Here is a 120,503-nt window from a genome sequence, read left to right on the forward strand (position 1 = left end):
GGTGCCATAACCATGGAAGTTGGGAATCATAAGATATGCTTTAACATGTATGAAGCCATGAAACACCCCTATGAGGATTACTCTTTGTTAGGTGTTAATGCTATTGATTTGGCCATTGACGAGGCAAGAGATGATTTTGAATTGAATTTGCATGATGATAACTACTTACCTTTGCCTGTTGAACATGATTCTTCTTAACTTGATGATGCCATGTTTGCTTATGATAAGTATTTTTCCTCTCTTCCTTTTATCTACTCTCTTTCTGATATTTGTGATAGTGACATGACATATTCTGCTTTTGAGATTAGCAGTACCCTCTCTGCTTCACAGGTTTATACCTTTTCTCTTTGTGATACTGACTCGAATATTGCAAGTAACCTTAGTTTAGGAAAGGATTTGCTTCTTGAATGTGCAGATACTTTTATCAACATGGAATCTGAGATTGCAACTAAAATTGATGATGTTGGCTCAACAGAGAGGCCAATTCCATCTAGCCCCTCTACATATGTTTTTGATCAGCAACCAAGGCAATCTTTACCCGAGGATAAAAGGCATTATGAGAACAATTCACTTGCACTTTCTAATCACTCTATTATTTCTCCCCATGGTTTGAAATACTTGCAAGATCTTGTTTCTAGTTGGGATGCAGGTGTGAAGGATGAAAACCCTAATTTGTTGCTGCTATAGGTTAACTTGAAGTTGACTCAACACTTGGGAAGGCTAATGAACAAAAGGTAGATTCAAAGGAGCTGAATCTGAGCCACCTAGTTGAGGCTACAAAAGGGAGTTCTCTTTATTCTCTTAAACTCCCTAAGTTAATCCCTTCTATTGTTCAATCCCCGACCCTTGAGCTAAAGTCTTTGCCTTCTAATCTTAAATATGCATTTCTTGAGCATGATGAACACTTGCCTGTGATTATTTCAAATGCTTTATCCGTTGATGAAGAGGCTAAGTTGCTTTGTGTGCTTAGGAAAAACAAGGAAGCAATTGGGTGGATATTAGCTAATATTCCTGGGATCAATCCAACTGTTTGTACCCATAGGATACTACTTACTGAGGCCTCCAAACCTGTTAGATAGCCCCAGAGGTGTCTTAACCCACTGATCTTAGATGTTGTAAGAAAAGAAGTCACCAAACTTTTGAGTGTAGGGATCATATATCCTATTTCTAATAGTGAGTGGGTTAGTCTAGCTTAGGTAGTACCTAAGAAGAGTGGGTTGACTGTAGTTAAAAATGACAATGATGAGTTATCCCCACTAGGGTTTAGAATTCATGGCCGGTATGCATTGATTATAGGAAGCTTAATGAAGCCACTAGGAAGGACCATTTCCCGTTGCCTTTTATTGATCAGATGTTAGAGAGATTAACGGGAAAGAGTTATTACTGCTTCTTAGATTGATTCTCCAGATACTTTCAAATCCCTATAGCTCCTGAGGATCAAGAGAAGACCACATTTACTTGCCTGTTCGGTATATTTGCTTATAGGAGGATGCCTTTTAGTCTTTGTAATGCTCCTGATAGTTTTCAGCGATGCATGATGTCTATATTTTATGATTTTCTTGAGTATCGCATGGATGATGAGTCATTTGATGCTTGCTTATCTAGTCTTAATCAGATCTTAGCTCGATGTATTGAGAAGAAGCTCATTTTGAACTATGAGAAATGTCATTTTATGGTGACTCAAGGCATCGTGCTAGGACATGTGATTTCTAAGAATGGTATTCAGGTTGACAAGGCAAAAGTTGAGGTTATTTCTTCCTTGCCCTACCCTTCTTCGCTTAAGGACTTAAGTTCCTTTCTAGGGCATGTTGGTTTTTACCACAGATTCATAAAAGATTTTAGCAAAATACCTCTGCCTTTGTCAAAGCTTCTTCAAAAAGATGTTGACTTTGTTTATGATGATAACTGTAAGCATGCATTTGATGAATTGAGACATAGACTGATTACTCCTCCTATTCTAACTACCCGTAATTGGGAACTTGCTTTTCAACTGTCTTGTGATGCTTCTAATGGTGCTGTCAGAGCAATGCTTGGCCAAAGAGATGATAAGGTCTCTAAGGTCATTGCTTATGCACCAAAAGCTTTGGATGCTGCTCAATGTAATTATACAACACTGAGAAAGAGTTGTTTGCCATTGTGTTTGCTTTGGATAAATTTAGGCTATATTTGATCAACTCTAAGGTTGTAGTGTTCACAAATCATGCAGCTGTTTGGTATTTGTTTAAAAAGCCACAGTCTAAGCCTCGACTGCTCCGCTGGGCTCTACTTATACAAGAATTCAACATTGAGATCAAGGATCAAGCTAGAGTAGAGAATCATGTTGCAGATCATCTCAGTCAACTTTCTAGTGATACAAGGGGAGTAGATGATTCTAATTTAGTTTGTGATGATTTTTCTAATGTTGCTCTATGTACTGTGAGTTTGAAAGAACCCTGGTTCGCTGATTTGGTTAATTATTTGGTATTAGGATTGATTCCTGATTATTTGTCTCTATTTCAGGTGAAGAAGCTCAAGAGAGAAGCCCAATACTATGTATGGGATGAACCACACCTATAGAGAATCTGCAATGACCAGATCATTAGAAAATGTGTACCAGAGACAGAATTCCAATCCATCCTTTCTGCCTGCCATTCATTAAGTTGTGGGGGACACTTTAGCACTAAAAAGACCTTTAGAAAAATATTAGATGCAGGATTTTACTGGCTAACTTTGTTTAAGGATGCTTATTTGTATTGTAAGGCGTGTGATAAATGCCAGAGGTTTCAGGGGCTAGGTAAAAGGCATAAAATTCCGCAGCACCATATGTTATTTTGTGAGGTATTTGATGTTTGGGGAATTGATTTTATGGGTCCCTTGCCACCTTCTGCAGGTTTTAATTACATCTTGTTAGCAGTAGATGACTTATCTAGGTAGGCAGAGGCCATCCTTATTAGGAAAGATGACAGCCAAACGGTCTCCGAGTTTCTTAAGTCTATCTTTTGTAGATTTAGGGTACCAAGGGCTATAATAAGTGACAGAGGTACCCATTTTTGCAACCAAATTATTGATGGTTTGCTTGCAAAGTTTGGGGTTACCCACAAAACATCTACTGCTTATCATCCACAGACAAATGGGCAAGCAGAAGTTTCGAATAAAGAAATCAAGCAGATCTTAGAAAAGATAGTGAAGCCTTTGAGAAAGGATTGGAGCTTGAGGTTGGAAGAAGCACTCTGGGCATATAGAACTGCCTTCAAAACACCGATAGGAATGTCTCCATAATGGCTTGTTTATGGGAAAGCATGTCATATTCCAGTTGAATTAGAGCATAAGACCTACTGGGAGGTGAAGATGTGTAATATGGACTTAGAGGAATCTGGTCTGAAAAGGAAGTTGCAGTTACAAGAACTAAAAGAGATGCGGTTGGATGCTTATAAGAGTTCCCGCATATATAAAGAGAAAACCAAGTAGATTCATGACCAAAAGATACTATGAAAGCACTTTCAAGTTGGTGACCAAGTGCTACTTTTCAAAGCCCGATTTTCGCTCAAACCAGGAAAGTTTAAAACCCGTTGGGATGGGCCATACAGAGTCACCAAAGTGCATGACTTCGGGATGGTAGAGCTACTTGATGAGGGTAGTAGATCAAAATTCAAAGTCAACAGACACCTTCTCAAGCTCTACCACGACAGTACAAAACCTCCATGAGGCCAGGCTATCCCTTTCCTCTCTCTATCTCTCATATCATGCATATGTCTGCCTGTGAAATGTTTTGAACATGAATGTTTGAGATAAGTGTGGGGAGAGGGCCATTACAATAGTAGTAGTTAGGATTAGTTTTTTTTTGGGTCTTTTTTTTCTTTTTTCCCCACCTTCTTGTTCATTAATAAATGCTTCAAGCTCTTTGCTTTATCCACTCAACACTTAGTCTTTACTGGTTTATTAATCATGACCCCATACTATCTTTACTTAACTCTCATCTCCTCTCTCTCTAATGAAGCTAATGTGTTGTGCTTCAATTTTAAATTGGACTTTACAACTTCCACTTCACATGGGAGTTTGGTAAGGATAGTGTGTTTTGAAATACATTGAGGACAATGTATTAGCTAAGTGTGGGGGAGGACCTCCATGTTCTACATTTGTGAGTCTTTATGTTTCATATTGAAATCCATCGATTGATTGAGCCCTGCTGATTCTGCCATTAGTATTGCTACTTCTATTGCTCACTGTGCCCCATACTTTGACAATTGCTACTCTTTTTTTTTAAAAAAAGAGAGAGAGAGAGACTTTCACTAGTTTAATTTTGAGTTATGCTTGTTTATGATTGAATATAATGCTTTGATTTATGATACTCCTACAGCTAGTAATTTGAGTAGTTTGATTAATGCTTTGTGATTAGTTTGGTGTCTAATTAGCCAATGTAAGTGAGCATGAGAGAATAGACCTTGTTGGAAGATTTTTGGGCCTGATTTCCTTTCTTTGTGTGATTATCCACTTAATTTTTCATTATGCAGAACTTGTTTCAACTCTTAGTCTAATTACATTGTGATTATATGATAAAAGTGATTGATGCATTCATATCTATAACCCTATCATCCCAAACACAAACCTCTATCATCTTTATCCATTGCATACCCCTTTTGAGCCTTCACTTTCTTTTTATTCTCATTTGGGACAAGCGACAATGCATGTGCATCTCAATTGCATTATCAAAGCATCTTAACATACTTATAACTTCTCATATCATAGAATGTTGCTGCTATCTGTCATAATGTGTTTGAATGCCAATATAAAAAAAAAGAGTGGAAAAAAAAAGAAAAAAAGTTGAACATGAGAAAAAAAAAAATAGAAGAAAAAGAATATAAAAGTAAAAAAAAAAGGGAAAAAAAGAAAAAAAGAAATATGGGAAATAAGGCATTCCTTTGGATTCTGTGAAATAGCAAAAGTATCTCCGTGAGACATGATCTTATGGAATATCTAGTGGTATTTAAGATGCTCATCATTCATTTGTGCATGCATAGTTCTTGTCATTTTTCTCATTCATTCCATGTGGCCTAATTCCATCATTACAACCCTTTAAAGTCCTCATGATTTTTTGTATGATTGTGATAGTAATTGAGACAGTAAAGTTGTTACAAGCCTATGATAGAGTGTGAATTAAGTAGATCTGAGTGAAAATTACCCTAATGAGGTGACATGAGTGAAACACTATTATCCTTGAGAGCTTTCTCTCATTTATTCACTTTCAAGGTTGATTACATACTTGACTAATCCTTTGCATTGGTTTTAACTATGAATTTTGCTAGTTTGTTGGATGTCATTGATTGGATTATTATATTCTTTTCATGAACTTATATAACTCTTTAATTGCTCTTGTTGTTAGTTTGGGTTTTTCATGTGATTGATTGTTTTGCCCACGAGTGCAAAAGTTCAAGTGTGGCGGAGTTGATAAATCCTTATTTTAATATATTATTTGATATCTTTTTGGAGATATATATCAATTGAAGTGGGATAAATTGCATTAATTGTGGGTATTTTGAATCCAACACTGATTGCATGAAATTAGAGGAGATCTTATCATATTTTATCTCTTTTTAAATAATTGATTTTGGATTTTATGATAATATCTCAACTCATCTTTTGCAGGCCTCAGAAAAGGACATAAACATAAAAGAAAAGCTGAAACAAGAGAAAAAGAATTTAAAAAAAAAAGAAGAAGAAAAAGACGCAAGAAATGGGAAGCACGGATTTTGGAAAGATATTTAGATATATATTAAATCTATCAATTGCAAGACATGGAGGCCACAAATGACACGCCAACTGCCCTATATGTATATATATGAGGACGCACGCTCATAGACAGCACACTCATACGCCACTTCCACACCCTCTTTATACGCATATACACACGCCGCATACCACCACGCCACAAATACTACTATCTTTCTCACCCCCAGTTTTCGTCTTTTCTTCCTTCAACCAATCACCATCTTCACCGTCGGCCCCTATTGTTTGTATTCTTCTACAAATAATCTTCACACCCACGTTCTCACCATAGCCTCCATGATTCTCATTGCTTCAAAAATATTGTGGATTCTTTTAGAGCTATGAGAGGCTAATTTCCTTGTGCTTCTTGAAGATGGAGGAGTAGCTTGAGCTTGGAGCTTCAACTAGGGGAGTATTTAGTTTTCCAATTAATTTTCTCTTGGACTTCATTAGATTTTTCCTACGTTAGGATTCTTCTTATTTATTTTGGAGACTGAGATTATGCGTTATAATTTCTGTTAATTGGATTTTTGTAGTTTAATTTGAGTTGTATTACTTGGGATTTGAATTTTTATATATTTTCTTTGCATTCATTAAAATTATTTTATCTGGCGTGTTGTTAGATTTTATGATTGAAATGTATTACAATTGAGTGTCTCTATGAGCATTCTTTGAGGGGGAAACAAGTTTTATTAACTCAATTTAAATTGCACATCAAGTGATTTTTAAAGGTGGCTTAATAATTTGATTATTACCTAGCATTTATGATAATCAAGTGTTAAGTTTACTTGATCCAAACCATATTTGGGGTTGATTTTCTTAACTTGGTGTATTACTTTACTGCCATATCTTTTACTAAGCAAGGATCTACATTCCATTTTCAAGACGCATTCTCATTATTGATTTCCTAAAATCAAAAATTGCATTTTTCATTCTTTTTTTATTAAAATACAAAAAAAGTAGTTTAGATTTATTTCTTATTTTCATAATTAGTTTTATTAATTGAAAAATCATTTTCCAAACCCCTCCTTTTAATTCTTTGTCACTTAGTTAACTTAAGAATTAATAAAAGGCTCCTTAAGAGACACAACTCGAGTTGTGCTCTACTGCATAATTTGGTTTTATTTTTGATTTAACCCAAGGCGACTAAAAAGGTTCAAATCACCATAGTTTGCTGGACGCTTCGACCATGAAGGATTATTGTCTCATTTCCAGACCTTTTAGCACGTCACTCAAATAATAGCAAAAAAAAAAAAAAAAGGTTCATTACCCCAATTTAACATCATCACATTTTTTAAGAAAAATTAAACAACTGATGTTATAGAGTCAAATTATTAGCTTCATAACTCGTATTTAGAGATGGCAACACGGAAGAAAAAAGAGTAAAATTTCTAAAGTTTGTGCTTGATGAAATACGATAGTCCAGTAGTTGTGAAATAATGTATTAATGAAAAGCAAATGCGTTTTCTATCCAAATTTACAAATTTTAAAATTCCTTATTGATTTTCAAACATTAGATACATAACTTGCATAATTTAATATAACTCTTGTCCTTAATATAAGGTTAGTTGAGGGTTGGATTTGATTTTAAATATAAGATTTTAATCCATTTCGTCTTTAAAATTTATAATTTATTCTCCAAAACATCCCATATTGATTATACCTACTAAAGAGGTTTTCATCTAAAGGTAAGTATGATTGAAAAGAGTATGATGAGAAAATTAATTAATAGTTATTACAAATAACTAACTTTAAGACCGGAGATAGTAAATATATTGAGACATGTAAATATCAATTTATGAACTTCTGAGTCGGGGTTTGTAAAGTCTTCAAATTTTGTCGGCTTCAACAGCTTGCATGTAAATTGTAATGACATTGACATATAAACATTAGTTGATATTCATGTTCTTTGAAAATATTAAATTATTTCTCGATAATAATTTCTCTAAATTAATTTTTCATCATATAATTTTTTATCTTTCGCATCAATACATTGCCATATGTAGATAACTAAAATGTAACGGTGTATATGGTTATTCAATAAATTTTATTAGGAGAAATTGTTTAAAAGTGCCGGTTTGAAGATTGGAAAAAATGACCCCAAAAAAACTGAAAATTACTAAATTCTAAATGAGGAATATCAACAAAAATGTGTTGTTATTTGTAAATTTAGTGTTGTCGGCACCAAATAAATTTTGTTAATTACTAAACTTGATTTGGGATTTAGTAATTTTTAACTTTTTTTTTATCATTTTTTTTCTTGAAGATTTTATCCGCAAAATACATCCAATCTATCATCTGTTATGTAAACAATTCGTTGAAATTGATGTGAGGGATTTCAAAGTTCAAAGCTTTGTCACATGAGATGATGTGGCTCAACCCAACATAATGAAGAGAAATTTGTGTCTTTAGGAGTCAACTCAAATGAGTCAAGAACATAATTTAACATTTCATTTTTTTAAGAATTTATTTGGCTCTGAATTTTCTTTGATTCATTACATAACAAGGGCCCCGTTGGGCTCGCTTGTGGAAAACTAATACGCAAATGGAAACGGTGTAGGGTATTTACCATACTTCTACAATCATATTATTCCCCAGTTCTCTCATTGTTTTAAATATTTATGAGAAAATTAGTTTTTTTTATTCTTATAGTTTGACTTATTTTTCACTCAGTCTTACACTTTAATTTGGCGCAACTCAATCTCTTTAACTATTTTGTAATTTAGTCGCTATCTTCATTGTATATATAATTTAGTCCCCACCCTTGTTTTAAATGTCTTTTTTTATATAAATAGGGCATAAATATTAAATTTCATACTTTTTAATTTTCCCCTTCATTTCTAATATCAAACATATGCTAACTTTTTGCTAAATTGGACAAAAGTTCCATAATGAAAATTTTATTCCTAAGAATGACCTAAATTAGAGTATCAATACTGCGCAGACAAAATTTATAGATTACCGATACTTTTTGTGCATAAAATTTATCATTTTTTTCTTACTAAAAATTTTCAATAAAATTATTTATCCAATCTTGCTATACTTGTGTGTGTATTATAAGATATATTCGCTGTTAAGAGGGAGAAGTCCTGCTACTTTGACTATCATACCTTAGAGGGGGCAGTGAAGTTGGAACTAATCAAAACCAAATTTTGGGACAAAAATGAAATTATGCCACTTTCACAATGAAGGACCATTTTGAATTTTCTCACTTCTAAGCCCTTTAGCACGCTATTCAAATAACAGCCAAAAGTTGTTGATAATATGCATGGTATACCATGCTCCTTATATTCAAGTGATTTTGAAATTTGATTACTTTTTCTAAAGAGCATGTTACAAGATCTCTCATATTTCATCACTTCATTTTAAGCTCTTAGCTGAAATTGTTATTCATTTAGCACAAAATATAATATAATTTGGATCTGGTTAGAAACCAGTGGCGATGGGATCTGGATGTGGGACGGCGTTTGGAATATTGAGAGGTCAAGATGTTTTCTTAACTGGAAAATCTAGAGGACTCGTCAGAATTTTTCAAACTGGGCCTAGGAAATAAACAAAAAGGACAAGGAAGAGAGCTCATCCAAATCAAACACCAATGAATTAGGCTCAAAATGTGGCTTCATGAGATATATTGTGTTATCTTTTTCATTCATGTTTCCTACAATATGGTTCTTATTTCATTTTTCTCGTTCATTTTAATGCAAGTTTTTGTTTTTCTCTTCTTAATGAATTCCAAGTGATTTGCCTCATTTGTGTGCAAAAGTATACCGTTTTATCTTGTGAATAAAATTTTCCACATATCAGTAACATTTTCTCTTTTTGGTCTAGAAATATCATCAACTTATGGTACTTTAAAATCAGTTATCAACCGTTCAACCTTTCTCATTTAATTAAGGATTTAAAGAAACATTTTAGTTTGTTCATTTCTTTAATTTAAAGTTCTATTATAGGGTTTTGGGTTTTTATAAATATGTGGAAATCACTTTCTACTTCATGACTTTATGATCGATATATTATTGTTCAAAATAATGGTGCAAGCAGGAATTTAAAATAAGCAAAATGATTTGATTTTAAATTTTAAACTCCCAATAATTTTTTCCTTTCACAAAACTTTTCACATTGAAAATATAACAATATACAAGTTCGAATTTTAAGAAGTATATATATATCGAAAGGATTTTAACACTATTATTTTCAGTCCAGAGATTAGTTGCAAATTCAAAGTGATTTGGGTATACTTTGAATTTATACACACGCACATATGTGTGTGTGTGTAACGATGCAAACCACCAGCGTGAATTGCTTTATTACTTAACTAACGTTCATTGTGCTCAACAAGTAATTCATGGATAATATCGCCTCATGAAAACCTTGGGCCTTAAACAGTGGTGAAAGCATTTTGGCCCATTAACTATATATGTAACTCTCTTTTTCCTAATTCTAATATTAATAGTAATAGAGTTGGGTCTAGCAAAAAAAATTAGTCCTTTAAGATATAGCGAATCAAGTTTTGATGCCTAATAGTACCTCAAATAGGATTGTCTCTAATAGAAGAATACCGCTGTTTTAGCCACACACAAAAAAAGAAAGAAAATTCCTATGTTAATAAATTCGTCTTCTTGTTTTTTTTTTTTTTCCAAAGACTAGTTTTGTCTTTTATCGTTTCCTTTGACATCCTTAAAATACAATAAAAAAAATAAGGGTCAAATGAAACATTGTAAATATTAAGCAGGAAAGGGGGGGATGTAAAATTAGTGCTTAAACCCGTCAATTTCTCCAAAAAAATAATTTCAAAGTACGTGTGTGTGTGTCTAAGTTCATTCATATATTTCTGTCTCATTTTCCTCCCAATTTTCGAGCCCTTCAAAAATTTCAACCAAATTAATTCAAACAATCAAACCATCAAATCTTTTTTTTTTTTTTTAAGGTACAAACCAAACGGTCATAATTAAAGAGGGTCTTCGTAACTAAGTCATTCAACGAGCCTTTATGCAATGGCCTCGCAAATTATGTGGTGAATATATCTTTTAAAAATTCATATATGGCTAGAATATAAGTGTTAATGGAAAACCCAAAAAATAAAATACAAGATGTGGTTTCATATGAAATAAAAATATTTAGTTAAATTTAGCACAGGAGTAAAGATTGAGCTCGCCTAGACACCTATCAGTTTCATAAGGCATACAAGGAATTTTGTATTGTTTTCTTGTCACATTCATATTAGCACTTCTCTAAAGCGTAATCGGGCTTTAGAATTGTAATAGGGAATTCCTAATTTCTTTATGATGTTTGTTTTATTTTTAATTCTTGCAAAGTTTATATGAGAGGATGCAAAGAATTGTAGAAAAGAAAATGGCAAGAGATTCTTTCAATATTCGTGCCAATTGTAAATGTAAGAGTTAAGTGGAAAATTTGTTTTCATTTTAAATTGATATCTCAGTGCATTTTGTCTTTGAAATTTATAAGTTTTTCACAAATTATCCCTATTTTAATTATATACATTAAAGAGAGCTTTCATTTGCGAGGTAACAGTTATTAGAAGTAATTAGCTTTATCAATTTGTTTAATCTCCACTGTTTATTTATTTATGATAAAAAAGCGTCATTCTCTTACCAAATGATTATAGACTTTTAAATTTTGTGGATATTTTTTCGAACAAAAAAGATAAGAGGTCTTTAAAAGGGTGGATACGAATGATTTGCTATTAGCTAAACGTAAAATAACGTTAATTACATAAAATAATTAATTTTTAAATATTAAATTCAAATTTAAAATTTTTCACGATGATGGAATATTGAATAGTGATTAAAACCAAAAAAAGAAATACTACCTCCTTAATATAGAAACTAATTAGGGAGTTAATGTTGATATTATACATAAGATATATTTCATATGTTTATTAATTGTTCTTAAATTAGTCCGATTGATATTTCCCAAATAATAATCAAATAAAAGAGGAAGGAAAAGGAGAAAATTTTAAAAAAAACACTTGAACTATTTTTTTAAAAAAAATTATCATATTAATTAATTTAACTAACAAGAAATAAGCAAAGTTTCGTCGTTAAGTGATAAATGGGAAATTCATGGAAAGTTAGGGAGCCAGTTATAGAAAGCATTGGACGAGACTGTTTCTTCACCAAAAGTGGGCGATCATCTTCTTCGAGCGCCATGCTCGACAAGAAAAATGGAGGCTTTCATTGCTTATAACGCTGGAAATGCTTGGTGCACGTATTTTCCATAATGGTGGATCTGTGGAGAAGCAATCAGTAAGACGTTAGTAGTAGTATTAAAGGTTAATGGAGGACTGAACATCTTGGTCATTGTAGTGTTACGTATTTCCGCCTGTCACGCGGACGACCTGCGTTCGATGGTGGGCAACGGCGATTTTTGTCTGCTTTGAACTCCTGGCCCCCCAGGTTCGAAGGTATTATTGTATCATTTTCAGAAGGGGTAAATAAATAATATTTTCAGTTTGGTTTGCTTTCTTTTACTTATTTATATCAGTTTGGTTTATGCGTGGATCAAATTTTATTGAATTACTTTATTTTCTACCAAAAAGTAGTAAATACTACTCCCCCATCCTTTTTATAAGATTTTGCATAGAAATGTGTTTGAACATTAAATTTATTTTTACTAATTTTGCTTTTAATTAACTTTTTATTTTCTTTCCTCATCTTTTTTTTCATACTACATTCTTTTTCATTGTTTATTTTATATTAGCATTTTTCCTTCTTATTTGTTTTCTTATTAAAAATGGATATACTTGGAAAAAAAAAAGTTCAGCTTTCCTATGTTTATTGCTTTTAACTATTTTTCCAAAAAACGTAATTTAGTTAAAATGATGTCATAAATACTGGAGGAAGTAATACTTAAACCAGTTTAGGTTTTTTTTTTGGCAGATTATTCATAGTAAGATGGAGCAAATACAAATGAGAACTAAACTTGTTAATGCATATATATACCGCACAATGCTCATGGAATACATGATTTGATATGTGTGAAATGGAAGAACATAAATTAAAGTACACAAGAATATGTCACATCAAGAATATATGTCACATCTTCTCTGGGTGCAACTGAATATCTCCTGTGTGCAATCTATTTTTCCTTCAATGCAAGTTAGTATCCTTACGTGCAAACTGGTCTCTTGTACCCAAATAGTATTTAATTTTGTGCAAACCATCTTCCTTGTGTATAACTCAACTTCACTTATATACAACTTATCTTCCTCTGTACAACCCATCATCCACAGAAACATTTGTCAATTAATTTTCTATGATTTATTCCCAATTTTTCCTTAATTCAAACGGTTTGATTTTCCTTTTTATAAAAATATCCCTATTTAACAACCGCCGTTATGACCTACCTTTTATCATATGTACCTTTACTTGTAAAGGATGCCTCATCTGTTAGATACCATAGCCTTCGCCTATTCATAGCGCCTCCTAATTTTTGTCGTGGCCTTTCAAATCATCATCTGTCTTTGCTTTTCTTTCTTTATGCTTCCCCTTCTTCTTTTTTCAACCCCCCATTTTGTAATTCTCATGATTCCTTCGCCCTTCTGGAATTCAAAAACTCTCTCTTTTTGGATCAATATGCTTCAATACTATGTTATAACCTTGTTATTGGGGAATCAAATTATTCACAGAACTCATCTTACCCACAGACAGCTTCAACAGGGATGATTCAAATTGCTGCTTATGGGATGGGATCACATGCGACTCCATGTCTTGTCATGTGATTGGTCTCGACCTTAGTTGTAGTTGGCTTCAAGGTCAACTTCATCCTAATAGCACTCTTTCAGTTTTCTCATCTTCAAACACTTAATTTGGCTTTCAATGATTTTCGTGGGTCTTTGATATCACCTCAATTTGGAAATTTTCCTACTCTCATGCATCTAAACTTAAGCTACTCTCATTTTACCGGTGAAATTCCTCCTAAAATTGTAGAATTGTCTAAATTCGTCTCTCTTGATTTGTCTCATAATGGATTTTACTCATCTGAGAAGTGGAGTCCTTTGAGACTTGAAGCATCCACATGGGAGAAGCTTGTTCAAAACATGACTAATCTACAAGTACTTGTTTTAGATGAAGTATATATCTCTTCCACTACACCAAATTCCTTGTCTTTACCCATGAATTTGTCATCCTCTTTGGTCTCCCTGAGTTGCAAGGAAATTTGGTTAATAACATTTTTCATTTGCAAAATCTTTAAAAGTTAGATTTGTCGTGGAATGAGAATCTCAAGTCAACTTCCAAAGTCCATAGGCCATTTGAAGTCTCTCAGTCTCTTGAGTCTTCGGCACTTCCAATTTAATGGGCCTATTCCTGCAAGTTTTGGGAACCTAACTCAGTTAATTGTTTTGGACCTTGCATCAAACAATTTTAGTGGTGAGTTACCTGATATATTTGAAAATGTTTCAAATTTAGAATTGCTTGATTTCTCTGACAACAAGCTACAAGGTAATTGTCCTCAATCAATTTTTAGTCTCATAAATCTTTCCTCTTTGAGTCTACCATCAAATTACTTGCTCTGTTAGTCTTGATCAATTTTCAAAGCTCAAAAATCTAGCATATATACCTTGATATTTCTAACAAGTTTTTCTCACTTGACTTTGACAATACCACTCATTATACCATACCCAATCTTGAAAGTTTAGAGTTATCCTCTTGTAACATCCATGACTTTCCTAAACTATGAGGAAACCTTCAAAATTTGAAGTTTTTAAATCTTTCCAATAACAAAATTCATGGACATATTCCCAACTGGTTCAATAATGTGGGGAATGGTTCTTTGGTCTATTTGGATCTTTCTCATAATAACTTGACATTAGTTGAACATCTTTCAATGAGAAACTTGAGCTTTCTTGATCTCAGCTTCAACTTGTTACAAGGAGATCTCCCAATTCCATCTTTTTAGTATCCAACAACAAATTCAGTGGAGATATTTCTTCCTCATTATGCAATGTGAGGTCACTCGAGATCCTCAACTTATCTCACAACTTCTTGTCAGGCCACATCTCAAATTACCTTGTTGCATTGCTAGATCTTGAGACTTTAGATCTGAAAATGAACAATTTTGTTGGAGCTATACCAGACCATTTTTCTGGGAGCAACTCCTCGCAATCTTTGCATTTGAACAACAATCAATTTGAGGGACGGTTGCCTTTGTCTTTGATCTATTGCAAGAAATTAAAGATTTTAGATGTGGGAGCAAACAAGATTGAAGATGAATTTCCTAATGTTACCAGAACTAGAGGTACTCAATTTAAGAGATAATAATTTTTATGACACCGTTTGTAGTTCGAACATCAAACTTCCATGTCCTATGTTAAGAATTTTTTTATGTTTCCAAAACAACCATTTTGGTGGAGCTTTACCAATTGCATACAGCACGAAATTTAAGGGAATGATGAGAAAAGATCACCTTGCAGTTGGTTTGAATTGCATGGAAAATAAGCATAATGGTGTTTCATATAGAGAATCAGTGATGGTCACAATAAAGGGTAATGAGGTTGAGCTTGAAAGGATCTTAACTATATTCACAGCCATTGACTTGTCAAATAACATGTTTGATGGAGAGATTTCACATGTTATTGATGGAGAGATTTCACATGTTATTGATGAGCTACGTTTGTTAAAAGAGCTAAACCTGTCCCATAATAAAATTACTGGTCCTATTCCTCAATCCATTGCAAATTTGATAAATCTAGAATAGCTAGATTTATCATCAAATAGGCTTACAGGTGAGATTCCTTTTGCACTAACAAATCTCAACTTCTTTGAAGTTCTGAATCTTTCACAGAATCAGCTTGTTGGAGAAATACCAAGAGGTAAGCAATTTGATACATTTTCACAAAATTCCTTTGAAGGAAATTTAGGACTGTGGATTTCAATTGTCAAAAGCATGTAATCATGATGAAGGGAAATTGCCACAACCAACTTCATCAACTAATGACAAATTTGGATTTGGTTGGAAACCAGTGACTTTAGGATATGGATGTGGAATGATGTTTGGAATATTCATGGGCCAAGTTGTTTTCTCAGCTGGAAAACATGAAGGGTTTTTTAGCATTTTTCAAGTTAGGCCTGAGAAGCAAGCAAAAAGGACAAGGAAAACGACTCATCCAAATCAAAGAAAAGCGACTTGGGCACAAAATGTGACTTCATGTGATATTCTGTCATCTCTTTTTCTTCCACGTTCCCTATATGGTTATAAAAACCTAAAATCTTTTTATAGAACTTTAAATTCTTGAAATGGTAAATGGTTATACTCATTCATGGTCGAAGTTAACTTTCATTTAGTTGGACTTTCAACTTCCTTCTTTCTATGGACACTGAACTCCATCTTGGTTGAGGATCTCTAGTTTGTTCAAAAAGAATTATTTTTAACTATTAATTGCCAAATAACAAAAGTTGGTGACATGTCGGCTAACTGGGAAAAAACTTTCTAATATTTGTGGGTATTTTTACTCATTAAAAAAAGAGTTACATTAAAATTAAAAATACAGTACATGTTAATTACTAACTGGATATTTAAGAGACATGAAACGAATCACTTTCTTCCTAAAAACTTTGTGATCATTATCAAGTAACACTCCAAATTTTCTTACCTAGGATAAACAGAAAAGAGGAAATCTGTAACATCCTGAGTTTTATCGGGTTTTAATAGCCTCTTTTGGGTTGATTTTGAGGATAGATTAGTGATTTAATCTTGATCTGGGTGTTTGGGTTGAATTTGAGGTTTGTTGGAGGAATAGGTGAACGTACCCCTCTCAGGGTATGTTCGCCGCGGCGCACCGGGAGTTTCAGAGGGGAGTGTCTTCTCGGGAAGGTTTGGCCGTGGCGAAGTCTTGGGGACGCCGCGGCGAAGTTACTCTAGTGAGCGAGGCTTCCCTTTCGGGAAGGTTTCGCCGCAGCAAAGGTAGGGGTATGCCGCGGCGAATGTTCTTCTGGGCGAGCGAGAGTTTCCTCTCGGGAAGCTTTCGCCGCGGCGAAGTCGGGTTTTTAGGTGAGTAATCCCTCTCGGGATTAGTTCGCCGCGGCGAAAGGTCGCGAATCTATATATTCGCGGGAGCAGTTCAGCGTGCGAAAAATAAGAAAATCTGAGGTAGAGAGAGAGGCTCTGCTAGGGTTTCGGTATTTTGGCTTGGAGGGGGCATTTCTAAGGATCCATTACCTCAAGTAAGTGATTTTAACCTCTAATCTATCTTCTTGATTGGAATTTATAAGGATTTATGGTGAAACCCTAGGATTTTCTAGGTTGTGTTGGAACTGAGGTTTTTGACCGATTGTTTTGAGTTTAATTGATTGCATTGGGTTAGTTTAAGTATTTAATCGATGTAGTTTCCTTGGATTTAAAGAATCTTGAATTTTTAGAGCTAGGGTTTATGGAAATGGGAGGTTTGTGATTGAGGATGATAATGTAGAGGTTGATTTTGAGTTTTGTGAATTGGGTTATGTTAAGGAGGGTTAAATTGGATGTTTAATCGGTTTAGAATTGTTGTTGGAACCTTAATTGCTCAAATGGGATGTTTGGGTGTAGAATTCCATAGTGGGTCCTTGAGGTTGTGAATCTTAATTGATGTTTGGAAAGGAATTAAGGTTTTAATGGATTGGTATGACTTTGGAGTGTTGCCTTGATAGTTATACCCTTTGAATTGGGTAGAGTTTTGATGGGAGATAGGAATTTTGTGTCCCCAAGTGTTGTTTTGGCCACATTATTAGTTTGAAAGCTAATATATGATGGTTGTGTGTTTGTGTGCTTGTGTAGACCGGTTGTGAGTCTTGGTGGTGCACGGGGCCACATTGTCGGTTTGTTATTCCTTGCTCAGGCGAGAGGTAACCACTTTCCAATCCTTAGTACTTGCTTCTGTGGTATTGTGAGTAGATTTATGCTTTGTGTTCTAAGTAGTAATTATGTTCGAACCGTATGTTGTGTACAAAAAGGAAAACCGTCTGGTGGGGGTTTCGACTAATGATGAATGAATTTTGGAATTGTGAAAGATATACCACTGAATGAGGTTAATTGTGAAATGATTATTACTCTTTGATTATGACTTGAGCATGATGCATTAATTGGGAATTGGTGAGAGTTTTGTCTGTTACTACCACGTGGTAAGGCCTCCATTAATGCATGATGGTTGGCTCAGTACGTCCCCCATAGTGAGGGATAGGCCTTTTGGCTCCCTACGTCCCTCGGAGTGAGGGATAGACCTTTTATGGCTCCTTACGTCCCCCAAAGTGAGGGATAGGCCGGCTTCGGCTCCTGAAAATCCCCCAAAGTGAGGGATTTGGTTGATGGGATTGCATCATTGCACTTGCATGAATTATTGTGGCTATCATTATATTATTTGTGAACTGCCCCACTTGACACCTCACGAGCACCTATTTAGTAGTACCTAGTATTGGAAAGGTTGGTTACTGGGACTCTGTCTCACCCTGTGGTTTACAATGTTTTCAGGTGAAGGTTCCAGGCGTGCGCCTTCGGGAAGAGACGCAGAGGCTTGAGCTTGGTTAGCTTTAGGCCTCTGACATTTGTATATGTATGACTAGTATATATTGCCACATTTAGGACTGTTTTTTGATATATTTGATTACCTGGCCTTGTCGTAAACTGGAGAGAATGTATCTCCTTATTTTGGTTGGCCGGAGGCCATTGCTAGTGTTTTATAAACTCTGGATTATTTGGTTGGGAATCATTTAGATAGGCTGATGTGATGTTTGTTGTTACCCGGGCCGGAGGCTCGGAGGCCCAGTGGATATGAATGGATTATTTTAGTTGCATGCAACAGATTACGAGTTGACCCGAGTTTGAAAGTCAATTTCTAAAAATATGAAATTTTCCTTCTACTATGGTAGCTCATTTTAACAACTTTCCTTTTCTACCATAGTAGTGGACTTTATGACGAGTTATGATGTTTTTAAGGTTATGGGTCTTACAAAATCTATTTAAAATTATTCAAAGCCTAAATAGACTGAAAAATTATGCAATATTAAATTTGAGAACTTAGAAATATTTTGAAAAAAATTCATGTCCCAAACATGGCTCAAATAATTTTAAAAGCAAAAATAGGCTATTTTCCTAAAAAATTTAAAGAAAAATAGTTAGAGGTTTATATTTGAGCTGAAAATTTTAGAATAATTATATGATGTGGAGAAGATGATAAATGAGAGATGAAATTCTTATAATGTGTTAAGGATTAATTTATGAAATTAAGTGCTATTTTCTTGAAAAATTAAAGAAAAATAGTTGGAAATTGATTTTTGACCCAAACTTTTTATGAAAATTATTTTAGAAGTCAAGGAAGCTATTGGACAAGGAAAATCCATATAGAATATTGAATTAATTTTTGAGTTTATTTTACAATTACAGAAAAGTAGAAAAAGGATGAAAGTGAAGACAAAAACTTTTAAAGGGTATAATGGTCATTTCGATCCTTCCTAACATGTTTAAACCAGCAGCTCCTCCTTTCTTCTTCATTTTGCGACTGAAATCAGAGGGGAGCAGATCCCCTCAGAATCCCATTCTCTCAGTATCTCTCAGTAGTTGATCTGGACCGTTATCGTGATTAATCGTAGCTGTCCGTTTCAATACGCTTAAACACCTTCCAGACCTCTCAAATGCTTCGATTTCCTACAACTTTTTGGTGCAGCTGGGTAGGAAATATCCTAATAGGCACGATATGAATTGGGGGGGAAAAAAAAACTCATTTTTCATCAAAGATATTCCTCCGGTCCCATATAATACTTTCCTTCCAAAAATTTATTTGAATTTTATTTTGGTTCTAATTATAAAACCTTAATCTACTTTATCTCTTATATTTATTTATTTTTTTAAAAGTAATTATTATAATAATTCTAACTAATATACTTAATTAGCAAAGATACTTTATGAAAGACAACACTTATTTATTACAAATAATTAACTTAACTAATTTCTTTAATATACTTAAATTAGTCAACTAATCCTTATATTAATGACCGAAGTGAGCACTAATTAGAGGGTTAATTTAGTTTAAAATATAAGACTTATTTCATATAATTATCAATTTTTTTAAATTAAACCCATTAATATTTTCTTAATAATAATCAAGTAAAAAAGAAAGGGAAAAATGACATGTTTTTTTTAAACACCATGATCATCTTCCTTAATATCATCTCTCCTTCTTTTACTTGATTATGGCTGAGGGAGATCCATAGGGATAATTTAAAAAAAATTGATAAATATGAGAAATAAGTATTATATTTAAGGTCAAAATTAACTCAATAATTAGGTTCTATATTAAAGATTGGAGGAGTATAATAGAGATTTTTCTTATTTTAGCTATGAAAAAAATCTTTAAAAAATATATTTTATCAAAAAATGAGTTTTTTTAATCATATTTTGCCTCTCAAGATATTTTCCACCAAGCCATGCCAAAAAGTGGGAGAAGATCGAAGCATTTGGGGGGGTCCTGAAGGGGTTTTAAAAGTATTGAAATGGGCGGCTATGATTAATCATGTTAACGGTCCAGATCAGCTACTGAGAGATACTGAGAGAATGTGCTTCTGAGGAGATCTGCTCCCAAATCAGAGACACAGAGATAGAGAGAGAGAGATGAGAGGCACCGAGGAGAAGCGAAGAAGGAGAAGAGAGTGATTGGAGGTTGATTTATTATATGGAAACTGATTAATCAAGCAAGGTGAGCCTCCTAATCCCTCTCCCAAGGTTGTTTTCCGATTTTGGTGGCTAAATAGAAAGTTGATTATGAAAGAAGTTTGGGTTTACTGAGAGAAATTGAGGGAAACGGATGAAATAAGTTAGGAGAGGCGAAGATTAAAGCTTGTACGATTAAAATGTGGTGTTGCTTCTTGATAAATCTGGCTGCATGTGGATTTTCTTGCTCTGTTTTGTTAATGGCCGAACAAGGGTTGATGGTTTCTACAAGCTTTGGCTTCGGATTTCTTATCCATTTGGGGGTAGGAGTTGGCTTTGTGATTGCATGATGTTGGTTCTGGTTTTGCAAATGGGAGAGCGTATTTATGTGTGTGCGTGCGTGTGTGTGTGTGTATATATATATATAAATGATAACTCGTGTTCGAATTTGGATCTGAAACTAGATTAGAGAGAGATGTACATACACATGCTGATGTTTGTGTGTGTATGCCGCGAGAAGTAAGTTTGGAAGCTAAAATCAGATTGGAACTGAAAAGTGATACATACATATATATATATATATATAGAGAGAGAGAGAGAGAGAGACACACACACACACACAGAGTTAAATGGTTTCGAGTTATGGAAGTAGAGAGGATTTAGTTTGATGGAATTATGTAATTTTAATGCTTGTAGACGTGAGAATGGGAAGAACTATTGAATCTGGAGTTTTGGCTAAAAACGAAGAATAGAAATTGAAATGGGACCTTTGGGCTTCAATGGTTTTGATTTATGATGCTTAAAGATAGCATTTTAAAATCTGAAAAATTTCATATTCAAGGGAAGTTGTTAGTCGAAAATTTAATAGAAAGTGAAGAAAACATTAGCCACACATGAGAAACAACATAGAACGGTGGAATAGGAATTGTGATGTTTGTTTCATGGCTTTCATGTTAGGGATGGTGAAGAAAAAGTATTGGCTGAATCTAAAGCTCCCTGTTTCAATAGGTATAGCGCTGGGTTTTCTGACGAAAATGTTAAAGATAGTATAAATATTTAAAAGTGTGTAAATATAGATGGATCATGGTTGTGTAGATGGCTGTCGGATGATTACATGTTGAGTTTTGAATTTTTGGAGAATATATTTCAAATCTGAAAAACTCCACATTAAATGAATGATGCCATTCAAACTTTGTGAAGAAGCGAGAGTGCTCATATGGTAGGGCAATGGTATGATGCAAGTGATGTTTAGATATATGAAGATTAGATATGGTGCTGTGTGATAATTTGGAGGATGATTTTGACTCTGTTATACTATCCGAAAATTGTAACCTTTTATCTTGGGGGGATTTCATTTGGCTTTTATTAGGGAGATGTTATAACTGTGCTTTAAATTTTAGAACCTTCGATTGTTGTTGTCTAGAACATTTTTGAAAGATAAAAGCTGAAATTTTGAGTGGAATTGAGGGGAGCTTTAGAGATTGAATGATGGAGGTTAGATTTAAATTTAATAGATGTTTGATGGCCAAAGAAGATAAGTTAGGAAAATATGATGCGATAGATTGTTGATGTTTCCAAGTGTTGTATTGAAAGTTCTTTCAGAACGTACAAGGATAGTTTGAATTAATATAGATGATTAAAAGTGTGTTTGTGGATTCAAAGATGATAGATAGATTAATAGTTATGGAGTTGAAAAATGATAAACATTAAGTTAATTGTGAATAAAAGTTAAGAGAGCTTATTGAATTATTTTGGAAGAAAGATTAAGTTGCTTAAGTAACTCAGGACTCTTAGAAATTACGTTAGCTTGGAAATGAGAAAAAAATAAGTTGATGCAATTATATATACAATTGTTTGTGTGTCTCAGCCATGTGTGCAACATTAGTGAAGGTGGATTTTAATTTTTATTTCAATGGGATTAGATAATTGAGGAATGAAGGGCACTTGTTTGTCCTTGTATGTGATATATATATATATATATATATATATATGTGCACACACACACAAATAATATTTTTGATTAAGATAACCAGTTACTAAATAAAATAACTGTATAGATTAAGATAAGGAAGAAAACCCTTCAACGAAAATAGTTTGAATAAGAAAAATCGTCCAAAATGACTAATTACTAAATAGAGGTAAAAAATGTAACACCCAAAATTTTTTGACTAAGAAAAAGCAAAAAAAAAAAACAAAAGAAAAGAAATTTTATTTAAAATTATTTTAGAGCCTAAATAAAATGGGAGAAATTATAGAATATTAACTTTGAGGTAGGGCTGAGCATGTAACCCGAAACCCGGCCACCCGCCCGCAACCCGGCGAAATTGGACCCGTTTGGGCCCGCCCAAAAAAGAAAATAAACGGGCGGGCTTAAACGGGCGGGTTTACAAATTAAATGGGCGGGCTACGGGCACAGGCACGGGCTGCCCGTACCCGCCCATTTATTTTTTTTTTTTTAAATTGAAGAAAATGACAACCCCAAGCCCAGTCCTGCAGTTAGGCCAGAGCAACGGGCGGGTTGGGCAGCCCGGCCCCAAACCCGCAGCCCGCCCGTTTATGCAATAACGGGTACGGGGTGGCCCGTACCCGTACATAACCCGTTTAAGCCCGTCCCTAAACGGGCTGGGTTAAGTGGGCGGGCTTAAACGGGTTATGGGGAACCCGTTTAACAATCAGGTGCTGTTCAGGGGCTGTTCGCAATTCGCATTCAAAAATCAAAATAGATGAAAATTATAATACCATTAATCAAAATCTAAACTCCATAATCCATACAATCAGAAACCATCACAAATTTCTAATGTTCAAGGGTTCAAGCTTCAAAAGAGGACAACCACAAATATAAAATTGTAAAGGATTAATCATCATCAAATCATCATCAATCACTCATCATCATCATCACCACCATAATCATGAGCTTCTCCTTCAGAGCTACTTGAGGAAGTGGCTGTACTTGGAACCAATGACTCTTGCTCTACAAAACAAATTAAAAAAAATCAATTCATTAATATTTAATAACAAGATAAAACAATATAAATTGAAAATATTGTTGAAGGTTAAAATACCAGTAACGACATTTGCACTCTCAATAAAATTATCTAGTTCAAGGTCATTGAGTCTTGGAGTACTACTGCATAGCCAATTTTGAGCACATATGAGTGCCTCAACCATCTTTGCAGATAAAGAGCTCCTGAAATTATCCAGTATTCGACCCCCAGTACTGAAAACTGATTCAGAAGATACTGTAGAGACCGGTGCAGCCAACAAGTCACGTGCCATTACACTCAAAACTCTATACTTGGGAGCATTCACTTTCCACCATGCCAAGACATCAAATTTTGGATCACGAAAACCACCTAAATCAGCTTGAAGGTATTCATCTACTTCAGAAATTTTCTCTGCATTAACAACGGTGTCTGCAGTGGCTAGGAACTTTTGAAATGTAGAATCAGTATCATCATGAAATAACATGTCAATGTCATCATCCCCAGTTCCAACACTATCATGGACTTGCTGTTGATCCGCTGTTGATTGAGATTTAGATGCTTCACCATGATCAAGCTCAGCAACACTAGCAAAATAGTGATCATACAATCGATACAAGACATCCATAGTCTTTTTCAACATGGCTTCTCGCTTTGTAGGTTCAGGAAAAATGTCTTCAAAAGCAATCTTGATATATGTCATCTTGAATCTAGGATCAAGGATCACTGCTATGATCAACAACGGATTCATTTTTTCTGCTTTTCCCCAGTACTTATCATACTTTGTCTGCATTCTCCTTGCCATGTCACTCAAGAGAGAGTACTCACTAGCTGCACTTCGATGAAGGTGAGTCTGAATTGCAACTATATGCTGAAAGCATGTACTTGTTGTTACAAAATTTGATCCAGAAAATTTGAGGGTCTTAGTGTAGAACAACCTCAAAAACACAAGAAACTCTTTAGCCACACTCCAATCATATGCAGTAGGTGGTTCAGCTGTGGCCCTTCCTAATGTTGTGTCAATGACATCAGCATCATCATCATCATCATCATAACTTAAGACAACACCCTGTTGGTTTGTAAACAGTTTAACCTTTTTCTTAAAGTAATCCTTGTAATCTTGATCTTCTTCTTCCATCCTATCAAAGACTTTGATGAACTTGACAGCATTTTCCAACATCAGATAAGTTGAATTCCACCTAATCACATGACAAATAAGAAATAAACAACTAAGAATTATCAAGTGAAAATGGACATAATATGAAAATAATACAATTATAGTGCAAATAATACCTCGTGGGGCAATCCAAAGTCAGCAAACTCTTCGAATCAATTTTTTCCTTTTCAACAAGCTCCTTGAACCTCTGTAGCCTAGCTGGAGAAGATCTAACAAATTTAATTGCATGCCGAATAAGTTCAATAGACTTATTCATTTCCTTTAGACCTTCACCAACAATCAGATTCAAAATATGAGCTGCACACCGCATTTGCAAAAACTCTCCATCACATATTAGACCATTCCAACTCTTCAACCGTTTCTTCAAATAGGCAATTGCAGTGTCATTAGAAGAAGCATTGTCAACTGTAATTGTGAAGACTTTTTCAATGCCCCAGCTGAATAAACAATCCTCAATTTGCTTGCCAATTGTATCCCCTTTGTGATTTTCAATGACACAGAAATTTAAAATCCTTTTCTGTAAAGTCCAATTCTCATCAATCCAATGTGCAGTCAAACACATATAGTTGGAGTTTTGTATTGAAGTCCAACAATCAGTGGTAAGGGACACACGGCATTTAGATCGCTTGAAATATCTCTTCAAACGTTTTGCTTCCTCCAAATACAATTGGTAGCAATCCCTAGCAATTGTCCATCGTGAAGGTATCTGAAACCTAGGTTCAAACTCTTGCAAAAGTTCTTTTAGACCCTCCCCTTCCAAAACTCGAAAAGGCAATTCATCCTTTATGATGAACCTTGCAAGAGCCTTTCTACATCTTTCTTGGTTGAACAAGCGATACGATTGAGATGATTGAGAAGACATAGCAGTCAACATGGTTTGTGACTTGCTTGCTTTGTTTGGATTCTTAGGACACTTTTCAAAATGCCGCCACAACTGTTTTGTCCCAGTTTTAGTTGGATGACTTGCATAATCTATGCCACAATAATTACACTTCGCCCTATGTTTCCCTTTGGTTTGGGTTAATGGCAACCTTGTAAAATGATTCCAAATATCAGATGTTAGCCGCCTTTTCCTCTTCGTTGGTGGCGCTACTTCTTCAGCATCTTGTCTCTCATTATTATTTTTAGCATGTTGAACAACAGTACTTGGGTTTTCAGTTGGACCTTCCACACTTTCCTCTACAACAGTCTTAGCTTTGATATTGTCTTGCTGACTTTGTGCCATTCTTCAATTTCCTTCTCAATCCAAATCAAATTTAACAACAATAATAATAGCCTTAATAGGAGAAATAAAAATAATAATACTTTCCCAATTTTTCCAAAACCAAATCAATTTTCAGTTTTTCACTTAAACATAATCAAACTCACTCATTATGAAATGAATATAGAACACAAAATCATCAACAAACAAAACTGCAAGAAGACCGATGTTTGTCAAAATGCACACACAGAGACCAAAAAGAAAATTGCAATATCAAATATCAATTATATATTGCAAATGCGGTGTGCACACAAATTGTTTCAATAACAGACTAACAGTTATATATAACATCAGGATTATGCTTTATCTTGTTAATAACATCTAAAAGCTGATCAAATCCTTTGCCAGAGTAGTCCGCATGCATGTCAGTATAGTGAATATGGTAATACCCAGGTCAGGGAATTGTGCAGATGAGGCCAGATGAATATCTACGTTTACATATAATATACAAAATCCAATAAAGCACGATGACTTGCTATAATGCTATGTAAAGTTTCGACATTTTTTAGTTGTGTATTTTCATCAAACAGCTTATGGGCGTGAACCAGGCTGAAACAACAATGCAAAACCCAACATGAAAAGCAGAAAACTCGATATAGGAAGAGCCGAAGAGGAAGTTGAAACCTGCCAGCTTTGTGAGTATACCTATAGACTCGGCGAGTGACAGTCACCGAGGAGGCGAGGAGGCGAGGACTCAGAGGTCGACTGGAGTCTGGAGTTGGAGACAGACACCGACCGAGTGAGTGACGGTCTGACCGAGGCGAGGACGAGGCGACTGGTGAGGACTCGAGGGGATCACCGGATCAGGGGAGACAGAGACCGAGTGAGAGTGACGGTGAGTGGTGACCGACTGGAGCAGAGACCGAGCTGAGGCGAGGAGGCGAGGATTCGAGGTCAACTCGAGGGGATCAACTCGAGCTGAGGCGAGGAGGCGAGGATTCGAGGTCAACTCGAGCTGACGGTGAGTGGTGACCGACTAGAGCAGAGACCGAGCTGAGGCGAGGAGGCGAGGATTCGAGGTCAACTCGAGGGGATCAGCCGATCAGGATTCAGGATTGAGCATTCAGTGATTCACTCAGGCTCAGCTCAGCGGGAGTCCGGGACCGGGAGTGCGGAAGCCGGGAGATGGGAGACCGACGAAGACGAGATTAGAGAGGAGAGAGTGAGAGATCACTAGATCAGAGTCCGAGTCTCCGAGAGAGCGAAGGCGACAAGGCGTGAGTGAAGCGGTTCAGAGTTCAGACCAGACATTCAGATTTCAGAATTTCAGACCACAGAGGCAGACATTCAGTCTTTCTTACTTCTTAGTTTCTTTCGGTTTTTCGGAGACGGGAGGGGAGACCGGAGACGTAGAGACTAGAGAGCCAGAGATGGACACGGACACGCTACACGCCTACACGGACACTCACTCAGATTGGGCTTAATTATTGGACTGCAGGTAGGGCTGAGCATGTAACCCGAAACCCGGCCACCCGCCCGCAACCCGGCGAAATTGGACCCGTTTGGGCCCGCCCAAAAAAGAAAATAAACGGGCGGGCTTAAACGGGCGGGTTTACAAATTAAATGGGCGGGCTACGGGCACAGGCACGGGCTGCCCGTACCCGCCCATTTATTTTTTTTTTTTTAAATTGAAGAAAATGACAACCCCAAGCCCAGTCCTGCAGTCCAATAATTAAGCCCAATCTGAGTGAGTGTCCGTGTAGGCGTGTAGCGTGTCCGTGTCCATCTCTGGCTCTCTAGTCTCTACGTCTCCGGTCTCCCCTCCCGTCTCCGAAAAACCGAAAGAAACTAAGAAGTAAGAAAGACTGAATGTCTGCCTCTGTGGTCTGAAATTCTGAAATCTGAATGTCTGGTCTGAACTCTGAACCGCTTCACTCACGCCTTGTCGCCTTCGCTCTCTCGGAGACTCGGACTCTGATCTAGTGATCTCTCACTCTCTCCTCTCTAATCTCGTCTTCGTCGGTCTCCCATCTCCCGGCTTCCGCACTCCCGGTCCCGGACTCCCGCTGAGCTGAGCCTGAGTGAATCACTGAATGCTCAATCCTGAATCCTGATCGGCTGATCCCCTCGAGTTGACCTCGAATCCTCGCCTCCTCGCCTCAGCTCGGTCTCTGCTCTAGTCGGTCACCACTCACCGTCAGCTCGAGTTGACCTCGAATCCTCGCCTCCTCGCCTCAGCTCGAGTTGATCCCCTCGAGTTGACCTCGAATCCTCGCCTCCTCGCCTCAGCTCGGTCTCTGCTCCAGTCGGTCACCACTCACCGTCACTCTCACTCGGTCTCTGTCTCCCCTGATCCGGTGATCCCCTCGAGTCCTCACCAGTCGCCTCGTCCTCGCCTCGGTCAGACCGTCACTCACTCGGTCGGTGTCTGTCTCCAACTCCAGACTCCAGTCGACCTCTGAGTCCTCGCCTCCTCGCCTCCTCGGTGACTGTCACTCGCCGAGTCTATAGGTATACTCACAAAGCTGGCAGGTTTCAACTTCCTCTTCGGCTCTTCCTATATCGAGTTTTCTGCTTTTCATGTTGGGTTTTGCATTGTTGTTTCAGCCTGGTTCACGCCCATAAGCTGTTTGATGAAAATACACAACTAAAAAATGTCGAAACTTTACATAGCATTATAGCAAGTCATCGTGCTTTATTGGATTTTGTATATTATATGTAAACGTAGATATTCATCTGGCCTCATCTGCACAATTCCCTGACCTGGGTATTACCATATTCACTATACTGACATGCATGCGGACTACTCTGGCAAAGGATTTGATCAGCTTTTAGATGTTATTAACAAGATAAAGCATAATCCTGATGTTATATATAACTGTTAGTCTGTTATTGAAACAATTTGTGTGCACACCGCATTTGCAATATATAATTGATATTTGATATTGCAATTTTCTTTTTGGTCTCTGTGTGTGCATTTTGACAAACATCGGTCTTCTTGCAGTTTTGTTTGTTGATGATTTTGTGTTCTATATTCATTTCATAATGAGTGAGTTTGATTATGTTTAAGTGAAAAACTGAAAATTGATTTGGTTTTGGAAAAATTGGGAAAGTATTATTATTTTTATTTCTCCTATTAAGGCTATTATTATTGTTGTTAAATTTGATTTGGATTGAGAAGGAAATTGAAGAATGGCACAAAGTCAGCAAGACAATATCAAAGCTAAGACTGTTGTAGAGGAAAGTGTGGAAGGTCCAACTGAAAACCCAAGTACTGTTGTTCAACATGCTAAAAATAATAATGAGAGACAAGATGCTGAAGAAGTAGCGCCACCAACGAAGAGGAAAAGGCGGCTAACATCTGATATTTGGAATCATTTTACAAGGTTGCCATTAACCCAAACCAAAGGGAAACATAGGGCGAAGTGTAATTATTGTGGCATAGATTATGCAAGTCATCCAACTAAAACTGGGACAAAACAGTTGTGGCGGCATTTTGAAAAGTGTCCTAAGAATCCAAACAAAGCAAGCAAGTCACAAACCATGTTGACTGCTATGTCTTCTCAATCATCTCAATCGTATCGCTTGTTCAACCAAGAAAGATGTAGAAAGGCTCTTGCAAGGTTCATCATAAAGGATGAATTGCCTTTTCGAGTTTTGGAAGGGGAGGGTCTAAAAGAACTTTTGCAAGAGTTTGAACCTAGGTTTCAGATACCTTCACGATGGACAATTGCTAGGGATTGCTACCAATTGTATTTGGAGGAAGCAAAACGTTTGAAGAGATATTTCAAGCGATCTAAATGCCGTGTGTCCCTTACCACTGATTGTTGGACTTCAATACAAAACTCCAACTATATGTGTTTGACTGCACATTGGATTGATGAGAATTGGACTTTACAGAAAAGGATTTTAAATTTCTGTGTCATTGAAAATCACAAAGGGGATACAATTGGCAAGCAAATTGAGGATTGTTTATTCAGCTGGGGCATTGAAAAAGTCTTCACAATTACAGTTGACAATGCTTCTTCTAATGACACTGCAATTGCCTATTTGAAGAAACGGTTGAAGAGTTGGAATGGTCTAATATGTGATGGAGAGTTTTTGCAAATGCGGTGTGCAGCTCATATTTTGAATCTGATTGTTGGTGAAGGTCTAAAGGAAATGAATAAGTCTATTGAACTTATTCGGCATGCAATTAAATTTGTTAGATCTTCTCCAGCTAGGCTACAGAGGTTCAAGGAGCTTGTTGAAAAGGAAAAAATTGATTCGAAGAGTTTGCTGACTTTGGATTGCCCCACGAGGTATTATTTGCACTATAATTGTATTATTTTCATATTATGTCCATTTTCACTTGATAATTCTTAGTTGTTTATTTCTTATTTGTCATGTGATTAGGTGGAATTCAACTTATCTGATGTTGGAAAATGCTGTCAAGTTCATCAAAGTCTTTGATAGGATGGAAGAAGAAGATCAAGATTACAAGGATTACTTTAAGAAAAAGGTTAAACTGTTTACAAACCAACAGGGTGTTGTCTTAAGTTATGATGATGATGATGATGATGCTGATGTCATTGACACAACATTAGGAAGGGCCACAGCTGAACCACCTACTGCATATGATTGGAGTGTGGCTAAAGAGTTTCTTGTGTTTTTGAGGTTGTTCTACACTAAGACCCTCAAATTTTCTGGATCAAATTTTGTAACAACAAGTACATGCTTTCAGCATATAGTTGCAATTCAGACTCACCTTCATCGAAGTGCAGCTAGTGAGTACTCTCTCTTGAGTGACATGGCAAGGAGAATGCAGACAAAGTATGATAAGTACTGGGGAAAAGCAGAAAAAATGAATCCGTTGTTGATCATAGCAGTGATCCTTGATCCTAGATTCAAGATGACATATATCAAGATTGCTTTTGAAGACATTTTTCCTGAACCTACAAAGCGAGAAGCCATGTTGAAAAAGACTATGGATGTCTTGTATCGATTGTATGATCACTATTTTGCTAGTGTTGCTGAGCTTGATCATGGTGAAGCATCTAAATCTCAATCAACAGCGGATCAACAGCAAGTCCATGATAGTGTTGGAACTGGGGATGATGACATTGACATGTTATTTCATGATGATACTGATTCTACATTTCAAAAGTTCCTAGCCACTGCAGACACCGTTGTTAATGCAGAGAAAATTTCTGAAGTAGATGAATACCTTCAAGCTGATTTAGGTGGTTTTCGTGATCCAAAATTTGATGTCTTGGCATGGTGGAAAGTGAATGCTCCCAAGTATAGAGTTTTGAGTGTAATGGCACGTGACTTGTTGGCTGCACCGGTCTCTACAGTATCTTCTGAATCAGTTTTCAGTACTGGGGGTCGAATACTGGATAATTTCAGGAGCTCTTTATCTGCAAAGATGGTTGAGGCACTCATATGTGCTCAAAATTGGCTATGCAGTAGTACTCCAAGACTCAATGACCTTGAACTAGATAATTTTATTGAGAGTGCAAATGTCGTTACTGGTATTTTAACCTTCAACAATATTTTCAATTTATATTGTTTTATCTTGTTATTAAATATTAATGAATTGATTTTTTTAATTTGTTTTGTAGAGCAAGAGTCATTGGTTCCAAGTACAGCCACTTCCTCAAGTAGCTCTGAAGGAGAAGCTCATGATTATGGTGGTGATGATGATGATGAGTGATTGATGATGATTTGATGATGATTAATCCTTTACAATTTTATATTTGTGGTTGTCCTCTTTTGAAGCTTGAACCCTTGAACATTAGAAATTTGTGATGGTTTCTGATTGTATGGATTATGGAGTTTAGATTTTGATTAATGGTATTATAATTTTCATCTATTTTGATTTTTGAATGCGAATTGCGAACAGCCCCTGAACAGCACCTGATTGTTAAACGGGTTCCCCATAACCCGTTTAAGCCCGCCCACTTAACCCAGCCCGTTTAGGGACGGGCTTAAACGGGTTATGTACGGGTACGGGCCACCCCGTACCCGTTATTGCATAAACGGGCGGGCTGCGGGTTTGGGGCCGGGCTGCCCAACCCGCCCGTTGCTCTGGCCTAATGGCCATGTGCTTGTTCTTTACGCCTTTTCCAGTCAAGCACGTCCATTGGTCTTGTCAGGACCATTAACTAAATCATTTCTATGTAGGTCTTCGCATAAAACTAAAGTGAGTGTTTAAATTAATTTATTTTAAATCATTTTGCACTATATAACAGAAAAGTTTTGTTTTTCAAACCGTAAAATAATTTTATTTCAATTGACTTTCTTGTTTTCCAAAACCTTCTGGGGATTATTAATTATCTTAGGGATTTTATCCTTCATGTGTCTAATCATATTAGCCAACTGTGTAAATTTCTCAAAAAAAATCCTATACTAAATCTATTGAACTAACACTATCTTCTCAAGGAGTTATAATAAGAACTCCACCATCATCTTAATTGAAATTTGTATTGATTTACCATAAAATAAAATTATCAAATTGATCTGCTTCACAAAATTCCATATTTCTTGACTATATTAGTAATTATATTAGATTATATATGAACACTAATTTTCACAAATTTTCAGAAAAAGTTGAATCAACATTCCGTCAGGCTTAAATGTGGCCATGTACTTGTTCTTTGCGTCTTTTATTTTTCCTTTTGATTCAGTTTCATTTCATCAATCAATCACAAAGTCAAGTCTTCTTCCCCGTTTGCTAGGCTAATGGAAAAATAGTCCTATAATTGAAAACTTTTGTAGGGCACTGATCATACTGATATAACCACCATTCCTCCGTTCACATTGTTTCAAATATTTTAAATAAAATTATTTTTTCTCCTTTCATCTCTAATTTAAACGAGTACTCTTATGAACGGTGTAATGTATACAGTTTCATGCATACCTTATACATTTGTATGATTCATTGCATATAATACTCCTATAGTCCTATTAAATAAGGCAGAGAGAAAATGCTTGTTTAATCCTATTTATAAGATGTATTATTAAATTTTTTGTACACTTTTTTTGTTGCAAACAATTTTATTTTATTAATAATTTATTATTATGTTATTTAATTCTTATATGGTATAATGTATATAAAATAGGAACAAAATTAAAATTTTATTAAATTTTAAGATAAAGTTAAAACTACTTTTAGTTTTTAATATAAGAACTAGATAATTAATTTATAAATATTAAAAAATTTAGTTAAGTTAATTATTTTTAATAATGTATTGTCATGCTTAAAATATCCTAGTTAATCATGTGCATTGGAATTGCTCTATCATGAAACTTTTAATATGTGCAATCAGCACATAGGCTATTTTGAAGAAAAATAGATAAATATAAGAAACAAAGAAAACTGTGATTTTATATTTATGATCAAATTAAATCTATAATTAGCTATAAAAGACCGAAAGTGGTAACATTTAAGGTTTTTCTTCGGCTCAATAAAACATGTTAAATATGATTTATAAATAAGATTCGAGAGTATATATGTGGGAATGAACTTCATAATAAATTGAGCTTTTTTTCATCCCAAAATTTTGACCTCTTAATAAAAATATTTCCAAATTTTAATATCTCTACCATTACATTAAGTTTCAATGGTTGGAATTCAAAACTATATAAAAATATTTTTTTTATTTCAAAAAGCTAATTTTGTATAAGTTATAAGTAAGTTTTATGTACTTTTATAATCGTGCTTAAAAAAACAGCTTTTAATTTATAAGTCAGATTGGTAAAAAACTATGATGAATAGCTCTCAAATTTACAAACTCACTTATCTTTTTTTCCTCCTCAAAACGCCTTACCATCAGACAAGCTGAAAATTGGTTTGCGACAAAGTCACAATTGTTATGGCATGTACTACTTATAAACAGAGGAGGCAATTTTAATATCATTATTTTTTACATAGAAGTGTGTTATACCGTGTTGATATTGATATTTTTGTGATAAATTAATATGATTGATTATATTGATTGCAGTGAACTATTCCCGTGCGATGGACGGGGGTATATATGCTAGTTAAATATAATAAAAATTTACAATCGCCAACTATTCACATCAAATTTTAATACTATAAATTTATCTGTCTATTTTATTTTTTAATATTTAATATTATAATAACATTTTTACTGAATAAATCTCACCTGTTGAAATGAAGAGGGAAGTTAGTGAATAAATACTGCAACGAGATATTAATGCATAGTTGTTAATAAATACTGCAATAGTTATTAATAATTACACTTTAAATTGCTGACGACTGATACTTAAAAAAATAAATTGAGGACAATTTAATAATTGAACAAGTAAAATCTCATGCAATGAGATATTTTGAGAGTTCAAATTAATTTAATGATTTCAAGAAATTTTGTTTGTATTTAATTTTCTTGAGTGACAACCTTGATCCAAAATTTTTGGGATTTTACGGTTAAAATTGATGTGAGGATTTTCGGCCATACATTGATCATGAAGTATTAGTAAGGGTCTCCAAATCGGGAGAAGAACATTTTCACTAACTTTTCTCTTCATTCTCTTTTCACCTGATGTCTCTGCCGTTATATTAACTTTTAATGGTTGAAATCCGAAACTACATAAAAACATTATTATAATATTAAATGTAATAAAAAATTTAGCATTGCAAACTATTCACATCAAATTTTAATACTATAAATTTATCTATCTATTTTATTATTCAATATTTAATATTATAATAACATTTTTACTGAATAAATGTCACATGTTAAAGTGAGGAGGGAAATTAGTGAAGATGCTCCGCTTCCAAATCTTTGCGACATGGGGTCAACCCGACATGTTGAAGAGAAGAATTTGTGTTATAAGGAGTCAACTCAAATGGGTCAAGAAGATAATTTAATATTTCATTTTCTAAGAATTTATTTGGCTCTGCATTAATTTTCTTTGTTTCATTTTTATTTCAATCATAATTAATTGGCAAAGGCAAGTCTTCCGCCCCCTTTGGTACGCTAATGGAAGACTAATCGGTAAATGAGAACTTTGTATTGGGTTTATTATAGTGATATAATCATTATTCCCCATTGCTCATTGCTTCAAATATTTTTTTCTTCATAAATAGGGGCATAAACATTAAATCTTATCAAGTAGAATTATTTCTTTTTTTAATTTCCCCCATCATTTCTAATATCAAATACATCTATAATTTCTTTGTAAAATTGGGTCAAAGCCTCCAGTTGAAAATTTTATTAGGGAACAAGACTTAAATGAAAGTACCGATATTTTGTATGTACAAAATTTGCAAAGTAAAAAATATCAGTACTTTTTGTCTATAAAAATTTATTACGTTTTTCACACAAATAGAATGTTAAATGGAGGGTTTCTTTACTAATTTTCTCATACTTGTACAGGAATTATTTTGTAATGTGTATTGTGAGGTATATTCAGAGGGAGGAGAAATGTCTTACTTTCTCTATCACCATACGGATAGCAAGAAATTTAACAATTTATTTGTTAACAATTTACTTGACTGTGGGTTTTCTTTGATTATTTTTCATTTCAATCACATTGCAAAAGACAAGTCTTCTTTACTCCAAAAAAAGCCAGTCTTCTTCCCCGTTTGGTACGCTTGTGGAAAAATAATCCGTAACTGAAAACTTTTTAGGGCACATATTTGTTATATATATTATATTGATATAATAATTATTCCCTATTTTTCATTGTTTCAAATGATTTTTTCTAAATAGGCGTATAAGAATTAAATTTTATCAAAGAAAATTATTTTTTCATTTTCTCTTTTAATTTATAATATCAAACATATGACATACTATTTCTGTGTGTGTATACTTAAAATCAAAATTTTGGGACAAAAATGAATTAATGGCAGCTGGACAATGAAGGACAATTTTGAAGTTTCTCACTTCCAAAACTTTTAGCACGCCATTCAAATAAAGTCGAAGATAATTTGACAAAAAAATAATGCCAAATTTTTTTTGATAATATGGTAATCTTTTATATTTCTCCCACCCTCCTTGTATTCAAATACTACTTCTGATTCTTAATATAAGATCTAATTAACTTGTTTGAAGAGATCAAGAAAGTTAATAAATCACCTTAATATATTTATATTTATCTTGTTACTTTTATAAATTAATATATAATCTAATAATATACTCCTCCGGTCCTTAATATAAGACACATTTAACTAATTTGATTAGATTAAGGAAGTTAGGTAAGTTAGTTAATTATAAGAAAAATGACACATTTTTCCTAAAATACCATAATCATCTTTCTTAATACCCCCTCTCCCTCTTCTACTTGATTATGGTTGAGAGAGTATCCATAGGGGTAATTTAGAGAAAATTGATAAATATCATAAATGAGTCTTATATTTAGGACCAAAACCAACACAAGAATTAGGTCCTATATTAAGGACCGGAGGAGTACATAAGTATTTTAGAGAGATTATGTAACATGTAATTATGTAACTGGGTCTTATGTTAAGAATTATGATAGTAATTTTGAAATTTAATTACTTTTTGCAAAAGAGTATGATATAAGGTTTCTCATATTTCACTTTGTTCAAGTTCTCAATTGAAACTGCTTTTGATTTTAGCATAAAATATAATTATCAAATTGAAAATTGACCGACCTCACAAAATTCCATATTTCTTGACTATATTAGTAATTATTAAATTAGATATGAACAGTAATTTTCAAAACTTTTCACCACAAATTTTTGGAAAAGTTTAATCAACGCTCGTTCAGTCAAGCACGTTCGACGTGTTGCCAGGACCATTTGTTTAGTCAAGTAAATATTTAATTAATTTATTTTAAGTGATTTTATATTTTCAAAATAAGTATATGAGAGGAATATGCTGTTGTACAATGTAAAATAGATTTTTTTTAGTTAATTCTCTTAATAAGTCTTTCTCCTTTTTTTCCAAGGAAACATAACTTTTTTTTGGTAGCCTCTACCCCTCTCTCGATATGTATGATATAATGAACTTATTTTTATTTTCCTTAATTATAAAAATTTCTATTCCTCTTAAAAGATATACGTAATGCGCAAGCCTTCCGTAAAATTAAAATTGGGTTGCACAAATTTTTCTTTTATTTTTAATACTCCTCTGGTCTTTAATATATGACCAAATTGTTGAGTTGGTTTTGATCCTAAATATAAAACTCATTTCTCATATTTATCAATTTTCTCTAAATTACCCCTATGGATACTCCCTCAACCATAATCAAGTAGAAAAGGGAGAGTGGGTATTAAGAAAGATGATTATGGTGTTTTAGGAAAAACATGTCACATTTCTTATAATTAACTAACTTACCTAACTTTCTTAATTTAATCAAATTAGTTAAATGGGTCTTATATTAAGGATTGGGGAGTATTTCATTTTCATCGACCATGACAGTTCTATTAATTATTAGTCATTAAATAAACTAGTTTAATTATTTTTTGCAAAAATAATTTTTTTAATAACTTGCTAGTATACAGGCCCTTACCTTGGGAATATTACTCTATATTAAAGCTATAGTACAAAGAAATATTATATCTTGAGTAAGGGCTACAGTGATGTTATCAGCAAATCTGTTTGTCATGGCCAACATGTCAGTGAATGTATTATGCGTCAAATAATAGAAATCAAAACCTTGACTTATAATTATGTTACGGTAGGGAAAACAAGGCTTATAATTCTATTTACAATTAGGAATTACAAGAATTAAATACATAGTGCACTAAAATTAATTTTTATTCATAAGCCCATGATTTATATACTGAAGCCAACCAGTTTTTAATGGCGACAATAATTCATGTTTTTCTTTTTTTTAATCAATTCTGATTATACTTTAGTTCCCCATCAAATTCTTCAATCCAAGTTGGAAGAAGAAAGTGACTTGAGCCAGGGATTATTATGACAAACCTTTTATCAAGCGTAGCTCTGCCTATAAAAGAAGCCCCATATGTTAGATGCCATATCCTTCACTCCTTCATATTCATAGCCTTCTAACTTCTCTCATGGCATTTCGAATCATCATCTGTTTCTACTTGTTCCTTCTTTCTCTTTCCCTTTCTTCTTCTCTCAACCCCCCATTATGTAATTATCATGATTCCATTGCGCTTCTTCATTTTAAAAACTCTCTCTCTCTTAATCATTCTGCTTCAATGGAGTGTGATGAGTTTAAGAACACATCTTATCCAAAGACAGCTTCGTGGGGAAATAATTCAAACTGTTGCTTGTGGGATGGGATCATGTGTGACTCCATGTCTGGTCATGTGATTGGTCTTGACCTTAGCTGTAGTTGGCTCAAAGGTCAACTCCATCCAAACAATAGCCTCTTCCAACTTTCTCATCTCCAAACACTCAACTTGGCTCACAACAATTTTATAGGGTCTTTGATATCATCTCATTTTGGTGGTCTTTCCACTCTCATGCATCTAAACTTAAGCTATTCTGTTTTTGCTGGTGAAATTTCTCCTAAAATTGCAGAATTGTCAAAGTTGGTCTCTCTTGATTTATCTGGGAATGGATTTTCCTCATATGATGAATGGTTAAGTTTAAGACTTGAACCATCCACTTGGGAGAAGCTTGCTCTAAACATGACTGATATGAGAGTACTTGTTTTAGATGATGTAAATATATCTTCCATTGCACTAGGCTCCTCGTCTTTGAAGTCACTGAACATTTTGAGTCTTAAAGGTTGCAAATTTGATGGGCCTATTCCTACAAGTTTTGGGAACCTCACTCAATTAATTGATCTGAACCTTGCAAAAAACACTTTTAGTGGTGAGCTTTCATTTCTTTCAAATCTTCAAAGTCTCACTTCATTGGACCTTAGTGCCAATTATTTTAATGGTCTCTTACCAAATTCCATAGGCCATTTGAAGTCTCTTGATTTTTTGGGTCTTCAAGAGAACCTATTTCATGGGCCTATTCCTACAAGTTTTGGGAACCTCACTCAATTAACTGATTTGAACCTTGCAGAAAACAATTTTAGTGGTGAGCTTTCATTTCTTTCAAATCTTCAAAGTCTCACTTCATTGGACCTCAGTGACAATTATTTTAATGGTCTCTTACCAAATTCCATAGGCCATTTGAAGTCTCTTGATTTTTTGGGTCTTCAAGAGAACCTATTTCATGGGCCTATTCCTACAAGTTTTGGGAACCTCACTCAATTAACTGATTTGAACCTTGCAGAAAACAGTTTTAGTGGTGAGCTTTCATTTCTTTCAAATCTTCAAAGTCTCACTTCATTGGACCTCAGTGACAATTATTTTAATGGTCTCTTACCAAATTCCATAGGCCATTTGAAGTCTCTTGATTGTTTGGTTCTTCGGGGTAACCAATTTCATGGGCCTATTCCTACAAGTTTTGGGAACCTCACTCAATTAACTGATTTGAACCTTGCAGAAAACAATTTTAGTGGTGAGATCTCATTTCTTCCAAATATGTCAAGTCTTACTTCATTGGACCTCAATCAAAATTATTTTAGTGGCTTGTTGCCAGATGTGGTTGGAAATCTTTCAAATTTGAAATTTCTTGATTTCTCTGACAACAAGCTACAAGGTAATTTTCCCAAGTTAATTTTTACCCTCATAAATCTTTCTCATTTGAGTCTATCAACAAATAACTTGAGTGGCCCTGTTAATTTTTACCAATTTTCCAAGCTTCAAAATCTAGAACATCTTGATCTTTCAAGCAACAAGTTTCTCTCACTTACCTCTGATAATAATCTTAACTACACCATTCCTAATCTTGAGGTCTTATATTTAGCTTCTTGTCATATCACTATCCTTCCAAAATTCATTGGCCTTCCAAATTTGTGGCAATTGGATCTTGATGATAATAAGTTGCAAGGTCTTCCTGAGTCAATTTTTGGTTTCCTAAATCTTTCCCATCTAAGTCTGTCATCAAATAATTTGAGAGGCCCTATTAGTCTTCATCAATTCTCAAAGCTTCAAAATCTACAATATCTTGATCTTTCAAACAACAAGTTTCTCTCACTTAGCTCTAATAATGATGTTCACCATACCATTCTTAATCTTATACAGTTAGATCTGTCCTCTTGCAACATCAATGACTTTCCTAAACAATTAGGAAGCCTTCAAAATTTGAAGGGGTTATATCTTTCCAATAACAAAATTCGTGGAGATATTCCCCAATGGTTCAATATCGTAGGGAATGGTTCTTTGGATGCTTTGAATCTCTCTCACAATAACTTGACATCAGTTGAACATCTTTCAATGAGAAACTTGAGGTCTCTTGATCTCAGCTTCAACTTGTTGCTAGGAAATCTTCCAATTCCATCATTTGATGTTGGATTCTTTTCAGTGTCCAACAACAAATTAAGTGGACACATTTCTTCCTCATTTTGCAATGCAACCTCACTTGTGATACTCAACTTATCTCACAACAACTTGTCAGGCCACATCCCAACGTGCCTTGTTGCTCTCCCAAATCTTGAGAGTTTAGATCTGCAGATGAATAGTTTTGTCGGATCTATACCGGACAATTTTTCTAGAAGCAATTATTTGGAATCTTTGCATTTGAACAACAATCAATTTGAGGGACGGTTGCCTTTGTCTTTGACCCATTGTAAGATATTACAAATTTTAGATGTGGGAGCAAACAAGATCAATGACAAATTTCCTGATTGGCTTGAAGGCTTACCGGAGCTACAGGTACTCATTTTAAGAGATAATAAGTTCTACGGTGCCATTCATAGTTCCAACACCAAACATCCTTTTCCCATGTTAAGAATTTTCGATGTTTCCAACAACCGTTTTACAGGATCTTTGCCAATAACATACATCAAGGAATTTAAAGGAATGATGAATGTTGACTTTGTTTCAACCACACTAGATTACTTGGAAATCCTTAATCCATCTTATCAGTATCAAGAATCAGTGATGGTCACATTGAAAGGTGTTGATTTGGAGTTGGTAAAGATCATAACTACATTCACATCCATTGATTTGTCAAAAAACATGTTTGATGGAGAGATTCCACATGTTATTGGTGGGCTGCATTTACTTAAGGGCTTAATCTCTCCCACAACAAAATCACTGGTTCGATTCCTCAATCCATTGCAAACTTGACAAACCTAGAATCGTTGGATTTATCATCAAACTTGCTTAAAGGTGAGATTCCTCTTGCACTAGCAGATCTCAACTTTCTTGAAGTTTTGAATCTTTCACAAAATCAGCTTGTCGGAGAAATACCAACAGGTAAGCAGTTTGATACATTTTCACAAGATTCTTTTGAGGGAAATTTAGGACTGTGTGGATTTCAATTGTCAAAAGCATGTAATCATGATGAAGGGAAATTACCACAACCAACTTCGTCAAGTAATGACAAATTTGGATTTGGTTGGAAACCAGTGGCTTTGGGATATGGATGTGGGATGGTGTTTGGAATATTCATGGGTCAAGTTATTTTCTTCACTGGAAAACCTAAAGAGCTTGTCAGAATTTTTCAAGCCAGGCCTAAGAAACAAGCAAAAAGGACAAGGAAAAGAGCCCATCAGAATCAAAGAGTGAATTAGGCACAAAATGTGGTTTCGTGTGATATATTGTGTCATCTTTTTTTCCATGTTTCCACTATGGTTATTATTTCATGTTTCTTAAATATCTTGTCAGTGATTGGAATGTAATGTACTGTATATTTTAATGATTGTCTTTCCCTTTTTTTTTTAATGAATTTCAAGTGATTTGCCTCCATTTGTATGCTATGTACTATTTGATCATCATGTGAATAAAATTTTCCACGTATTAGCAACTTTTTTTCTTTCTGGTACAGACATGTCATCAACTTATGTTGTTTGAATTAATTATCACCCATTCAACCTTTCTCATTTAATTAATGATTTAAAGAAAGTTTTAGTTTGTTCGTTGTTCTATTAAAGGATTTTAGGTTTTTATAAATATGTGAAAATCACTTTCTACTTCCAGACTTTATGATCGATATATGATTGTTCAGAATAATGCTGCAAGCAGGAATTTAAAATTTTAAACTCTCAACAATCATTTTTCTTGTTTTTGCCAAACTCTTAAAATTGAAAATATGACCATGCAAAACACGAGCCTCAATTGCTTTATTACTTAACGTTAACATTCAACTAGGCTTGTCCTCTCATGAAAACCTTGGGCCTAAAAGCATTTTAGCCCATAACAACATCGTGAACCCTTTTTTCGTAAGTTCATAAATTCTTCTGTTCGTTTTTTACCCTTATTCGCATTGAGAGAAAATTAGAGAGAAAAGAAAATTAGATTAAAAAAATATGGAGAGAAATCAGTTTTTTTTCTTACTTGGATATGAGAGAAAACATGAGAGGAAGGAACCCCTTGCTTGGATTAAAATAAAATTAGGGAGGAAAGAAAACTAGAGGGGAAAATATAAGGAGAATTGAGTTTTCTAAATATCAATGTAATGAATTATTTCAAAATCGATTCCAATTCAATTGATCCTCATCCTAACGAAATTCATTTAATTAATACATGTATCCACCAATTCATCACAAGCACAATATTTTAGGATTAGATAGGAGAGAAAATATGGGAGGAAGAAAATAAGATAGACTCCATATCTCATTTTCTCTCCAAATATGGAGAGACTCAAGAAGAAAAACAAGATTTTCTTGATTGTCCCTCCTCTCTCTTCCTCTCACATTTATGTTCTTTTTATTATATTTAAAAAACTATTCATTTTTTATTTTTTTATCTTACAAGAATATTTTTTATTAAATAATTTGCTTTTAAAATATAATACTATGAAAATATATATAAACCAAATAATTTGATTTGAAATTATTTGATGACGCTAACGTTAGTATAATATTCCTATTGCAATATTTAATTTGATTTAATTTTAAATATGATATATTTTGATAAGGGTCTTTTAGTTATTTAGATATTTATTCATTTTCCCCCCCTTATTTTTCTCTCATCTATCCAAGCAAGATGATAATAACATCTTCTCCCTAGTTTTTTGATAACATCTTCTATCTACTTTCTCCTTCTCTCTATTCCTCTCCTCCTGTTTTCTTTGCTCCCAACTTTTCTTCCCATTCAAGTAGAGTAGAAAAGTGGGGGAGAAAATAAAATAGGCCACGCGTCTCATTTGCTCTTCAAATTTTCTCTTTATATATTGAGAGGTCTGGGAAGAAAAATAAGATTTTGTGACTGTCCCTCCTCTCTTTTCCTCTCCATATTTATTTTTTTTATTATATTCAAAAGATTATTCACTTTTTATTAAATAATTTGGTTTTACAATATGATAATATGAATATATATACAAACCAAATAACTTGATTTTAAATTACTTGATAATGTTAATGTTAGTATAATGTTCCTATTGCAATATTTAATTTGATTTAATTTTCAATATGATATATTTTGATAAGAATATTTTAGTTATTTAGATATTTGCTCATTTTTTTCATTTCTATTTTCTCTTGTCTATCTAAACAAAAGAGATAACAACATCTTCTCTTTAATTTTTCCTCCTCCCTATTTTACTAGTTTTGTGTTTTACTGTTTCATTTACATCATTAAAATCCAATAAAAAATAAGGGTCAATGAAATATTTTAAATACGAAAGAGGACAAAAAAAAAGTATAACAAGTGCTTGAACCCACCAATTTCTCCCAAAAAAATAATTTTCAAGTATGCATTTATATATATATGTCTATCTATATATATAGAAGCTCATTCATACTTTTTTTTTGCCCTCATTTTCCTCCCAATTTTCAAATCCTTCAAAAACTTCAACCAAGTTAATTCAAATAATCAAATGGTCATAATTAAGAAGAGGGTCTTAAATGAAACCGTTCAACGAGCCGTCATACAAGGGCATCCCAAATTATGTGGTGAATATATCTTTTAAAAATTCGTATATACTTAGAATATAAGGTGTTAAATTGGAAAACCCCTCAGGTCAAAAAAAATGGAAGACCCAAAAATATACAAGGTGTTGATTCAGCACAACTTACTTGGACAACTAGGGGTTCCGAAAAAGTTGGGGCATGTCTTTCCTTCTTTGTTTTTTTTTTTTTTTGGGGATACATGAGTCTTTCTTTATAAGGCTTGTTTTATTTTAAATTTTTGTAAAGTTTGTGTGAGAGGATGCAAAGAATTGCAGAAAAAATAACAGCAAGGGACGTTTTTCAATATTCTTGCCATAGTTGTAAATGTAAGAGTTAACTCTTAAATTGATATCTCAATATCTTTTGTCTCTAAAATTTATAAAAAATTTTTAAGTTATTGATTGCATATTAAAGAGAATTTTTATTCCTGAGATAATGACCAAAAGGATATTTTGAAAAATTAAAACATATTTATTGCAAATAATTAATTTAATAAATTTGTTTGATATATATATAAATTAGTGATTTTGCTTTACCATTTAGGACCAAAAGAAATAGTTCTTAATATAAGAGCTTATTTAATTTTTATTTTGATCATAAATATAAGACTCCAATTTATTTTATATCTTATATTTATCCATTTTTTAAGGGTAGTTCTTATAATAATGGTTGTTCTAGCTAATACACTTGATTAATGAGAATATTTTAAAAAAGACAATATCTATTTATTACAAATAACTAACTTAATTATTTTCTTAATCTACTCAAATTAATCAACTAGCTCTTATATTAAGAATTGAAGCTAATATTATTCTCTTAAGCGGTTATAAACCTTTGAATGTTTTATGATAGGAATATTAGCCAAATGCAAAATAAGATTCCCTTGCTGTTTTTCAATATTAGCCAAATACAAAATTAGTGACGGACTTCTAACAGAATTTAGTGACGGAATAAGATTCCGTCACTAATCCTTCTCTAAGTTAGTGACGGAATAAAAATTCGTCACTAATCTTTCACTAATTTAGTGACGGAAATTTTCCGTCACTAAATTCTATCGGTAATTTTAGTGACAAAATTTGTGATGCATTAAAATTCCCTTACTAAATTTCGTTACTAATACGCTATTTTTTTGTACTGTATAGAGAGAGAGACAAAAATAAAGTGTCAATTCATGAACATAAGCTAGTTTGATTGATTTTAAAGCCAAAAAAAAACAAGAAGAAGAAAGAAAGACAATTCAAAGTCGGTGCTGCCATGATGAGTTTGATTGATAAATGAATGGAATCTTAGAAATTAAATTTTGGTTTTGGGTTTGAAAGGTCTTCAAATTTTGTTGGCTTCAACAGTTTACAAGGTCGACCGTCAACGCTAATTAAGCAAACTTTGGTTGATTTACATGTACTTTGAAAATTTTTTGTTTCGCTGGTCCAAGGGAAAAAAAAAGAAAGTTTTTTTATTTCTCAAGAATTTCTTTAAATTTATGTTTTGAGTAGTACTCAATAAGATAATTTAATATTTCATTAATTTATCATCAACTTATTCGGTTGTGAGTTTTTTTTAATTCATTTTCATTTCAATCACATCACAAAGGCCAGTCTTTTGCCCCATTTGGTCCGCTTTTCGAAAACTAATCGTGTAATAGAAAACATTATAAGGTATTCCCCAAAAAGAAAGAAAAAAAAAACATGGTAGGGTTACTATTTTCCAGTTCTCAGTATATTCTCATTGTTTTAAATGTTTTTTTAAAATAAAAAGGGGCATGAACATTAAATTTTATCAAATAAATTTATTTTTTATTTTTCTCCTTCATTTATAGTATCAAAAAACTTTCCCATTCTATACTTTGTTGCATATATATTATTTATGGGTTAATGTGCAAATTCAGATCATAACAATATTGTTCTCATACTGTTAAAAATATTAACGATCAATGCTATCATTTTAATAAATACTATTAATTTTTTAATGATAAAGAGCAATATTATCATAATTTTAAATATTTAAAATAAATTTGCAATCAAAATTAATAAAAAATTTCAGGACAAATTTACACTTTCACCGTTAATTATTTTGTATTGTGCATTTGTATGATATATTCAAAAGGAAGATAAAAGTCTTCATTCACTGTCACCATATGGGTATGGTTTATTGCAAGAAATTCGTGTGTTTGACGGTTTGAGGTAGCATTTAAATTAGAATAATTCAATACCACACTTCTCATGATAAAAATAAATTTATTAGTTCGTCATAAAAAAAAATAGTTTATTTCCATTCGATCTCATATTATAATAATATATAAATTATTAGATTTGAACAGATAAAAAAAGAGTTGAAAAAGCGTAATGTGCCCCTCTTCACCAAACCTTATTCTTATTGGTCTTCTCATGAGCGTACCGTACGTTTTTGTCGGTCCAAAATTCTTCTGTAACAGCTGGACAAAAAATTGACAACACTATCATAATTTTAACTTCAACTCAAACAAACAAGCGTGTCAACTCAAATGAATAAAGAGGATAATTTAATATTTTTCATTTGTTAACAATTTACTTGGCTTAGTTTTCTTTGCTTCATTTTCGTTTCGATCACGTCACAAAAGACAAGTCTTCTAGCCTTCTATCCTGTTTGGTACGCTTATGAAAAAATAATCTGTCATTGAAAACTTTTTGGAAAAACTACGTTAAAATCTCACTTAAAAGAATTAAATATAAAAAAATCTCTTAAAGTTATTAAATTAATATGAAATTTCAAGAAAACTTATTGCCAGAAATTCTACTTGTTTAACTCTTGTTTTTTTTCTTTTTAAGTATGTATTAACAATTAAAAAAATAGTCATTAACAATTTAAGACGTAACGATTAACAACTATCGCAGTAGATATTAACAACACATTTTCTCAGGACATCACAAAAATTTAATGCATGGTTGTTAATAAATACTGTAATAGCTATTAATAATTACACTTTAAATTGCTGACGACTTATACTTAAAAAAATAAAATGAGGACAATTTAATAATTGAACAAGTAAAATCTCATGCAATGAGATATTTTGAGAGTTCAAATTAATTTAATGATTTCAAGAAATTTTGTTTGTATTTCATTTTCTTGAGTGACAACCTTGATCCAATGTTCAAAATTTTTTTGGGTATATATTTATGATTGATACTCATATAATCATTATTGCCTATTTTTCATTGTTTGAAATGCCTTTTTTCTAAATAGGGGCATAAACATTAAATTTTATCAAGTAAAATCATTATTTTTAATTTTCCCTTTTCATCTCTAATATCAAGCACATGTTACACCATTTCTCTCTCTGTGTTTATTATCATTATCTGTTATTTTGCATTGTGTATTATAACGTGATTGACGGTTTGAGTAATTAGAACCACTCAAAACCAAAATTTCGGGTAAAAAAAGAATTAACGGTAGCTGGACAATGAAAAATCACTTTAAATATTGTCACTTCCAGACCTTCTAGCTTGCCGTTCAAATAATACCAAAAAAATTTGTTGGCGGTATGGCAATCTCTATATCTCTGTGATACTCCTAATATTCAAATAATGTTCAAATTGAGTTACTTTTTCTAAAGAGTATGTTATAAAAGATCTCTCATATTTCACTTTAAGTTCTTAATTGAAATTTTTGTTTATTTGGCATAAAATAAAATTATCAAATGGATCTGCCTCACAAAATTTCATATTTCTTGACCATACTAGTGATTATATTAGATTATATATGAACACTAATTTTCACAAATTTTCAGAAAAAGTTGAATCAACATTCCATCAGGCATAAATGTGGATATGTACGTGTTCTTTACTTCTTTTATTGTTCTTTTGATTCATTTTCATTTCATCAATCAATCACAAAGTCAAGTCTTCTCTCCCGTTTGTTATGCTAATGAAAACTTTTGTAGGGCATTGATTATACTAATATAACCATTATTCTTGCATTCTTATTGTTTCAAATGTTTTATAATAAAAATGGAGGCATAAAAATTCAATTTTATCAAATAAAATGATTTTTCCCCTTTCATCTCTAATTTAGTCGAGTACTCTTATGAACGGTTTCATGCATAGCTTATATATTTGTATGATTTTATTGTATATAATACTCCTTTTTTCCTATTTATAAGGTATAGAGAAAATTCTTATTTGATCTTATTTATAAGATGTATTATTAAATTTTTCATATGAATACATAATTCTTTTTGCAAATAATTTTATTTTATTTGCCATTTATTATTGTGTAGATTTTATTCTCATATGGTATAATGTAAATAAAATAGGGACAAAATAAAAAATTTATTGAATTTTAAGATAAAGTTAATAATACTTCTAGTTCTTTAATATAAGCGCTAGATAACTAATTTATAAATATTAAAATATTAGTTGAGTTAATTATTTGTAATCATATATTGTCTTGCCTAAATACTCTAGTTAATCATGTGCATTAGAGTCGCTCTATCTTGGAACCTTTAACATGTGCAATCATAATAAGAATTACTTTGAAGAAAAAAGGATAAATATGATAAACAAAAAGGATTATGATCTTATGTTTATGATCAAATTGAATCTACAATTAGTTTTTATATTAAAGATTGAAAGTAGTAATGTTTAAGGTATTTTCCTTCTATCTCAATGAAACATGTTAAATATGATTTAGATCGGAGAGTATATATCTCATAATGAACTTCAAAATAAATTGAGCTTCGAAATTTTGAGCTCTTAATAAAAATATTTCAAATTTAAGGTTTAATAGGAAATTAAATACATGATTCACGTAACGTAACGTGTTTATACTTACACACGCAAATATCAATTTATGAATTTCTGAGACAAATTGTTTAATTTTAGTTTTGGATTTGTGAAGTCTTCAAATTTTGTCGGCTTCAACACTTCCCGATGGAATCTTAGAAATTCACGACTTGACACGCTTACAATGGACATTGACCCGTAAACTTTGGCGGACAAACGTGTTATTTGAAAAAAAATTGTTTCTCGATAATTTCTTTAAATTTATGTTTTCGCCTCCCTTTGTTTCTTCAAACAGAATTTGAGTCTTTCGTACCACAATACAATACATTGTTGTATGTAAATAACTAAAATGTAACCGTATAGTTATTGAAAAAATTTTAGGATTTTACGGTTAAAATTGATGTGAGGATTTTTCGGCTATACATTGATCATAAAGCATTAGTAAGGGTCTCCAAATCGGGAGAAGAACATTTTCACTAACTTTTCTCTTCATTCTCTTTTCACTTAATGTCTCTGCCGTTATATTAACTTTTAATGGTTGAAATCCGAAACTACATAAAAACATTATTATAATATTAAATATAATAAAAAAATTTAGCATTGCAAACTATTCACATCAAATTTTAATACTATAAATTTATCTATCTCTTTTATTATTTAATATTTAATATTATAATAACATTTTTAACTAAATAAATGTCACATGTTAAAGTGAGGAGGGAAATTAGTGAAGATGTTCCGCTTCCAAAGCTTTGCAACATAGGGTCAACCCGACATATTGAAGAGAAGAATTTATGTCATAAGGAGTCAACTCAAAAGGATCAAGAAGATAATTTAATATTTCATTTTCTAAGAATTTATTTGGCTCTGTATTAATTTTCTTTGTTTCCTTTTCATTTCAATCATAATTAATTGGCAAAGGCAAGTCTTCCGCCCCATCTGGTACGCTAATGGAAGACTATTCGGTAAATGAGAACTTTGTATTGGGTTTAATATAGTGGTATAATCATTATTCCCCATTTCTCATTGTTTCAAATATTTTTTTCTTCATAAATAGGGGCATAAACATTAAATCTTATCAAGTAGAATTATTTCTTTTTTTAATTTCCCCCTTCATTTCTAATATCAAATACATCTATAATTTCTTTGTAAAATTGGGTCAAAGCCTCCAGTTGAAAATTTTATTAGTGAACAAGACTTAAATGAAAGTACCGATATTTTGTATGTACAGAATTTGCAAAGTAAAAAATTTTGGTACTTTTTGTCTATAAAAATTTATTAAGTTTTTCACACAAATAGAATGTTAAATGGAGGGTTTCTTTACTAATTTTCTCATACTTGTCCAGGAATTATTTTGTAATGTGTATTGTAAGGTATATTCAGAGGGAGGAGAAAAGTCTACTTTCTCTATCACCATATGGATAGCAAGAAATTTAACAATTTATTTGTTAACAACTTACTTGGCTGTCGGTTTTCTTTGATTATTTTTTATTTCAATCACATCGCAAAAGGCAAGTCTTTTTTACCCCAAAAAAGGCTAGTCTTCTTCCCTGTTTGGTACGCTTATGGAAAAATAATCCGTAACTGAAAACTTTTTAGGGCACATATTTTTTTTTTGAGCTGATTTTAGGGCACATATTTGTTATATATATTATATTGATATAATACTTATTCCCTATTTTTCATTGTTTCAAATGATTTTTTCTAAATAGGCGTATAAGCATTAAATTTTATCAAAGAAAACTATTTTTTCATTTTCCCTTTTAATTTGTAATATCAAACATATGGTATACTATTTCTGTGTGTATATACTCAAAATCAAAATCTTGGGACAAAAATGAATTAATGGCAGCTGGACAATCAACGACAATTTTGAAGTTTCTCACTTCTAAACCTTTTAGCACGCCATTCAAATCAAGCCGAAAATAATTGGACAACAAAATAATGCCAAAATTTTTTTTGATAATACGGTAATCTTTTATATTTCTCCCACCCTCCTTGTATTCAAATACTACTTCTGATCCTTAATATAAGATCTAATTAACTTGTTTGAGGAGATCAAGAAAGTTAATAAATCACCTTAATATATTTATATTTATCTTGTTACTTTTATAAATTAATATATAATCTAATAATATACATAAGTATTTTAGAGAGATTATGTAACTGGGTCTTATGTTAAGAATCATGATAGTGATTTTGAAATTTAATTACTTTTTCAAAAGAGTATGTTACAAGGTCTCTCATATTTCACTTTGTTCAAGTTCTTAATTGAAACTGTTTTTAATTTTAGCATAAAATATAACTATCAAATTGAAAATTGACCAACCTCACAAAATTCCATATTTCTTGACTATATTAGTAATTATTAAATTACATATGAACACTAATTTTCAAAACTTTTCACCACAAATTTTTGGAAAAGTTTAATCAATGTTCCTTTCGGTCAAGCACGTTCGACGTGCTGCCAGGACCATTTGTTAGTCAAGTGAATATTTGAATTAATTTATTTTAAGTGATTTTATATTTTCAAAATAAGTATATGAGAGGAATATTCTGTTGTAAAATGTAAAATAGATTTTTTTAGTTAATTCTCTTAATAAGTCTTTCTCCTTTTTTTTCCAAGGAAACATGACTTTTTTTTTTGGTAGCCTCTACCCCTCTCTCGATATATATGATATAATGAACTTATTTTTATTTTCCTTAATTATAAAAATTTCTATTCCGCGTAAAAGATATACGCAATACGCAAGCCTTCTGTAAAATTAAAATTGGGTTGCAAAAAATTTTCTCTTATTTTTAATACTCCTCCGGTCCTTAATATAGAACCCAATTGTTGAGTTGGTTTTTATCCTAAATATAAAACTCATTTCTCATATTTATCAATTTTCTCTAAATTACCCCTATGGATACTCCCTCAACCATAATCAAGTAGAAAAGGGAGAGTGGGTATTAAGAAAGATGATTATGGTGTTTTAGGAAAAACGCGTCACATTTCTTATAATTAACTAAATTACCTAACTTTCTTAATTTAATCAAATTAGTTAAATGGATCTTATATTAAGGACTGGAGGAGTATTTTATTTTCATCGACCATGACAGTACTATTAATTATTAGTCATTAAATAAAATCGTTTAATTATTTTTTGCAAAAATAATTTTTTTAATAACTTGGTGGTATACAGGCCCTTACCTTGGGAATATTACTCTATATTAAAGCTATAGTACAAAGAAATATTATATCATGAGTAAGGGCTACAGTGATGTTATCAGCAAATCTGTTTGTCATGGCCAACATGTCAGTGAATGTATTATGCGTCAAATAATAGAAATCAAAACCTTGACTTATAATTATGTTACGGTAGGGAAAACAAGGCTTATAATTCTATTTACAATTAGGAATTACAAGAATTAAATACACAGTGCACTAAAATTAATTTTTATTCATAAGCCCATGATTTATATACTGAAGCCAACCAGTTTTTAATGGCGACAATAATTCATGTTTTTCTTTTTTTTAATCAATTCTGATTATACTTTAGTTCCCCATCAAATTCTTCAATCCAAGTTGGAAGAAGAAAGTGACTTGAGCCAGGGATTATTATGACAAACCTTTTATCAAGCGTAGCTCTGCCTATAAAAGAAGCCCCATATGTTAGATACCATATCCTTCACTCCTTCATATTCATAGCCTTCTAACTTCTCTCATGGCATTTCAAATCATCATCTGTTTCTACTTGTTCCTTCTTTCTCTTTCCCTTTCTTCTTCTCTCAACCCCCCATTATGTAATTCTCATGATTCCACTGCGCTTCTTCATTTTAAAAACTCTCTCTCTCTTAGTCATTCTGCTTCAATAGAGTGTGATGAGTTTAAGAATACATCTAACCCAAAGACAGCTTCGTGCGGAAATAATTCAAACTGTTGCTTGTGGGATGGGATCATGTGTGACTCCATGTCTGGTCATGTGATTGGCCTGGACCTTAGTTGTAGTTGGCTCAAAGTTCAACTCCATCCAAACAATAGCCTCTTCCAACTTTCTCATCTCCAAACACTCAACTTGGCTCACAACAATTTTAGAGGGTCTTTGATATCATCTCATTTTGGTGGTCTTTCCACTCTCATGCATCTAAACTTAAGCTATTCTGTTTTTGTTGGTGAAATTTCTCCTAAAATTACAGAATTGTCTAAGTTGGTCTCTCTTGATTTGTCTGGGAATGTATTTTCCTCATATGATGAATGGTTAAGTTTAAGACTTGAACCATCCACTTGGGAGAAGCTTGCTCTAAACATGACGGATATGAGAGAACTTGTTTTAGATGATGTAAATATGTCTTCCATTGTACCAAGCTCCTTGTCTTTGAAGTCGCTTCATATTTTGAGTCTTCAAGGTTGCAAATTTGATGGGCCTATTCCTACAAGTTTTGGGAACCTCACTCAATTAACTAATTTGAACCTTGCAGAAAACAATTTTAGTGGTGAGCTTTTATTTCTTTCAAATCTTCAAAGTCTTACTTCATTGGACCTTAGTGACAATTATTTTAGTGGTCTCTTGCCAAATTCCATTGGCCATTTGAAGTCTCTTCATTTTTTGGGTCTTAGGAATAACCAATTTCATGGGCCTATGACTGTAAGTTTTGAGAACCTCACTCGATTAACTTATTTGGACCTTGGACTTAACAGTGTTAGTGGTGAGCTCTCATTTCTTTCAAATATGTCAAGTCTCACTTTATTGGACCTCAGTTACAATTATTTTAGTGGTTTGTCGCTAGATGTGTTTGGAAATCTTTTAAATTTGAAATTTCTTGATTTCTCTGGCAATAAGCTACAAGGTAATTTTCCTGAGTCAATTTTTACCCTTATAAATCTTTCTTCTTTGGGACTATCATCAAATAACTTGAGTGGCTCTGTTAATTTTTACCAATTTTCCAAGCTTCAAAATCTAGAATATCTTGATCTTTCAAGCAATAAGTTTCTCTCACTTGCCTCTGATAATAATCTTAACTACACCATTCCCAATCTTGAGGCCTTATATTTATATTCTTGTCATATCACTATCTTTCCAAAATTCGTTGGCCTTCCAAATTTGCAGCTATTACATCTTGATGATAATAAGTTGCAAGGTCTTCCTGAGTCAATTTTTGGTTTCCTAAATCTTTCCAAGCTAAGCCTGTCATCAAATATTTTGAGAGGCCCTATTAGTCTTCATCAATTCTCAAAACTTCAAAATCTAGAATATCTTGATCTTTCAAACAACAAGTTTCTCTCACTTAGCTCCAATAATGATGTTCACTATACCATTCCCAGTCTCACATCCTTAGATCTATCCTCTTGCAACATCAATGACTTTCCTAAACAATTAGGAAGCATTCAAAATTTGAAGGGGTTAAATCTTTCCAATAACAAAATTCGTGGAGATATTCCCCAATGGTTCAATAATGTGGGGAATGGTTCTTTGGATACTTTGGATCTCTCTCATAATAACTTGACATCAGTTGAACATCTTTCAATGAGAAACTTGGGGTTTCTTGATCTCATCAGCTTCAACTTGTTGGATTCTTTTCAGTGTCCAACAACAAATTTAGTGGACACATTTCTTCCTCATTTTGCAATGCAAGCTCACTTGAGATACTCAACTTATCTCACAACAACTTGTCAGGCCACATCCCAAAGTGCCTTGTTGCTCTCCCAAATTTTCTCTTTAGATATTGAGAGATTTTGGAAGAAAAATAAGATTTTTGTGACTGTCCCTTCTCTCTTTTCCTTTACATATTTATTTATTTTATTATATTCAAAAGATTATTAACTTTTTATTAAATAATTTGGTTTTACAATATGATAATATGAATATATATAAATCAAATAACTTGATTTTAAATTATTTGATGATGCTAATGTTAGTATAATGTTCCTATTACAATATTTAATTTGATTTAATTTTAAATATGATATATTTTGGTAAGGATATTTTAGTTATTTAGATATTTGCTCATTGTTTTCCTTTCTATTTTCTCTCGTCTATCAAAACAAGAGAGATAACAATATTTTCTCTTTAGTTTTTCCTCCTTCCTATTTTACCAGTTTTGTGTTTCACTGTTTCATTTGACATCATTAAAATCCAATTAAAAAAATAAGGGTCAACGAATATTGTAAATACGAAGTAGGAAAGAGGACAATAAAAAAAGTATAATAAGTGCTTGAATCCACCAATTTCTCTCAAAAAAATAATTTTCAAGTATGTATTTATATATATATATATATATATCTATATATAGAGAAGTTCATTCATACATTTTTTCCCCTCATTTTCCTCCCAATTTTCAAGTCCTTCAAAAACTTCAACCAAGTTAATTCAAACAATCAGATGGTCATAATTAAAAAGAGGGTCTTAAACTACACCGTTCAATGAGCCTTTATACAAGGGCGTCCCAAATCATATATATCTTTTAAAAATTCGTATATAATTAGAATATAGGAAAAATAACAAATAAAGACTCTTGAATTACCAAAATTACAAAGAGGTCACCTGAATAAGTCAAATTGCCAAGAAGGACCCAGTTTCAAATTGTAATTATGAAATCAGGCTAAAAAGATAGAAATGTCTTTATTCTCTTTCTTCCATCACCCCATCTCTTTCTCTTTCCTTCTTCTCGTTCTCCCCATCTTCGTCCTTCTCTCCCTCTTCATCTACCTCCCTCTATTCTTCTTTTTATTCCTCTCCCTCTAAAAAACATTCATTTCCCGCTCATGCATTTATCAATATGATTAAGGTTGTGGCCATTCCCACCAATCTTTATTACAAAAAAGATGGTGACCCATCATTAATGCTAGTTGATGACTTTCGACTTTCATTTGCAGATGTGTTTTTGATATAGTATTGTTCGATTGTCAAGAATACTGTCTTCTTTTTCTTTACTTGTATTTGGGAATCGATAATCTCCTCATTTGATTCAGAGTTGCTGGTTGCTGTCAAAACACCTCTAGTTTTTTTTATTATTTGACTTACTATTGTTGTAATACTACTTAGTAGTATTGTAACTACAGATTGGTTAATTTGATCACAACAAGATGGCATGACAATCTGAAAATATTGGTGTTTTGTTTATGGGCAGAGCAATGTTAACATTTAGTATTTATAATTGTAAATGGTATCAATGTAGATCCATTTAATGTTCTGAAATTCATGACAGACCTCCTTACAAACTTATAATTTCACTTGCCATAGTTGTTATTTGGCTTTTCACTCTTGTCAATTAATTTTCATAACTTGTCATTCGCCTTACTCAACTTGTCATAAATTACATATCAGAACTTGTCATCTGCTAAAAAAATCTGAAAAATTCTGTCATTTGAAAAGAGAAAATTAAATTTTTATGAATTGCTTATCAGAAGTTGTCATTTGCCTTACTAAACTTGTCATTTGTCTTACTCAACTTGTCATTCGCTAAGGAAATCTGGAAATGATAGAATTTTTGTGTTTCTGTTGGTACATTTCTGTCACCATGTTTTTAATTAAGTAAAAAATATTAAATAGCTCTACATTGTTACAATATAGAACTGATTAACAAAAAATGTTAACATTCTTATGCACAATATAAAAAGACCATAATTATTAGCTTGTCATGTGTTTCTATCATTGCATTGTTGTCATAATAGTTAAAAGTCTGCATTAACAACACTAGCAAGCAAAATTACAACAATGGTGATGGTTACATTCCCTCCAATACATTTAACTTCCCCTTCATCACTTGCTTCAAAATGTCCACCAACATGGATGTAACGTAACAAATTCTGTATTTCTGTCACTGTATTTCTATCATCACAAGATGATTGTTTTTTTACCTTAGAAAATTACAACTTAAATATAATATATGACAAGTTAAGCATATCAAATTATAACTTCGTTTATTTCTAGATTTCCTTGACGAATGACAAGTTACGTAAGATGAATAACAAGTTTAATAAGGCGAATGACAACTTTTGATAAGCAATTCATAAAAATTTAATTTTCTCTTTCAAATGACAGAATTTTCATATTTCTTTAGCAAATAACAAGTTCTGATATGTAATTTATGACAAGTTGAGTAAAGCGAATGACAAGTTATGAAAATCAATTGACAAGAGTGGAAAGCCAAATAATAACTGTGGTAAGTGAAATTATAAGTCTGTGAGGAGGTCTGTCATGAATTTCAGAACATTAAATGGATCTACATTGATACCATTTACATCTATAAATATTAAATGTTAACATTGCTCTGCCCATAAACAAAATACCAATATTTTCATATTGTCATGCCATATTGCTGTGATCAAACTAACTAATATGTAGCTACAACACTACTAAGTAGTATTACAACAATAGCAAGTCAAATAACAAAAAACCAGAGGTGTTTTGACAGTAACCAGCAACTCTGAATCAAATGAGGAGATTATCGATTCCCAAATACAAGTAAAGAAAAAGAATACAGCAAGAGACGTTTTTCAATATTCTTGCCATAGTTGTAAATGTAAGGGTTAACTCTTAAATTGATATCTCAATATCTTTTGTCTCTACAATTTATAAATTTTTTAAAGTTATTGATTGCATATTAAAGAGAATTTTTATTCCTGAGATAATGACTAAAGGGATATTTTTGAAAAATTAAGATATATTTATTACAAATAATTAACTTAATAAATTTATTTGATATATATATAAATTAGTTATTTAGCTTTACCATTTAGGACCAAAAGAAATAGTTCTTAATATAAGAGTTCGTTTAAATTTTATTTTGATCATAAATATAAAACTCCAATTTATTTTGTCTTTTATATTTTTCCATTTTTTTAGAATAGTCCTTATAATAATGGTTGTTCTAACCAATACACTTGATTAGCAAAAATATTTTAGAAAAAATAACATTTATTTATTACAAATAACTTACCTAATTAGTTTTCTTAATTTACTCAAATTAATCAACTAGTTCTTATATTAAGAACCGAATGTGATATTATTCTCTTAAGTGGTTATAAACCTTTGAATGTTTTATGATGGGAATATTAGCCAAATGCAAAATAAATTTAATCATATAAAAATTAAATTTCAAATCTTGAATTCAAATTGAAACTTTTTCAATATGAATAACATTGAATGGTGATTAAAACCAACATAAGAAATACTTGTTATTTAAATGATCACATAATTTGGCTAGTAAATTTATTTAGTAACATTTTTTGAAACAAAAAGCAAATCTTAAAAGGAAAAATGACAAATAAAGACGTCAAATTATTAAAATTACACAGAGATCACTAAATAAGTAAAATTACCATGAAAGATCCAATTTCATATTGTAAATATGAAATCTTGACAAAATGTCTGAAATACCTCTCAGCGAAGTTGTGATTTAATCTATTGAAATTGTCATTCGCTAAAGTAAACTTGTTATTTTTCATAATCAACTTGTCATTTGGCATACATTCAACTAAGTTGTGATTTGGTCTATTGAAGTTGTTATTCATTAGAGTGAATTTATCATTTCCTATAGTCAACTTGTCATTTGGTTGAGGGGCATTTCAGACATTTCACCAAGATTTCATATTTGCAATGAGAGACTGGGTCCCTCATGATAATTTTGCTTATTCAGGTGACCTCTATGAAATTTTGATAATTTGGAGTCTTTTGTTGTGATTTTCCCATCTTGAAACATAAATATTGTCATGTTAAATCTTAAAACTTAGAAGTAAAATACTACAACGCGTCGGATAAAATCCAACGGGTTTAACGACCGGCGAAACGCAACGCGACTATGAACTCTGACGAATTTCGCTCTGCAGATCTCGTGCGAAAATCTTCATCCTTGCCTCAGAGGAGAAGAAACAGAGTCAGTGGATTTGAGTTTTGAAACCCTAGCTGAAGTCGGCATCTCAAACGAAGATCAGGTGCTCAAATGTCCGTTACTCTTTTTCAGTTTTGACCAACGTTCATGTATTTTCTTCCACTTTCTGTGAATTCCTTGTCACTATCATAGCATAGCTGTTAATCGCGTAATCTAGTTCGGATCCTTACGATTCGAAGCTAAGTTTTATGAAATTATTTTTGGAACTCTTATTCTCTGCATAATTGGGATCAATTCTGTATGTTGAAGATTTGGCTTCGGGGTGAGATCATGACCATAATGACTTTTGGTGACTTTATGATGTTTTATAGTGTACAGGCAGACTGGCCATCTGGGTAGTGGAAAATGCGCCGTGCTCCAGTGGCAGTGGAGGAGCAATTGCTACAGAGAGCTATTAAAGAAGAACGCCCTTGGGAAAACCTTCCAAAACGACTTCAAGTAACTCTTTCTTCTAAAGAAGAATGGCATAGAAGGTGAGATTAACCTCATTAAGGTCCTTCTAAATCTATTGCTTTTGTTTACTTGCCTCTGTGAATTGTTTAATTTAGTTACCTAACATAGACGTCACTGTCCAAACAGCATCCTTAAATGGGTTTCTTTTTCAAATGCATTTTTAAAGGTCCTTATTTCTTTTTCTGGCCCTGGAAATTTAATGCGGGATTATAGAATACTGCATAAGGAAGAGACTCCAATGGAATAGCTGTTTCGCTCGCAAAGTTTGTAAAGAAAGGGAATATTTTGAAGAGATGATGCGTTACTTGCGGAAGAACTTGGCTGTATGTGTAGGAATAGTTTCCGATACACTATATTTAATTGTCTTTTTACCAAAAGGATAATGTCTGTTTGTCTATAACTCCGCATATTTAAAAAAAATGAAATTAAGTTAACATATATTTAGAACTGCTTGGATGTTGTGTGAGGCCCTCAATTCCTTTCGTTTTGTTGTAGGAAATGTGCATTTAGTTAAGATATTAATATAGGGTATGATGTCCATATCTTATCCCAGGACATACATGCATAAACATACTAATGAATTAATTAATATTAAACCTACGCTTCTCAACAAAATTTGTAATTTTGTATGAGAGAATTAGTTAGCTCGGTCCAAAAAAAAAAAACAGTTGGGAAGAATACCTATGTGTAGCAACAAGGGGGGGAAAAGATGCATATGTTCATCCTACTAGGAATCTCGTACAAAACTTCGTTTTTCTGTGTCTTTTTTGCTCCAAAAATATGAAGATAAGAATGAAGATAATTTAAGCAAGGAAACCAATATGCTAATCAAGGAAATTACGTCATGACTTGTTTTACAGTTGATTGTTCCCTTGCAAATAATTTACAGAATTTTTTATGTTAAATTTTGTTATAGATTCAAAACGAGTTTATGAAATTTTTGCTCTACTAGAATTTGTGACAACAAAAAAGACTACACTGCAAATTTATTTTTTTTCGAAGTCATTTACATTTTTATTACCTTTATGAGATGGACCCCATATATTATGTAGAATTTGAAAAACTTAAAAAATGATATAATCATTATCTTCAAATATATTGAATTTCTTAGTCCATTATTTTCTTTTAAATGTAATTGTAACGAATTTTTTTACTTCAAATATATTGCCTTTTAGGCTATCAAAATAACCATTATGCATTGATTTTTGCCTATCTTTGTATGCCGCGCTTAGTGGTTCATTATGTGGCCTATTGGTGCCTTTTATTTAATTTCTTTCCTTCCAATGTTCCAATCTTTTGACTAAACGAAATAATTAATAATTTTGTTTTGGCCGACAAAAGGAGGGCAATCTATATATCTATCTATCTATCTATCTATCTATCTATCTATCCTATAAATGTTGTGGCTATTCTGTGAGTGGTCAACATGGCTCTCATCTATTAGCTCATGTTTTTTAGTTGTTTGATAAGTCCCCAAACGTCTCTTCCTCATGAATCACTGAAAGATGGATCGACTTCACGCTTCTTCGACTTCCATCCTTCATTTTCATATAATATAATATATTGGCTTATTTTGATCTTTGGGGGCTAAACACGATCATCTTCAAGTTTTCTCTCCCCATTTTGCTCTTCGAGTATTCTCTTCGCTTCTTCTTTGATTTCTTTTCTTTTATATCAGAATTTATGTTTTAGGTTCAATCCTTTGATACCAGAGGTATTTTATTCTTCTCCAAATGAACACGAGGGTTCCCACATGTTGGATGATGAAACAACCCGATCAAGACCTGTGGGGATTTGGCCTACCATGTTAAGAATAGTGGTAAGACAATATATTGTTCTTAGGTTTTTTACTATTGTTTTTGCTTTCCTGATTTCAGTGAAGCTGAATTTCAGTTAATGTTAAAGGAGCCAGAGGAATGTAGGGAGACCTCCTCTCTATTTCTTTTTTCATAACAGGGAGACCTGCTTTCTGAAGTGACGTAGGATGCTCCGGTTCCGCCACAACGACGTGCATGTTTCTCTACCCAATGAAAACATACTTTTAGCATATTTGAAACTGAACATCAGTGCTAAAATTTTTTCATTAGTGTCTTAAACACTGACAGAACATTGAATGGTTCAACTCCTTTCCAAGAAGACTCTGAAAATCACTCGCTTTTTTTTTGTTTGAGTGAGGCATAGTTACTAGATTGATGTTCTATGCAAAATATTTAAATGTTGTCTGAAATAAATTTAGTTATTAATTTTGTTGATTGGAAGAAAAATACTTCGGCTCATGACTTGATGTGTTTTCTGCTTATTTCTGTTAGAGATATATCTCAAGCATTTGGGATGAAGTTGTGCTATCGTCAGAACAAGGTTCCTCCTTCAAAGACAACGTGTATGAGAATTTTGTGTTTAGGGATATGATTATCGAGCAACTGATGATCCTGACCATCATGTCTTGTTCATAAAAATAAGTTTAGGTGGGTTCTTCATTTTCACAGCTAGATTTTATATATGTTGCACATCAGCTTCGAGATCTTACATTTTGCTTCTTAGAAAAAGAAAGCAGACAATCGGTCTGGAAGTATTCCAATGCTGGGCTGTTCTAGGCTTAGTTATTAAAGTTCTCCTCACTTGCTCTGGCTTTGCATAGATAAGGTCTTTGGTATGCTTAATCTTGTCCATTAAAAATCGTTTTGTGCTTTTATTTGGTATTAAGTCCAGAAAGTTTGTAGATCTTGCAATAATGGTCATTGGCTTTAAATAAGCTAAATTCCAAGGTTATTGGTCTTATTATTTTCACTGGTAGCTTCCTGCGAGTATTGTATTTTCTAATACTTTCATTTTCTGCTTAAATCTTACTGCAGTCTTGTATTCTTTATTGCTCATTTTAGTAAGAATCTGTCTTTTATTTTGGTTCTTTGAACACCAATACCAAATATTTTCTATATGGGGAGAATTCAGTCACATTTTGTAATCCTTGAATGCCCGTTAGATCTTGGAAGTTTTCTATGCTTGAGTCAATATTGTTTTTCTGCATTTTTGTTTCTTTCATCCCAACAATGAAAAATGCTGGCTAAAAGTCTCTAGCATATTGCCCAACCTTTTTTCAGTTTACCGATATCTCAGTCTCAGATCACAGTAAGTAAACAAAAAAGTAGCACTTCAGGGTGTCGACGCAAGTTTACGGTATATGACTACGAAACTGTGAAGGCAATGATTCGATCTCTCTGTTTCGCCAGACTTTCTCATTTGTTCCTTTAAAGTATTTGGAGAAAGCTCATCTAGATTTGGATGCCTCTTAGTGAAAAAATCTGTCATTTCTGTTCTTGTAGCCTCTTATTATGGAGCAATTTTCAATCTTTTATCAGAAGGGAAGCTTTTTCAGCTGCCAGAGGATTCTTCTAGTGCTGCATTAGTTTATAAGAGATTTGTACTATCTTTTGAAGGGTAAGAGCATTGGGGCGGCTCTTCCTATCATTGTGGAAAAATAGCTTTTTTCCTTTCATTTTCCAGATACATAGAATCATATTTTTGGAAACCAAATAATATTTGGCAACTATTGTACTTTTTTGACCAAGAAACCCAAATATTGTACTTAACTATATACGTATACTTCTTAATAAAAGCCCAGGACAATTGGTGAGAGGATTTGCTTTTCCGGCAAAAATGTTAACAATGGCCGAAGTGTTGTGCTAGATACAAGGGGGGAAGAAACTGAAATTTTTGGTATTTGTCACGTGAGATTACAACAAATAAGACAAAACAAAAACAAATGGTTGTGTCAGAACTACTGCTCTGCCAGAACAAATCGGATTCTTCAATTGCCATGGATTTTTTTTGGTAGGGCCTTACATTCACTCCTCTGACTAACATGGTGGAAAGTGGAAACTGTTGACTGTGTAGACATGAATGAAAAAATTGCTGCCATGAATTAAACTAAAATAAAAAGAGAAAAGGGTAAATAAAAAATGAGTTTGAACCATAAACATGGAGATCTACAATAATGAAAAAATCACCCAAAAAAAATACTCGCTAAAATTTAAAATGACAAATGCTTCTTTGATCTTTATAAGACAGTTCTAATGTGTTTTATACAAATCAATGAAAATACCAATGGCAAGACTAGGATTATGATTTTGATAGATTTTTACATGTCGAAATCATTACAAGAGTAGCAAAAACTATTGAAAGAATAGTCAGCATAATTTACTTGTCATGTTAAAATTTAATAAGTATTTTTTGTCATTATTTTCATTCATTTTATATTTTGTTTTTATAATTATTCTTCAAATTTTCATCATAAATTAGACACTATAAATTTTGTGTACTGGACCTAAACCCATCTGAATCCATGCTTCCATTTTTAATAACTAAAGACAATTTCTAGTAATAGTGTCATTTGCAATGACAATTAACAAAAACTGGGAATAATTAGTGAAAAGGGTAGGACTTTATCTACCGACCCGGTGTGCTCACATAGATAATTGTATGTAACACTATCAAAGGTAAAAAGTATTAAGGACTTCAAAGGATTGGTATTGGACACCATTATTATTTATATGAGATAAGCAAGATACCTTATTCGTCGGCAAAAAATATAACTTAAACTTGGTCTAAAATATAATGCTCTTTTGGTCTCTCTAAAGTTTAAAAAGACTCTTTCTGCGTTACGTTTGATTTTAAAATATAAATATAAATTTATATAAAATTAAAACATTCTCAATTTAAGATTGTGGTTATATTAAGTTATGAATGCACGAAAGATAGCCGGCTTATTTTAAATTAAATCTCAACAATCACATGGGCATGCTACCTTTTACAGGAAACAAACGTTCTTAGCTGCATAATAATTGATTAAATTTTTTGTAGTTTCACAAAAATAAAGTAAAAGTTAAACTTGCTGACTCATCACCACATTGTTTGACGATTGGAAAATATTCACGTACGCGATTATGTATATACTCTTCTAATTCTATTTATAAAACAGAGAGAAAAGATATTTTTTAATCCTATTTATAGGGCACTGAGAGAAATTTTTAGTGTGGATATACAATTTTACTTCTAATTTATTATTGTATTAACTTTGTTTACATGAGGTATAATATATGTTAAATGGAGATAAAGTTAAAAATTTATTATATTTTAAATGAGAGTTAATGAAGTTTAAGGTTTTCCTTGGTCTGTGTAAAACATGCTAAAAGTGCCTTATAAATAAGACTAGATAAGTATGTATAATATTATCAAAGCAAACAAGATATAATGTCATGGTGAATCCATAGCTAAGCAAAGTGAAGTCATGTGGTGAAAACTTGGAAAAGTGAGATAGGCTATGCGAAATAAGGGGGACAAAGAAAATTTGTGTCTCAATGCTTTCCCATGATTTTTTTTTTCATATAAATATATTTTTGACAGATCTCAGCGGTCTAAAGTTATAAATAGGATTGAAATCACAACCTTCACTCAGAAGGAAGTGTAACACATGCTCACTTAAAACATTTACTAGAATTTTTTAATTAGACAAATTTTTCTGAAAAGAAATTCATAAACGAGTAGTCTGCAACTCGGGAAGAAATTTTACTCTCTGAAGATTAAATAGACCATGTAGCTGGGATGATTTACTTTACAGTGGATGTCTTTAGTGCAAGTTTAGGATGGCCCAGCTTGCACCAGACTAGAGAATAAAAATACTACTCAATAACATACCCCAACTGACTAATTTAAAAAGATTAAGAAAGTTACTCAATTACTTTAAATTACTTTAAAGTATTTGTACTCATCATTTTTTTTCAACTAATTTGTCTTACTTATAAATCAATATATAATATTATATGCTACAATTAGATAATTTAGTAACTTTTTTAATCTTTTTAAATTACTCTTCCGGTCATTAATATAAGACTCATTTAACTAATTTAATTAGATTAAGGAAGTTAGGTAAGTTAGTTAATTATAAAAAAATTGACACATTTTTCCTAAAACAGCATAATGATTTTTCTGAATACCCCTTCTCCTTCTTCTACTTGATTAAGGTTAAGGAAGTATTCATAGGGATAATTTAGAGAAAATTGATAAATACAAGAAATGTGTCTTATATTTATGACCAAAACCAACTCAAAAATTAAGTCCTATATTAAAACCCAGAGGAGTAATTTATTAGGTCTTATATTAAGCAAACGAGATAGTATTTACCGCCACGTTAACGTTAGTAGTAGGAACTCTCGTCACTTAATCATGAGGTCGGGGGTTCGATTTCAACCCTCGAGAACAATACAGTCACCTAATTGGGAGAGATTTTTGCCTTTTGCTCTCACTACAACATCAGAGATTAGTCTCCATCGTAGGTGGACAGTATATTCCTTAAATCCATCCGTTGCATCTACATTTGCAAAAATTCTAAACCATCCTAAAAGCACATTAAGTATGTAACCTTGATAAGCCAGAAATTCACATCAAGGTATTCAACCAACAATTCCAACTTTTAACTTAAGATCCCGTTTGGTACGAAGCATTGAAAATGAGGAATTGAGATTAGGATTGCAATTGAGAAATCTATTAAAAGAGTATTTAGTATGAGTAATTGCTTATTATGAGAGATTAGAGAAACCCATAGAAGTGGGATTAGGGAATATCACTCCCTCATTTTTAATGCTTCTTGTCACACGCAACCTAAGTTCTCATAAACTTCAAGTAATGTATACCATTAAATAGAAATCAAGTTTAAAAAAATAAAACAGAGAGAAATATGTAATCCCAGAAATTAACACCATGGATCCAAAGAAAATAGGAACCACAGTTCCTACCAGGATGTGAAATGGAATAATCTTGCTCTAAGTCCAATCATAGCATCGCCGGTCATTACTGCAATGGCTACCGGAGATGGGACATCTGGACTTACCTTAGAAGCAGTACAGTGGTAATACCCTCACATCACAAACAAAATGGCCCCTAGAAAAAGATCACACAAAAAACGATTAAAAATAAGAATAAAGAAAAACCACATAGACCTATTTCAGCGCACAGCACTGCCAATCAATTTGGGATCTCTTCCTCATAGGATTTATCTATTTCTTAATCAGAAAAACTAAAATGCTCAACCATATCTTGCATAATACTACACAGTCATGGGCACTAATCCATGCAATGAATTAGCAAGAATAACAGAGACATACACATCATACAAAGAGTCCATGTTAGGGATTTGAAGAGTAAGTAGAGTAATTCAGAGAAATTATTATTTCTTTCTCATCTCAAATACATTTTACAATAAGCATTGTATGCACTGACTTTTTCTGACCAGATTATTTATCAGTTGACTAACATGGGCCAAATACAATTGGATTTTGAGCAACCCAAACCTTCTTCTCATGTATTCTTAAAAGTCCAAACAGCTGCAAACACATGCAAAATAAATTAACAAAGCTTTTCACAGAATGATCCATTAAATGAGACACTGGTTGACTGAAGATCTAGGGGACAAGAAGGTGTTGGTTTTGTCTTTTGAATATCCTCATCAGTGCTGTGTTTGATGGAACTTCTTATGTGAGGAAATTTCTCTTTCCAAAGAAGTTTCTCAGCTTTACAACCTAGCCACTCTCCAAGTTGCTAAGGAGTTGTTGTTGGGCCTGTCCGCTTTATGGTTAGCTTGCAAACAACGACACCGGAAGTTGCAGGGAAAGAATGCTCATGTCTGGATATTAGTTGCAGAAAATGACGTTGGGAAAATTTATTTTAGAAAATCCAGTATAGCAAAAGAGACCTTCAACTTGTGTTGGAACAACTGAAGTTTGACAAGCAGACATTCAATAGAAAGCGGGTTTGCATAATTGGGTTTAGACTTAAGCTAAAATTTTGAACAAAATACTACACAATTATGGGCACTAATTCATATGATGAACTAGCACAAGAACAACAGAGTTATATAGTATATAATGAGTCCATGATAAAGATTTGAAGAAAAAACAAAGTAAAATTATGCTCCTTTATCATCTAAAATGCATAGGACAGTAAACCATCCAGGCACCGACTTTTTTTAGGAGATTCTTTATCAGTTGACTAACATAAAAAAAGCACAATTGGATTTGAGTGACTCAACCACATTTGCATATATTCTTAACAGTCCAGACAGCTGCAAACACATGCGAAAGAAACGAACACAGCTTTTCACAGAATGACCCGCTAAATGAGAAACTGATCAATTGAAGATCTAGATGACACGAAGCTGTTGGTTCTCTCTTATAGCAAACATCTTATAAATATTCTTAGCAGTGCTATGTTTGGTGGAACTTCTTATTTGAGGGAAATTTTCCTTCCAAAGATGCTTCTCAGCTTAGCAACCTACCTTCTTTTGAAAGTGCTAAGGAGCTGTTGTTGGGCTTCCGCCTTTATGATTGACTTGTAAACCTACAATCCCTTTAGTTCTAGCATTGTCCTCGTTTGAGGACCCTATAGATCAGATGTTGCCTGCTATCTCTTTTTGTGGTTTTGGATAATATTTACTTTGCCTATGATGTACTGGTTTTAATCTTTCTTAAGGAATGTATTCCCTTTGGCCAAAAGAGAGTGGGGGGGGGGGGGAACAAAGAAAGAAAGATAAGAAAGTGAATACACCACTTACACATGAAAAATTATAGTGAAAAAAGGAAAATTAAACATGAACTACTCAGAACAAAATCCATCACCGTTATCTTGAATAATCACCAAACGAATGTAACCAAAGAACCCCCCATCCTCAAGATTTCTGTTGGAACTAAACAGAAAATTTGAAAATGTGAGAGCACAAGACCTCGGGGTAAAATATAAATTATGATCCCTTTCTCATGTAAAGTGCTTAGTACGCTAAGTCTTATACACACTCACTTTGCTCACTTATCAGTCAGCTAACACGGGCCAAATACAATATGCACCAAAACACTTCCTCATATATTCATCGTTAACAGTCCAAACAGCAGCAAACACATGCACAAGAAATGAACGCAACTTTGCACATAACGGACCCTTATAGTTCACTACTTACATGTGAGAAAATATTGGCCATGAATAAGGAATCAAACACAAACTCCTCAGAATAAATCCATACTGTTAAGACTTGGCAGAAGAATTCGACCACCACAACTCCAATTAAAAAACGCACTCCCCATTCACAGACGAATAAAATTTAACCAACCCAATGCCCCAAACGAAAACATCAAATGACGATGAAGTTTTGACATGGAGATCAATCAACAACAGGGACTAGGGAAACAGAATATTATTGCTGTCGAAGGTGAATCTGTAGAATTCCCAAAGAGAATTCATACTAAACCATCCCATTCTCGAAATGAATTTACTTCAATGAAAAATCAGAACAACATGGGATGGACTAAAATTCATAATAGAATTTTCATTTTAAAAGATATCATAGTTCTAGAATAAAACTCGCCTATGGCACTACATGAAATGGATTAACAAAAGGGGCAGGGAGAGATATTACCCGTTTCATCTGCTTTGACCTCTCTCTTGGAAATTCTTTTGTGGGAACTGGGAAAGCCAAAAAGGAGGTGTATTTGGGTGGCCGTGACCGAGAGGATTTTGCTACTCCCCCGGTCACTTTCTCCCCCCGTCGGAAACGAAAGATCTGGCAAAGGTGCATTAAGCGGAGGACTGGGAAATGGGCCGGCCTTTCACGGGCCGCTGGAGCCATTTTACAAAACTCGGCCTTTATGGAGGAGGCTCAGGCCGCGCGATATTTTAGGTCAGTTTACAAAATTTCATTTTTTCCAATACTAAACAATAGCAACATCATTGATGTGATCTTCATTGCTAGAGATAATAACACATAAAATATAAATCAAATCATCATTTAAAATTTAAAGTAGGTCATTTTTTAATTTAAATCATAAATATTAACAAAATAAAGTGTCAAATTAAGGTCTAAATAACTAAAAATAAAGCAAATCAAATTGTTATATTGAATTCTAATAGAAAAATATCCATTATCATATAAATATATTGATATTTTCACATCAGGTTAGATCATGTCATTTATGAAGGACTAAGATAATTTTAACCAAATACTAGCTAAATAAAAAATGAACAAATGTAATTATCAAAATGATTTAAAAATATATCAAATAATTAAAAACATACACAAGCCTAAATAGGTTAGCCCTTGGCCCTATAGTCACGAAGATGGAGCCACTAAGACTATAACATTTGAGAAGTCAGATATATATTATTAAGTAATTGTCTTGCCAAACTATGTCTTTTGAAGCAGTCCCAAAGTTATGGAGGATGATTTAACCAATCAAGTTTATCCTCATGAAATTGACTTAACGTATGTTTAAGCCACAGCACAAAACTAGAAAAATTGTAATAATCAAAGAACTTAATTGAGAAACATCCTAGCCATAAAGATCAAACATAAAAACAAAATACTACCTCTGATCCTAATTATAAGATATTATTTGTTGACTATAAATAATGTTTTATAATTATGACTAGAGATACGATAAAGATATATTTGAAGAATTCCTCTTTATAGCAACCAAAAACACCCATGTAGGCCAGAAATAGCATTACAATGGGGCCCCTTAATTAAAAATTAACACACGCGCGCGCATATATAAGCTCATGTGGTACATCATCAAAGGGCTACCTTGCAAGTTCTCAAGCAACATTGAGTTTCTAATTAATACAAAAGTATATAATAGTAGGGAGAATTATAATGAGGTTTTAAGGAAAAAAATAATTATTAAGAAATCCCAATAACAAGTAACTAATATGAACATATTATATCTTTTTCTATTTTGAAACTTATCATTAAATTCTTTTCAGTTGTTAATATAAATCCCTTTCTTAAAACCTAATTGTAATTCTCTCATAATATTGATCTTCAACATATATAATTCTTCAACATATATTGTAATTCCCTATAATACACTCAAGCAACAATGATCGAGTGTGTGTTGTAGTGGTCAATAACGTAACTCAAACACTCAGTTTGAGGACAACTAATTCGAAATGTTAGCTGGGAATTTATATATAAAAAGTGCATAAAGGTTTCATTAAACTTAGAAAGTACTTCTTTAGTTCTAAATGTAAAACTCATTTGTAGTGTAATTTACACTAAAAAATAAATTTTATATTTAAGATATAAGCGGGTAAAATTTATGAAGTTTGTATGATAGATGAAATATGATATTTCAATATTATTAAAAGATAATCCATTAATTAAAACCAAAGGTGTTATCTACGCCAAATTTATAAATGTAAAGAAATTCCTCATTGATTTTAAAAAATTAAAAGCATTATTTGTATATGTGTTTTTAAATATATATATATATATATATGTATATAGAAAGAGAGAGAGACAAAAATAGACTAGCAATGTATGAACATAATCTAGTTTGATTGATTTAAAAAAAAACCAAAGAAAGACAATTCAAAGTCGGTGCTGCCACAATCAGTTTGATTGATAAATGAATGGAATCTAGAAATTAAATTTTGGTTTTGGGATTGAAAAGTCTTCAAATTTTGTTGGCTTCAACAGTTTACAATAACCGTCAACGCTAATTATGTCAAATGACAAGTTGACTGTAGGAAATAACAAGTTCACTTTAGCGAATGACAACTTTAATAAACCAAATCACAATTTGGCTGAGAGACATTTCAAACATTTCACCAAAATTTTATATTTGCAATATGGGACCAGTGGGGTGTTTGGATGAAACCAAACCGTAGTTTGGAAAATGGCTTCTAGAGAATAGGTTTTAGGGAGAATAGATTTTGTAAAGAATAGATTTTATAAAAAAGTAATTTTGAGAAGTGAGAATGTTTAGATAGTTATTACCAGAAGCACTTTTTACATGTAGAAATTACCAAAAAGGGTATAAGTTAATATGATAATTATATAAGGAATAGATTCTATGATATATTTTGATTTGAAGAAATAAAATTGTTAATGAAATAATTTTTACTAACATAATTGATAATATATAAGATAATATAATTAATACATAATTAATATGTGTATATATATTTATAAAACATAATATTAAATATGTTTATAGAAAAATGAATTTTTTTTTTTTGCTAACAGAAAAATATTAATTTTCTTTAAAGATTTTAATCATGGAATCCCATAACATTTTTTCACAACTAGTTTTTGTAATAACATACTACCTCCGATGTTTAATATAATTAATTAATTAATTGTCACCACATGTGTATATATTCATAAAATATAAGAGTAAAAATATTTTTGGAGAAGATGAATTATTTTGTTGTGCAATTATTTGAGCAAAGGAGGAAAGGAAGAGCAATTATTTGAGTGGGGCTATTTGGTCATCTGTGATGGGCCCACTGTAAGCTTCCAATAATTGAAGCCAAGAAGTAACTCTGATCTGCTTCTGATAAAACCATGGTTTGGGGGTTCAAAACCATCATTTGTCCCCAAATCATGGTTTCATATTTTTAGGGGCTGTTTGGTTGACATTTTTCCCAAACCATGGTTTGGGGTGCTTGCCAAACAGGCCCCAGGTTTTTATTAACTATTTTTCAAATTGAGAATTCTAAATCACAATTTCATATATTGGGAATCTTTATTTATAATTTTCCCTATGTAAAATCATTATTTTCTAGTTCTCAATGTATTCTCATTGTTTTAAATTTTTTTTTTGTATAAAAAGGGACACGAATATTGAATTTTAAATAAATTTATTTTTTAATTTTCTCTTTCATTTGTAATATCAAATGAATTTTATCATATTCTATACTTTGTTGCATATATATCAATTATTGGGTTGATGTGCAAATTTATCCCAAAATTCCAAAATCATAGTAATGTTGTTCCCTTACCGTTAATAATATTAATGATCAATACTATTATTTTAATAATTAATGTTAATTTTTAATGATATTGAACAATATTGCTATGATTTTAAACGTTCAAAATAAATTTACACTAAAAATTAATAAAAGTTTTCTGAACAAATGTACACTTTCACCATTAATTATTTTGCATTGTGCATTTGCAAGGTATATTCAAAAGGAAGAGGAAAGTCTTCATTCACTGTCACCATATGTGTATAGTTTATTACAAGAAACTCGTGTGTTTGACGATTTGCGGTATCATTGAAATTGGAATAATTCAATACCACATTTTGTGCGATAAAAAATAAATTTATTAGTTCGTCATTAAATAAAATAGTTTAGCTTCATAGGGAAATGATTCAAACTATTGCTTGTGGGATGGGATCACATGTGACTCCATGTCTAGTCATATGATTGGCCTTGATCTTTGTTGTAGTTGGCTCCAAGGTCAATTCCATCCTAACAGTAGCCTCTTCCAACTTTCTCATCTCCAAACACTCAACTTGGCTCACAATAATTTGGTGATATTTCCACTCTTGCGCATTTAAACTTAAGCCATTCTGGGTTTGCTGGTGAAATTCCTTCTTAAATTGCAAAATTGTCTAAATTGGTCTCTCTTAATTTGTTTGGGAATGAATTTTTCTCATATGATGAATGGTTAACTTTAAGACTTGAACCTTCCATTTAGGAGAAGCTTGTTTTGAACATGACTGATCTAAGAGAATTTGTTTCAGATTATGCACATATGTCTTTCATTGCACCAAGCTCCTTGTCTTTGCTCATGAATTTTTCATCCTCTCTAATCTGTCTTAGCCTTTTAGCTACGTTGTTGTAAGGAAATTCAGGTAATAAATTTTTTCATTTGCAAAATCTCCAAAAGTTAGATTTGTCAGAGAATGAAAATCTCATGGGACAACTTCCATATTCCATAGGCCATTTGAAGTCCCTTGATTTTCTGAGACTCAAGGCTTGCCAATTTGATGGGCCTATTCATGTAAGTTTTGAGAACCTCAATCGATTAACTTATTTAGACCTTGCATTTAACAGTTTTAATGGTGAGCTCTCATTTCTTTCAAATATGCCAGGTGTCACTTCATTATACTTCTGTCATAATTATTTTAGTGGTTTGTTGCCAAATGTGTTTGGAAATCTTTCAAATTTGAAATTTCTTGATTTCTCTGATAACAAGCTACAAGGTAATTATTCTGAGTCAATTTTTACCCTCATAAATCTTTCTTGTTTGAGACTATCACCAAATAACTTGAGCAGCTTTGTTAATTTTTACTAGTTCTCCAAGCTTCAAAATCCATAATATGTTGATCTTTCAAGCAACAAGCTTCTTTCACTTGTCTCTGATAATAATCTTAACTACACCATTCCCAATCTTAGGTTCTTATATTTAGAATCTTGTCATATCACTATCTTTCCAAAATTTGTAGGCTGTCCAAATTTGCAGAAGTTATATCTTGATGATAATAAGTTGCAAGGTCTTCGTGAGTCGATTTTTGGTTTCCTAAATCCTTTCAGTTCTAAGTCTACCATCAAATAATTTGAGAGGCCCTATTAGTCTTCATCCATTCTCAAAGCTTCAAAATCTAGAACATCTTGATCTTTCAAACAACAAGTTTCTCTCACTTAGCTCTAATAATGATGCTCACTATGCCATTCCCAATCTACAAAGTTAGAACTACCTCTTGCAACATCAATGACTTTCCTAAACAATTAGGAAACCTTCAAATTTAGAAGTTGTTAAATCTTTCCAATAACAAAATTCATGGAGATAGTCCCCAATAGTTCAATAATGTGGGGAATGGTTCTTTGGAATTGGATCTCTCTCATAATAACTTGATATTAGTTGAATATCTTTCAATGAGAAACTTGTGGTTTCTTGATCTCAGCTTCAACTTGTTGCAAGGAAATCTCCCAATTCCATCCTTTGGTGTTGAATTCTTTTTAATGTCCAACCATGCCACTACAAAAAAAAAAAGCTCATTACTGACAGAATTAGCAACAAAAAATTATTTCATCATTAAATTTAGTGGTGGAATTTCTGTTTGTTGCTAAATTCCGTCTCTAATCCGTCAAAAAATCTATTAGTAAATATTTAGCGACAGAATTAGTAATGAAATTTTTTCCGTTAGAAATTTTTGTTGCTAAATTAGTTGTCACAAAAGTTTTCTTTGCTAATTCCGTCACTAATTCTATCGCTAATCCGTCACTAATTTTAAATTTTATTATTTTAGATTATAATCTTACAACAATTTATATAATAACATAATTAAAAATATAATGATTTAAATATATTTTTAATTGTAAAATAAATTGATATATTTGTGGAGTTAGTGTTAATGAAAGTATTGTCATCATTAGATATATACTTAGAATAGGAAGACAATTTCTTAGAAAACTTGTTCATATTTCATTAAAATCAATTCCTGTTGATTATTCATAATAATTAAAAAATATAATAAGAATATTAATAACTTTCTTATACATACTGATATAATAAATAAATAATTTTATCATATGTACAATATATTGAAAGATATAATATATGATAGAAATTCAAAACTGAAAAATGAATTTATATGAACACAAACTAATATTGAAGTGAATTTTGAATTTCAATCATTAAACAATAAAATTTAATCATAATCTATTCAAATTATTTAATTTTTTATGTAGAATAATTTATTAGATTTTATTATGGTAGCTACTTTTTGAATAATAAAATTTTTTGACTAATTATAAATAGTTTTCATCAAATATATAAAACATATGTAGATAATACAATATAATGCAATATAATACATATAAATTAAACTCTATATCTTATCAATGTTAATTAAAAAATAAATTTAAAAATTATTTATGATTTAAAATTTCAAATTAGTGTCATTAGAAATTAAAATTATATTAAAAATATTTCTAGAAAAAATAAAAAAATTATAAAATAAATAGTAAAACAAATATTTAAACATTATTTTGCCATTAAAATAGTTATGATTAAAATTATTATATAGTTTATTTTTACTTTTTAATAATATATATGTATATACAATTGTTTGTGTAAAAGAATATTATATATATATATAATTTTGCATAATAAGTCAACAGGTTCATTGCAGTTTAACTAGTAAAGCTGCACATATGTACAGACGATGTCCTGGATTCGAGCCCTGGAGAAGTTACTTTAAGGGGGGAATTATGTGGTAGCGACATGTGGCAAGTAGAGGTGAGGTGGCAGTGTCACATGGCTGTCGTTGTCGAGGTGGCAGGGACACACGGAGGTGGTTGATGGTCATCACCGATGATGACATGGGAAGTGGTAGAGGCGCCACATGGTATTTTAATTTTTTTTTCAAAAATCAGGTTAGCAACAGGTTATTCCATCACTAATTTATGATGAAATTTTTGTTAGTAATTAGTGGTAGAACAAATTCTGTCTCTAATTCTATCGTTAATTTGATTTTGTCACTAATCCGTCGCTAAATAAAAAATTTCGTTGCTAATAGCATGTTTTTTGTTTTTGTGGTGAACAACAAATTTAGTGGACACATTTCTTCCTCATTTTACAATGCAAGCTCACTTGTAATACTCAACTTGTCTTGCAATAACTTGTCAGGCCACATCCCAAAGTGCCACATTGCTTTCCCTTATCTTGAGAGTTTAGATTTGCAGATGAATAATTTTGTTAGATTTATACCAAGCACTTTTTCTAAGAGCAATTCTTTGCAATCTTTGCATTTGAACAACAATCAATTTGAGGGACTGTTGCCTTTGTCTTTGACCCATTGCAAGCAATTAGAAGTTTTAGATGTGGGAGAAAACACGATCAATGGTGAATTTCCTAATTGGCTCGAAAGCTTACCAGAGCTACAGGTACTCATTTTGAGAGCTAACAAGTTCTATGGTGCCATTTATAGTTCCAACACCAAACATCCTTTTCCTAATTTAAGAATTTTTGATGGTTCCAACAGCTCTTTCGAGGGATCTTTGCCAACCACATACATCAAGGAATTTAAAAGAATGATGAATGTAGATTACATTGCAGCCAACGTAGATTACATGGAAACTAAGCATTCTTATCAAGAATTAGTGATGGTCACGTTGAAAGGTGTTGAGTTAGAGTTGGTAAGGATCATAACTACATTCACATTCATTGACTAACATTTTTGATGGAGAGATTCTACAAGTTATTGGTGAGCTACATTCACTAAAAGGTCTAAACCTCTCTCACAATAAAATCACTAGTCCTATTCCTCAATTCTTTGCAAACTCGACAAACCTAGAATAGTTGGATTTATCATCAAACATGCTTAAAGGTAAGATTCCTCTTGCGCTAGCAAATCTCAACTTTCTTGAAGTTCTGAATCTTTCTCAAAATCAACTCGTTGGAGAAATACAAAGAAAACAAAGAAAAGAGCTCATCCAAATCAAAGAAGAATGAATTAGGCAAAAAATGTCGCTTCCTGTGATATTGTGTCATCTTTTTTTTTTTTTTTCCTTTTAATGTTTCCTGCATAGTTCTTATTTCATGTTTCATAAATATCTTGTTGGCGATTGGAATGTACTGTGTATTTCATTGTAATGTAAGTTATTGTTTTCCACTTTTGCATGAATTTCGAGTGATGATTTGCCCTCATTTGTACGCTATGTACCGTTTTATCGTGTGAATAAAATTTTCCATGTATCAGCAACCTTTTCTCTTTTTGGTATTGAAATATCATCAACTTACGTTATTTCGAAGTTAGTTATCAACCATTCAACATTTCTCGTTTAATTAAGGATTTAAAAAAAAACTTTTTAGTTTGTTTCTTTCTTTAATTTAAAGTTCTATTATAGGATTTTGAGCTTTTATAAATATGTGAAAATATCATGACTTTATGATCTATAAATGGTTGTTCAAAATAATGAATGCAAACAGGAATTTAAAACGGGCAAAAATTTTTGTTCGAAGTCTTCATATTGAAAATAAAACAATAAGCAAGTTCAAATTTCAAGAAACATACTTATTGGAAAAACTTTAATATTAACACTCATAATTCAATAGGGAGACTCAGAGTTTATACCAAAAACGAAAAAAACAAAAAGAAGAAGAAAGAAAGAAAATATCACGATACAAAAAATAGGAATTAGTTTATTACTTAACAGTTAACATTCATCTAGACTCATTAAGTAATAAGGTTGTTTATGAGACGGGACCAAATCGGGATAAGTTTGTCTTGATGAATAGGGACGGGACAAGAAATCTGTCCCATGTCCTGTCCCATCCTGACGATATTGTCCCAGTCTCAGTAGGGATGGGACAGAATTGGGATGGGACTAGGATGTCCCCTTTTTTTAAAAAAAAAAAATATTTTTGTTTTGTGGTTGAACCTATTGCAATAGACTTTGGTTGTTTGTCTCTTTTTATTTTTAGTTCTTTGGGCTTAGCCTTTTTAAAAACATCTTTTTTTGGGCTTAGCTCTTTTAAAGAAAAGTATAAATAAATAATAATCAGTAATATAATAGCTCCAAAATTTATTTTCACCATTCCAAATATCATAAGCAACTATAAAAACTCTAAATAAATAATAACCATTCAACTACACAGGTCGTAAAAGCTACAAATATAAATATTTTGTACTACACTTGCCTTAAATATTTTGTATTTTTAATATTTAATAATTATAATATGATGTAAAAATAAAAAAAAATTACTGTGGAGACGGAACCAGGATGGGACCCATTCTTTGTCCCATCCTGAAAAAATTTCGAAACAGACTCCAGTCCTAATGTGGCCGAAACCGAAATAGGCCTATTTGAACACCCTTATTAAGTAATCAATATATATACAAATACTCTTCCACTAAGTTTAGCAGCTTATATGGCTTATTGATGGCTCTCCTCACAAAATACTGTTCACAAGCCCCTTGGTATTATCTGGGGCTGCGTTTAAGCTGGTTTCTGGTCGCTAACGTATCTGGCTTAGGAAAGTACATGTTATGTAAGCAGATCAGACAAAGTTTAAAATTCAAATACTATTCAAGTCCCGCCTTATGCGTTGTTCCTTTCTTGAGTTCAAGTTTGAATCTGAATCTTATCTCATCTGGGTTTCAATATTCTACTCAAACCTTCTCTGTCATCTCTTCTCGACCTAAACTCAAAATTTCTTCTTCCACCGCCTCTACTTCATTGATTCCTTCGTCTTCGGGCAGGTGAGATGAAAATGAATCCTAATCCTTATCCAATTGTCCAACTTTCCAATGAACATATACATGACCCTGTTAATAATGCAAATAAGCCTAATAGATTTTTAGAGGACTTGCGTGGCTCAATGTCAATCAAATACACTCTGCTAATAAGCCTAATACATTTTGAAAAGAAATGCGAGATTAAATGTGGCAGCATATGTCCATAACAGAACACAGTATATGCGTATTAATTCAATCAGCATTATATCTATTTATATAACAGCATAAGAGAGTTTAGCTCAACTATATTTGTACATATTTTTAAATGGACAATTCTTACGTCAAATTACTTATCTGTTATGTGAAGTTATTAATCATATGTTATCAGGTATTTTATTTTTGAGATATTGGCATTTAATAGCATTTAATTATAAATTCACTTGAAACAAAAATAATTACATAACTATGTTCTATGAGAGAACTTGACATAATGAAAATAAAAAACTCCTTTCAAATCATCTATCACTATCCAAAGCTCCTTTCGAACAAGACAAAGTATCAGCTGTAGCATCAATGACCTCTTAATATGTTGAAATGTGAGTTTAAAATATATGTAACTTATGAAAAGGCATGTAATTTTATAAACTACAAAATCCATATTAGGTGTTACTTATTGTGATGATCTATTGTCGAATACAATTGAATTGTATGAAATTGTGAATTGTATGCACCCCGTGCACGCACGGGAAATACAATCTAGTTATGGTCTATGGATAATATCTTCTCACTCCTCAAAACCTTAGGCCTAAAACAGCGGTGAAAGCATATTGGCCGGTCAACTATATATGTGACACCCTTTTTCTTAAGTCCATAAATTCCCTTTTTTTAAGACTAGTTTTGTCTTTGACTGTTTCATGTGACATCATTAAAGTACAATAAGAAATAAGGGTCAATAAAATGTTGTAAAGAGAAAATCGACCTTGAAAGTAGAAAAATTACAAATAGGAAGCCATTATAACATAAGTACTAGTTTTCATAACAACTGAATGAATTGATAAGCAATTGACAATAATTTTTATAAAAGGGCCATTATATGCAATTTTTCAACTCTAAAAGTCCTTTTTTGCAATTTTTTATATTGTAAATATGAAATAGAAAAGAGGAAAAAACAGAAAAGAGTATAATTAGTTCTTAAATCCATCAATTTATCCCCAAAAAAATTTCAAGTATGTATTTATATATAAATATATCCAAGTTCATTCATATATTTCTTTCTCATTTTCCTCCCGATTTTTAAATCATTCAAAGATTTCCACCAAATTAATTCAAACAATCAAACGGTTACTTTTTTATTTATTTAAAAATCAAATGGGCATAATTAAACAGAGGATCTTAGTAAAGACATCATTAAACGAGCCTTTATGCAATGGCCTGGTGAATATCTTTTAAAAATTCATACTACTTTCCATCATTAATATAAGATATAATTAACTAATTTAGAGAGATTAATAAAGTTCTTAAATTACTTAATTATATCATATGTTGTATGATCTCACTATAATACTTATGTGTGTCATTAGACTATATATTAATTTATAAGTAAAGCAAATTAGTTTGAAGAAAATCAATAAATACAAATATTTTAAAGTAGTTTAGTAATTTTTTTAATTTTTTCAAATTAATCAACTGGATCTTATATTAAGAACCGCAGATAGTGTCTACTTAGACTATAAGGTGTTAATACCAACAAGTTGTTGGTTAAGATGGTAAACAGTCTTACCTTGTAAGGAAGAAAACACAAGTTCAAATCCTGAAAATTACACTTATTGGGAGGGCACACAGGGAGTTACGTATTGTTTTCTTGTTACGTTCATAACACAATATATCTAAGTGAGAGGTAGCACTTTTCTAAACCGTGATAGGGCTTTCACATCATATTTTCACAATAGGGGCTGAGTCTTTCTTTGTAATGTTTGTTTTATTTTTAATTTTTGTAAAGTTTGTATGAGGGGATGCAAAGAATTGTCGAAAAAATAACAGCAAGAGACTCTTCCAATATTCTTGCCAATGATAAAGGTAAGAGTTAACTGGAAAATTTGTTTTGGTTTTAAATTAATAGCTCAAAACAGTTTGCCTTTGAAATTTGTAAATTTTTCTCAAATTATCCCCATTTTAATTATTTATATACACTAAAGAGAGTTTTCATTTGCGAGGTAATAATTAAAACGTGAAACAACGTTAATTATAAAAATAATTAATTTTTAAATCTTAATCTAAAATATATAATTGGCATGTGGCCAAATACGCACTATGACACTGGAAGCCAGCCCCCAGTGCATAGAGATAGATTATTGTAGAAATACATATCACTTCTCGCGACTCTATATATATATATATATATATATATATATATATATATATATATATTCTCTATGCTTCGGACCATTCAATTTCAGGCTCGTCCTTGCCGTTTTCGTCCACACCCAAAGCCTTCCAAACTGCTTTGGAAGCATCGACGACATTATAACGGCATGGACGCTGGAAATCGTGCTCTTCATCATAGCCTTGTGTGGAGTCACACTCATCCACCACCGTCGCCTTCACCTCCTTTCCGTTGCCGGAGATAATGATGCTCTTGTGGCACCTATTATTGTCGTCGAACCCGAACCATCCTGTTGAAAGTGCCACCACCGCTTCGTCGTCGGAGTGATACATGTTGTCGCATTTTCATGGCCCTCCGCCGTCTCCGCCTTCCTGAAAGCTGTTCAGAGTTAGGATGGCCTTTGTCTGCTCAGTCACCGGCGGCGAACACTGGAAGATGGAATAGCTCTCGCCTTCTGCACAGCACTTTGAGTTGTCGTCTTCGTTGCATTTCCCAGGTGGGGGGTTCTTCCCTGGCAACTTGCCACTCTCTTTGCAGTCATCACCACCTTCACCAGCAATCAAGCAGCAGCCTATTACAACAATGGAGAACAGGATTGGAACAAGACTTGAGAGCCTTGAAATGCCAAGTTTCATCTTCATCTTCTCCTTCGATCTCCTTCACACTGTTCCCACTTAATCGTGTGTGTGATTCCTTCGTTCCATGTGTGTTTGTGTGTATATATATCTCTATGTATGTATCTATGTATTTATGGATGCATGCATGCGCGGATGTATATATTATACCTCCCATTGTTGATATAAAAATTAGATATAACTGATATGTGAATATTATAAAAATTAACTAAGTTAGTTATTTATAATAAATAAATACTACTTTTCCAGTTCTAAATATAAGACCCCTTTCATAGTGTAAATTACACTATAAAAAGGGTCTTATATTTAGAACCGAAGGAGTACTATTTAATAGAAACCTTTTAACCTGTACAGTTATAATATAATAGGGATTACTATGAGGTGAAAATTATGAATTTTGGAGACAAAATAAGTTAATATTTTATATTTAAAACTAAAAAGAATCTATTATATAATTTTTATTTAAGAACCGGGAGATAGTATATTGTAAGGTATGTTTAAAGGGAGGAGAAAAGTCTTGCACTCACTGTCACCATAGCGTGCTGGACGCTTCCACCATGGAGGACCATTTTCTCATTTCCAAACCTTTTAGCGCGTCATTCAATTAATAGTAAAAAAAAAATTGTTTTAATCCCCCTAATTTAATATCCATTTATTTCTTAAGAAAACTTTAAAAAAACTTTTTTTATGTAGTCAAAATATTAGCTTTATAACTCGAATTCAGAGATGACAACACAGAAGAAAAAAGAGTAAAATTTATAAAGTTTGTGCTTGATGAAAGATGATATTGCGATGGTTGTGAAGTAACGTATTAATGAAAAGCAAATGTGTTTTCTATCCAAATTTATAAATTTTACAAATTAGATACGTTATTTGCATAATTTAATATATGTTCGCTCTTTAATATACAAGTTAGTGGGGTGAATTTGGTCATAAATATAAGATTTTAATTTATTTTGTTTTTCAAACTTATAATTTATTCTCCAAGATATCCCATATTGATTATATTTATTAGGGATGTTTCCATCTAACACGGTATGGTTTGGGGTTTTTGAAGGGGAAGGGAGGGAGTTGCTCCCCTCCCCTTATTTGGCTAGTGCAATTTTTTAGAAAGGGAGGGGAGTTGCTCCCTTCTTCTTATTTGGTTAAGATATATTTTAAAGAAGAGAAGGATTCTTCTCCCCTCCTCTTCCCTTTTAGTCTCCCCTTTGAAAGTGGGGTTTTTGGGACGAGAGATGAGAGATAATATTTTAATTCCTCATATGCCTTTTCAATTTATTAACCCATAATCAGTCGTAAATATTTCTACATAAGAGAGTTTTCTTGAACATCTAGCAAGAGGTTGTTGAGATAATTGTCTCCAAAATTAATGAACATTTGTGAACCCTTTTTTTCCCCCCTCTTCTTCTAATTCCAAGAGGCCGTCGGTATTTTCTTTTTACCTTCAAGGTCTTTTCTTTGATTGAAATCTATTACTCCTAACTTTTTATCTTGATATCATATAAGTGTATGACTGTTTCTTGTAAGTCAAAATTAGTGAGTTGCATTATATATATATATATAGTTATATCTTAATAAAATAAAAAAGTGAGAAAAATTATTTAAATTTTATGAGGTTAAAATAGTCAATTTTTTATTAAAACAAAATAAGATATCATTAAAATTGCTCTGTCCCCTCCCCTCCCCTCCCCTCCCCTCCCCTCTCCTCTAATCAATCCAAATAGGAAATCATTAAAATTTCTTCCCTCCCTTTCCTCTCCCTCCCCTCTCCTTTGTATAAGCTACCCTCTCCTTTCCTTCCTTTCGCTTCCCTCCGTTGAGCCAAACACAAGTAAGCATAATTAAAAAGCATATGTTAGAAAAATTAACTGATATTTATTACAAATAACTAATTTTAAAATGAAAGAATGTAAATATATTGAGGCACGTAAATATCAATTTATGAACTTCTGAGTCAGGGTCTGTCAAGTCTTCAAATTTTGTCGGCTTCGACATCTTCCAACGGCAACTTAGAAATTTGCAACTTTGATGTGCATGTAAATAGAAATGACAATGACATGTAAACATTATTAGTTGATATACATGTCCTTTGAAAAAATTAAATTATTTCTCGATAATAATTTCTCTAAATTAAGTTTTTTGACCTCCCTTTACTTCTCTTAAAACATAATTTTTCATCTTCCGCATCTTGTAGAATACATTGCTATATGTACATAACTAAAATGTAACGGTGTATATAGCTATTCGATAAATTTTAGTAGGAGAAGGTGTTTAAAAGGGCCTGTTTGAAGATTTTATCAGCAAAATACATCCAATCTATCATCTGTTATGTATAAAATTTGTTAAAATTGATGTGAGGGTTTTCAAAGTTCAGAACTCTGTCACATGAGATGACGTGGCTCAACCCAACATATTGAAGAGGAATTTGTGTTTTTAGGAGTCAACTCAAATAAGTCAACAACATAATTTAACATCTCATTTTTCAAAAATTTATTTGGGTCTGAATTTTCTTTGATTCATCGTATGACAAGGAGGCCCTGTTGGTTACGCTTATGGAAAAATAATGCGTAAATGAAAACTGTGCAGGGTATTTATTATACTGATATAATCATATTATTCCCCAGTTCTCATTGTTTTAAATGTTTTTTTTATATAAATATGGCATAAACATTAAATTAGATCAATCAACAACAGGGATCGCGGAAACAGAATATTATTGCTATCGAAGGTGAATCTGTAGAATTCACCAAGAGAATTCATGCTAAACCATCCCATTCTCGAAATGAATTTACTTCAATGGAAAATCAGAACAACGTGGGATGGACTAAAATTCATAATAGAATTTTCATTTAAAAAAATATCGTAGTTCTCGAATAAAACTCGCCTATGGCACGACATGAAATGGATTAACCAAATGGGGAAGGGAGAGATATTACCCGTTTGATCTGCTTTGACCTTTCTCTCCGAAATTCCTTTGTGGGAACTGGGAAAGCCAAAAAGGATGTTTGTTTGGTTGGCCGTGACCCAGAGGATTTTGCTACTCCCTCCGTCTGAAACGAAAGATCTGGTAAAGGTGCGTCAACAGTAGGACTGGGAAATGGGCCGGCCTTTAACGGGCCGCGGGAGCCATTTTACAAAACTCAGCCTTTACGTAGGAGGGTGAGGCCGAACGAAATTTTAGTTTACAAAATTTCATTTTTGAAATACTAAAGAATAGCAACATCATTGATATGGGGAGTGTTTGGGAAACCCAAAACCATGGTTTCAGAAGCACTTTTCCGCAAAACGAGGTAATCTCCTCCACATATTTACTTCATGATCCATAAAAGTACTTCTGAAACCATGGTTTGGTTTCTATCCAAACACCCCCATGATCTTCATTGCTAGAGATAATACTCATCCAGTCCTTATTATAAAAACATATTTAACTAATTTAATTAGATTAAAAAAAATTAGATAAGTTAGTTAATTATAAGAAATATAATATGCTTTTCTTAAAACACCATAATTATCTTTCTTAATATCCTCTCTCCTCTTTTACGTGATTATGGTTGAGGGAATATTGCTAATAATAATTTAAAAAAATTAATAAATAAGAAAAATAGTTCTGATATTTAGGATCAAAATCAACTTAATAATTAGGTCCTATATTAAGGACTGGAGGAGTAACACATAAAATATAAATCAAATCATTATTTGAAATTTAAATTAGATACTTTTTTAATTTAAATCATAAATACTAGCAATTTAAAGTGGCAAATTGAGGTCTAAACAACTAAAAATAAAGAAAATCAAATTATTATATTGAATTTTAATAGAAAAATATCCATTATCATATAAATATATCGATATCTTCACATCAGGTTAGATCATGTCATTTATAAAGGACTAAGATAATTTTAAAAAAATACTAAGTAAATAAAAAATAAACAAATATGATTATCAGAATGATTTAAGAATATATAAAATAATTTTTTTTATAAAAAAAAAAAGGTCCACGGTCCTAAACAGGTTAGCCCTTAGCCCTATAGTCGTGAAGATGGAGCCACTGAGACTAACATCTGAGAAGTCGGATATATATTATTAAGTAAATGTCTTGCCAAACTATGTATTTTGAAGCAGTCCCGAAGTCGTGGAGGATAATTTAGGGTATGTTTGGATCGCAGTTTGGAACTGTAGTTGTGTCTTGAAATCTGTGAAATTGAGGTTACAAACTGAGTTGGACAAAAACTGTTGTTTGCCTGTGTTAACTTTCTAACCAACTTCTGGCTTTCAATCTCAGTTGGACTCAACGGAAAAAAATCTAACTTTTCAAACTGCAGTTTCAAACAGTAATTATTAAAAATGAGCATCCCAGATTAACCCTCACATTTTTTCCCTCTACCTCATCTCCTTCATTAGCATAATAAGTTTTTATTCAGACCAAATGAATTTTAATTTATATTTATGTTTGTCCATTATGTATATTTAATTAATCATCTACAATGTGTTTTCAAATTTTTCTTTGTAAAAAATATTTTTATTTTATAATTTCACAAATAAACTATTTATATTTGATCATAGTCATTTTAGTATTTTTTAAACTATTATTACATTAAAAAAATAAAATTTCAAACACTGCTATTTAATAAAATCCATACCCTTTTCAGTCATTTTACAACTAAACTAATTTTTCTAGTAATCATCCAAACAACTTTCAGCTTTTTCAATTGACTTTTTAAAAACACCTATCCAAACATACCCTAACTGACTTTTACTCTAACTTCAATTATAAAAGTCAGTTGAACTAGAAGTCAGTTTTACCCAACGCCAATCCAAACATACTCTTAATCAATCAATTTTATCCGCATGAAATTGACTTAAGATATGCTTAAACCACATCACAAAACTGAAAAAATTGTAATAATAAGAGAACTTAATTGAGAAACATCCTAACCATAAAGATCAAACATAAGAACAAAATACTACCTCCGATCCTAATTATAAGACATCGTTTATAAATTATAAATAAGGTTTTATAATTAATATCGAAGGAAGAATAAATATATATTTGAAGGATTCCTCTTTATAGCAACCAAAAACGCCCCTGTAGGCCAGAAATATCATTCAAATGGGGCTCCTTAATTAAAAATTAACACACACACACGCATAAGCTCATGTGGTACATCATCAAAGGGCTACTCCGCAAGTTCTCAAGCAACATTGAGTTTCTAATTAATACAAAAGTATATAATAGTAGGAAGAATTGTGATGAGGTTTTAAGAAAAGAAAATAATTGTTAATAAATCCCAATGACAAGTGACCAACATAAATATATTATCATTTTCTATTCTGAAACTTATCATTAAATTCTTTTCAGTTGCTAATGTAAATCCTTTTTGAAACTTGATTGTAATTCTCTCATAATATTGATTTTCAACATAGCCTACAATATACTCGAGCAATAATGATGGAGTTCAATGAAGTGGTCACTAACAAAACTCAAACACCCAGTTTGAGGACAACTAATTTGAAATATTAGCTGGGAATTTATATATAAAAAGTGTATAAAAGTTTCATTAAAATAGAAAGTAATCCTTTAGTTTATGAAGTTCGTGTGATAGACTAAGTATGATATTTCAGTATTAGTAAAAGATAATGTATTAATTAAAACTAAAGGTGTCATCTACGCCAAATCTATAAATTTAAAGAAATTCCTCATTGATTTTAAAAAATTAAAAGCATTATTTGTATATGTGTTTTTAAAAACATATACTCCCTCAGTTCTTAATATAGGACTCAATTGTTGAATTAGTTTTAGTTCTAAACATAAGACCTATTTTTCATATTTATTAATTTTTTCTAAATTACCTCTATGGATACTCTTTCACCCATAATCAAGTGGAGAGGGAGTATTAAAAAAAATGATTATGGTGTCTTAGAAAAAATGTGTCACATTTCTTATAATTAACTAACTTACCTAACTTTCTTAATCTAATCAAATTAGTTAAATGAGTCTTATATTAAAGATAAGAGGAGCATATAGATATAAAGAGAGAGAGAGACTAAATTAGGGTATCAATTTATGAACATAATCTAGTTTTATTGATTTTAGGAAAAAAAAAAAACAGAAAGACAATTCAAAGTCGGTGCTGCCACTTTTTGACCAAAAAAAAAGTCGGTGCTGCCACAATCGGTTTGATTGATAAATGAATGGAATCTTAGAAATTAAATTTTGGTTTTGGGTTTGAAAAGTGTTCAAATTTTGGTGGCTTCAACAGTTTACAATGACCGTCAACGCTAATTAAGTAAACTTTGGTTGATTTACATGAACTTCGAAGAATTTTTGCTTCGCTGGTCCAGAAAAAAGAAAAGAAAATTTTTTATTTCTCAAGAATTTCTTTAAATTTATGTTTTGAGTAGTACTCAATAAGATAATTTAATATTTCATTAATTTATTATCAACTTATTTGGCTGTGAGTTTTTTCTAATTCATTCTCATTTCAATCACATCACAAAGGCCAGTCTTCTGCCCCATTTGGTCCGCTTTTGGAAAAATAATAACGTGATAGAAAACATGATAAGGTATTCCCCAAAAAGAAGAAAAGAAAACATTGTATGCCCCGTTTGGTGCATTGGAATTGAGGGTGGGGAAGTGGAAGTGGAATCATAAAATTGACATGTTTGATGCAATGGAATCCACTTCTACATGGAACTCACTTCCATCAAATTGATGGAATCGGGTTCCATGGCTTACCCCAAAGAACTGGTTTGAGTTCCCAGGAAGTGAGATTTTCTCACGGTTATACCCTCAATTTTTTATCTATTGACAAGTTTGCCCCTCATATTATGACCCTTTTTTCTTCCCTTTCAGCAACCTCTAGTGACAGCACTCCCATTCAGCTCCACCTGCGATGACGACGGTGACAACGGAGGACGACGGCGGGCGGCGAGGACGCGATCTACAATCTTCATCGCCTTTCTCTACGATCCTAACCTCCATCTCCCTCAACTTTGTTGCCCAATCTCCTCATCTTGCTCTGTTGCACCTTCCCTCAATCTCCATCATCTTCTTCTTCATCGACTTCAGATCTGAGAGTAGGAGGTCCCATCTTCTTCCTCTACAGCTTTCTCCCTCTTTAATCTCCATCTTTTTCTCTATCGACTTCCAATCTAAGAGCAGGAGGGGAGACATCGTGATTCATAGTCTGAGAGGCAGGGGTGGCGGCGTCATATCTGAGAAGCATTGGTGCCATCGTCCTTGTCTCCCTTCCTTTCCCTCACACAACTTTTGATTTTCTTAGACCCTGCAATATCTCTTCTCTCAATCTCTTTCTTTGCATTTTTTTCCCTTTTGTGTTGATGGCTGGTATTTGTATTTGGATTTGATTTATATATTGCTTGGGTTGATAATTGAGTTTGGATTAATTGTTTAATGGTTGATGAACTATCACCAGCAGTGGACGATTTCTTTCCAGTGAACGCCCATGGTCATGCGCGAGTGGATGGTCGTGACTAGGAGTGGATTTTTTTTTCCTATTGAGGGTATTTTAGTATTTTTATAATATAAATATATATTTTAATTAAAAATTATATCCCACTTCCACCCTCATACCAAACATGTTTTGGAACCCACTTCCATTTCTAGTTCCACTCCTTCTTCTACTTCTATTTCCACTTCCACTTCTATCAAAAACTCTTCTATTGTACCAAACCGATAGTAGGGTTACTATACTGACCGATATATATAATATCATTATTTTCCAGTTCTCAATAAATTGTCATCGTTTTAAATTTTTTTTTTAACAAAACGGGGCATGAACATTAAATTTTATCAAATAAATTTAATTAATACATTATCAAATAAACTTTCATATTCTATGCTTTGTTGCATATGTATTATTTAGGGGTTAATGTGCAAATTTATCTCAATATTTTAAGATCATAACAATATTATTCCCATACTGTTAAAAATGTTAACGATCAATGCTATCATTTTAATAAATAATATTAATTTTTTAATGATAATGAGCAATATTATTACAATTTCAAATATTCAAAATAAATTTGCACTCAAAATTAAGAAAAAATTTCAGGATAAATTTACACTTTCACGGTTAGTTATTTTGTATTGTGCATTTGTATGATATATTCAAAAGGAAGAGAAAAGTCTTCATTTACTGCCACCATATGGGCATAGTTCATTACAAGAAACTTGTGTGTTTGACGGTTTGAGGTAGCATTTAAATTAGACTAATTCAATACCACGCCTATTGCGATAAAAATAAATTTATTAGTTCGTCATTGAAAAAAATAGTTTATTTCCATTCGATGTTGGTTATCTCATTTTCTTTCTCATATTATAATAATATATAAATTATTAGATTTGAAGAGATTTTAAAAAAAAGTTGAAAAAGCATTATATGCCCCCCTTCACCAAACCTTATTCTTTTTTTTTTTTTTGAACAAATAAGGACAAGCTAAGCTTGATGGGAACAAAACAAGAGGATAAGAGACACCAAACCTTATTCTTATTAGTCTTCTCATAAGCGTACCATACGTTTTTGTCGGTCCAAAATTCTTCTGTAACAGCTGGACAAAAAAATGACAACACTAATCGTAATTTGGACTTTGACTCAAACAAATAATCGTGTCAATTCAAATGAGTAAAGAAGATAATTTAATATTTTTTATTTGCTAACAATTTACTTGGCTTAGCTTTCTTTGATTCATTTTCGTTTCAATCACGTCACACAAAAGACAAGTCTACTAGACTTCTACCCTGTTTGGTACGCTTATGAAAATATAACCCGTCATTGAAAACTTTTTGGAAAAACTACACTAAAATCTCACTTGAGAGAATTAAATATAAAAAAATCTCTTAATATTATTAAATTAATATGAAATTTCAAGAAAACTTATTGCAAGAAATTCTATTTATTTAAATCTTTTTTTAAGTAGGTATCAATAATTGAAAAAGCAGTCGTTAACAATTCAAGACGTAACGATTAACAACTATTATATAGATATTAACAACACAGTTTCTTAGTACATCACAAAGATTTAATGCACGAGTTGTTAATACATACTGAAATACTTATTAATAATTACATCTTAAATTGTTGATGACTTATACTTAAAAAAATAAAATGAGGACAATTTAATAATTAAACAAGTAGAATCTCATGCATAAAGATATTTTCAGAGTTCAAATTAATTTAATGATTTCAAAAAAAAAATTTGTATTTAATTCTCTTGAGTGACAACCTTGGTCCAATGTTCACAAATTTTTTGGGCATATATTTGTGATTGATACTCATATAATCATTATTGCCTATTTTTCATTGTTTGAAATGCCTTTTTTCTAAATAGGGGCATAAACACTAAATTTTATCAAGTAAAATTATTGTTTTTAATTTTCACTTTTCATCTCTAATATCAGACATGTGTTATACTATTTCTCTCTGTGTGTGTTATTATTCTCCATTATTTTGTATTGCGTATTATAACGTGTTTGACGGTTTGAGTAATTAGAACCACTCAAAACCAACATTTTGGGGGAAAAAGAATTAACGGCAGCTGGACAATGAAGGATCACTTTGAATATTGTCACTTCCAGACCTTTTAGCTCTTCATTCAAATAATAGCCAAGAGAATTTGTTGATAGTATGGTAATCTCTTTATATCTCTGCCATACTCCAAACATTCAAATAATGTTCAAAGTGAGTTAGCTTTTTCTAAAGAGTATGTTATAAAAGATCTCTCATATTTCACTTTAAGTTCTTAATTGAAATTTTTGTTTATTTGGCATAAAACAAAATTATCAAATGGATCTGCCTCACAAAATTCCATATTTCTTGACCATATTAGTGATTATATTAGATTATATATGAACACTAATTTTCACAAATTTTCAGAAAAAGTTGAATCAACATTCCATCAGGCATAAATGTGGCCATGTACGTGTTCTTTACGCCTTTTATTGTTCTTTTGATTCATTTTCATTTCATCAATCAATCACAAAGTCAAGTCTTCTCCCCCGTTTGTTACGCTAATGGAAAAACAATCCTATAATTGAAAACTTTTGTAGGGCATTGATTATACTGATATAACCATTATTCCTACATTCTTATTGTTTCAAATGTTTTATAATAAAAATGAAGGCATAAAAATTCATTTTTATCAAATAAAATGATTTTTCCCCTTTCATCTCTAATTTAGTCGAGTACTCTTACGAACAGTTTAATGTATACGGTTTCATGTGTAGCTTATATATTTGTATGATTTTATTGTATATAATACTCCTCTTTTCCTATTTATAAGGTATAGAGAAAATTCTTATTTGATCTCATTTATAAGATGTATAATTAAATTTTTCATATGAATGCATAATTTTTTTTGCAAACAATTTTATTTTATTTGCCATTTATTATTATGTCGATTTTATTCTCATATCGTATAATGTATATAAAATAAGCACAAAATAAAAAAATTATTAAATTTTAAGATAAAGTTAATACTACTTCTAGTTTTTTAATATCAGAGCTAGATAACTAATTTGTGAATATTAAAATGTTAGTTGAGTTAATTATTTGTAATAATATATTATTTTGCCTAAATACTCTAGTTAATCATGTGCATTAGAGTCGCTCGATCTTGGAACCTTTAATATGTGCAATCACAGTAAGAATTACTTTGAAGAAAAAAAAGGATAAATATGATAAATAAAAAGGATTATAATCTTATATTTATGATCAAATTGAATCTACAATTAGTTTTTATATTAAAGATCAAAGATAGTAATGTTTAAGGTTTTTTCCTTCTATCTCAATGAAACATGTTAAATATGATTTATAAATAAGATCGGAGAGTATATATCTCATAATAAACTTCAAAATAAATTGAGCTTCGAAATTTTGACCTCTTAATAAAAATATTTCGAATTTAAGGTTTAATAGGAAATTAAATACATGATTCACGTAACGTAACGTGTTTATACTTACACACGCAAATATCAATTTATGAATTTTTGAGACAAATTGTTCAATTTTAGTTTTAGATTTGTGAAGTCTTCAAATTTTGTCGGCTGCAACACTTCCCAATGGAATCTCAAAAATTCACCACTTGACACGCTTACAATGGACATTGACCCGTAAACTTTGGCGGACAAACGTGTTATTTGAAAAAAATTGTTTCTCGATAATTTCTTTAAATTTATGTTTTCGCCTCCCTTTATTTCTTCAAACAGAATTTGGGTCTTTCGTACCACAATACAATACATTGTTGTATGTAAATAACTAAAATTTAACCGTATAGTTATTGAAAAAATTTTAGGATTTTACGGTTAAAATTGATGTGAGAATTTTCGGCCATACATTGATCATAAAGTATTAGTAAGGGTCTCCAAATCGGGAGAAGAACATTTTCACTAACTTTTCTCTTCATTCTCTTTTCACGTAATGTCTCTGCCGTTATATTAACTTTTAATGGTTGAAATCCGAAACTACATAAAAACATTATTATAATGTTAAATGTAATAAAAAATTTAGCATTGCAAACTATTCACATCAAATTTTAATACTATAAATTTATCTATCTATTTTATTATTCAATATTTAATATTATAATAACATTTTTACTAAATAAATGTCACATGTTAAAGTGAGGAGGGAAATTAGTGAAGATGTTCCGCTTCCAAAGCTTTGCGACATGGGGTCAACCCGACATATTGAAGAGAAGAATTTATGTCATAAGGAGTCAACTCAAAAGGGTCAAGAAGATAATTTAATATTTCATTTTCTAAGAATTTATTTGGCTCTGCATTAATTTTCTTTGTTTCCCTTTCATTTCAATCATAATTAATTGGCAAAGGCAAGTCTTTTGGTCGTTTGGTACGCTAATGGAAGAGTGATCTGTAAATGAGAACTTTGTAGTGGATTTATTATAGTGATATAATCATTATTCCCCATTTCTAATTGTTTCAAATATTTTTTCTTTATAAATAGGGGCATAAACATTAAATCTTATGAAGTAAAATTTTTTTTTTTAATTTTCCCTCTTCATTTTTAATATCAAATACATCTATGATTTCTTTGTAAAATTGGGTCAACGTCTCCAATTGAAAATTTTATTAGTGAAAAAGACTTAAATGAAAGTGCCGATATTTTGTGTGTACAGAATTTGCAAAGTAAAAAATATCGGTGCTTTTTGTGTATAAAAAATTATTACGTTTTTCACACAAATAAAATTTTAAATGGAAGATCTTTTTTCCCAATTTTCTCATACTTGTATGGGTATTATTTTGTAACGTGTATTGTAAGGTATATTCAAAGGGAGGAGAAAAGTTTTACTTTCTCTATCACCATATGGATAGCTAGCCAATAACAAGAAATTTATAACTTGTTTAACGGTTTGAGTGGCATTGAAGTTAGAACCATTCAAGTCCAATTGATGATAAAGAGTTAGTGAGGGTTGGGGAAGCAACTGAAATGAGTGGATAAGATAATTTAATATTGTTTTTTACTCCTCCGGTCCTAATTATAAGACCCAATTGACTTATTTGAGAAGATTAAGGAAGTAAGTTAAGTTGGTTATTTATAATAAATAAGTGTTGTCATTCCTAAAATATCCTTGCTAATTAAGTATATTGGCTAAAACTATCATTATTAGAAGGATTATCTTGGAAAAAAATGCATAAATATAAGAGACAAAATGGATTGGGATCTTATAATTAGGACCAAATAAAAAGTCAAATTGGGTCTTATAATAAGGACCGGAGGAGTATTTGTTAACAATTTACTTGGCTGTGGGTTTTCTTCGATTATTTTTCATTTCAGCCGCATCGCAAAAGGCAAGTCTTCTTTACCCCAAAAAAGGCAAGTCTTCTTCCCCGTTTGGTACGCTTATGGAAAAATAATTCGCAACTGAAAACTTTTTAGGGCACGTATTTGTTATATATATTGATATAATAATTATTCCCTCTTTTTCATTGTTTTAAATGATTTTTTCTAAATAGGCGTATAAGCATTAAATTTTATCAAACAAAATTATTTTTTTCATTTTCCCTTTTAATTTATAGTATCAAACTTATGGTATACTATTTCTGTGTGTATATACTCAAAATCAAAATTTTGGGACAAAAATGAATTAATGGCAGCTGGACAATGAAGGACGATTTTGAAATTTCTCACTTCCAAACCTTTTAGCACGCCATTCAAATAAAGCCGAAAAAAATCTGACAAAAAATAATGCCAATTGTTTTTTGGATAATATGGTAATCTCTTATATTTTTCCCACCCTCCTTGTATTCAAATACTACCTCCTATCCTTGTTGTCAAGTGAATATTTGAATTAATTTATTTTAAGTGATTTTATATTTTCAAAATAAGTATATGAGAGGAATATGCTGTTGTAAAATGTAAAATAGATTTTTTTTAAAGTTAATTCTCTTAATAAGTCTTTCATTTTTTTAATGTCCAAGGAAACATAACTTTTTTCTTGGTAGCCTCTGCCCCTCTCTCGATATATATGATATAATGAACTTATTTTTATTTTCCTTAATTATAAAAATTTCTATTCCATTTAAAAGATATACGTAATACGTAAGCCTTCTACAAAATAAAATTGGGTAGCACAATTTTTTCTTTTATTTTTAATATTTCATTTTCATCGACCATGACAGTCTATTAATTACTACTCATTAAATAAAATTAGTTTAATTATTTTTTGCAAAAGTAATTTTTTTAATAACTTGCTAGTATACAGGCCCTTACCTTGGGAATATTATTCTATATTAAAGCTATAATACAAAGAAATATTATATTATGAGTAAGGGCTACAGTGATGTTATCAGCAAATCTGTTTGTCATGACCAACATGTCAGTGAATGTATTACGCGTTAAATAATAGAAATAAAAGACTTCACTTATAATTCTGTTATGGTAGGAAAAAATGGCTTATAATTCTATTTACAATTAGGAATTATAAGAATTAAATACACAGTGTACTAAAATTAATTTGTGTTTACAAGCCCAAAGTTTATATACTGAAACCAACCAGTTTTTAATGGTGAGAATATTTCATGTTAGTTTTTTTTTAATCAATTCTGATTATATTTTAGTTCCCATCAAATTCTTCAATCCAAGTTGGAAGAAGAAAGTGACTTGAGCCAACAACTACTATGACAAGCCTTTTATCATGCGTAGCTCTGCCTATAAAAGAAGCCTCATATGTTAGATACCATATCCTTCACTCCTTGATATTCACAGCCTCCTAACTTCGCTCATGGCATTTCGAATCACCATCTGTTTTTGCTTGTTCCTTCTTTCTCCTTCCCTTTCTTCTCTCAACCCCCCATTATGTAATTCTCATGATTCCATTGCTCTTTTTCATTTTAAAAACTCTCTCTCTCTTAATCATTCTGCTTCGATGGAGTGTGATGAGTTTAAGAACACATCTTATCCAAAGACAGCTTCGTGGGGAAATAATTCAAACTGTTGCTTGTGGGATGGGATCATGTGTGACTCCATGTCTGGTCATGTGATTGGTCTTGACCTTAGCTGTAGTTGGCTCAAAGGTCAACTCCATCCAAACAATAGCCTCTTCCGACTTTCTCATCTCCAAACACTCAACTTGGCTTACAACGATTTTAGTAGGTCTTTGATATCATCTCATTTTAGTGGTCTTTCCACTCTCATGCATCTAAACTTAAGCTATTCTGGTTTTGTTGGTGAAATTTCTCCTAAAATTGCAGAATTGTCTAAGTTGGTCTCTCTTGATTTGTCTGGGAATGGATTTTCCTCATATGATGAATGGTTAAGTTTAAGACTTGAACCATCCACTTGGAAGAAGCTTGCTCTAAACATGACTGATATGAGAGAACTTGTTTTAGATAATGTAAATATGTCTTCCACTGCACCAAGCTCCTTGTCTTTGAAGTCGCTTAATATTTTGAGTCTTAAAGATTGCAAATTTGATGGGCCTATTCCTACAAGTTTTGGGAACCTCACTCAATTAACTGATCTGAATCTTGCAACAAACAATTTTAGCGGTGAGCTTTCATTTCTTTCAAATCTTCAAAGTCTCACTTCATTGGACCTCAGTGACAATTATTTTAATGGTCTCTTGCCAAATTCCATAGGCCATTTGAAGTCTCTTGATTTTTTGGGTCTTGGGAATAACCAATTTCATGGGCCTATTCCTACAAGTTTTGGGAACCTCACTCAATTAACTGATTTGAACCTTCCAGAAAACAATTTTAGTGGTGAGCTTTCATTTCTTTCAAATCTTCAAAGTCTCACTTCATTGGACCTCAGTAAAAATTATTTTAGTGGCTTGTTGCTAGATGTGTTTGGAAATCTTTCAAATTTGAAATTTCTTGATTTCTCTGGCAACAAGCTACAAGGTAATTTTCCCGTGTCAATTTTCACCCTCATAAATCTTTCTTATTTGAGTCTATCATCAAATAACTTGAGTGGCTCTATTAATTTTTACCAATTTTCCAAGCTTCAAAATCTAGAACATCTTTATCTTTCAAGTAACAAGTTTCTCTCACTTGCCTCTGATAATAATCTTAACTACACCATTCCCAATCTTGAGGCCTTATATTTAGATTCTTGTCATATCACTATCTTTTCGAAATTCGTTGGCCTTCCAAATTTGCAGGAGTTATATCTTGATGATAATAAGTTGCAAGGTCTTCCTGAGTCAATTTTTGGTTTCCTAAATCTTTCCCATCTAAGTCTGTCATCAAATAATTTGAGAGGCCCTATTAGTCTTCATCAATTCTCAAAGCTTCAAAATCTAGAATATCTTGATCTTTCAAACAACAAGTTTCTCTCACTTAGCTCTCATAATGATGTCCACTATACCATTCCCAATCTTACAATGTTAGATCTATCCTCTTGCAGCATCAATGACTTTCCTAAACAATTAGAAAGCCTTCAAAATTTGAAGTGGTTAAATCTTTCCAATAACAAAATTCGTGGAGATATTCCCCAATGGTTTAATAATGTGGGGAATGGTTCTTTGGAATTTTTGGATCTCTCTCATAATAACTTGACATCAGTTGAACATCTTTCAATGAGAAACTTGATGTCTCTTGATCTCAGCTTCAACTTGTTGCTAGGAAATCTTCCAATTCCATCATTTGATGTTGCATTCTTTTCAGTGTCCAACAACAAATTAAGTGGACACATTTCTTCCTCATTTTGCAATGCAAGCTCACTTGAGATACTCAACTTATCCCACAACAACTTGTCAGGCCACATCCCAAAGTGCCTTGTTGCTCTCCCAGATCTTGAGAGTTTAGATCTGCAGTTGAATAATTTTGTCGGATCTATACCAGACAATTTTTCTAGGGGCATTTATTTGGAATCTTTGCATTTGAACAACAATCAATTTGAGGGATGGTTGCCTTTATCTTTAACCCATTGCAAGCAGTTACAAATTTTAGATGTGGGAGCAAACAAGATCAATGACAAATTTCCTAATTGGCTTGAAGGCTTACCAGAGCTACAGGTACTCATTTTAAGAGATAATAAGTTCTATGGTGCCATTCATAGTTCCAACACCAAACATCCTTTCCCCATGTTAAGAATTTTCGATGTTTCCAACAATCGCTTTAGCGGATCTTTGCCAACAACATACATCAAGGAATTTAAAGGAATGATGAATGTTGACTTTGTTTCAGCCACACTAGATTACTTGGAAATCCGTAAGACATTTTATTATTATCAAGAATCAGTGATGATCACATTGAAAGGTGTTGATTTGGAGTTGGTAAAGATCATAACTACATTCACATCCATTGATATGTCAAAAAACATGTTTGATGGAGAGATTCCACATGTTATTGGTGAGCTACATTCACTTAAGGGGCTTAATCTCTCCCACAATAAAATCACTGGTCCGATTCCTCAATCCATTGCAAACTTGACAAACCTAGAATCGTTGGATTTATCATCAAACTTGCTTAAAGGTGAGATTCCTCTTGCACTAGCAAATCTCAACTTTCTTGAAGTTTTGAATCTTTCACAAAATCAGCTTGTCGGAGAAATACCAAGAGGTAAGCAATTTGATACATTTTCACAATATTCTTTTGAGGGAAATTTAGGACTGTGTGGATTTCAATTGTCAAAAGCATGTAATCATGATGAAGGGAAATTGCCACAACCAACTTCATCAAGTAATGACAAATTTGGATTTGGTTGGAAACCAGTGGCTTTGGGATATGGATGTGGGATGGTGTTTGGAATATTCATGGGTCAAATTGTTTTCTTAACTGGAAAACCTAAAGGGCTTGTCAGAATTTTTCAAGCTAGGCCTAAGAAACAAGCAAAAAAGACAAGGAAAAGAGCCCATCGGAATCCAAGAAGAGTGAATTAGGCACAAAATGTGGCTTCATGTGATATATTGTGTCATCCTTTTTTTTTCCATGTTTCCACTATGGTTATTATTTCATGTTTCTTAAATATCTTGTCAGTGATTGGAATGTAATGTACTGTATATTTTAATGATTGTCTTTCCCTTTTTTTTTTTTAATGAATTTCAAGTGATTTGCGTTCATTTGTATGCTATGTACTATTTGATCATCATGTGAATAAAATTTTCCACGTATTAGCAACTTTTTTTCTTTCTGATACAGACATGTCATCAACTTATGTTATTTGAATTAATTATCAACCGTTCAACCTTTCTCATTTAATTAATGATTTAAAGAAACTTTTAGTTTGTTCGTTGTTCTATTAAAGGATTGTAGGTTTTTATAAATATGTGAAAATCACTTTCTACTTCGAGACTTTATGATCGATATATGATTGTTCAGAATAATGCTGCAAGCAGGAATTTAAAATAAGCAAAATGATTTTATTTCAAATTTTAAACTCTTAACCATTTTTTTTGTTTTTGCCAAACTCTTAAAATTGAAAATATGACAATGCAAAACACGAGCCTCAATTGCTTTATTTCTTAACAGTTAGCATTTAACTAGGCTCATCCTCTCATGAAAACCTTAGGCCTAAAAGCATTTTAGCCCATCAACGACATCGTGACCCCTTTTTTGGTAAGTTCATAAATTCTTCAGCTCGTTTTTTTACCCCTTATTCAGATTGAGAGAAAATCAAAGAGAAAAAAAAATTAGATAAAAAAAATGGAGAGAAATCAGTTTTTTTTCTTACTTGGATATGAGAGAAAATATGGGAGGAAGGAACCCCTTGCTTGGATTAAAATAAAATTAGGGAGGAAAGAAAACTAGAGAAGAAAATATGAAAAGAAATGAGTTTTCTAAATATCAATGTAATGAATCATTTCAAAATTGATTCTAATTCAATTGATCCTCATCCTAATGAAATTCATTTAATTGATACATTTATCCACCAACTCAACATGGGCACAAGATTTTTCAGGATTAGATAGGAGAGAAAATATGGGAGGAAGAAAAAGTGAGAAAAAATAAAATAAACTCTATATCTCATTTTCTCTCCAAATATGGGCAGACTTAGGGGGAAAAAAACAAGATTTTCTTGATTGTCCCTCCTTTCTCTTCCTCTCACATTTATTTTCTTTTATTATATTAAAAAAAATTATTCACTTTTTATTTTTTATCTTGCAAGAATATTTTTATTAAATAATTTGCTTTTAAAATATAATACTATGCAAATATATATAAACCAAATAATTTGATTTGAAATTATTTGATGATGCTAACGTTAGTATAATATTCATATTGCAATAGTTAATTTGATTTAATTTTAAATATGATATATTTTGATAAACATATTTTAGTTATGTAGATATTTACTCATTTTCTTTCCTCTCTATTCTTCTTTCATCTATCCAAGCAAGAAGATGATAACATCTTCTCTCTAGTTCTCTCATACCAACTTTTCTTCTCATTCAAACAGAATAGAAAAGTGGGGGAGAAAATAAAATAGGCAACACGTCTCATTTGCTCTTCAAATTTTCTTTTTATATATTGAGAGGTTTGGGAAGGAAAATAAGATTTTTGTGACTTTCCGTCCTCTCTCTTACTCTCCCTATTTATTTATTTTATTATATTCAAAAGATTATTCACTTTTTATTAAATAATTTGGTTTTACAATATGATAATATAAATATATATAAATCAAATAACTTGATTTTAAATTATTTGATGATGCTAATGTTAGTATAACATTCCTATTGCAATATTTAATTTGTCATAATTTTAAATATGATATATTTTAATAAGAATATTTTAGTTATTTAGATATTTGCTTATTTTTTCTTTCTATTTTCTCACGTCTATCCAAACAAAAAAGATGATAACATTTACTCTTTAATTTTTCCTTCTCCCTATTTTACCAGTTTTGTGTTTCACTGTTTCATTTGACATCATTAAAATCCAATAAAAAATAAGGGTCAATGAAATATTGTAAATACGAAGTAGGAAAGAGGACTAAAAGAAAAGTATAATAAGTGCTTCAATCCACCAATTTCTCCCAAAAAACTAATTTTCAAGTACGTGTGTATATATATATATATATAGCTATATATATAGAAGTTCATTCATCTTTTTTTCCCCTCATTTTCCTCCCAATTTTCAAGTCCTTCAAAAACTTCAACCAAGTTAATTCAAACAATCAAATGATCATAATTAAAAAGAGGGTTTTAAACTAAACCGCCCACCGAGCCTTTATACAAGGGTGTCCCAAATTGTGCGGTGAATATATCTTTTAAAAAATACAAGGTGTTGATTCAGCACTACTTGGACAATTAGGGGTTCCGAGGATATGAGGCTTTCTTTCTTTGTTTTTTTTCCCCCAGATACATGAGTCTTTCTTTATAAGGCTTGTTTTATTTTTAATTTTTGTAAAGTTTGCGTGAGAGAATGCAAAGAACTGTAGAAAAAATAACAGCAAGAGACGTTTTTCAATATTCTTGCCATAGTTGTAAATGTAAGAGTTAACTCTTAAATTGATATCTCAATATATTTTTGTCTCCAAAATTTATAAATATTTTAAAGTTATCGATTGCATATTAAAGAGAATTTTTATTCCTGGGATGATGACCAAAAGGATATTTTTGAAAAATTAAAACATATTTATTACCAATAATTAACTTAATAAATTTGTTTGATATATATAAATTAGTTATTTGGCTTTACCATTTAGGACCAAAAGAAATAGTTCTTAATATAAGAGTTTGTTTAACTTTTATTTTGATCATAAATATAATACTCTAATTTATTTTGTCTCTTATATTTATTTATTTTTTTAGAGTAGTCCTTATAATAATGGTTGTTCTAACCAATACACTTGATTAGCAATAATATTTCAGGAAAGATCATATCTATTTATTACAAATAACTAACTTAATTAGTTTTGTTAATTTACTCAAATTAATCAATTAGCTTTTATATTAAGAACCAAAGGTAGTATTATTCTCTTAAGTGGTTATAAACATTTGAATGTTTTATGATGGGAATATTAGCCAAATGCGAAATAAATTTAATTATATAAAAATTAAAATTTCAAATCTTGAATTCAAATTGAAACTTTTTCAATATGAATAACATTGAATGGTGATTAAAACCAACAGAAGGAATACTTGTTATTTGATGGCAAAAGAAAAAGAAATACTAGTTATTTAAATTTTTTTTTTGCCAGCGAAATACTTGTTATTTAAATGATTACATAATTTGATCAGTAAATTTATTTAGTAACATTTTTTGAAACAAAAAGCAAATCTTGAAACATAAATACTGTTACGTTAAATCTTAAAACTAGAGTAAAATACTATAACGGGTCGGATAAAATTCAACGGGTTTAACGACCGGCGAAACGCAGCGCGACTATGAACTCTGACGAATTTCACTCTGCAGATCTCGTGCGAAAATCTTCATCCTTGCTTCAGAGGAGAAGAAACAGAGTCAGTGGATTTGAGTTTTGAAACCCTAGCTGAAATCGGCATCTCAAACGAAGATCGGGTGCTCAAATGCCCGTTACTCTTTTTCAGTTTTGACCAACGATCATGTAATTTCTCCCACTTTCTGTGAATTCCTTATCACTATCATAGCATAGCTGGTAATCGCGTAATCTAGTTCGGATCCTTACGATTCGAAGCTAAGTTTTATGAGATGACTTTTGGAACTGTTATTCTCTGCATAATTGGGATCAATTCTGTATGTTAAAGATTTAGCTCCGGGGTGAGATCATGACCATAATGACTTTTGGTCACTTTATGATGTTTTATGGTGTAGAGGCAGACTGGCTATCTGGGTAGTAGAAAATGCACCGTGGTCCAGTGGCAGTGGAGGAGCAATTGCTACAGAGAGCTATTAAAGAAGAATGCCCTTGGGAAAACCTTCCAAAACGACTTCAAGTCACTCTTTCTTCTAAAGAAGAATGGCATAAAAGGTGAGATTAACCTCATTAACGTCCTTCTAAATCTATTGCTTTTGTTTTCTTGCCTCTATGAGTTGTTTAATTTAGTTACCTGACATAGATGTCACTGTCCAAACAGCATCCTTAAATGGGTTTCTTTTTCAAATGCATTTTTAAAGGTCCTTATTTCTGTTTCTGGCCCTGGAAATTTAATGCAGGATTATAGAATACTGCATAAGGAAGAGACTCCAATGGAATAACTGTTTTGCTCGCAAAGTTTGTAAAGAAAGTGAATATTATGAAGAGATGATGCGTTATTTGCGGAAGAACTTGGCTGTATGTGCTCTATAGAAATTCTAGTTGACTCATATTTCCGAAAATGTGCGTCAAATGCATCGCTAAATTGTGCTATGGTTTTTGTTTAGATGATCAGAAAAGTTTGATGATGGATTTTGCTAGTAGAGAAAAGGCTGCAATTGTTTTAGTGAACGGAAATATTTATCAATTTTTAGCATCGCCATTAAATGTCATTCAAGTTTTTATGCCTTGAATAGTATTTTTGAATACAGATCTTAGTTTTTTCCCTTATTTTTAGTATTAGTTCATGATATATTATATTTAATTGTCTTTTTACCAAAAGGAAAATATCTGTTTTCTATGACTCCTCATATTTGAAAAAAAAGAAATTAAGTTAACATATAACTAGAATTGATTGGATGTTGTGTGAGGCCCTCAATTTCTTGTGCTTTTGTTGTAGGAAATTTGGATTTAATGAGCTTCTCCTTTTCTTTTGTTTTTCTACCTGCAGCTATTTCCTTATCACCTTGCAGAATACATCTGCTGCATAATGAGAATCTCGCCTTTCAAATATTATTGTGATATATTATATTTAATTGTCTTTTTACCAAAAGGATGATATCTGTTTTCTATGACACCGCATATCTGAAAAAAATGAAATTAACCTAGCATATAACTAGAACTGTTCGGATGGTGTGTGAGGCTCCCAATTTCTTGTGCTTTTGTTGTAGGAAATGTGCGTTTAATGAGTTTCTCCTTTTCTTTTGTTTTTCTACTTGCAGCTATTTCCTTATCACCTTGCAGAATACATCTGCCGCATAATGAGAATCTCGCCTTTCAAATATTATTGTGATATAATTTTTGAAGTAATGAAAAATGGTAACTTCTCTATTCACAATTCTCAAGTGAATTGTATCTTCCGTTGGGTCTTGTTCTTTTTTTTCTTTTTGGGTACATAGGTTGAACTGTTGGAATCTTTTCATGTCAGATCTGTCATTTTGTTACTTGGTCTTGTTTGCGGCAATTGAAAGCTTCTTGATTACCAGATGGATGCTGTTTGTATGAATTGGTGGTGTATCTATTTCTTAAGTTGCTAGTGGAGGGGTATTTTTTTGTTGGTTTTTAATGCTTATTCCAGTATTAAGTTTACATTTTCAAATGAATGCGTTTAGGGTCCATACTTGTTGATAGGAACCTAAGTGAGGCGGGGAACTCTTGTCCGCAACTTGGTTATTGAGGCAGAAGAACTACCCTACTTAACTCTCCAATTGATCCATAATAGTTGATATGAGACTTTGACATCTTGTAGCACCTTGGTCCTTCTCCATTGGCCATCCTTGGAAACTTGATGTCCTGAATGGCTACACTTAACAGCACTTTATTCAGCCCTTCACCTGCCAGAAACCTTCGCAAGTAGCCTTTTTCTAGAGACTTTAATCACCAGCTTTGATACCAAATGATGATTCCCAATTGGATAGGACAAACCTCCTCTAAAATTTAGTCAATGAGATGAGGAAACTACCCTTCTTAAGCATCCCATTGAGCAGTGGATGCTATTCAATAGTGGATCAAGGCAGCCCATAGTATCTTACTCCCTATCACTGGTAGTACAAGATGAAATATTCAAAAGGCTTGGGATCCCGGGTAGCCACAAAATGAACCATGCTGAAGGGGTTAATGGTTAACCAGTAGCCACAAAATGAACTCTTTCGTGTGCCCCTTTGGTTCAAAGCATATTGTATTTAAATGATATTGGTGTGTCATAGATGAACCATGGTGAAGTAAAATAAAAGGGAAGGTGAGAGGAAGCTTTAAGGAAAGAGATGACTTGAGGCAAGTATATTGCTAAAAGCAATTGTCCTAGGTATCCTTGCTGACAACATTATTATTTTGCCCTCTTTCCTTTCCTTTTTTCGTTTGGGGATCTGCTTCTACAATTATTATTATTATTAGGACAGAAACAATAAATACAGCCATTACAATAGTTATATTTGTGACCTTTGCTTTTGCCATTAAGCCTTTTGTTGGACCTGTAGCTAAGGGGCACCAGTAACTAACGTTTCGGCAAAGGTGTGATGTGTGTGATTGTGAGACAGAGAAGGGCTGCAAGTTGTATATATTCAGGGCTGAGTGTTAGTCTGTAGTACTTACTATGACCTACATGCTAGTGAGATTAGTCTTACCTTGATGAGATTTTCAGAGCAGTTTCTATCAACTTTTTGTCAGATTTCATCATTTTATGCTTAGAAGATTTCATCATATCAATGATTTAGTTTATATGTTTGTTTGCATATGTAACATCTTGACATATGCATAATCTACAAGATTTATTATTCACTAATGGATGGATCATATTATGTACCCGTATTTTTCTTGCTCCCCTGGTTTGATTGTTTACTGTAAGCTTTGTATTTATGTATGATGTCAAAAGTATGTTTCTGTCAAAGATGGCCTTTAAAAGCTTGCACCATTTTTTAATTGTTTGCAGAACAACCTTACGACAGCATCCCAAATTTTAGCGCTGCGGATGCCCTAAGACTCACAGGAATTGGGAGAAATGAATTTATTGATATAATGAATAAGTGCAGATCTAAGGTACTGCAATGATTTTCCTTTGTTTAATAATATACAAAAATAGAAATGATGCTTGGATTCCGTGTATACTTCCTGATCTTTAGTTTTCATCTTTAATGAAATATGGTAAATTAAGGGAGTCAAAAGAAAAACTTACCTTTTGCAAAATGAATGTCTTCATGAAAAAGTAGGAATGGTCTTCAGACATGCAGCCACTTCTGTCCACAATAATATGCCTTCCAGCAGACTTGCAAGCATGAAAGCTTTTTTCCCCTTGTCTTCTTATCTCACCTGTCATTTCCTTTTTTGGAGTAACCAGAAAATCATGTGGAAACTGAACAAGTCAATTGCAAGAGAACTTTTACCAACACAGCCTGTGGATTTCCCAATTGAACCCTGGTGGGGAATCTGTCTTGTGAACTTTACCTTGGAAGAATTTAAGGTGAGGCCTGTCTTTGATCTTAATAAAGTGGAAGTTCGCTTGGCAGTGTTGATTGTTTTGTTAATTTAGGAATGTGAATTTTTCCTTCACATTCCTAGATTGATAGAGCATAATGGCATCATGCAATCTTTGTAGTCAACCCTACCTAGGGGAATAAGGCTTATTATTGTCGGGTATTTTTTTTGGTTGACTTTCTCACCCTTTTTTTGCCTTTATAGAAACTCTCAGAGGAGGAAGCAGCTACTATAGACAAAATTTGTAAAGAAGAAGCAAATTCGTTTATTCTGTTTGATCCTGACATAGTAAAGGGTCTCTATAGACGGGGATTGATATATTTTGATGTTCCTGTATACCCTGATGACCGATTCAAAGGTGTGTTCTCTATATTTAATATTTATTTTTTATTCCTTGCTTTAAATGATTAGATTCTATATTATTTAAAGGGAGGGGTATGGGAATATGTATAATATATATTTCTAAATTTTAGGATATGAGTGTGATTATCTTAAGTTTTTAACAAGTATTTCTAATGTAAGATAAAGATATTATAGCAATCAACAAAAAATATTAAGATTTTTTTTTTGTTGATAAAAATTGTAATACAAAATGTTAGAATAGGTTATATGTATCATGAAGTACAGTACGTGTATCGTATTGGATACAAGTATGGTTACTTTTTTGGAGTATGTGTGCTTAATTGCTAAACATGTTCAGTTTGGCATAGTTTTATAAGTATGTAACATATGCAAGCATAAATGTAGAAAATCTATGTTTATGATAAGATTTTTAATTTATAATGGTTCAGTTTCCAGGCTTGAAGGTTTTGTTTCCAACAGGGAGCAGTCTTATGAAGATCCTATTGAAGAGTAATGAAGTTGTTTCAATTTTCAGTTCCATCCTTTTTGTTTAAAATGTTATTTCCATTAAAAGAGTCTAAGTTGGAAGCTTATTTTCCAGGTTACTTTATGCGGTCTTTGTTGTTTCAAGTGAGAATGCAACTGTTGCTGAACTGGCAGCTACGCTACAGGCCGATTTATCTCAATTGCAGGCCGCTGCATCTTTTGTATGCCGATTGGGATGGGCAACAAAAGTAATTGATCCATCAGCTATTCTTCAAGATATTAGCATACCTGCTTCTCCTCGAAGTGTAGTCAGTGATGAAGAGGGTTCTCATGCTAGTCTGGGTTCTGAGAATATGCTTGTTGATAATGATACGAATCAACAAGATGTTTCAGGACCAGGGAACTATGGTCTTCGTTCAGCCTATACGCGTGTTGCTTTCATAGTTGATGCTAACATTACATCCTATTTAATGATGGGTTCTGTTTCGCCAGGTTTGTTCATTTTCATATCCCCACTTTGTTTTCCTTAAAGCCTAAATTCTTTTTCTAAAGTTCTGGGATATGTTTCTGACTTGTTGTTTGTACTGTCAGTTGTTTTGAGTGGGAAAATGAAAGGTCACAGTAAGCCCATTCTTAGATTTTTGATGGCGTATTTTTGATACTATGGCGGAAAGCCATCATAATTAGGTGTCTCCTCCAGATATGTGGATAAACACCTAAAAACCCCCTTAGGTGTTTTATCATTTATTTTATATTTCGTATGTAAATCTAGTTTGGTGTATGTATCTTGAATGCTGTCTTTTCCATTTTCTGTCAAATTTAAACACGCTTCAGATTGATTTTTCCAGTCCAACAATTCCAACAATTCATTTCTGTCCTTGAGTCTTAATAGCGTCTGATGGTACCATGCAATCATGTTTTCTAAACTTCCAATGTACGTTAGCTTTGTTTTTATGTGAGTGCATTGAAGCTCATGATAGTGTCCAATCTCTCGTCCCAGAATCTTGCTTTATAGGGATAGATGGCAATTCGATAGGAATATGGATGTGAAACCTGGGGTTCTGTAACTGATTCCAGAAATTGTAGTAAACAAAAATGGGAATGAAAATTACAGGATGCTAAGATCAAAAATATTTCTCGGCATAATCACAAGAATATTGGAACAATGGTGCAGCCAACTTCCTGCATTGGTTTATTTGAAAGGAAAAAAAAAAAAAAAAGCCTTCCTGCATTGGTTTGCTCTTTTGATAATGTACTCAGTGTTAGATAGCAGATTGATCACAACTGCTTGAATGGCTTGACGAGAGGCATGGTTGAATGTTACGTGGGACATGTATTGTAGTATGCATGCAGGATTTTGTTGGGAAAAATAAAGGTAGAAACTGAGCTTTAACAGCTAGTATTGGCCAAAGAACCCCTTCATTTTGTCGTCAATTTTTTCCTACTAATGGTTTCTTAATGCTCAATGCAAAAACTGATCCTCTTCATGCTACTTTGTGTCAAGATGTCGTCATCTTGGCATGAATGACACACATGTTAGGACTTTCATTTCAATGCCTGTTTTGGGTTGTTTTTCTTTGACAGGAGGCTTTTCTATTTGTTTGGTTTTTCGCGAGTGATTTCACGAAAAACTGTGCTGAAGAATTTGCAAAGACATGAGCTTGTTCCTTCTTGTTCTTGTCCTCTTTTAAAAGTACATGTTTAACAGAGTTCGGATAAGCTGAGGCTGAAATACCAGCGTTTTATTTTTAATTTTTGCAAGATCGAAACAACTTATGAAGGAATCCAGACGAACCAACTACGAATTATTAAATGAAGATCCATGAATAACTTTATCTTAATCTTTACCACGTCCACCAGTCATTCTGGTGAAACTTAATTTGATTATGGAAATGGAGACATCAAGGATCAAGTTCATCAGTCTAACCCTAAATTCATTGACATTGAGGCTCTAATTGTCAAGGGACACGTCAGATTAAAAGGCTAAACTGTTAGATGAATGCCCATGAATTGCTATGTTGTGATCTGAGTCCCAAAGCTTGCAAAAAAGGGTTGTTATGCCTAAGCAGTTTTAGCAAGCCTTTCTGTTTCACTGTCAATAAGGTCATGAGTTTGTTAGTCCTCTGCCTTCCCATGTGTGTGAGAATTCGTTTGATTTTTTTAAATATGTTTGAAGTCTCTGACAAAAATCTCTCCTCTGTGTGAAATTTGTTAAGGGTTGAAATCTCATGCTGTTACACTCTATGAAGCGGGAAAATTGGGTCATGCTAGCATTGCTGATCTTTGCAAGGATCTAAGTACCTTGGAGGGTGCAAAATTTGAGGGTGAACTACAGGAATTTGCAAATCATGCTTTTAGCTTGCGATTGGTACTAGAATGTTTACAATCAGGTGGACTTGCTACTGATGCAAAAGTGGAGGAAAAATTTGACAGCATGGGTATGCTAACTTCAAGCAATGATGAGTCAGCTTCTCTAATATCTGAAACATCCTTGGCTGATAAATCAGGTGATTCCAGTATCACAGAGTCCAGGAAGGACAGTGATCATTTGTCAAATTTGGATAAAAAGAAGCATGAGGATGCTCTTGCTTCCTCTGAACCTACTTCTAGCAACACACTTGATGGAACTCCTTCTACCACATTGGAAGATGACGTTAGTCATAAGCAAGAAGCCAGTGAATCTCATGCCAATCTCCTGAATAATGAGAAAATAATAGCAGCTGATGCGTCGGATGTTGGAGCAGAAATATTAAAGCGGAAAAAGAAATATCGTGTGGATATTCTCCGCTGTGAAAGCTTGGCCTCTCTTGCACCAGCTACTCTAGATCGTCTGTTTCTTCGTGACTATGATATAGTTGTGTCAATAGTGCCTCTTCCTTATTCATCAATTCTTCCTGGACCTGCAGGCCCTGTTCATTTTGGTCCTCCCTCTTATTCTTCTATGACTCCTTGGATGAAACTGGTATTGTATTCAACGGTAGCTTGTGGGCCATTGTCAGTTGTACTAATGAAAGGACAATGCTTGCGCATGCTTCCTGCCCCCTTGGCTGGATGTGAGAAGGCCCTTATATGGTCTTGGGATGGTTCCACCGTAGGAGGGTTGGGAGGGAAGCTTGAAGGAAACTTAGTGAAGGGAAGTATACTCTTGCATTGTTTAAATTCACTTCTTAAACATTCAGCTCTGTTGGTGCAACCTCTCAGTAGATGTGATCTTGATGATTCTGGAAATGTGATTACTATTGATATCCCTCTGCCGCTAAAAAATTCTGACGGCTCCATTGCTCCAGTAGGAAAAGAGTCAGGTCTATGTGAAGCAGAAAACTCAAAGCTGAATTGTCTGTTGACTGATTTGGCGAACAAGATGGAATTGTGGACAGTTGGTTACATTCGCCTGTTGAAATTATTTAATGGAAAAGAAACAGATCATTTGCCACCTAAAGAAAAGTATGAATGGGTTCCACTAAGTGTGGAGTTTGGGATTCCTCTATTTAGTCCAAAGTTGTGCGATAAAATATGTAAGAAGGTGGTTTCATCAGACTTCCTTCAAACTGGTTCATTTAGTGAATACCATGATGCAATGCAAAGCTTAAGGAAAAAGTTGCGGGACATTTGTGCTGAATACCAAGCAACAGGTCCTGCTGCAAAGCTTCTGTATCAGAAAGAGCAGGCTAAGGATTCTTCTCGACAACTTATGAACTATGCTAGTGGAAGATGGAACCCACTTTTGGACCCTTCTTCTCCGATTTCAGGGGCGTCAAGTGAGCATCAGAGATTAAAACTTGTTAATAGACAGCGCGGGCGAACTGAAATTTTGAGCTTTGATGGCAACATTCTTAGGTTTGTCTAGACTTTTGCATTCACTTATTCCTTCAATGCCAAATGCTCTCTCATAAAATAGCAAACAATATTTTCTCCTGGACCTTTCTTTAAGCTAATCAGATGATGAAACTTTTCTTTGATTCTTGTCATTCTATATGTTCCTTTGTCTTTGTTTTTAAGTTTTTCAGATGATTTTGATTTTTTTTAAATGACAATATTTTATGCCAAGTGCAGTGATAGAAATAGTAAGAAACCAAATCTAGCTCTTTCCACTTTGCAGGCTCATAATTTAATTTTGCTTACCACCCAAGTCTCTAAAGCCGTATGATTTTGAATGGTGCATGCAGATCTTATTCCTTAACAGGTTATGATGATATCACAAGGCCTGCTGGAGAATCCCCTCAAGGAAATAATACGAATAGAACTGAGCCAGATGAAAATGACAGTAAAGAAGTAGTCCTTCCCGGTGTAAATCTTATTTTTGATGGATCTGGTTTGCACCCCTTCGATATAGGTGCTTGCCTGCAGGCTCGCCAACCTATTTCCTTAATATCAGAGGCAGCAGCTGCTTCAGCATCTGCAGTAAAATAGATCTGCTGATATTCGTGCTCACAAAAGGCAATGCTAGCAAGTTCCTTGGCAGTGTTATTGCTACTGTCTGGTCTGTGTGCGTCTTCGAGATTTGATCATTATGCACAAACTTTGGGCTTATGTTGAAGGTAAATTTAGTCCCTGACTGTTAATAATCGTGATTATCATTGACCAGCTTTTGAGGATTTTGTTTACCCTCCTCCTCCCATTAAAAGAATGGATGGTGAAGGAGAAAACAAGAGAGTTTGGGGAAGTTCCTAGGTGTTTATTTCAAGGTTTCCCGATAATGGAACTTTTTTGAACAACCCGATCATGTAATTCTAAAACCGCAAAAATTTTTTTACTAGAAAAATTTATTGCAGATGTGTAGAAACTAGATTGTGGGTTTAGTTTGAATTATGATTGAAGTTGATCTTGAAGTCTAGACAAGAAGTATTATTCAAAACATATAGAACTGTAGTTCTTAACTGGTATTATGAGAACGCAAAATGTATTTTCCATTGAAAACCCTTATTGATACCATCTTCAATATAAGCTGGTCCTCTTTTAATTTAATTCCATGCTCTCTTATTGCCTATATATGCCCAACATATTACTCCCTGGGTAGATTATGTTCAATTATGTAGTTGAGAAAAAGATTGATAATGGTGAATTTCTGTTATAGGTACTGATTTATAACCTGCTGTGGGGAAGGAAACGAAGCTGTGTTCAAGAAAGAAATGGAGATTTGATGTATTTGTTTGCTGGAGTGTATTTTACTATTGACGGGAATGTTTTTTAGATGTTCATAGTCACAAATTAAAAAATGGGCAATTGATAGTCAATTATGATTCAGGAAACATTTGGCCTGATGAAATATTTGATCTCCACGGTTGTAAACATTTTTTTTCTCATGATCATTTGATTGTATCATTTTTTTTCTTTTTATGTGCATAAAAATAGATAACTGAAAATAGATAACGTTGAGTATTCAATACACGAATTTTTGGAGGTGAATTCAGCTTTCTCTTTCCCTTTTTTTCACCTCCTTTTGTGAAGTTTGTGTACGGTGTGCATTTCTGTAGTCGAAGACGTATATTGATAATTTTATTTGCCGTGGCCTATGGTGATGATAGAAGACGCATCCTAACAATCTGGCAAAGGAGGTCCAGTGGCACCAGTTGTGTTTTCGTGCCAGTAACCCCAAGCATTATGCCTTTCGCTAAAGGTAAAAAATTCTGTCAGTCGAGGGCAGATTGATTTAAAATTTTAAGGCTAAAGTACATCAGTTTCTTTTTTGAAGTTTCTGGGTGCAAGTTTAGATATTTGGGATCAATCATACATACATTAAGCTTTAATGAGACAACAAGAATTGGGATAGTGGAAATGAAGATATTGAGATGCTTATGCATGGATGTACAAGAAAAGATGAGTTTCATATAAAGTGATTTGGATCTGTATATACTGTTTGAGGTAGTGGTTGGCAAAGAAGGGTATTTTAAAAGAAATAATCATAAATGCTTCAATATTTTTCAAAAAAAAGAAATTTCTTAGATCTTGAGCCATGAAAACCTCTCCAAAAAAAAAATCCTATAATTTGAAACAGAGGTAGTACTAGAGACATGACAGTACCAAAATAATCTTTTAAAGGCATAAACTTCTAGTTAAAGGCAAATGAATATAATCTTTGACAGCATAAATATGAATAGAAGAAGTACAGGACGGAAGATGAGAAATGGGGCGACACTTTCAATATCATTCGCTGGTTTCTTTGGAAATGTTGCGATGAGAGGATTCCGAAAGTATCAATGCTCAATCTAAAGCCATCATCGCATAAGGTGAAGCTTCATGGCCTTGCTGGCGAGGCATTGGATGAAAGTGAAATCATGCTTTATTTTGTGGAGGTGTGGAGGGCTCTTCAAGAACCATAGGGGTTAACCTTTAGATGCTTTTATACTTTGAATGGAAAGATTTCTGCTGAGTTATTAACTATAGTCTTCCCTTGCTCGTTTTTCTCTTTTCTTTTAATGTTTCTTCTTCAAGTAAATAAACCTTCATCCCTTTAGATTTAAGACAATTTGAAATAGTACTAACTCATTCATTCCAATGATTTAAAGTTAATTACTTGAGGATGTTAACGTGTAAGTGTAAAGTCTCTACCTCCCCCCCGCCCCCCAATTACTCCTCGATATAAATGTCTTGAGTACAAACATAGGTTGGTTTTCTTTTTAGCATACCTCAAAATCAATCCACACATATATATTTATATTTATATTTTTTTTCTTTCATATATAGACTAATTAATTACTACATTCACCTTGTCCCAAATAAGTTAAGAATAATATTTCTCATATCTCTTGTATATATTACATTGTTAGAGTCGTTCAAAAATTAAAAAATTAGAATCATTAAGTTCTAAAAAAGTTTTGCTCAAGTCGCTTAAAATTGTTTAGAAGTTTTAGAGCCAAACTTGTTATAAGAAGGTTATAAATAGGAGGGCTAACCCATCTTATTTTAAAACATTTTCTTAAAAAAATTGCAAATTGAATAATAAATTGTTATGGACCAAATTCTTATTGATTCTATGCATAAGGTTACTTGACTAAATTAATTTTAAAAATCTTAAAAATTGTTATGCCCACATTAAAATGGTTTGAAAATTTAGCCAAAATGTCATTTTAGGCCAGCTAAATTACTTATTTCTAAAATATTTAACACACATTTTCCCTCTATGATGTTTGCTATAATTTCTCATTTTTAGATGTATTTTACATTTTAAAATGTAAAGGTTGAATTTTTTTGAATTTTTTTATTTTGCTTTGCTTCATTTTTAAAGCAAAGTTAGGACCAACTATAAAAACAATCTTGAGGAAGGAGGGGAAGAGGGACACAAAAGCTCATTAAACATTTGGCTTCTCAATCATATTAAATTATAAGTAATTTTTTTATGAAGTTAAATAATTGAAATTATATTTTTATATTATTTTTAAAATAATATCGCATTAAAGAAAATTTAATTATACATTCCATCCTATTATCTCATTTAATTTTTATTAGGGACATTAAATTTTTTAAATCACAAATTTTCAAGTGGTATCAGAATTTTTCAAATGGTATCAAATCCTTTTAAATGGTCAAAACCCTTTAAATGATATTAAAACTCTTTGTTATTTTTTAATGCATAATTTACGTGATGCTTGCTTTTATTATATGTTTTTAAAATCTTTAAAACCTTAAAGTCTTAATCAACTTGTATTGTGTTTTAATATTTTATTTTAATGTCCTAAAATATATTTGGAATAAAAAAATAATTAAACAAACTATTTATGTTTTCTTAAAATTTAAATGTGATACTTATTTAAAATTTACTCATGAACAAATTGAATCTAGACTATCCGAATTAATGTAAATATTACAGATAAGATGAGCAATACATAATCATCTCTTGGTAAACATGAAATGTGTTCCAACTTTCACCCTATGACGTATTCACTTATGAAAATTTTATTCAATGTGACGCAAGCAACCAACCCCATCACGCAAAATGAGTGATAAAGTCATTGTAGATATACCCAGCAAAAATAACAAGATTGATGGGAATAGCATAGGAAAATGCAAAGTTCAATGAGGAGCTGAAAGAAGATACCACTACAAAAAAACAACTTATTACTAACAGAATTGCAGATAAAAAATTATTCTGTCGCTAATTTCTAATGGATTATTAAGAAAAATTTTGTCATTAAATTTGGTGATTGAATCAACAACGGATTACTAATAGACAAAAATTTGTCAATAAATATTTAACGATGGAAATTTTTTCAGTTAGAAATTTCCATCGCTAATTTTAATCGTAAAACTTTTAGCGACGAAATGGCAAAGGAAAAATTCCGTTGTTAATTTTTGTCGCTAAATTGTTTTGTCACGGAAGTTTCAGTCACTAATTCTATTTTGTCACAATTCCGTCGCTACCCAACACTAATTTTAAATTTTATTATTTTAGATTATAATCTTATAACAATTTATATAACAATATAATTAAGAATATAATGATTTGAATATATTTTCAATTGTAAAATAAATTGATACACTTGTGGAGTTGATATTAATAAAGGTATCATCATGATGTTATCATTTATGTCATCATTAGATACATACTGAGAATAAGAAGACAATTTCTTAAAAAATTATTTACATTTCATTAAAATCAATTCCTCTTGACAATTAATAATAATTAAAAAAATATAATAATAATATTAATAACTTTCTTATACAAATTGATATAAGTAAGAAATAATTTTATAATATGTACAATATATTGAAAGATGTAATATATGATAGAAATTTGAAATTGAAAAATGAATTTATATGAACATCTCAATTTATAATTATAAATCAAACTAATATTGAAGTGAATTTTGAATTTCATTCATTAAACAATAAAATTTAATCATGATATAATTAATACCCATGATATAAATTGATTTTGGTCTTCAATAAAAAACAAATGGTATTTACAAAGAATTTTAAGAAAATAAGATATATAGGATACATATATAAGTAGGAGAATATTGTTTATCATAATCTATTCAAATCATTCAATTTTTTTATATAGAATAATTTATTAGATTTTATTATAGGAGTTATTTTTTGAATAACAAGATTTTTTTCTAATTATGAATAATTTTCATCAAATATATAAAAGACATATGGATAATATAATATAATATAATACATATATAACTAAATTATATATCTTAGCAATGTTAATTAAAAAATTAAATTTAAAAAACATATTAATGAAAAAAATATTTACGATTTAAAATTCAAAATTAGTGTCATTGGAAATCAAAATTATATTAAAATTTTTATAAAAAATAAATTTAGAAAATAAAAAAAACTATATTTAAAAATTATTTTTTCATTAAAATAGTTATGATTAAAATTATTATATAGTTTATTTTTAGTTTTTAATAATATATATAAATGTTTGTGTAAAAGAATATTATATATATAATTTTACATAATAAGTTAATATGTTCATCGCAACTCAACTGATAAAGCCACAAGCACGGATAGATGAGGTCATAGGTTCAAGCCATGGAAAAGTCACTTTGAGGAAGAATTATGTGGTAGTGACATGTGGATAAAAATCCTATCACTAAATTCTGTTATTAATCGCATGTTTTTTTTTTTGTGGAAAAAAGACAGAAAAATGACAGTTTAACTTTAAAATGACAGAAACATCCGCCCAATTTGGAAAATCCTGTTTTGGTCACATGAGACCAAATTGGGATTATCTTGTTAAATGAAAAGACGAAACTACCCTTTGTATTATTTGAAACAAAAGCAGGGGGAGAGAGGCGCGGTTTAACTTGGGAATGCTTAGTTGAAATGGTGAAGAACGGAAAAGAGAGGAGAAGGGAGCGGAGGAGAAGTTGTCGCCGTGGAAGAAGAGACAAGAGAAGAAGGAAGGGCGCGTTCGTGTTGCTGTGGTCACCGTGGAAGAAGAGAGAAGAGAAGAAGGAAGGGCACGTTGGTAGTGCTGTGGTCATCGTGGAAAAGAGAAAAGAAAAAAAGGACCAAAGGAATACATTGTGGGAGTCAATTGAAGGGGAAGAGGAGAGAAGAGAGAGAAGAATTTTAAGCATCCGGGGAGAATTTTAAGCGTGCGAGGAGAATTTTACAACTCTAATGTATCGATTAACAATATCTTTATATATGTTTACAACTTCAGTATCGGTATTCACAACAGCATTTTCATGATTGAAAAAAAATCCTCCTTTTACAACATCAGTTAAGCGTTTAACAACTTTAGTATAATATTTTAACAATTCAGGTATACCTGTTAACCACCTAGTTTCTTACCTCCTTACACTTTGGTTGGACGGCTTGCTTAAGCATCTAGGGAGAATTTTACAACTTTAGTATATGGATTTACAACAGTTTTATATGTATTTACCACTTCAGTATGTGTATTCACAACAACATTTTCAAGATAGGAAAAAAAAACCCATTTTATAACTTCGGTTAAGTGTTGAACAACTCTAATCTATGGATCAACATTTCCAATAATAAATAAACCCACCACATTACAACTTCAGTAAACTAGATAACAACCCCAAAAATAAGTTTTTAACAACTCAAGTATAAGTTTTAACAACTGTCATAAAAGGAAACGATCATTAATGCCAACTTTTAAAACTCAGTTCATACAAAGATTATACTTAAAACATAAAATATAAGGCAATAATATCAAATATGAATAATAAGTAGACTCGTCTTGCAGCTTCTGTCATAGTTAACAACACAGTTAAAGGAAATAACAACTTCAGTAAAGGTATTTCCTTAAAAGCAAATACTTGGTGACAGTACTTATGTAATGCCGCACGTTACCTCCTCTAAACTCTTGACGACTTATGCAGAACGCAGGACCATCAAAAACTAGAAAACACACCGCCACAGTGATGCTACAAGGATGAAAGAGTCATATGATTTTAAAAAAACATTTACCCTTTCGAACCACCACCTTCTTGTCACTCTTGAGCAGCCTCCATTGTGTACGTTTCTCTCTTTTTCTTCCTGCCTATCTTCGTCTGATATGCAGATTAATGTGGTGCCCACGTTTTGTATCTAGTGAGGGTAGTTTCATCTTTTTATTTAACAAAATAATCCCAATTTGGTCTGATGAGACCAAAACGGGATTTTCCAAATTGGGCGGACATTTTTGGCATTTTGAAGTTGAAGTATCATTTTTTGTTTTTTTTCCCCTTTTTTTTTTGTGGTGTATACTGTAGACTAGCCTTCAGCGTAGTTATCCTCTTTTTGAACTAGTTTTTGTATTATTTATTTTGAATTTAGTTTGTGCTTGATACGTTGAACATGCTTTCAGTAAATTTCAATTGCTTATTTCAAAGGAGACTCGGAGGAGGAGAGACAAAGATAAAAACTGAGGGAGGTGGTGGCAACTGACTTAGGAAGTAGGTCTACCCAGATGCCAAACTAACGGATTTGGTAACGGAAGGACTGATATAATTAACAAAGCAAATAATAATGATTTTATAAAAAAAAACTATAAAGATCTAATTCAAAATTGAATGAAATTCTAAGGATTGTTAGATTAGTTTTCCCAACACAAAATACCTAACTAACTTTTATATTAAGAATTAGAGCCAGTAGCATTACAAGATTTTAGGCTTAATAATAGCCTTTTTTTAATAATTACTCGTATAATATAAAATTAATATAAATAGAAATGCGCAGACACTTGTAAATGATCATCTACGTACATATTTCATTCGGTTTGTGCAGCGATAACTTTAGTTTTTCATATCATGAGGACAATAAATGTTAGAATTTATAATTTAGTTTTTGTGAAATTTTCAAGTTAATGAAGATAAAAAAAATATAATACAATTTAATCCAGTTTTCTTGAAGAATATAGTAACCAAATATATGTGGGAAATGATGCTACAATTTACATATTGATTTCAATTTACGCGTTGCATGCACTGTTGGGCAAGATACGGTGGAGTATTCGATGACGTTGATGGCCAACAATATATAAAAAAAAGAAGCTAAATTGTATGTTTCCTATTTGGGGGAGAATGTCAAGGATGATTAGAAGGGAAGTGTGTGTGTGTGTGTGTATATATATATATTTATATATTTATTTATTTATATCTTTCTTCGAAGAAGTTTTAACTGTTCTTGTATTTCTTGGTTTTATTAATTCTTGTAGACTAAAGCATTAGAAAATGCCTACAAATATATATAAACATGTGCATATTTTACTGGTTCATATCTACTTTTATTTTTTGAAAAAAATATTTTAATGTGTATAGAATAAAAAATAAACATAATATATATCAGTTTTTCAAAAAAAAAATTTGTTGTTTCATATAAAAATCATCATTTAAAAATTTTATATATAAACCGTTGAAACCATATCCGGACGATACCGATCTCATCTTCGTGATATGAAATAGCAAAAGCCATATGACAAAGTGGAAAACTTAGTTGTTATTTTAGAGGAATTTTTTTACTTTTTTTTTTGGGTACAACTCAGAATATTTCTAAATTACTTTAAACTTAAGACTAATTTCTATCAGGTCCGAAAATATTAAAGTTAAAACTCTTTCAATATGTACACTTATTAGAATTCAAATTTGTATTATCCTTCTTACGGAATAAGACTGTTTATCATTTCAATACTTAATTGCTTATAAACTTAACGCTTGGTTAAACGCTTTTTATTTATTAGACTCTATTTTTTAGTGCGTGGCCACATAATATATATATATATATCTCCTTTTCTTCCTCTCTCTTTCTTGCAATGCGCTAGATGTGTCACATTACTCTAATGATCTAATCTCTGCTGATAGTATTAATAACCCGAATCCAAACCGGAACCCTTGTACGTTCATCCCCATCCTCTTTTATTTTACTACTTCCGGTCCTAATTATAAGAGACAGTTAACTAATTTGAGAAGATTAATGAAATAAGTTGAGTTAGTTATTTATCCTAAATAGGTGTTGTCTTTCCTAAAATATCCTTGCTAATCAATTGTATTGGCTAAAACTATAATTATTAGAAGGACTATCTTAAAAAAAAATAAATAAACATAAGAGACAAAATGGATTGTGATATTATATTTAGGACCAATATAAAAATTAAATAAGATCTTGTATTAAGGACCGGAGGTAGTATAACATAATTACATGGCAGCATTGCTACTCCTCATTTGGAAATGGGAATGGAGATCTGCACAAGAAGATGCCAAGGGAAAAGGGCCATAATAATAACTTGAAGAACAACGTACGTAGAACCCGAGAAGGATCAATAATATATGCCAAGAAATGAAAATAAAGGCGAATTTCACGATGAACAACGTTTTTAACATAAATAATATAAATACGTGCCTAGTCCTCCTTCATCAACACCTTCAACTGCTCAAACTTCAAAATTACAACAAACCAAACTTTATGGCTTCCTCCATTTACAAGATGCCTTCCTTCTTCACTGTTTTCCTCAGCATTGCCCTCTTGCTTTCATCTTCCAACGGTTTGTATGCATATGTGTAAATGTTATATTTGGGTTAATACTATTTTCAATCCATAATTAAATTTGATCTTATTTTGGTTTTGATCTCTGAAACTAACCAAAAATCTTTAAACAGACCAAAATAAAGTCAAATTTTATGAATCAAAAGTACTAATTTCTAATTTCAGGAACTGATAAACTAAAATGACAGCGTCAAATACGAGGAACTAAAGATAATATTAATCTGTTATATATATTTCAAGTATTTATATTATTGTCAAAGAATATATATATATATTAACATATGTTGGTGTGCTTTGACTATTATGGTTAATTAATGGATGCTTTTTTCTAAATTTGTGTCATGTTTATACATATGCAGAGAACAATAATGTTGTTGAAGCAGATGGACTTTGTTCAACGCGTAGCAAGACATATGAAGGCTTTTGCAGTGACAATGGGTCTTGTAATGATACGTGTCTTAAAGAAGGTTCTGTTGAGGGAAGTTGTCACCTCCAAGTGGGTTCTGGATATCTTTGCTTTTGCTTCAACCGCTGTTAATGATGAGCAAAGTTTTATCCGTCACGCGCCTTCCTCATGCTCATATCATCTCAAGGAATTATATTCTTGTTAATTGATGCCCTCTGATCTGATCTGCGAGGTTTCATGTGTCTGCAGATCGATGTTTTTCTTTGTTTTTGTTTTTGTTTTTTTTTTTGGGTTGGTTTATTTCATACCAAAGACTTGTGTAAGTGTCAGTGCAAGTTTGATACTTAAAAATAATGTTTTGGTTTGATTTTGATGGTTCATTGCTTGCTACAAAAACTGCTGTTCAATGTATACGGAAACATACATATCTTGGACCAATGCATTTTAATTACT

General features: G+C 32.2%; 5 protein-coding genes, 1 long non-coding RNA gene, 1 other non-coding gene and 2 pseudogenes across 11 annotated transcripts; 5 read left to right on the forward strand and 4 right to left on the reverse strand.

Moving 5' to 3' along the window:
* Positions 1-13,975: 13,975 nt before the first annotated feature.
* Positions 13,976-23,024, forward strand: LOC114755579 (MDIS1-interacting receptor like kinase 2-like). The gene is made up of 5 exons (XM_028944466.1): positions 13,976-14,204; positions 14,788-15,000; positions 15,290-15,357; positions 15,460-15,574; positions 22,846-23,024. Exons 1-5 carry the CDS (start codon positions 13,976-13,978, stop codon positions 23,022-23,024), a joined length of 804 nt encoding a protein of 267 aa, XP_028800299.1.
* Positions 23,025-23,258: 234 nt separating this feature from the next.
* Positions 23,259-25,762, reverse strand: LOC114755580 (zinc finger BED domain-containing protein RICESLEEPER 1-like). The gene is made up of 3 exons (XM_028944467.1): positions 24,654-25,762; positions 23,442-24,559; positions 23,259-23,350 (listed from the first exon to the last, which is right to left on the reverse strand). Exons 1-3 carry the CDS (start codon positions 25,760-25,762, stop codon positions 23,259-23,261), a joined length of 2,319 nt encoding a protein of 772 aa, XP_028800300.1.
* A 3,168-nt stretch (positions 25,763-28,930) lies between these two features.
* Positions 28,931-31,433, forward strand: LOC114755581 (zinc finger BED domain-containing protein RICESLEEPER 1-like). Its single transcript, XM_028944469.1, has 3 exons — positions 28,931-30,039; positions 30,134-31,251; positions 31,342-31,433. The coding sequence occupies exons 1-3, from the start codon at positions 28,931-28,933 to the stop codon at positions 31,431-31,433; spliced, it is 2,319 nt and encodes a 772-aa protein (XP_028800302.1).
* An 8,662-nt stretch (positions 31,434-40,095) lies between these two features.
* LOC114755612 (receptor-like protein 9DC3) lies at positions 40,096-41,501 on the forward strand (annotated as a pseudogene).
* Positions 41,502-58,609: 17,108 nt separating this feature from the next.
* Positions 58,610-111,598, forward strand: LOC114755609 (protein FAM91A1). Of its 5 annotated transcripts, none has more exons than XM_028944491.1 (13): positions 97,163-97,193; positions 101,536-101,686; positions 101,914-102,070; positions 102,256-102,373; positions 103,117-103,213; positions 104,823-104,929; positions 105,228-105,350; positions 105,569-105,722; positions 106,156-106,216; positions 106,308-106,684; positions 108,409-110,029; positions 110,359-110,730; positions 111,267-111,598. In XM_028944491.1, exons 3-12 carry the CDS (start codon positions 101,943-101,945, stop codon positions 110,600-110,602), a joined length of 3,030 nt encoding a protein of 1,009 aa, XP_028800324.1. In that variant the 5' UTR covers positions 97,163-97,193; positions 101,536-101,686; positions 101,914-101,942; the 3' UTR covers positions 110,603-110,730; positions 111,267-111,598. The 5 variants fall into 5 exon arrangements, with proteins under 5 accessions (XP_028800326.1, XP_028800327.1, XP_028800324.1 ...); XM_028944492.1 differs by having other exon boundaries at positions 101,920-102,070; XM_028944493.1 differs by lacking the exons at positions 97,163-97,193; positions 101,536-101,686; positions 101,914-102,070 and adding an exon at positions 58,610-58,685.
* LOC114755615 (uncharacterized) lies at positions 64,850-68,153 on the reverse strand. Its single transcript, XR_003741319.1, has 2 exons — positions 68,123-68,153; positions 64,850-66,340 (listed from the first exon to the last, which is right to left on the reverse strand). It is a non-coding gene; the product is annotated as an uncharacterized LOC114755615 (long non-coding RNA).
* Positions 65,394-65,545, reverse strand: LOC114755626 (small nucleolar RNA snoR2/U65). The gene has a single exon (XR_003741328.1). It is a non-coding gene; the product is annotated as a small nucleolar RNA snoR2/U65 (small nucleolar RNA).
* On the reverse strand, positions 80,093-80,750 carry LOC114755613 (putative ripening-related protein 1; annotated as a pseudogene).
* Positions 95,709-98,302, forward strand: LOC114755611 (receptor-like protein 34). The gene has a single exon (XM_028944496.1). It carries the CDS (start codon positions 96,561-96,563, stop codon positions 98,058-98,060), a length of 1,500 nt encoding a protein of 499 aa, XP_028800329.1. The 5' UTR covers positions 95,709-96,560; the 3' UTR covers positions 98,061-98,302.
* Positions 111,599-120,503: the final 8,905 nt, after the last annotated feature.

The sequence above is a fragment of the Neltuma alba genome, unplaced genomic scaffold (assembly GCF_004799145.2).
Source record: "Neltuma alba isolate B1F8T4 unplaced genomic scaffold, ASM479914v2 tig00010294_pilon, whole genome shotgun sequence".
In the NCBI taxonomy this organism is placed as follows: domain Eukaryota; kingdom Viridiplantae; phylum Streptophyta; class Magnoliopsida; order Fabales; family Fabaceae; genus Neltuma; species Neltuma alba.

Coding starts and splice junctions, on each gene's coding strand:
- LOC114755581 (XM_028944469.1), top strand. CDS start 28,931: ATGGCACAAAGTCAGCAAGACAATATCAAAGCTAAGACTGTTGTAGAG. Junction 30,040..30,133: donor ACTTTGGATTGCCCCACGAG/GTATTATTTGCA, acceptor TCATGTGATTAG/GTGGAATTCAACTTATCTGA. Junction 31,252..31,341: donor GAGTGCAAATGTCGTTACTG/GTATTTTAACCT, acceptor TTTGTTTTGTAG/AGCAAGAGTCATTGGTTCCA.
- LOC114755580 (XM_028944467.1), bottom strand. CDS start 25,762: ATGGCACAAAGTCAGCAAGACAATATCAAAGCTAAGACTGTTGTAGAG. Junction 24,560..24,653: donor ACTTTGGATTGCCCCACGAG/GTATTATTTGCA, acceptor TCATGTGATTAG/GTGGAATTCAACTTATCTGA. Junction 23,351..23,441: donor GAGTGCAAATGTCGTTACTG/GTATTTTAACCT, acceptor TTTGTTTTGTAG/AGCAAGAGTCATTGGTTCCA.
- LOC114755579 (XM_028944466.1), top strand. CDS start 13,976: ATGAGAATCTCAAGTCAACTTCCAAAGTCCATAGGCCATTTGAAGTCT. Junction 14,205..14,787: donor CTCTGACAACAAGCTACAAG/GTAATTGTCCTC, acceptor TTGCATTGCTAG/ATCTTGAGACTTTAGATCTG. Junction 15,358..15,459: donor TTGATGGAGAGATTTCACAT/GTTATTGATGAG, acceptor AATCTAGAATAG/CTAGATTTATCATCAAATAG.
- LOC114755611 (XM_028944496.1), top strand. CDS start 96,561: ATGTTAGATCTATCCTCTTGCAGCATCAATGACTTTCCTAAACAATTA.
- LOC114755609 (XM_028944491.1), top strand. CDS start 101,943: ATGCACCGTGGTCCAGTGGCAGTGGAGGAGCAATTGCTACAGAGAGCT. Junction 103,214..104,822: donor TTTTGAAGTAATGAAAAATG/GTAACTTCTCTA, acceptor AATTGTTTGCAG/AACAACCTTACGACAGCATC. Junction 106,685..108,408: donor GATGGGTTCTGTTTCGCCAG/GTTTGTTCATTT, acceptor AAATTTGTTAAG/GGTTGAAATCTCATGCTGTT.